Raw genomic sequence first — 144179 nt, 5'->3', positions numbered from 1 at the left:
TTCTTATTGCTAGGTTTCAGTATAATAATAAGGGCACAAAATTGTGATTTTAGTGTGTATATGGAGAATGAACAATAATAAATAAACAACAACAATAATATTACTATTACCAAGCATGTATTAAGGATTTACTAACTTTACGGTTCTGAATTACATTGCATTACGAGCTTATAAAAACCATAACAAAAGGGGTTCAAAGATAAATTTACTCCCCAAAGTTTCTTTAAACTGCTCTTTTTATCTAATTAGATACCCTGCATTGTTTGCATATATTACAGTGTTACAAAATGTCTCTTTGCCTCAAGAGACTCTCCTAGAAAATTGCAAGAAACTTGACATTTAAAGGAGAGAAATACATTTACATATATTATCTCAGAAATATATACCCATTCATATAAGTAAGAATATCATACATATCAAATGAATAAATCCATTAACTCTTTCTTTTAACAACAGAGTTTAATCCATTTATATTTATTGTCCTTATCGACATATCTGCTTCTTCCACAGTATGTCTTATGCCAGTAAATGGTAACTCTATTTTCCTTTTCCTTAGGCTGACAGCCTTAGAGCCAGTTTCCTTTCCTCTTATTCCCCACGTACATTCTCTCAACAACTCCCTCCAGAGCCCTGTATAATTTGGCTTTTATTCTCACTCTGCTTCAATATTCTCATCCTCACTCTGCTCAGTTACACTTATCTGCCTCTGTCCTTTGGATTTGTGTAGCTAACTCTAGCAGAACTTTCACAGTTGCCATTTTCTTTTTTTGGTACTATCTTATTTTGGATTTGAAACTTCATCTCTTAGAGTCTTTTTTATAATATCATCTATTTATTGAATCCTTCCCTGGTCACCTTACTATAGATACTCTCTCCCTCTGGTACTTTATATTTCCATTCCCTGATATGAATCCTCCATATTTATAACAGTTCCTGGAACCTGGTAGATGCTCTGTAAATATGTGTCATATAAGTGAATAAATCATACGTCTCTTACAAAATATTGGTATGCTTATTTACTTGCTTTCTATTGAATGGATAGTTCTAAAAACTTCCTTTATTCTCTTTAGGCTTGGTAGTTTCAGATTTAATTATATTTTAAATGGTTAATTCTATATTTTTGTTATTTGAACATAAAACACATTGACTTGCACATATGTGAGTGCTTAGTTGCTCAGTCATGTCTGACTCTTAGTAGCTCAGTCTTGTCTGACTCTTTGTGACCCCATGGACTGTAGCCCGCCAGGCTCCTCTGTCCATGGGATTGCCCAGGCAAGAATACTGGAGTGGGTTGCCATTTTCCTCTGCCAGGGGATTTTTCCCAGCCCAGGGATCAAACCTGTGTCTCATGTATCCCCTCCGTTGCCGATGGATTCTTGACCCACTGAATCATCAGAGAAGCTCAACTTGCACATACAAAGTAAGTGAAACATCTCATTAAATGTCATGAAGTGAACACATGTATAACCAGCATGTGGATGAAGAAATAGAACATTCCTAGAATACTACGGTCTACGTGGCACTAATGGTAAAGAATCTCCCTGTCAATACAGGAGATCTGAGAGACACAGGTTTGATCCCTGGGGTAGGAAGATTCCCCTGGAGAAGGACATGGCAATCCACTCCAATATTCTTGCCTGGAGAATCCCCATGGACGGAGGAGCCTAGCAGGCTACAGTCCATAGGGTTGCAAAGAGTCAGACACCACTGAAGCGACTTGGCACACAGAACACTAGAAGCTATTTTGTGCTCCCTTCCAGTTTCTACCTGCCCCTTAAGTTAACATGGGTGGGACATAATTAGTTTTAGCTATCTTTAAACTCTGTACAAATACAGTCTTCTAGTATGTGCTCTTTACTGTTTGACTTCTGTCATTTAACATAGTATCTATGAGATTCATCCACACCATTATGTTCATTATTAATTCATTTATTCTCATACATGTGTAATAATTATACAAATATAGCACAATTTATTCATTTACCTATGGATGGACTTAGGTTTACTTGGGTTTTTTAAAAACAAATAGTGTTTTTCTTAGCGGAAAACATAGGCAGAACACTTTATGACAAAAACTGCAGCAACATCCTTTTTGACGCACCTCCTAGAGTAACAAAAATAAAAACAAAAATAAACAAATGGGAGTTAAATAAACCTAAAAGCTTTAGCAAAGCAAAGGAAGCAATAAACAAGATGAAAAGACATCTCCAGAATGGGAGAAAAACATTTGCAAATAAAGCAACTGACATAGGATTAATCTCCAAAATATAAAATCATCTCATGCAGCTTAATATAAAAAATAAAACGAACAACCCAATAAAAAATGGGTGGAAGACCTAAACAGACATTTCTCCACAGAAGACATACAGATGACCAACAACCACTACAGATGCTCAACATTGTTCATTATTGTTGTTGTGTTGCTCAGGCGCTCAAGTTGTGTCCAGCTCTTTGTGACTCCTTGGACTGTACCCCTCCAGATTCCTCTGTCCATGGAGATTTTTCAGGCAAGAATACCAGAGTGAGTTGTCATTTCCTTCTCCACAGGATCTTCCCAGACCAATGTCTCCTGCATTGGCCGGCAGATTCTTTACCGCTGAGCCACCAGGGAAAGTTGCTCATTATTAGAGAAATGCAAATCAAAACTACAATGATGTATCACCTCACACTGGTCAGAATGGCCATCAACAACAACAACAACAAAAAAAACTACAAACAATAAATGCTAGAGAGGGTAGGGAGAAAAGGGAACCCTCTTGCACTGTGGATGAGAATGCAAATTGACACAACCACTGTGGAAAACAGTACCGAAGTTTCTCAAAAAACTAAAATGAAAACTGCCATATGACCCAGCAATACCACTACTGGCCATATACTCTGAGAAAGCCATAATTCAAAATTATGTACTCCATATATACATACACATAGGTTGTATTGCAGTGTTTATTGCAGCAATATTTTACAATAGCGAGGACATGGAAGCAACCTAAATGCCCACTGACAGATGAATGGATAAAGAAGATGTGGTGCATATTTATGGAAGAATATTCCTCAACTACAACATGGACTGAAACTGGGTCATTTGTAGTGATGAGGATGAACCTAGAATCTGTCAGACAGAGTGAAGTAGGTCAGAAACAGAGAACAAATGTCATATATTAATGCATACACATGGAATCTAGAAAAATGGCACTGATGAATCTATCTATCTGCAGGGCAGGAATAGAGTTGCAGACATGCAGAATGGACTTGTGGACACAGTAGGGGAAGGAGAGGGTGGAACAAATTGAGAGAGTAGCGTTGACATATATGCACCAGCATGTGTGAAATAGCAGGTAGTGGGAATGGTGGGAACCTGCTGTCAGCACAGGGAGCTCAGCCCAGTGCCCTGTGATGACCGGGGGAGGATGGGAGGGAGGACATATGTGTATACCTATAGTCAATTCACACTGTACAACAGAAAACAACACAATATTTTAAAGCCATTGCACTCCAATTAAAAACAAATAAATAAAAAATGGTGTTTCTCTGGACATTATTGTTCTATTTTAAAAACATGTGTCAATTCATGTTAGATAGAAATTGCTAGATCATAGAGTATGTATAGACTTAGTAGAATATTGCCAGTTTTCTCAAGTGGTTGTAAATATCAGTTAAGACATCAGCAACATATGAAAATTTCATTGTTAATAATTCATATTCACAAACATGACTATTATTAATTGACTAGTTCATTTGGAGGCATAACATTATACCTTCAGTTCAGTTCAATCACTCAGTCATGTCCAACTCTTTGCAAACCCCATGGGCTGCACAATGCCAGGTTTCCCTGTCCATTACCAACTCCTGGAGCTGGCTCAAACTCATGACCATTGAGTCAGTGATGTTCTCCAACCATCTCATCCTCTGTCATCCCCTTCTCCTACTGCCTTCAATCTTTCACAGCATCAGGGTTTTTTCCAATGAGTCATTGGAAATATTATATCTTAGCAAGCACTAATTCAAAGTGATCTTCCCATGATTACCATCCCTGGTATCAATACATGTAACTTTAGTTGCACCGTAATTAGACTTATGAACATACATCACTGAATTACCTTACAGAACATACTTTATGTTCATACTTTACAGAACATACTTTATACTTCACTTAACTCCCATATATTCATACTTGACTAAACATACTTTACTGAATTCTCCAGACAAGAATACTGGAATAGGTAGCAATTCCCTTCTCCAGGGGCTGTTCCCAACCCAGGGATAGAACCAGGGTCTTCCCCATTTGCAGGCAGATTCTTTACAGTCTCAGCTTAAGTTGCACATTAAGTAGACTTATGAACATATATTACTGAATTACTTTTTTTGTTACTGTTTTATCTCTCATTCTTCCTCTTAACTTATGGATCACTTCCTCTGAATAAAGTACATCCTTTAGCAGTTATTTCTTTTAGGTCTGTGGTTGCATGACAAGTTCTTAACTTTAAGAACTATTATGTACATGACAAATTCTTAACTTTATTCTCTACTCCTGCTTTAGCTGGTAAAAAAAGTTCTAGACAGTTATTTTTTTCCTTTTGTTTGATGATATAAGTCCCCTGTCTCTATTGTTCTGATGAGAAATCTGCTGTTAGTCTAATTGTCATACCTTTCTAAATAATATATTCCCTCTAGTAGCATTTAAAATTTCTCTGTATTACTGATGCTCTGCAGTTCAACCAAACTATTTCCAGGGTTTAAATTATTTTTATTTATCCCACTTGAGTGACAAAGTGGCAACAGCCCAGGTTTATTTTTGCTGATTTTACAACTTCAATTAAAAGAGTTCCTTGTTCTCTAGTGTCCTAGCAGAAGTCCTAAGTTTAGTGCTCATTAGATAAATGTGTTTTCTTTGAATAATACCTATAGCCTGAGAACTGGAATACAATCATTGGCAAGACTTCAGTCATGTGCCAATACCTGAGGTGATAAGGTCTATGGTCAGCCCACCCTAACTGCATATATCAGGAGCTAGGGAACAGCCATTCCACAAACACTTGTGGGATTTTGAGTGATATTACAGATACTGGAGACTGTTCCCAAACAACAGGGGTAGAGATGTTCTCTGAGGATATCCCCTATAAAGAAGGGCTAAGGCATATTTTGTTGAAGAGTTAGCATTTGAGCAGTGATAAGCAAACTCATGAGAGTAGATGTTTCTGTCAGGGTAGAAATTAGACCAATTCTTATAGTTGTTTGGCAGATCAGATGTAAAGATGATATTACGGTTGCAAAGGTAGGCTGGAAATAGAAGGACATGAGGTGTCAAGCTACACATTTGAACTTCTCTTTGGAAATAGTAGGCTCTCTTCATGGTTCAGGTGGTAAAGAATCTGCCTTCAATGCAGGAGACCTGGGTTTGATCCCTAGGTTGGGAAGATTCCCTGGGGGAGGAAATGGCAACCCACTCCAGCATTCTTGTCTGGAGAATCCCATGGACAGAGGAGCCTGGTGGGCTATAGTCCATAGGGTTGCAAAGAGTCGGATATGACGGAGAGACTGACACTTTTCTTTGGAAAGACTGGAATTCATTAAAAGATAATTGGTGAGATAATGATGTGGTCAGGAATTTATTTGACAGAAGGAGAAAATTTTGTTTGTAAGAGGAGTCTAGATTAAGGAGAATATTGAGCAGTGTTTGGGGCAGAATTTTGTTTCCTCAAAATTTATATTGAAGCTTAACCCTATGTCCTTAAAATGTGACAGTATTTAATGATAAGAGCCTTTCAAGAGATGCTTAGGTCAAAAGGCTGTTAATGCCTCTCAATCCAACCTGACAGGTGTTTTTTATGAAGAGGAATTTTGGACAGGGCTGTGAGAGCCAGCACACTAAGCGCAGGCGGCTGAGAGGAGCTACCCCCGTCCGAGGTCAGTGGCAGCCGGGAGGAGACACCCCACGTCCGAGGTCAGGGGCAGCAGCCGGGAGGGGATGCCCCACGTTCAGGGTCAGGGGCGGCCGGGAGGAGACACCCCACGTCCGAGGTCAGGGGTGGCCAGGAGAAGCCACCTCGCGCCCGAGGCCAGGGGTGGTTACCCTGAGGAGCCACCCCGAGCCAGAAGCCAGGGCCGGCGGCCGGGAGGAGCATCCCAGGAGCGGTGGCTGCACAGGCGCAGGAGGGCCTAGAGGAGCTATCCTACGTTGAAGGTCAGGAACAGTGGCAGTAAGGACACAACCACTCGTCCAAGGTAAGGAGCAGCGGCTGTGCTTTGCTGGAGCAGCCGTGAAGAGATACCCCACGACCAAGGTAAGAGAAACCCAAGTAAGATGGTAGGTGTTGCAAGAGGGCATCAGAGGGCAGACACACTGAAACCATACTCACAGAAAGCTAGTCAATCTAATCACACTACAACCACAGCCTTGTCTAACTCAAAGAAACCAAGCCATGCCTGCAGGGCAACCCAAGACAGGTGGGTCATGGTGGAGAGGTCTGACAGAGTGTGGTCCACTGGAGAAGGGAATGGCAAGCCACTTCAGTATTCTTGCCTTGAGAACCCCATGAACAGTATGAAAGGCGAAATGATAGGATACCAAAAGAGGAACTCCCCAAGTCATTAGGTACCCAATAGGCTACTGGAGATCAGTGGAGAAATAACTCCAGAAAGAATGAAGGGATGGAGCCAGAGCAAAAACAATATCCAGCTGTGGATGTGACTGGTGATAGAAGCAAGATCCAATGCTATAAAGAGCAATATTGCATAGGAACCTGCAATGTCAGGTCCATGAATCAAGGCAAATTGGAAGTGGTCAAACAAGAGATGGCAAGGGTGAATGTCGACATTCTAGGAATCAGCGAACTAAAATGGACTGGAATGGGTGAATTTAACTCAGATGATCATTATATCTACTACTGTGGACAGGAATCCCTCAGAAGAAATGAAGTAGCCATCATAGTCAACAAAAGAGTCTGAAATGCAGTACTTGGATGCAATCTCAAAAATGGCAGAATGATCTCCGTTAGTCTCCAAGGAAAACCATTCAATATCAGAGTTATCCACTTCTATGCCTCAACCAGTAATGCTGAAGAAGCTGAAGGTGAACAGTTTTATGAAGACCTAAAAGACTTTTTAGAACTAACACCCAAAAAAGATATCTTATTCATTATAGGGGACTGGAATGCAAAAGTAGGAAGTCAAGAAACATCTGGAGTAACAGGCAAATTTGGCCTTGGAATGAGGAATGAAGCAGGGCAAAGACTAATAGAGTTTTGAAAAGAAAATGCACTGGTCATAGCAAACACCCTCTTCCAACAATACAAGAGAAGACTCTACACATGGACATCACCAGATGGTCAACACTGAAATCAGACTGATTATATTCTGTGCAGCCAAAGATGGAGAAGCTCTATACAGCCCACAAAAACAAGACCAGGAGCTGACTGTAGCTCAGATCATGAACTCCTTATTACCAAATTCAGACTCAAATTGAAGAAAGTAGGGAAAACTGCTAGACCATTCAGGTATGACCTAAATCAAATCCCTTATGATTATACAGTGGAAGTGAGAAATAGATTTAAGGGCCTAGACCTGATAGATAAGAGTGTCTGATGAATGGTGGAATGAGGTTCGTGACATTGTACAGGAGACAGGGATCAAGACAATCCCCATGGAAAAGAAATGCAAAAAAGCAAAATGGCTGTCTGGGGAGGCCTTACAAATAGCTGTGAAAAGGAGAGGCAAAAAGCAAAGGAGAAAAGGAAAGATATAAGCATCTGAATGCAGAGTTCCAGAGAATAGCAAGAAGAGATAAGAAAGCCTTCTTCAGCAATCAATGCAAAGAAATAGAGGAAAAGAACAGAATGGGAAAGACTAGAGATCTCTTTAAGAAAATTAGAGATTCCAAGGGAACATTTCATGCAAAGATGGGCTCGATAAAGGACAGAAATGGTCTGGACCTAACAGAAGCAGAAGATAGTAAGAAGAGGTGGCAAGAATACATGGAAGAACTGTACAGAAAAGATCTTCACGACCCAGATAATCATGATGATGTGATCACTAATCTAGAGCCAGACATCTTGGAAAGTGAAGTTAAGTGGGCCATAGAAAGCATCAGTATGGAAAAGCTAGTGGAGGTGATGGAATTCCAGTTGAGCTGTTTCAAATCCTGAAAGATGATGCTGTGAAAGTGCTGCACTCAATATGCCAGCAAGTTTGGAAAACTCAGCAGTGGCCACAGGACTGGAAAAGGTCAGTTTTCATTCCAACCCCAAAGAAAGGCAATGCCAAAGAACGCTCAAACTACCGCACAATTGCACTCATCTCACAGGCTAGTAAAGTAATGCTCAAAATTCTGCAAGGCAGGCTTCAGCAATACGTGAACCGTGAACTTCCTGATGTTCAAGCTGGTTTTAGAAAAGGCAGAGGAACCAGAGATCAAATTGCCAACTTCCGCTGGATCATGGAAAAAGCAAGAGAGTTCCAGAAAAACCTCTATTTCTGCTTTATTAACTATGCCAATGCCTTTGACTGTGTGGATCACAATAAAATGCGGAAAATTCTGAAAGAGATAGGAATACCAGACCACCTAACCTGCCTCTTGAGAAATCTGTATGCAGGTCAGGAAGCAACAGTTAGAACTGGACATGGAACAACAGACTGGTTCCAAAGAGGAAAAGGAGTACGTCAAGGCTGTATATTGTCACCCTGCTTATTTAACTTCTATGCAGAGTACATCATGAGAAACGCTGGACTGGAAGAAACACAAGCTGGAATCAAGATTGCTGGGAGAAATATCAATAACCTCAGATATGCAGATGACACCACCCTTATGGCGGAAAGTGAAGAGAAACTAAAAAGCCTCTTGATGAAAGTGAAAGAGGAGAGTGAAAAAGTTGGCTTAAAGCTCAACATTCAGAAAACGAAGATCATGGCATCCGGTCCCATCCCTTCATGGGAAATAGATGGGGAAACAGTGGAAATAGTGTCAGACTTTATTGTTTTGGGCTCCAAAATCACTGCAGACGGTGATTGCAGCCATGAATTAAAAGATGCTTACTCCTTGGAAAAAAAGTTATGACCAACCTTTATAGTATATTCAAAAGCAGAGTCATTACTTTGCCGACTAAGGTGCGGCTAGTCAAGGCTATGGTTTTTCCTGTAGTCATGTATGGATGTGAGAGTTGGACTGTGAAGAAGGCTGAGCGCTGAAGAATTGATGCTTTTGGACTGTGGTGTTGGAGAAGACTCTTGAGAGTCCCTTGGGTTGCAAGGAGATCCAACCAGTCCATTCTGAAGGAGATCAGCCCTGGGTGTTCTTTGGAAGGACTGATGCTAAAGCTGAAACTCCAGTACTTTGGCCACCTCATGCGAAGAGTTGACTCATTGGAAGACTCTGATGCTGGGAGGGATTGGGGGCATGAGGAGACGGGGACGACCGAGGATGAGATGGCTGGATAGCATCACGGACTCAAAGGACGTGAGTCTGAGTGAACTCCCAGAGTTGGTGATGGACAGGGAGGCCTGGCGTGCTGCGATTCATGGGGTCACAAAGAGCCGGACACGACTGAGTGACTGAACTGAACTGAACTGAACTGAAAAAGGTACATCAGAGGCCTATGTGCAGAGAGGAAGGACATGTGAGGACACACTGAGAAGGCGTCCATCTGCAAGCCAAAGAGAGAGGAAGGAACCAAGCCTCTTAACACCTTGATCTTGGATTTCTGACCTCATCAATTGTGAGAAAGTTAATTTCTGTATTTTAAGCCACCCTTCTGTGGTACTTTGTTACAGTGGCCCTAGCAAGGAGTGATTTCAAAATTTCTCAGACTGTAGTAGTGAAAGCAGGGAGAAGTTATTTTAGAGGTAAAACCTACCAGACTTGCCAACAGATTGTATGCTAGGCATAAGGGAGAAGCAGCAGCAAACCTCTGTTAAGTATCCTTTAGAATTAAATTATAAAGCAAATTCCCACATATTGTTTGGTTGATAAATTCTTAGAGTAGGTATGTAAAATCTGTGGCAATGCACCATGTGGCAACTCCAGTCTGTTATATCTCTTAGCATATATGAAAGCTTGTTGATTCCTAATCTTGCTTAAAGGCAGGAGAGATCCATAAAACAGCACTTCACATTTATGATACTAGATTCACCTCCCTTGAAGAGTAGGCTCTGCCAATGCCTGGAAACAAAAGCAAGGTGCGTAGTTTCACAAAGGCTCAGGGTTGCTCCTACAGCTGCAGCTTGATAGTGGCAGTGGGAAATTAAAACTTTTTAGCTCTCCCTAAGCTGTTTTCTTACAGATGGTACTGGGAGTTGATTTTTGTATGTGTGTTGTATATGATGGTTCTGGCCAAGGAGAAAAAGCTCATAAGACCATCTACTCTCTCATTCAATTTCCTAGAGCAAAAATCGAATTAAGATAAGAATATTAATAGGTAACTGCAGTCTTTTAAAATTATAGGTTTGAACGGAGGATTTTAAGTGACTTCTTTGGTGTTTACTTACTTCATATACACTCAGTAAATTACGTAGGCATTTATTACTACTGTAAAATGGAATTTGTAGAACTAAGTATGTTTACTCATAAGTTTGAAGTATACAATTTCTGTAATATATAGACTGGTTTATAATGTGTTGTACATAAAAATGACATAAGGTATATAATTAAAGAAAATTTTCAAAATCTGTGATTTCTTCTATTGTAGATCTTTTTATTGTTATGAAAGGATTACCACATAATGCAGTAAAACACTGTGCATACATCTCATTTTACTTGGATATACTGGCCAACTTTTCAATTGAAAATATTTGCCTGCAGAGGAAGAAGATAGGCTTTGGATTTCTTGTTTGTATTCAGTCTATAAAAATCAATGCCAGGTTGGCAGGTTTGTAAATATGTACTATGGGTCGCAGTTCCAACGCAGTCATTCCCCTCCTCCAACCCTTTGCAACCCCAAAGCTCTCTGTTAAGTTGTTAATAAAAATATGCATGCAAGGAATTCTGAAAAATTTTATGAATCAACAAAGAGTATTTGTTGAGAGACCTGTGGCAAAGATTTCTATTAGTCTTCTTATAGTCTTTTAAGAATCTACTCCTGTGTCATGCTTTGGGTTTATGCTTTCAAACAATTTTCATGAATCATTAGAGTTTTGCATTTACCCCTTTGAAATAAGATATGCATGACAAATTTTCTGTGGCTTAGGAAAAATAAGATTTTAAGAATTCCTGAACTATTTTTAAAAAATGAAAATGACAGGAATCAGTAACAGTGGAGGGGGCACTACATTTTTATCCTAACATCAAGTTTAGAAAAAGAAAATAATTACATATTTTAAAGAATGCTGAAAAAATATAAAAACATTATTTTGAATCAGATTTTTAAATTAGTAATACACCTAGGATCCCCAGAATTAGCTTATTTATATTATTTTTTCACATTTTGATTATATAATTTGAATATAAAATTAAAAAGAGGTTATTATTTTAGAATGTCACATGGAAATACACATTTCTCCTCCCTTCTGGAATAGTCTATTTTGTTATATATACTTTTTCAGAGTATATGCTACTTGAAAACTTACTCGATAATCTCTTCCAAACAATAAAAATTTCATTCTTCTCTTTTTTCTGTTAAGTAATGTTATTTTGTGTTCTGTTTTTTTAAAAAAACAATATTTAAAACATAAACTTGCACTTCAAAACATATGATAAAATTATTCTGTAATTTGCAACAACCTATTCCTCTTATTAATAGCCTGGCAGTTGGTGATATGTATTCTATATCATGCATTAGATAATTATGATTTTTAAGAACCATGAATGAAATGCATGCTGACTGCTAATTCTTAGTATCCATATAAATCACCAAAATCTACTTCCAGAGGGCAAAGTGTGAAAAATCAATTTAAAAAATGTAATATGGGAATGAGAAAAGAATCTGTTCATTGGCAAGAAAAGCAGTATGAAAGGGCTATTAGCTGAAAAGAGATGAATTTCTGATGAGAGCTCCCAAAGCACTCTAAAGTATGTTAGATACAAGATGGCTTTGAGGGTATGTGTAACCAAATTGTCCCTTTTGCCTGTTTTAATGAAAGAGACATTATGATATATTCATGCTGTTTTCAAACTGAGAGCCTTAAATAACTGCTCTAGTGACCAGAAATCACACGTAGCTCCTTAAAAACTAAATGCCATGGTACTTAGGAATAAAACAAAATGTAGTTCAATTATGCCATTTTCTGAAAAGACTAATGATCTTGTAACCAGAAAACTGATGCCCCTAAATAGTTATCATCAGAGAGCTGATGATATCAATACAGAGCAATGGATTCTCATGGAAGCAACCCTGTTTATTTTAGAGCAATATAGAAAAAGTTTTAATTGATAAAATCACTTCAAATCCCAATATCCAGAAACCAACCGTTAGCATTCTGATGACAATCCTTCCAAAAACTTTATTTACACATGTACATACAAATAAATATATGCAGGTGAGATTGCTCTGTACTTGCTATTTCACACCCTCTTCTTAAGTTTTTGTTCAGCTATATGTCATGGAATTCTTATCAATGAATATAGACTGCTATGATTCTCTTTAATGACTATTTTATGATTTATCATATGGAGACACCATACTTTACCTGGTGTGCTGCAGTCCATGGGATCATGAAGAGTTGGACACAATTTAGTGACTAAACAACAACAGATACTTTATTTTAACCTACCCTCCATTGACTGGTTTCCAGACTTTTTTTTTTGGTGGGCCTGGGACAGTTATTATAAACAATGAAGGGAACATAGTTGTACATAATCTTTGCACTCATGATAAGTTCCTACAAGAGGAATTGTTGAAATCAGAAAAGCAAGGCTGAAGAGTGAATGTGTTTGTTTGGTTGAGTTCTGAACGGTGCAGACAGGGCCCCTGGGAAGCCTGTTCAGGGTGAAGTCTCAAGTGCAGCAAATCCCCCTTTCTCTAATGACCTTCCCTCTCATGGGTTGGCCTGGATTCTCCTCCGCCTGCTGATACTCAGCCTGATGAGTTCCAATATAGAGAAGAACTTCTTAAACTGGTCTTATCAGCAGTATTTTGATTCATGGAGGCAATCTTAACAACAGACACATTTGCATTCATAACTTGGGTCAGGATTTAATCAAATCCGGTTGATCAAAGTGATTAATATTGAAAAATGTGAAGGCATATGCCCTCCAAATAACACCTTTGGTAACAATTTGTTACTCACATGTGATGATAATCCTAAGGGTGCCCAGTGACATGACCCACCCTCTTTGCCTGGCTTCTGAATGTATTTTAAGATAAGACAAAGGTGTTATGGAGATGGAGGTCAAAATATCTCCTTTCTTAAATGGTTGATTGATATTGGAAAATATGTTTTAAGTTTGTAGGAAAATGAGATTTCTAATACAAAACCCTTGGCTTAGGCTGACTTTCCTCCCCGAAACAGGAATTGACCATCCCAAGCTGTCCCTTGTAAACTTGCAGAATAGCAGAGCAGGAAAGACCGAAAACTTTTCGAGGAAAGTCCTACTCCCAGGTGGGTGGGACTGGTATGCATGTTCCCATATTCTTCTTCACAACTCCCCAAACAGAAAATTAAATCTACTCCTCTAGGACAAAGCGAGGGAAAGGGAAGGGAAGGGCCAATTTTGTTACATGAAGGGAGCTCCACCTCAAGAGGAAAACAGAGAATAGAGAAGAAAATGTTTGCCTAATAATGTGCTCTGTCGAACAGTATTTTGTTACTTCAGGTAGGATTAAGATTGTTGAATCTGTATCCAGAAACATAAGATCCAAATTAAAAACTAAGCAATGTGATGGTTAACCATAATTTCTGAGAAAGTTCGGAGAAATGGGTAGGGGAGACAAAGGAGTGGAGCTATTTCTCCCTAAACTATTAAAGCTAGGCGAAAGTTGCTCAGTCCTGCCCTGCTCTTTGCGACCCCATGGACAGTCCATGGAATTCTCCATGCCAGAATACTGGAGTGGGTAGCCTATTGCTTCTCCAGCGGATCTTCGCTCCCCAGGAATTGAACCAGGGTCTCTTGCATTGCAGGCAGATTCTTTACCAGCTGAGCTACCAGGGAAACTATTAAAGTCCATTGTTTTATGGTTATGGTTAAAGGAAAAGCCATTATGCCCCTACTCAGAGTGTACGGGATGAGATAATTCACATGCTCAGAGTGTATACAGTACGATTTACCTTAATTTCTGGACTTCTGTGTTTAACTTGGATTAAGAAGACTACTTGTTGAATAATATTCAGACAAGAAGGTTTTAAACATGAAAGAAAAGTGAAAGTGAAAATTACTCAGTCCTAGCCCCTAAGGCTCCTCTATCCATGGGGATTCCCCAGGCAAGGATATTAGAGTGGGTTGCCATGCCCTCCTCCAGGGGATCTTCCCAAACCAGGGACTGAACCCAGATGTCCCACATTGCAGGCAGATTCTTTACCAACTCAGCCACCAGGGAAACCCAGTTTTAAACATGGCATTATCTTAAAAAAAAAAAAAGGTATCCTGTGATGACCTATTTCAACAGATGAACTTGCAGATTTATACTCATACTAGGCAAGGAGCATAAATGAGCAAAGAATTCCAGGTTAAGAAAAATAATAGCATATACCTGATGCAAAATGGCAAGTGATACTAAGCCTCATAACGGCGAAGGTGGTAGGGTGTGATTGGGAATGGCAAACTCATGCTTAGTCTAAATGAATCAGCCAGTAGTAAGGTTCTTATGATTTTCTTAATTTTTCAAGAGACTCTGAAAATTTAGATTTTATACAAAATCTGTATTCTAAAGATGACAACGTCACTTAAAAGGGATCAGAGGAACTTCCCTGGTAGTCCAATGGTTAAGAATCTGCCTGCCAATGCAGGGAACAGATTTGATCCCTAGTGTGTAAGGATCCCACATGCCATGGAGCAAAGTAAGCCCATGTACCACAACTGCTGAATCCCACACATTCTAAAGCCCATGCTCAGCAACAAGAGACGCCACCTCACTGCAACCACATTAAGAAGCTTGAGTATCACAACTAGAGAAAGTATGTACCTGCATGTACCAGGAAGAAAGGATTAGAAGGAATTCACTAGAGGTCCACTTGTTAAGACTCCACCTTCCACTGCAGAGGGTGCAGGTTTAATCCCTGGTTCAGTAACAAAGATCCCACATGCTACACAGCCAAAAGATAAAAATAAAATTAAAAAAAGATCAAAGCTTCAGAAACGTGAGAAGCCCAGAACACCATAATGTTGTTAAGGCTGGAAAAATCTGATCAGTACACCCCACTGTTACATTGAAGGGCTTCCCACTTTCTTTAATTCCTTGCATTACTTGCTCCAGATTCAAAGTCTAGATGAACTCTGGCAACAATTCTATAATCTCAACCCTTTCCATTTATCTTAGAGAATGGAGTAAAAAAAGTTTCTGATCTCTTTAGCTTCATTAGTAAGAATAAGTAGCTAAAGTTTTATTTACAAGTTCAAACACAAGGTTTGGCAAACTGTGACCAATGGCCAATACAGATTGTTGCTTTTTTTGTGTGTGTGTGTGAATATTTTTGGGGGGCAGTCAAGGCAGGTGGCTTGAACCAGGGATTGAACGCAAGACCTCAGTAGTGAAAACAAAAAGCCTTAACCACTGAACCACCGGAATTGTAAATAAATTTTATTACAGCATAACTATCCCTGTTTGTGTATGAAACATTTATGGCTGCTCTTTTCCTCCTTGGCCTGCAAAGCTGAAAATATGTATTAACTTGCTTTTCATAGAAAAACTTCACAGATTTTTGTGAAAGAAAAAAAGGGAATTAATAATCAGTACCAAAAAATGAGAAAGAGCCATTACACACGCCATATATGATGCAGCTGTAAAATTTGCACCTGGGACTCCCCAGGCGGCTCAGTGGTAAAGAATCTGCCATTTCAGGGGCTGCGGGTCCGATCCCTATTCCAGGAAGACCCCATAGGCTGCAGAGTAACAAAGACTGCACCACAACTACTGAAGCCCACTACCCTTGAGCCTGTGCTCTGTAACAAGAGAAGTGGCCATAATGAGAAACCCACACACCACAACTAGAGGTAGCCCTTACTCGCAGCAACTAGAGAAAGCCCATGCAACAGTGAAGACTCAGTGCAGCCCCAATAATTAATTAATTTAAAAAAAAAGAAACCACTTTCCAATGCAGGGGACATAGGTTCGATTCCCCTATGGAGCACAGTTTCCCTAAGGTTGAGGAAATAAGTTTCCTTAGGGAAACTTCAGAGCCCAAGTGCCTTGGAGCACGCACAACACAAATACAGAGAGATCTGCACACCAAAAGTTAAGACCTGATGCAGTCAAAATTAAAACAAATAAATATTAAAGAAAAATGTTTATAAAATAGACTCCTAATACAGTCATGTAACATACAGCAAATAAACATATGATATATCTTTTCTTTGCAAAACTGTGCTAAGTACTAGGATTAAAACTAGGTGCTTATGTTCAAAGACCTTAGGAACTAGATTAAAACAACTGATCGTAAAACATGATATTTCAGGTATGTGGAAGAGAGTCGAAAAGGCACATCAAAGCTGGGAGGAGAACGCAAAACAGAATCTAGTCTGTCAGCAAACATGAACATATTGTGTCTTTACCAAAAATATCAGACATCTTTGCCAATTATTAAAGCATGAATAAGAAGAACAAAAAATAAACTATACCTTTTTATTAAGCTTTTTTCCTCAGGTTTTATCTTGTTCCTTCCTTTGGAACATATTCCTCCATTTCTTCATGTTGTTTGACTCTCGGGGTTGGTTTGCATGCATTGGATGAAGTAGCCACCTTCCCACTCTGGAAGGAGAGCCTCATGCAGATGGACCTTATCCTGAAGTCCAACCCCATCTCTTGGTCCGTCTCTCAGCCTTTGTGACTGGCCCACAGTCTGTTTTATTCTTCCCGGCTCCCAGTGGGTGAGGCTGAGATCAGACCTGTCAGCGTCCTGAAGGGGGATCTCGGTGGGCACCTGACTGGGGCTGACAGGAAGCCCGGCCTCAGGTGGCTGCCGTTCTAGAAGCACATAGACATGGTCCTGTGGGGCCAGCAGGGTACAGAGGCTGCCAGAGCGAGACCATCTAGAGGTGTTTCCTGTGCGGCAGCAGCAAATCTTGGGGCTCCAGACGAGCTTAGAAGCTCCCGTGTGGGGGCTGGTTGGCACCAAGATGGTGACACAGTTCCCTGAGAGGCGTCTGTGCACAGCCTCTGCACGGGGACCGAGCGTGAGCTGCCCTTCAGGGTGGAGCACCTCACAAGCCAAACAGGACTCTTTCTCAGAAAGACGGGTCACCTTTTATTTATTCAGCTTTCTGTGGCCAAACCCTGGAATGGGGGAGCCTAATGAAAACTGTCTCCGTTGGTTACTGTCCCCTCGGACCCGGGAACACAAGCTTCTGGAAAAGACAGAGATGCTCCAGTACGCAGCTGTGGCTGAGCCGAAGATAGCCTCTGAGGTCTCTGGAAAGGATCACAGTCATCCTTAAAACCTGTTTAATCAGAAGACGCCCCTCAGACTGCAGCTTTGAGGATAAACAAACAGGCCTCTTTCACAGAAAGACGGGGAGAGTCTCAGTCCGGGGTCTTCACTGAGCTCCACGGGGTCAGCCTGCCCACAACCGTGTCTCAGGTTGTTACAGTCCCGCGAGACTTGGGAACATGCGTCCCCTCAGCCTCCAGGGCCCTGGGGTTCAAAGAGCATCTCCTGAGTGGCACGCGCTAAAACCAGACACTAGTGCACAGAGGAGAGTGGGAAGATGGCGCCCGGGGCGGACAGACAGCAATTGCCTGGAAAAGAAAAGGAAGAAAAAAGGAAGATGGTGCCCGCCAGCCAGAGCACAAAGACGGCCTCTGCTGACTGGAAGGAAGCAGAAAGTGGGTGTGTAGATTGTGCCCAGAAGAAAAAAAAAAAAAAAAATAGAAGATGGTGCCCACGGACAGAGGGAGATATGAAGATGGTGGCCACCAGCAGCAGGTTGGCTGTGGACTCCTGGGAGGCCTGAGCCTCTGGCTGGGCTTTAAGAGTGGATGAGCTTCCTTCACAGCAAGTTTGCCGCCTCTGGATGTGCAACCTCTTTCTGGGCCCGAAGGCAGGTGAATCCCATCATGCCAGCCTTTTGAGAGCCTTTCTCTGATGGTCATAGCCTTGTGGGTCTCATGTACCTAAGCCCGGTTAGTTTTCAGTTTTGGAGGGCTCATCTCTCAGGTGCAGGTCTTAAAAGTTGGGGTGTCCACTGTGGGATTCAAGCTGCTTCCTGATCAGGGAGAAGCTCAGATTTTGAGTTCCCTCCTATCTGAGTCACTGTGCAGCAGATGGAGTTTATGGTGGCAGCTGTGTCCCAGCCTCTTCTACTCGCTCTGATGTGGGCCTTCTCTTGTTTGCTAGAGACAGGGGAGTTGCTTGGTTTTTAGTGGTTTTTTTTTTTTTTTTTCCCCCTCAGAGGAAGCTGTTCCATAAATTGCTACAGATTCACTGTGTCCATGGAGGGAGGTGAGCCCCGGATTCTTCTCTGTTGCTGTCTTGAACCAAAACCAGTTTGTCTTTGCACCTCACTTTGCTTTAAGTGTAAGCATTTTCCACCATTAGAGTCTCTCTTGGACTATGAGACTCTAAAGTAGGGGTTAGTGGTTTGGGTTAAATTTACATGTGATCAGACTGTTAACTCGAAAATTGCTAAAAATTAGAAGAAAACTGTGTAATAGTGATAGGAACTGGATGTGAAAGCAGCCAAGAAAAATATGTGAGAGGTAACATCAAAAAGGGTAGAGTTAATTTGTCTCAGGCAACAGGAAATCTGGATATCAGTGTCCAGAGTTGGCACAGCTGTTCAGTGTTATCATCAGAGATCAGAGACCCTGGGTACTTTATCTGTCTTTGCATATTGGTCTCTTTGGTTTACAGGTTTCACCTTCATGGTCTCTTTATGACTGTTACACATCCATAACTCACATTTGTATTTCAACTGGAAATAGGCTAATAGGACCAGAGGGAAAAAAGGACTCTGCCAGCCAAGGTCTCCTTCTCTCTCACTCTCAGCTCTTTCTGGCTTCCTCTCTTTTTCCTCCTCTTTTTCTGCTTCAGTAAACTTCAACCTCAAGTATAATGTATTGGGTTGGCCAAAAAGTTTGTTTGAGTTTTCCTATGATATGAAAAACCTAAAATAACATTTGGCCAAGCTAGTACATTTTAGATTTAAGTACTGACAGTTGTTCATAGATTGATTGCACCTGTGTAACCAAACCTCCAGGTTAAGAGTTAAAGCATTACCATCCCCTACAAAGATCCCTATTTCCATTGTACACAATAGTGGTCGCTGTCTTAACGTCTAACTGCATAGCATAGGTTTTCATAGTTTTGAACTTTATGTAAATGGAATTATACAGTTATACTCTTTTATGGCTGATATCTTTTGCTAAATGTTATGGTTGTGATATGCATCCTCAGTGCTGGGTATAGCTGTAGTTTGTTCATTCTCACTGTAGTACAATATTCTATTTTATAATTATTCATTATTTATCTATTTCACTGTTAATGGACATTTGGGGTGTTTTCTGTATTGGACTATTATGAATTGTGCTATAAATAGTCTTTTGTATTTTTATTTGTTTTTGGTAATTAGACGTATCCGTTTCTGTTGGGGGTATACCTAGGATTGGAAGGTCTAATTCATACTTAGTGCTAAACATTAGTAGATGCTACCTAAGAGTTTTTTTCTAGGAAGTTTTACTAATTTATACTTCCACTGAGTCTCTGAGTTCCATAGCTCCACATCCTTGACAACAGTTGTTATGATCCACTTTTTAAATTTTAGACATTATAACTGTTGTAAGATACATTTGTTAGAAACTTCATCCAGAAAATACTGTTTACAAATCATTACCTAGAATTATGTCATAAAATCAATCCTAGGTGCAAGGTATTAACATTTTTGCCTCTATTATTGGTGAGAACTGAAGAGGGTATGAATAACTTCTAGGAAGTCAATCCTCAGAGACTCTGAAGAGGGGAGAGTCTAGGAAATGAACCACAGGGTCACCATTGGTGTGTTCAGCAAGGAAGACATTAAGTTCTGTGATTCACTTAGCTTCTTCTTACTCAATCCTGGTGAGAGAGTGATCTCTCCTATGCAACAAGGATGTTGAGAAACTAATAGTTTAAATAATACATGTTTGTAACAACAAAAGATCAGGTGCAGAGATGCTGTAATCATACTTAATTGTAAAGGAAAAAGAAGAAGAAGAAGGAAAAAAAAAGGAACCAAGAGAAGAGCAATTGAATATCCACAGGGGCCAAACTGGAAAATTCTTGTGTTATTGCTTTGGGATAACAGTGATTTTAAACTTCATTTAGTATAGCATAAAAGGTACTCTATCTAGTAAGAGTAGTTTAGATTCCACTCACAGAATAAATGTATTTAGTGAACAGACAACAGACACTGTATTGATTCAATCCTGAAGTGCTTTAGAAGCAGGACCCTTACAAAATTCCTGCTGCTGCTGCTGCTGCTGCTGCTGCTGCTGCTGCTGCTGCTGCTGCTAGGTCGCTTCAGTCGTGTCCGACTCTGTCCGAGCCCAGAGATGGCAGCCCACCAGGCTCCCCCATCCCTGGGATTCTCCAGGCAAGAACACTGATGAAACCAGTTGGAGAGTGAGTTGGTCTGAATTATGTTATGAAGTTATGTATCCTTCTTAAGTTGATCTCCAGTTTAATATAGCAGAAAAGCCACCTGGAACAGTACACAAGTTAAACACTCAAATGTTTGCCGTGGCTAGAGATGTGACGCACTGAATCAAATAAGACTGACAGGGACAGCCATGTACGTAGAAAGGCGTATCTCTCCCAAAGTTGGTAGGGGCTACTTAAATCAGAGATATCTTAAGAAACTTGGATCCACAGTTGCTAGATTTTCTCATTTTTTCCCAGATTTTCATTTTTAAATATCTAAATCTTTTCATATAATTCAGTTTGTTAGGAAATACCACCAGTCAAAAAACCTATCTGGAAGTGAAATAGAAGGTGCAGTTTGTAACCTCCAGTGAAAGAAGAGTTTAGAATGAGAAGCTTGGATTATTCTCTCTACTCTACACCAGTTATGTGATACAATTTTTTTTTTTCTAAATTTTTCCTGCGCTGGATCTTTGTTGCAGTGTGTGAGCTTTTCATTGTATGGCTTCTCTTGTTGCAAAGCATGGTTTCAGTGCACACAGGTTTCAGTGGTTGCAGCACACAGGATTTATATATGTATATTTATGTCTATATATATATGTGTGTGTATAAAACATTTAAACATGTGGCTCAGTTCACTTCAGTCACTCAGTCGAGTCCGACTCCTGGCAACTCCATGGACTGCAGCATGCCAGGCTTCCTTGTCCATCATCAACTTCCAGTGGTGATGGCATCACCAACAAACTCATGTCCATTGAGTTGGTGATGCCATCCAACCATCTCATCCTCAGCCGTCCCCTTCTCCTCTTGCCTTCAATCGTTCCCAGCATCAGGGTCTTTTCAAATGAGTCAGTTCATCACACCGAGTGGCCAAAGTATTCGAGTTTCAGCTTCAGCATCAGTTCTTCCAATGAAAAATCAGGACTTCCTTTAGGATGGACTGGTTGGACCTCCTTGCAGTCCAAGGGACTCTCAAGAGTCTTCGCTAACACCACAGTTCAAATCATCTATTCTTTGGTGCTCACCTTTCCTTATAGTCAAACTCTCACATCCAGACATGACTACTGGAAAAACCATAGCTTTCACTAGATGAAACTTTGTTGGCAAAGTAATGTCCTTGCTTTTTAATATGCTGTCTAGGTTGGTCAGAACTTTTCTTCTAAGGAGCAAACGTCTTTTAATTTCATGGCTGCAGTCACCATCTGCAGTGATTTTGGAATCCCCCACCCCAAAATAAAGTCTCTTGCAGTTTCCATTGTTTCCCCATCTATTTGCCATGAGGTGATGGGACCAGATACCATGTTCTTAGTTTTCTGAATGCTGAGATTTAAGCCAAAATTTCCACTCTCCTCTTTCACATTCATCACGAGGCCCTTTAGTTCTTCTTTGCTTTCTGCCATAAGGATGTGTTATCTTCATATCTGAGATTACAGATATTTCTCCTGGCAATCTTGATTCCAGCTTGTGCTTCATCCAGCCCCGTGGTTCTCATGATGTACTGTGTTTTAGAAAACACAGAGGAACCAGAGATCAAATTGCCAACCTCTGCTGGATCATGGAAAAAGGAAGAGAGTTCCAGAAAAACATCTGTTTCTGCTTTATTGACTATACCAAAACCTTTAACTGTGTGGATCACAATAAACTGTAGAAAATTCTGAAAGAGATGGGAATACCAGACCACCTGACCTGCCTCTTGAGAAATCTGTATGCAGGTCAGGAAGCAACAGTTAGAACTGGACATGGAACAATAGACTGGTTCCAAATAGGAAAAGGAATCCGTCAAGGCTGTATATTGTCACCCTCCTTATTTAACTTATATGCAGGGTACATCATGAGAAACGCTGGGCTGGAGGAAGCACAAGCTGGAATCAAGATTGCCAGGAGAGATATCAATAACCTCAAATATGCAGACAATACCACCCTTATGGAAGAAAGTGAAGAGGAGATAACAAGGCCTCTTGATGAAAGTGAAAGAGGAGAGTGAAAAAGTTGGCTTAAAGCTCAACATTCAGAAAACTAAGATCATGGCATCTGGTCCCATCACTTCATGGGAAATAGATGGGGAAATGGTGGAAACAGTGTCAGACTTTATTTTGGGGGGCCCAAAGTTACTGCAGATGGTGATTGCAGCCATGAAATTAAAAGATGCTTACTACTTGGAAGGAAACTTATGACCAACCTAGATAGTATATTCAAAAGCAGAGATATTACTTTGCCAACAAAGGTCCGTCTAGTCAAGGCTATGGTTTTTCCAGTGGTCATGTATGGATGTGAGTGTTGGACTACGAAGAAAGCTGAGTGCTGAAGAATTGATGCTTTTAAACTGTGGTGTTGGAGAAGACTCTTGAGAGTCCCTTGGAGTGCAAGGAGATCCAGCCAGTCCATTCTAAAGGAGATCAGTCCTGGGTGTTCTTTGGAAGGACTGATGCTAAAGCTGAAACTCCAGTACTTTGGCCACCTCATCAGAAGTGTTGACTCATTGGAAGAGACTCTGATGCCTGGAGGGATTGGGGGCAGGAGGAGAATGGGAAGACGGAGGATGAGATGGCTGGATGGCATCACCGACTCGATAGACAAGAGTTTGAGTGAACTCCGGGAGTTGGTGATGGACAGAGAGGCCTGGCATGCTGCAACTCATGGGGTCGCAAAGAGTTGGACATGACTGAGCGACTGAACTGAACTGAACTCTGCATGTAAGTTAAATTAGCAGGATGACAATATACAGCCTTGATGTACTCCTTTTCCTATTTGGAACCAGTTTGTTGTTCCATGTCCAGTTCTAACTGTTGCTTCCTGACCTGCATACAGATTTCTCAAGAGGTAGGTCAGGTAGTCTGGTATTCCCATCTCTTTCAGAATATTCCACAGTTTATGGTCATCCACATAGTCAAAGGCTTTGGCATGGTCAATAAAGCGGAAATTGATATTTTTCTGGAACTCTCTTACTTTTTGGATGATCCAGCGGATGTTGGCAATTTGATCTCTGGTTCCTCTGCCTTTTCTAAACTCAGCTGGAACATCTGGAAGTTCACAGTTCACATATTGTTGAAGCCTGGCTTGAAGAATTTTGAGCATTACTTTACTAGTGTTGGGCTTCCCTTGTGGCTCAGCTGGTACGGGACCTCCCTGCAGTGTGGGAGACCTGGGTTCAATCCCTGGGTTGGGAAGATCCCTGGAGAAGGGAAACACTACCCACTCCAGTATTCTGGCCTGGAGAATTCCATGGACTGTAACGTCATGAGGTCGCAAAGAGTCCAGCATGACTGAGCGACTTTCAATTTCACTTTACTAGCATGTGAGATGAGTGTAATTGTACAGTAGTCTGAGCATTCTTTGCATTACCTTTCTTTGGGATTGGAATGAAAACTGACCTTTCCAGTCCTGTGGCCACTGCTGAGTTTTCCAAACTTGCTGGTGTATTGAGTGCAGCACTTTCACAGCATCATCTTTTACGATTTGAAATAGTTCAATTGGAATTCTATCACCTCCACTAGCTTTGTTTGTAGTGATGCTTCCTAAGGCCCACATGACTTCCCATTCCAGTATGTCTGGCTCTAGGTGAGTGATCACACCATCATGGTTATCTGGATCATGAAGATCTTTTTTGTATAGTTCTTCCATACATATATATAGGCACACGTACACACATATGTATGTAAATATTTTTTGGATCTAGTTATTTTCGTTTTTCTCTTATGTGTATGTTTGTGTGTGATTTTTATATACTCTGGTTTGTTTAATGAGTGAATGTTGCTTTTAAAAATTAAGAATTACTATTCAGTATAAGATATACTTAAGTATGTTATCAGTATAAGTTATGCCACATAACATGTAATATCACATTTTTATTAAAGGTTGAGTTGAGAAAAAAATACCTGTGTTAATCATATTAATTCCACATGCATTTATTTACTGATGGCAAAACCAGCTATATACTTAACTATATTATTTTCATAAATATATTAATACTGCTTTAAATTACAAGCAAGAGTTAAAGTAGAGAATGCAAATTCAGATTCCACAAACATGTTGCTAACTGTATAGAGTGGCATTTGTTAAGCAGGATAGTTCAATGAGGAATAATGAAAGTATGTTAGATTTTCCTACAATGTCTAACCATCCAAAGGAGATAGAAGTGAAGAGAAAAGTGACTGTGGATAGCCAATTAAATGTGAATTGGAAGTCTGTACTGCCAGTTAAAAATTCCTGTGTGATTTGGAGTTGAAAAGGCATCGTGTCATGAACAAAAAGGAGAGTCAATTGTCTCCCTGTCTCCACTGTTGAACAGACTGTACCTAGAATATCATATGTATCTCATAAAAGCATAATAATAAAAACCTGAATTTATAGAATTTTTAGAAAAGAATATAAGAGTATGAGAGGAAATGAAGCCTTAACTGAAAATTAAAAACTAATTTAGTATGCCTAAATAAATTAATAATAATTTAATTTTACCCATAAGAGCGAAGAACTACTTATGATGATTAGAAAATTATGAAAACAGAAAAACCTGATGGAAATGTTTACAAACATTCTGTGACAATTATAAAGTTAGTGTTTGGAAATTTTAGAAAAGGTACTAATCCTGAGTGTTACTGGCCTGTATGCTGTTTTATATGTGTGCTTTGTTTATTCATCTTTGATATAGTGACTGAACGAATTGAAAAGCTTATATTCATTCATGTAGCATATTAATGGCAAAAATTAAAGATGCCTTTTTGTTCTCTCAGTATTTAGAAATAACGTGCAATTGAGGGTTTTCCACTATCCTATCAACATTTCCATCCAATAAAGTGATAAGAATAAGATTATTGTTATTATTTTAAATTTGTAATAATAATGTATTTTTACAATAAAATGAATGGCTAAGAGCCTGCAGGTATTGTTCAAAATATATTGTCAATGCCTGCCATTCTGAAAGTTATATGCTCATAGCTCAGTCGGTAAAGAATCTGCCTGCAATGCAGGAGACCCAGGTTTGATTCCTGGGTAGGGAAGATCCCCTGGAGAAGGAAATGGCAACCCACTCCGCTATTCTTGTCTGGAGAATCCCATGGTCAGAGGAGCCTGGCAGGCTACAGTCCATAGGGTCACAACAGTAGGACATGACTTACCAACTAAACCACCACCACAAATAAGTAAAAACATACTTACAATAAAAGTTGGTAAGGTTCAAACAAAGTAACTCTCAATAAAGCATGGAAAAAGTACCTATCACCTTGGTGGCTATGAGAACATGCCTATCAGACCTCCAGTTACGAAGATTTTAGTCTATGGACTGAAGTATCTCCCAAATCCAAGCTCGTAATAAAGCTTGATGACACATGGGCTACAGCCAGTCAGTGAGTGAGCACACAGGGGGACCAAAGCATATCCATTCTTAGGAGATGCGGGGATCCTCTGATGGCTCCAGGACTCCCCAAAAGCCTTGCCAAGGTTTTTTTGAAATTGCACACAGTTAAGGATTCTTTTATTTAATTTTCCTTCTTTCTTTATTCAAGGTCATCCTTGCTTCACAGATTGTTGGCTCCTCCAGGCTTTTCCTCTCCATTTTCTCTCTTTAGTGCTTCCCTTACTCTTCCCATGTTTAATCTGCCTCATGGAGAAATAACACTCTTAATTCTATACCTTGTAGTGGTTGTATTTAGGTAGTTCCTAAATGTGGATATTCTTACCAATTGGTGTTTACTTTCTGTATTCAAAAATATTTTTGCAAACCTAAGAGAGATTAGATCAAGATAATGGACTGAACAGAGAGCTACTTAACTCTAGCCGAAAAATGTAGAATTCAAGGAAAATAGATAAAATATATCTGCTATGATTCTGAAAGACACTAAGACTAGAAATTGTGAGGAACTTGTTAGGGAGAGAAAGTAGGTGAGAGTAAACCAAAAAGTGCTGAAGAAAATGCAGCCCAAAATTGGGAAAAGGAAAACTATTTGACAGTGTGAACAAAAATGTGATGTTATAAACGTAAATACACAGATTTAAGAGAAGTTTGGAATGAACTTTTTAAGACAAAAATTTGTTTACAAAATGTATTAAAATTAAGCATATGTCTTAGGAGAAGGCCTTTATAATGTTCTTCACTTGTATAATGAAGAAAAAGTTAAGAAAAACCAATATTTCTTTTTAATTAAAAAATGAAGGTAGCTGTAGTGCAACCTCTATAGAAAAAAAAAAAATAATAATGACAAAGTTTAAGGAAGTATGAGGGCCTGGGAGAAAATATCTCTAAAACACAGTAAGAAAATATAAAGAACACTTACTAATCAATAGAGATATACCAATAAAGAAAAAAAATGGATGAAGCTTATTAATAAGCTGTTTGAGGAAGAAATATATACTTATTGTATAAAAGCATATTATAATGTTTAACCTTACTTATTACAATTGAGATGGAAATTAAAATAGCAGTTTCAGTTCAATTCAGTTCAGTTGCTCAGTCGTGTCTGACTCTGGGACTCCATGAATCGCAGCACACCAGGCCTCCTTTAGGATGGACTGGTTGAATTTCCTTGCAGTCCAAGGGACTCTCAAGAGTCTTCTCCAACACCACGGTTCAAAAGCATCAATTCTTCGGCGCTCAGTTTTCTTCACAGTCCAACTCTCATATCCATACATGACTACTGGAAAAACCACAGGCTTGACTAGATGGACCTTTGTCGGCAAAGTAATGTCTCTGCTTTTGAATATGCTGTCTAGGTTGGTTATAACTTACCTTCCAAGAGTAAGCATCTTTTAATTTCATGGCTGCAATCACCATTGGCAGTGATTTTGGAGCCCCCCAAAATAAAGTCTGACACTGTTTCCACCGTTTCCCCACCTATTTCCCAGTTTGGCAGTATGTAAAAATTAGAATTTTATAGATATTTTGATTATGCAGTTTAACTTCTATGACCTATCCTAGAAAAATATCTATCCATGATCCATCGGTTCAGTCCTCAGTCATGTCCAACTCTTTGCGACCCCACGAATCGCAGCACGACAGGCCTCCCCGTCCATCACCAACTCCCGGAGTTCACTCAGATTCACGTCCATCGAGTCCTTGATGCCATCCAGCCATCTCATCCTCTGTCGTCCCCTTCTCCTCCTGCCCCCAATCCCTCCCAGCATCAGAGTCTCTTCCTATGAGTCAACTCTTCACATGAGGTGGTCAAAGTACTGGAGTTTCAGCTTTAGCATCATTCCTTCCAAAGAAATACTAGGGCTGATCTCCTTCAGAATGGACTGGTGGGATCTTGCAGTCCAAGGGATTCTCAAGAGTCTTCTCCAACACCACAGTTCAAAAGCATCAATTCTTCGGCGCTCAGCCTTCTTCACAGTCCAACTCTCACCTCCATACATGACCACAGGAAAAACCATAGCCTTGACTAGACAGACCTTAGTGGGCAAAGTAATGTCTGTGCTTTTCAATATGCTATCTAGGTTGGTCATAACTTTTCTTCCAAGGAGAAAGCATCTTTTAATTTCATGGCTGCAGTCACCATCTGCAGTGATTTTGGAGCCCAAAAGAATAAAGTCTGACACTGTTTCCACTGTTTCCCTATCTATTTCCCATGAAGTGATGGGACCGGATGCCATGATCTTCGTTTTCTGAATGTTGAGTTTTAGGCTAACTTTTTCACTCTCCACTTTCATCAAGAGGCTTTTTAGTTCCTCTTCACTTTCTGCCATAAGGGTGGTGTCATCTGAGGTTATTGAGGTGGTGGCATATCTGAGGTTATTGATATTTCTCCCGCAATCCTGATTCCAGCTTGTGTTTCTTCCAGTCCAGCGTTTCTCATGATGTACTCTGCATATAAATTAAATAAGCAGAGTGACAATATACAGCCTTGACGTACTCCTTTTCCTATTTGGAACAAGTCTGTTGTTCCATGTCCAGTTCTAACTGTTGCTTCGTGGCCTGCATACAGATTTCTCAAGAGGCAGGTCAAGTGGTCTGGGGTTCCCATCTCTTTCAGAATTTTCCACAGTTTATTGCGGTCCACACAGTCAAAGGCTTTGGCATAGTCAAGAAAGCAAAAATAGATGTTTTTCTGGAACTCTCTTGCTTTTTCCATGATCCAGCGGATGTTGGCAATTTGATCTCTGGTTCCTCTGCCTTTTCTAAAACCAGCTTGAACATCAGGAAATTCACGGTTCACGTATTGCTGAAGCCTGGCTTGGAGAATTTTCAGCATTACTTTACGAGCATGTGAGATGAGAGCATTTGTGCGGTAGTTTGAACATTCTTTGGCATTGCCTTTCTTTGGGATTGGAATGAAAACTGACCTTTTCCAGTCCTGTGGCCACTGCTGAGTTTTCCAAATTTGCTGGCATATTGAATGCAGCACTTTCACAGCATCATCTTTCAGGATTTGAAAGAGCTCAACTGAAATTCCATGACCTTCACTAGCTTTGTTCGTAGTGATGCTTTCCAAGGCCCACTTGACTTCACATCCATGATCCATAGGGTAGGACTAATATTGAGCCAGTACACTCTGTTATAATACTTTATTTTATTTTAGCTGGGTAGTTCTGAGTTGCAAAGTATGTGTTTTTCTGAGATAGTACATAAATTATACTGACTATTAAATATTTTTTATATCATTCTTGGTACAAAGTTATTAATTTCATTACAGCATTGCTAATAATAATAATTATTACTATTTAAAAACAAACAAACAAAAAAATCCTGAGTATCCCTCAGTAAAGGAATAAACTAATAGATTATGCCTATTTGTATGAGAAATACATCTTGTTTACATAAAGATTTTGACACAGATTGTACCAATAATTTTTAAAGACTTGTTAAAAAGGTTTTTTTTTTCTAGTAGAATTTCTTAATACTGTCAAAACATGTATTTTTTAATTGAAGATGATTGTGAGAAACCAATTCAGAAATAATGGAGTGGTGGCTAATAAAGCTCTGGTCTGAGAAACATAAACAAGAGAAAATTATTGCATGCTTAAATTCATTTTTAAATTGAAAAAAATTCCTTATATTTTAAAAACTTTTGACAGAAGACGTATTAACATACTCAAAACAAAATCAAGCATATATGTACATAAATCAAGTAAACATCTAAATTTGCTTATTAAACTTAAAAGAATACTTGATTTGGAGCAAGATAAAAAAATTCTAAATGCCTAGATACAGATTGGTGCTATCCCTAGAAAATCAAATGGGTAATAATCTCTTAACTCAATTTTTGGTTTGTACTCTATTTATCTTTGTGTTGAATGTATTCATAACTTTGAACTGTTTCAAATGTTACTTTGGTATACAAAACTCGAGTGTATCTTCTCTACAGTTAATATCTTTATTGTAACTAATTTGGACTTACTGCAGTCTTAGTTGCCCTAGATGTTGTTTTAGAAATAAGTTGTATCTCTAAGTATACAAAGTCTCTTTCATGATTCAGTTTCAAAACTGGAATGTTTTTGTACTTCTGATATTCAAAAAGTTTTTTTTTTTTAATTTCTGCTGTTTTTCACCTATTTCAAATGAAAAAATACACACACACACGCACCCAAGTCATGTTGTTATTTAGTCACTAAGTCATATCTGACTTGTTGAGCCCAGCAGGCTCGTCTGTCCTAGGGATTTCACAGGCAAGAATGCTGGAGTGGGTTGCCTTTTCTGCCTCCAGGCAATCTTCCCTTCCCAGGAATCAAACCCATGTTTCCTGCATTGGCGGGCAAATTTTTTAGCACTGAGCCACCTGAGAGGCCAGGTTTAATTTGATGTATTTTCTATATAAAATTCTTAAGAATCATTAAGACTTGGTTTGAACATATTATGGTGAAATATATTTATGTGATACCAATTTATTCAGTAAGTGCTTGTTGATCACCTGATATACATAGGAGTCAGTACTAGACATTAGGGATATGACTCAAGAGAAAACTACACAGTTATGATAGACAGAAGGGCTATGTTACTTCTTGGAGTCATGCTTGGCTTGTATAGAATAATATATAATTTATTTTGGTGGTGACTTTGGTTTATTAGAAATATGATATTTTTCACTTTCTAATTAGCAGCATTCAGTACAGAGAAGGCAATGGCAACCCACTCCAGTACTCTTGCCTTGAAAATCCCATGGACAGAGGAGCCTGGTAGGCTGCAGTAGGTGGGTTCGCTAAGAGTTCCGCACTACTGAGCAACTTCACTTTCACTTTTCACTTTCATGTATTGGAGAAGGAAATGGCAACCCACTCCAGTATTCTTGCCTAGAGAATCCCAGGAACGGGGGAGCCTAGTGGGCTGCTGTCTATGGGGTCACACAGCGTTGGACATGACTGAAGCAACCTAGCAGCAGCAGCAGCAACAGTTCAGTTCAGTTCAGTCACTCAGTCGTGTCCGACTCTGCGACCCCATGAATCGCAGCACGCCAGGCCTCCCCGTCCATCACCAACTCCCGGAGTTCACTCAAACTCATATCCATCGAGTCGGTGATGCCATCCAGCCATCTCATCCTCTGTTGTCCCCTTCTCCTCTTGCCCTCAATCCCTCCCAGCATCAGAGTCTTTTCCAATGAGTCAACTCTTCACATGAGGTGGCCAAAGTACTGGAGTTTCAGCTTTAGCATCATTCCTTCCAAAGAACACCCAGGACTGATCTCCTTTAGGATGGACTGGTTGGATCTCCTTGCAGTCCAAGGGACTCTTGAGAATCTTCTCCAACACCACAGCTCAAAAGCATCAATTCTTCGATGCTCAGCCTCCTTCACAGTCCAACTCTCATGTCCATACATGACCGCTGGAAAAACCATAGCCTTGAGTAGCCGGGCCTTAGTCGGCAAAGTAATGTTTCTGCTTTTGAATATATTATCTAGGTTGGTCATAACTTTTCTTCCAAGGAGTAAGCGTCTTTTAATTTCATGGCTGCAGTCACCATCTGCAGTGATTTTGGAGCCCAAAAAGATAAAGTCTGACACTGTTTCCACTGTTTCCCCATTTATTTCCCATGAAGTGATGGGACCGGATGCCATGATCTTCGTTTTCTGAATGTTGAGCTTTAAGCCAACTTTTTCACTCTCCTCTTTCACTTTCATCAAGAGGCTTTTTAGTTCCTCTTCACTTTCTGCCATAAGGGTGGTGTCCTCTGCATATCTGAGGTTATTGATATTTCTCCTGGCAATCTTGATTCCAGCTTGTGTTTCTTCCAATCCAGCGTTTCTCTTGATGTACTCTGCATATAAGTTAAATAATCAAGGTGACAATATACAGCCTTGACATACTCCTTTTCCTATTTGGAACCAGTCTGTTGTTCTATGTCCAGTTCTAACTGTTGCTTCCTGACCTGCATATAGGTTTCTCAAGAGGCCGGTCAGGTGGTTAGCAGCATTACATTTTTTTAAATCAAATGATTATTAATTTTACTTTCATAAAAAAGTTCCTGTTTCATACTTCCAAATGAGGTGTGCATATCACAAAGTCCTCATGTCTTTTGGTTCTCTGATTTGGCTCTTCAACTTCTGGTCTCAGCTGGAACTAAGAACTTCAAGTTTGTTCAAACATGAATAATGAACTTTTATGTTTCAGATTGACTGGGAATAATAGCTTGACTTGGTTCTCATGTTATTCGGTCCAAATTTGTCTTCCATCACGCAGGATAGCCCCTATATTTCAGTTCAAAAACCAGCTTATGTATATAGGTTCATCACAGTGGTATATTGATTGTTTGCTTGCTTTCTGTACTTTGCTTTCTGAGTAATTACTTGCTTTGGAAATAATAGCAGTTCAGTTCAGAAACAGCAATTGCCAAATGTCATGTTCTTATTCTCTGTTTTTATAAATCTTTTAGGTGGGGGAGCTTGCTGAATTGTCAGATTGCTTCACTGTTTTCTTGTAATGTGGTTGCCACGTTTAAATATTCATAGCTAAGGAAGTGGGCTTTTGTGCAATGACTATCTAGTATTCACTGACAAGCAACTGCTACTCCTTTCATTCAATTTCTGTTCTTTTTTTGCCTATTAAACTATTTGACCCTTTTTGGGAAAATCTCTTTGTCTTTCACCTAAAGATATTTATCATGATATATGAGGAAGCTAATACCTAAAATAGGCTTCAAGCCCCAGTAAAGCTGAGAACAGCCCCCCTTTATCAATGCAGCAGGTTGGTTCTATTTCAGTCAGTTATTTACCTATTTTTCCTCCATTTGTAGCAGCATATTTGCCTTGCATTTTATATTTACTCACAGAGTGCAGCAAGATCAAGAAGATGGGACACTCTAAGATTCTATTCTCCTTGGGTATTTCCACTCCCACAAAGGAGGGTTGCTGATTTGCAGGATATTGCTGCTGTTCTTCTCCACTCCTCTACTTTAATTTCCCTCCCCTGCTGCTCTGCATATTGAACAATAATGAATGTTTTCTGAGCTCCCACTGTCCTCTCACCTACTCTCATTCCCAACAAAAAAGGAAAGTTTTTGAAGCCAGTTTCATTTTATATTAAATTCTACCAAAATGTGCTCAGTTGTATACAGATTTCCAATGATTATCTTTCCTTGAAAATGTGGGTTCAAAAGAGAATAATGACTTTAAATTAGTTTTGGCTGAAACATTGCAGAAAGAGTTCAGTACTGTTGTGTTGATTGGCTTTTGTTTATGTAAACTAAAATTTTATATAAATATTGCTACCTAGGTAACTCCCAGTTTGCTCATGAGGATTGACTGAAAAGAGGTTGGATGGAACTTTCTGGGGTTGAAGCTTTGTTCAACATTTTGATTAGGAAAGTGATAACATGATGTATGTATCATACATGTTTGTAAAAGTCATTGAAGTCTATATATAACATCTGCAAATCTACCATGTACCAAGTACTGTGTTCAAATGATTTAAAAAAGCAGGAGGAGGAGGCTGACATTAATCCTAAACAATTATGTATGTATGTAATTCTCAATAAGTAGTTTGGAGGCATGATACAATATTATCAGAGAAGATAGGTTATAAGCCTTGTCTTAATATAATTAAACATGAATCACAGCCAAAATATGAAGCTATGATTCACAGCAATTTTATCTAAGAATATGATAATGTGTATAGGTACATTGATGAGATTGATGGATGTATCACATTGAGGGAGACTATGAAATAAGATTATGTTCTTCCAAAATTCACTCAGTTGCATTTGGACCTCCAATAACACTTGTATTTTTTCCTTAAAAAAATCAAAAAACAGATTTTATTAGCATATGTACCAATTAAAGCATGAGAGTAAAGGGCCTGAGTGACTAACACTAACTAGAGAAGAAAAGAATGTTAATTCAAAATTCACACCAAAATAATACTAGTTGTTGTTCTTTAGTCAGTAAGTCATGTCTGATTCTTATGACCCCTTAGACTGTAGCCTGCCAGACTCCTCTGTCCATGGGATTTCCCAGGCAAGAATACTGGAGTGGGTTGCCATTTTCTTCTCCAGAGGATCTTTCAAACCCAGAGACAGAGCCTGTGTCTCCTTTATAAAAAACTATATATACTCTTACTTTATAATCCAGCAATTGTACTCCTTGTTATTCAACATTTATCCATTTATCAATGAGTTGAAATCTTTTTGTCTACAAAAAAAAAAATCTGCTTAAGGATGTTTATGGCAGCTTTAATCATAGTTACCAAGACTTACAAGCAACCAAAATGTACTTTAGTAAGTGAATATGTAAATAAAGTGTGGTACATCCAAACAATGAAATATCATTCAGTGCTGAAAAGAAATGAACTATCAAATGAAATGACATGGAGGAATCTTAAATGTATATTATTAAGTGGAAAAGGGAAGTTTGAATACTGTATTCAGTATTGAGTACTGAATCACTGTATGATTCCAACTGTATGACATTCTAGAAAACTCCAAACTATGGAGACACTAAAAGGATCAGTGGGTTGCCCTGGATTTAAGGTGGGGTGGGGGATGAATAGATAGTACAGGGGATTTTAATGGCAATGCAGCCACTCTGTGTAATACTATAGTGATGGATATATGTCATTACATATTTGTCAAAGCCTATATAATACTATAACCATAGATATGTGTCATTACGTGTTTGTCAAAGCCTATAGTATATACAACACAAAATGCAAATCCTAACGTAAACTATGGACTTTGGGTATTGTGTCAGTGTATGAAAGTAAAAAAGAAAATGCCTATCTTAATGGAAACTTCCTTGAAGCCAGAGCTCCCAAATTTTACATCTCTCAGTATCTAAAAGAAATTCCTAAGATTTGTTTATAAATGTCTTTTCCTTTCCTATACAATGTATACCCACTCTACTGAAAGTGAAAGTCACGTCTGACTCTTTGCAACCCCATGGATTATACGGTCTATGGAATTCTCCAGGCCAGAATACTGGAGTGGGTAGCCTTTCCCTTCTCCAAGGGATCTTCCCAACCCAGAGATCAAACCCAGGTCTCCCGCATTGCAGACAGATTCTTAACCAGCTGAGCCACAAGGGAAGCCCAAGAATACTGGAGGGGGTAGCCTTTCCCTTCTCCAGTGGATCTTCCTCATCAAGGAATCCAACCAGAGTCTCCTGCATTGCATGTGGATTCTTTACGAGTTGAGCTACAGGAAAGCTCATTAATACTGTCACCTTAAAAATTGGGCATAATGATAAGAAGTTTGAAAATTTAGTTCAAATGACAGTCTCTCCAAGAGCACGCATGTTAAATAGGCATTCCTTCACCCACAGCCACTCCTACAAAGAGAAGGAAAGCAAAAAATATCCAGAACAATATGCTCATAAATAAAAATGGCTGTCAAAATGGTTACTTTGCAGTGCAGGTGCTGATTGGGAATGCTGGTTTGTGTTAGGTGGAAATGTTGCCTTTCTTCTACTTGTTTGTTGAAATCTGAATAATCTTAATCATTATCTATTCATATTAGTGAGGAAGCAAGAAAAAAATGAAGAAAATAACTTTGGAATAATAATCATAGGGTCACATTGTTATTTTATGAACATATGTCTCACAAAATTAGCAAAGATTATTGAAGCTACAGAATTTGCAACTTGCATAAAATAATGCACTTCATTATGTAATTTCCAATCATTAAAATATTTTAAACATGGCATTGTGTACATAAATCAGAACCATCCAAAATACAATTGACACTCAAGTCACCTGAATGAAAGTGATTAAAAATATAACAACTTATTATTGTTTCTAAGCAGAGAATAAAAATCTGCTTTATTCTGACACTTTATTTGGCATAAAATCAGTATCTCATTTCCATAATACAAAAGTAGAATTTTTACCAGATTATTTCTAAGATGATGCTATTACTTCTAGACTATCACAATCTCATATCCAAGTTGATTTAAAAGTATATGCAAATAAATCAACTTGCAGGCTACACATCAGACCTTATAAGGACAATGATCCCTTTACCTTAGGGTCTAGTGGGGAAAACTTGCCAAAGAAATGAGCTACCAAAGAGGAAAGAAAGTTTCAAATTTATATTAAATTTACCACAGTCTCAAATACACATGATATCAATTAAATGACACCTTTTAGATGGTTTTATTTCATTTGTCATTCTTTTTTACAAAGCACTTGCCACCAGTAACAAAGATTATAAATATAATTAAACAATAAAACAGCAAATGCTCTAGAGACCTTTGGTAAAAGTGACTACCACTTCCTTCCCTAAATGATTATACTTGGTAGCAGAAAAGGCTCACAAACTGATGAGAAAACTTGCCCTCTCAGTGAGACTGGCCAATGAAACTGGCCAGACGTCTGAAATAGAACCAGGTATCAAGGATGAAGACCGATGACAACAACATTTGCAGTCTAGATTGCCATTGGGATCTGATGATAGCAATAAGTGTATGACTCAGAAATATATGGTTGAAAAGAAATCTAACTACAGTGGATGAGACTTTGAATAATTGTGAATCAGGAATAAAACCAGAACTGTATATCTATGCCTAGTAGCTATTTGAGGGACCAATGAGAAATAAGTGGAAAACACTGAAGAATGTCTGTGTCTGTATTGGTTCTAATAAAGAAAGTTATTTTTTCAGTTATAGCTTATGCAGAGTGTAGCACAAAAGAAAAAAAACATGAGTGATTGATGGCTCACCACATTATGACAACCACTATAAGCTCTGGTGTCTTTTTTCTTTTCTTTAGCTCATATGATAACACAGATATAACTTTAAAATATTTTCTACTTATAATCAATAAACATTTCTTTTGTTGTGAAAATACTTTGAAATTTTTTTCCATGAGAACCTAGCCACTTATGCTTAAGGAGGGACATTTTCTCTGTCCCAATAAATTAGAGTTGGGGATAAAGGCAGATGAGAGAAGTAGAGTGGGTATAGATTGTATAGGAAAGGAAAAGACGTGTATCCTAGGGAAGAAATGAATTGTTCCATTCCTGCATTTTTTCATACTGAAGTATAATTGATTTACAATGTTGTGCCTATCTCTGCTATACAGCAAAGTGACTCAGTTATACACATATATACATTCTTTTTTATATTCTTTTTCATTATGGTTTATCACAGGATATTGAATATAATTCCCTGTGCTATGCCTTAGAACCTTTCCTGTATTTTTAAAGTTACTTATTATTAATAATAGGTAATATTACTGCCTATTAATAGATAATAGGTATCTATTATAGGTGACTTTAAAAATACAGGAAAGATACATGAGGTAAAGAAAGTAACTCACAAGGTGAAAGTAAACTTAACACTTGATGCTACAACTCTTAGAGTGAATCTGTTCCCCAGGATGATTATGCTGCTGCTGCTATGTCACTTCAGTCGTGTCTGACTCTGTGCGACCCCATAGACGGCAGCCCACCAGGCTCCCCCGTCCCTGGGATTCTCCAGGCAAGAACACTGGAGTGGGTTGCTTCTTACCCCTTTTCCACCTTGGTTCCACATCTACCTTGATCTTCTGTGGGACCTAAAGAACTCAGATCCACCCAGTTTTGAGGAGTAATATAACAATTGAGGATCCAATGAATTCTATGGATCAGCTCCTCAAGTACAAACACAGATACAAATGACACAAAACTTTGCACATAATTCCATTTTAGCAGATGTCTAATCATGGGCTTCCCTGGTGGCTCAGAGGTTAAAGTATCTGCCTGCAATGCAGGAGACGTGGGTTCGATCCCTGGGTCAGGAAGATCCCCTGGAGAAGGAAATGTCAGCCCACTCCAGTATTCTTGCCTGGAGAATCCCATGGACGGAGGAGCCTGGTGGGCTACAGTCCACGGGGTCGCAAAGAGTCAGACACGACTGAGCGACTTTACTCACTCACTCACTCACTCAGTCATGGGACCCAGTGACTCTAGCTTAGCTAAAACTAGGTTGATAACTATGCTCACCAATATCTATTTTACCTTTTTAGGAAATAGCTTCTGAGTTGTCTTCTGCAGAATGCCTTCTTTTCCGCTCTTTAGTCTGTAAGCTTTAGGAAAAACCAGTTCACTCTCTTGCTCTTTATGGCTAGTGCATTAGTTTGCTCAAACTACTATAACAAAACACCATAGCCTTGATTGGTTAAACAACAAAAATTTATTTCTCACACTTCTAGAGGCTGGAAAGTCCAAAATAAAGTTGCTGGTGGCTTCTATTCCTGAGGCCTCTTTTCTTGACTTGCAGATGGCTGTCTTGCTGTGTCCTTGCATGACAGAAAGGGGTGGAGGGGTGTCTATGATGTCTTTTCTAATAAGGACATAAATCTTAATGGATTACCCATATGATCTCATTTAACCTTAATTACCTCCTAAAGACTCTAATGTCCAGTCACATTGGTCAGTGTGGTGAGGGGAACACAAGTTAGTCCAGATTATGATGTGATCCAGGCTTGTGGGCAGTAGATGTAGTCCCTCTCTTGACCACATGATTAGTTTAGACATAGTCATGTGACCCAAACCATGTATGTGAGCCCCAGTTTGGAGAATCGGGGGAAACTTCTGAGAAAAAGAAGACTTTAAGAAAATGGTATAGTCTGTTATCGGTATAAACAACTTTGAACGTGCTGGCAATTGCCTTGTAGGATCTAAGATTAAGGGAGGAGAGAGAAAATAAAGGAAAGAGAGAAACTGAGGTAGGATGACATTATTTAAGCCCCTGAATTGGGTAATACCCAGAATAAAATATCACTTATAATTTCCCACCTGTACAACCCAAGGGGCTTCCCAGGGTAGTGATAGTGGTAAAGAACCCACCTGCCAAGGCAGGAGACAGAGGAGACTCAGGTTCGATCCCTGAGTCAGTAAGATCCCCTGAAGAAGGGCATGGAAACCCACTCCAGTATTATTGCCTGGAGAATCCCATGGACAGAGGAGCCTGGTGGGCTACAGTCCATAGGGTCACAAAGAGTCAGACATGACTGAAGCATCTTAGCACCCATGTTTAAGCCAAGATTCCCTACTTGTGCTTAATCCAATCTAATTTGGATTTCTGTCCCTTGTAACCGACATTCCTGACTGATACTCTCAGATACTGGTGAAGAAGTGTGATTGTATACCAGAGAAAAGGATCCAACTTCTTTGTCTTGGCAAGAAATCTCTCTTGGAAAAATCACTGGCTTTTCCTTTCCAAGCTGAAATGCAATACAATTGTAAATGCAAAGGAAATACCTAAATGGAAGATGGCTTTTGACTTTGTCACCTTGAAGGAGAACATGAATCTCAGTATGTATTAATTGATTTATATCAACCTACTTAAAAACATTGATCCTCAGATTTCAGAATCTATTTGAGTAAGTGAAAATGAAAAATGAAGGTTGTTTCATGGCTTTTATACTATTTTTCATTTAAAAAAAATGAATACAATGATTTCTAACCAACTACTTAAAAAATATGAAAATGTCCAAAAATCAGTATGAGAGCTGATACAACGCATCCTTTTGAAAAGCTGAGTAGTCATATAGTTTCAGACAATAGTTTTATGCCTAAAATATCACTGGAACAAGTATTCAAGAAGAGAGATGGCCAACCATCTTAACCAACTGTTTGATTATGGCACATCAAAACTGGGTGAGTGAAGAATCAAATACAAAAATCAAGTTGGCAAGCAAAGAAAGGAACTCATGATTATGTTTCAGATACAAGATCGAAATCAAGATCTGAGTTGATACAAGCTTCAGTTAGAAGTCACAGCAAAGAGGAAAGTGATTATTAGGAAACGGTGAACAAAGTAGACGGGAATGCAGACTTCCGCTTCAAATAACTCGGATTTGATCCCTGCTTTGCCTTTTAGCAAATCCAAAGGCCATGACGACTTCAAGTTATTTTCTATTTCTAAGCCTCAATTTCTTCATCTGTAAAGTGAGGATAACAGTACCTACTTGATAAAACTATGAGAATTAATTGAATTACTGCCCACTGCTTTATTATTATTTGAGTTTTAGGCCATGAGATAATGCACCCAAAGTGCTTAGGAAAGCCATTAATCCAGACTTAGTACTCAGTGAACAGCAATTGCTCTTTTTATGATAATTATCATTATAATCATTGTAATAAACCCAATCAATTAGATCCTGGTTTGCATAATAACTCATTCATGACTAGCCCAATTCTTGCTCTAAAGGTCATTATGCTCTCAGCATATGCGTATTAGTTTTCATTGATACATTTGCAACCCTGACACATAGTTTATGAACAAAATAGCAAGCTTTTCAACAGTTATAATGATGCTTGTAAACAAGCTTTTTAGTAAAAACCTGAGTATTCATACTACCTTTCACACTGTATGTGATGTGAATTTCACCTGAAGCTGCTTTAAATGATAGTGATTTCCATCTGTCTACTGCTCAGGTTTCTCATTATATTTTAAGATTCTCCTTCTTTAAGACTTGGTGTGGCAAAGCAAAATTGAATTTAGCCAAAGATGGAGTTGAGAAAAATCATATTCCAGACCATCTGCTTTTAGATATGATTTTTAGAATGATGATTTCATATGAAGTTCTTTTCAGGTACCACTTTAAAATATGACATTTCATAATTCATTTCTAATAGCCCTAGAATTTAAAAATAATAGTTCTGATTCAAAATAGAGGAATTCAAAGTAATATTTAAAAGCTAAACACAATCGTTAGATTACTTACCATATTTTCAAACTTAAAATTGAACAAGTGAAATATTTCAGCAGGAGAAATGGAAATTCCATCTAAATAAAAGGGAAATATTTTGATCTATGATTTTAAAGGGATTTGAAAGAGACAATGGCTATTTTTTAAATAAATGAAGATCTTTATTGGTGAAAATAGATTTAAATGGTATATTAATATATATTCAATATATCAGTGAGCTATACTATATTTATATTAATATATATCTCAATATATCAGTGAGTTCTGGGGAAGTTTACATCATATAGTACATTAACTGAAGTTAGAATGATATTTTGAACTTGATACAAACTGATAGAAAAATGACACTAAAACTCACTTTGATTATTTGGAAATTTATTACTATTGGCATCTATACTTTGATAAATTCCTAAGGTTTCTTATTCTTGATTTTCAACATATGTTGTAACATATTTAATTAAGTGAAATAAATACTGATTTTTCAGTTATATTACCATGTCATAAAAGATAGGTTACATGTAAATGGAATTCCAGTTGAGCTATTTCAAATCCTGAAAGATGATGCTGTGAAAGTGCTGCACTCAATATGCCAGCAAATTTGGAAAACTCAGCAGTGGCAACAGGACTGGAAAAGGTCAGTTTTCATTGCAATCCCAAAGAAAGGCAATGCCAAAGAATGCTCAAACTACCACACAATTGCACTCATCTCACACGCTAGTAAAGTAATGCTCAAAATTCTGGAAGCCAGGCTTCAGCAATACATGAACCGTGAACTCCCAGATGTTCAAGCTGGTTTTAGAAAAGGCATAGGAACCAGAGATCAAATTACCAAAATCCTCTGGATCATGGAAAAAGCAAGAGAGTTCCAGAAGAACATCCATTTCTGCTTTCTTGACTATGCCAATGCCTTTGACTGTGTGGATCACAATAACTGTGGAAAATTCTGAAAGAGATGGGAATACCAGATCACCTGACCTGCCTCTTGAGAAACCTGTATGCAGGTCAAGAAGCAACAGTTAGAACTGGACATGGAACAACAGACTGGTTCCAAATAGGAAAAGGAGTATGTCAAGGCTGTATATTGTCACCCTGCTTATTTAACTTCTATGGAGAGTATATCATGAGAAACGCTGGGCTGGAAGAAACACAAGCTGGAATCAAGATTGCCAGGAGAAATATCAATAACCTCAGATATGCAGATGACACCACCCTTATGGCAGAAAGTGAAGAGGAACTAAAAAGCCTCTTGATGAAGGTAAAAGAGGAGAGTGAAAAAGTTGGCTTAAAGCTCAACATTCAGAAAATGAAGATCATGGCATCTGGTCTCATCACTCCCTGGGAAATAGATGGGGAAACGGTGGAAACAGTGTCAGACTTTATCTTTTCGGGCTCCAGAATCACTGCAGATGGTGACTGCAGTCATGAAATTAAAAGATGCTTACTCTTTGGAAGAAAAGTTATGACCAATCTAGGTAGCATATTGAAAAGCAGAGACATTACTTTGCCAACAAAGGTCTGTTTAGTCAAGGCTATGGTTTTTCCTGTAGTCATGTATGGATGTGAGAGTTGGACTGTGAAGAAAGCTGAAGGTGAAGGTGAAGTCGCTCAGTCATGTCCGACTCTTTGCAACCCCATGGACGGTAACCTACTAGGCTTCTCCATCCATGGGATTCTCCAGGCAAGAATACTGGAGTGGATTGCCATTTCCTTCTCCAGGGGATCGTCCCAACCCCGGGATCAAACCCAGGTATACCACGTTGGAGGCAGACACTTTAACCTCTGAGCCACCAGGGAAGCCCCAGCACCTGGGGCTGAGCACTGAAGAATTGATGCTTTTGAACTGTGATGTTGGAGAAGACTCTTGAAAGTCCCTTGGATTGCAAGGAAATCCAACCAGTCCATTTTAAAGGAAATCAGCTCTGGGTGTTCTTTGGGAGGAATGATGCTGAAGCTGAAACTCCAGTGCTTCGGCCACCTCATGCGAAGTGTTGACTCATTGGAAAGACTCTGATGCTGGGAGGGATTGGGGGCAGGAGGAGAAGGGGAGGACAGAGGATGAGACGGCTGGATGGCATCACAGACTCGATGGACCAGAGTCTGAGTGAACTCTGGGAGTTGGTGATGGACAGGGAGGCCTGGCGTGCTGCGATTGATGGGGTTGCAAAGAGTCGGACACAACTGAGCAACTGAACCGAACTGAACATGTAAAATGCTTTTGAATACTTTAATATTCTTATAGAACATTATTAGTGTTATTCAAAAGTATGATGAATTTGAATGGATGTTCCCAAAGTTATTTCATATAATTTTCTTAACATACTATCTAATGCTAAAACAGATTGTCCTTATCACAGGCTATAATGTTTTCAAAAGAAAACATTGGCTCAAGCATAACAGACATTATAATATTTGATTTGTTCAGCACAATTTTCACAGCAAGAAAATGACCAAAATAGATCTACTTAGTACTTCAAATTGTAGTACAAAGAAAATCACAGTTTAGAAAAGAAACTTTCTAAAGAAAGTCTCCAAGAAACATAGAGAGATGATGATGATTTATTTGATTTTAGAACTTTCTTGTCAGTACCTTCTGTTTGTCTTCACCACTATATAATTCTCAAAGCACTTAGTGATTTTTATTTTTCTCTCCCCTTGCTGGAATCAAGATTGCCGGGAGAAATATCAATAACGTCAGATATGCAGATGACACCACCCTTATGGCAGAGAGTGAAGAGGAACTAAAAAGCCTCTTGATGAAAGTGAAAGTGGAGAGTGAAAAAGTTGGCTTAAAGCTCAACATTCAGAAAACGAAGATCATGGCATCCGGTCCCATCACTTCATGGGAAATAGATGGGGAAACAGTGGAAACAGTGTCAGACTTTATTTTTTTTGGGGGGGGGGGCTCCAGAATCACTGCAGATGGTGATTGCAGCCATGAAATTAAAAGACGCTTACTCCTTGGAAGAAAAGTTATGACCAACCTAGATAGCATATTCAAAAGCAGAGACATTACTTTGCCTACTAAGGTCCGTCTAGTCAAGGCTATGGTTTTTCCTGTGGTTATGTATGGATGTGAGAGTTGGACTGGGAAGAAGGCTGAGCACCGAAGAATTGATGCTTTTGAAATGTGGTGTTGGAGAAGACTTTTGAGAGTCCCTTGGACTGCAAGATCCAACCAGTCCATTCTGAAGGAGATCAACCCTGGGATTTCTTTGGAAAGAATGATGCTAAAGCTGAAACTCCAGTACTTTGGCCACCTCATGCGAAGTGTTGGCTCATTGGAAAAGACTCTGATGCTGGAGGGGTTGGGGGCAGGAGGAGAAGGGGACGACCAAGGGTGAGATGGCTGGATGGCCTCACGGATTCAATGGACGTGAGTCTGAGTGAACTCTGGGAGATGGTGATAGACAGGGAGGCCTGGAGTGCTGCGATTCCTTGGGTCGCAAACAGTCAGACACAACTGAGCAACTGAACTGAACTGAACTGAACTTGCTAATGTAAGCTCCTCAGGGTAGACTTTTTTTTTTTTTAATTTCTTGGAATATCCTCAGTGTCTAGAACAGTGTCTGGGACACAGTATGTGCTCAGTTAATAATTTTAGGTAAAGATGTTACAAATTAAGTCTTTCACAACAGTGGTGAAAACTCTGGATCTTCCAGTGAGTCTCTGGTGAATAAGTTAGTGGTTTGTCTGCATGTAGATTTTTTTCTCTGTGAATAATAGTAAAAATACAAGTAAACATGAATTTATAGCTTTTTTATATTCCAAAGAACAGTCAAATCCTGAAAGGCTTTTAGATCACCTGTTCTAAAGATTTAAAACTTAATTGTCACCATAATATTTTAAATGTTATAGAGATGGGCCCAATTTTGTCCAATCAGGTTAACATGGAGAAAAAATATAAATATTAGTTTATTTGCTAGAATCAAATTCATGTGATTAGAAAGTATAGGTATTTTGGGGTGGGGATAGTCTTCACTAATCAAAAACCTTCCAACATTCTTCTCCAGGGAAGATTCTGAATTTAGTACAGATGTTATGAAATCTTTGGGCCTCCCAGGTGGTTCAGTGATAAAAGAATCTGCCTGCCAATGCAAGAGATGCAGGAGACACTAGTTCAATCCCTGGGTCAGGAAGATCCTCTGGAGGAGGAAATGACAACCCACTCCAGTGTTCTTGCCTGGAGAATCCCATCAACAGAGAACCTTGGTGGGATACAGTTCATAGGGTCGCAAAGAGTTGGACATGACTGAGTGACTGAGCACATGAAATCTTAGATGCCAAAGAAAACTTAGAAACAATTTACATGTCTATAAAGCTAGCTACATTGTCCTAGGGCCATATTTCCAGTTCAAGGTTTAGGCATGTTTTCTCCCCCAAGAGATTGTGTGAAGCAGGAAGTATTTACAAAAATATTAGAAAATTTTTTTTTATGTAAGTGAAATATCTTCTTGAGGAAGCATATGACAGTTAAGTTTGAAAGGTGCTTCAGAAAAATTGCATCTGCCCCAATGATACTGCAGTTCAGAAAATGAAGTAAAGATGGCTCTACCTTAGTCAGTTACTATTATTAAGTGAAGAAAAACACTATCAGTGCATTATTAATATCCCTTACTGGCAGAGCTGGACAGAAATAACCTCATTACTGCACAGTCCTAGGTTTCAAACAAGCAAGTAGTTCGTATTGCAGTAGCACATTGTGGTAACTATAGGAGCAATCTAGATCAAATAAGGATGAGAAGGGGGGCTCCTCCAATAAAAGGCCAACTTTTTAAAAGTTTAAATAAAATTAAATAGCAAAATAGTATAGTAGTAAATGATTAAATAGTAACTGATTTTTTTAAAAGTCATATTTATTTTAGAAGGTTGTTCTATGACAGCTTTATTCAATTTTGGCTTTGACTTGTTCTGAATATTGATTTAAAAGTTTGACTGTAAGTAATTCAGCCAACAAATACATTTGGTGCATTTCTAGTATATGAAAGTTTTCAGTTGGTATAATTACTACCAGGCTTCCCCAGTGGCTCAGTAGTAAAAGAATCTGCCTGCAATGCAGGAGATGCAGGTTCAGTCCCTGGGTTGCAAAGATCCCGTGGAGCAGGGCATGGCAACTCACTTCAGTATTCCTGCATGGAGAATTCCATGGACTGAGGAGCCTGGTGGGCTACAGTCCACAGGGTTACACAGAGTCAGACATGACTGAAGTGACTTAGCACACACACATGTGTAATTACTACCTATTTTGTTTTAGCACTATTGATAATCAACATTTTCTTAAGGCTTTTGACAGGAAACCAATCTTCAATTAAACTCTGCATAAATCACCAATAAATCGAATAAATTTGTGATTTCTTTTTAAAAAGTTAGTGTAGTTGAGATACCAATTTAAAGCCAAATTATAAGGACAGTTTAAACATTTCTTTGATAATTGATATGTTCCTGTTTTCCTTCTACTATTCAGACTTGCCCGTGTTATAGGACTTTATAAACTGTGTTGACCCTCTATTTTCCATTGTGAACCTATATTACTGCTCATCCTCAGGGTGACCTGCCTCAGCTGTGGTTCCTCTGAGTTAGAATTGAAGTCCTTCAGGGAAGATGTCAAATATAAATATTATTCTCTGTGTGTGTATGTTGACTGTCCATACTGATCAGAAGCTAACCTCTGTCTGATGATTTTTCTTCAGTTAATATAAGGGGTGCATAAGTACAGCTATTATCAGCCTCTTCTTATAACCATCTACTTCTTTTATTAGACAGAAAATGACATGTGTCTATCATACAAAAGACATCAAGCGCATCCTCCTTTTTTTGTCTAGATATTTTATCCATTTCTTCTCGGTGTTTTGTGTCATCTGCTTAACTGTGAAATTTGAGGAAATACATTGTTACTAACAAGCCAACTCCAAATGTAAAAATCTCAAGTTATACAGTGATTGAATAAGAAATAATCTTGTGCTCTATTGCCTTCATTGGTTATAGATTAGCTTGATGGTTCTGAATCTGTCCTCTTGGTATGACCCTGTTTGCCCTTGAATGCCAGCATCTATTCCTGTAACCAATGAACAGGCAGTATAAAGCAGAGTAGACTAAAAATAAAAGCTCTAGAAGCTAATGAAATGAGGCCATTCTACTGTGAATATTTAGAAAAGGAGAAAAGTAATGGTGTCGTATTGAAACTTTCCAACTTCCTTCAACTTTTAGGGTGTTTACTGGAATCTGAGGACAGAGCCTGACTGCCAGAGTTATTTTGGTCTCTATTGCTTCTGTTATTTCATGACTGGGCCTGGTAATTGCATATTTCCCCAAAATTCTTAAATTTTAGAGAATAATGAAGTACATGCACGTTTATTCCTCTCTTAACCACCATCTTCACTATGGGGTCTTCTGACTGGGTTATAGGAGATAGTGATGAAGGTGAGACTGTACTAACACTGGTCCTTATCCAGTTGCTCAGGGTCCGGCTACCAATTCCAGAAACAGAGCAATCCTCAAAAGACAGAGGTAGAATATGTGGCTTTTGTAGGGCTGGGTTGTAGAAGTGGGAAGACATAGGTGTGGGGTTTCCTTTGGGGGTCATGAATACAGTGTTTCTTTAGGGAGTAATGAAGACATTTAAAATGAGCTGTGGTGATGGCTGTAAACCTCTTTGAATATGGTAAGGACAGTGAATTGTATACTTAAAATGGAAGAATTATATGATGTATGATTTATACCTCTATAAAGCCATTAACTTTTTAAAGCAGGTTTTAAACAAAATTTTTTTAAAAAATTGTCAACTGTCCCTAAGAAATAGAATTCAAGTAATTATCACTCGATCAATTTACAGGTATTTCTGTTCCCTCCAAAACATGTTGGCATGCTTTTGTTTACTCTTGCTTTTGGAAAGTGGTATTGCTGATAGAAAAAGTCATTTTATTTTAGAAATTATGATAAAGCCCTTATATATATAAAGAATGAAATATTATTTTGTTTGATAAACCAGCAATTGTATCATGAACAGTTTTCATTATTATGAAAAATACATGTGAATTTTCGTATTCATGCTCTAATTCACAAGTTAAGGAAAAAATACTGTCTCAGTATTTCTGGCCTGGATTAATGAGGTACAAAAATATGTAAATGACACACTGAATTCCAGACTCTATAATTCCATCTAAAGAACAGCATATTAAAATATTCAATCCAGCATAATCATGTTTTCTGCCATTGTGTTTAGGTATTGGGATTTATGTGGTAAAGAAAAATATAGTTGTGCTTAATGGATAGAAATTTTCATTATTTATCCAAATATTTACTGAACCTCCATAAAATTTGTATTACAATGGGGTTACATAGAAAGAATAAGAAAAACAAGGACTGTCTTTTTACAGACTGTTTAAATGGTAGGGGATATACAAGAACACACACACAAGCCTACACTCACATAAGAACATACAGAAAAAGGACTACACAAGCTTTTAGGCAAATATATACCCGCTAACATAAATGCACAAGTAGACAATACGAGCATCAACATCAACCATACGTGCATGCGTTCATGCACATACACAATAGAAAACAAACCAAAAGGGAGAGATTGAGATGATGTCACTCTGAGGGAATCAGGGAAAGTGAGGAAGTGTCTTTGTTAGTCTAGAAGATTTGCTTAGAGACTGGGAAGAATACAGTTTAGGTCTGGAAAAAAATAAACATTGTTGAGAAATCAAAAAACTCTCAGGTAAAACTAAAACCAACACCAACTGTGTGTATGTTAAGGTTAGAAAGAGATTATTTTGACTATTAGTGAAAGCACTAATTTTGGTAGGTTTGAGAATGGATGTGATATTCTCAGGCAACAATTTCTGTGATGAGACTGGTTAATTCAGCAACAGTGATTATCTAGAATTTAAAATTGGCAAGAGAGTGGCAATGTTAAAATCAAGTGTTAAATTCTCCAAGACAGCCTTGATCACTGGATGTCCAGACTAGACAGGCTAAAAAAAGGAACAGGAGAAAATGGAAAGACTGCGTGGTAAGTGTAGAGAGAGATTGGGGGATTTATCTTCCTGATGCCATCTGTCAGTGTTGCTATTTTTGAGATCCATCTATTGGGGCACTGTGCTAGGCACTGTAAATACACCATCTTTTCTAGCAGTAGAGCCATATGTCACAGTTATTAATCAATTTTGGGGGATGAGAAGGTTGAAGTCTCAATAGACTAGGTAATAAGTGGCAGAGCAGAGATTCAGACCAGAATGATCTAATCTTAAAAGCTGCCCTATTTAGAAATTCCCGTTGTTTGTTTGAATCTGCCTGCAATTCTGGAGACCTGGGTTCGATTCCTGGGTCAGGAAGATCCCCTGGAGAAAGAAATGGCAAACCACTCCAGTATTCTTGCTTGGAAAATACCAAGGACAGAGGAGGCTGGCAGGCTGTACTCCATAGGGTTGCAAGAATCAGACATGACTTAGCACTATCTTTATTGTTTGTTTCTTGTTGCAAATGCCATGATAAATATAAAAATCACTTTGATGTTACAGTGAATTATATTCATCTTGATTTTAATTTGACTCCAATCCCTTGTTGCATCTTGAAACTCTTATCATAAGACCTTTTATAGCTATGATTCTGTAATATTACTGTGTGTTTTTCTTTAATTTTCACATTTTCATCTGTAGGAATTTTTACCTTCTCTTGGTGAAATTTTCACGTTGTTATGCAAATAAGCCCAATGAAAGATCCTGTTTCTGAAACTTGGAAAATATGATCTCCTTGATAATCTGCATTATATGTATGAACAATGAAATTTAGCTGATTAAAGATTCTTCCCTACAACTTTATTGAGAAAGTATTGATATGAAAAAAAAAGAAGTGAAGCATCAATAAGCACACCAAAAATAATAATAGCTGACTTCAGTACAATGCTTTGTATTTCCACAGTGTTTTCGCACAAGCTGGCTTCTCTGAACAGGTTGTATGATCACCATTTCACGGGTAAGTTACCTTGTCTGAAACTCAGACGAGTTATATAACTTTTTTTGTGTTACATAGCTGAGATTTCAGTACTAACGCTCTGACAACAAGGACTGCACGCAATTAGATTCACTCAATTGTTTACCTGACTTTGTAAAACCAGCTTTGAAAAGCAGCACAGTGGGACAGTGAAAACTGATGACTAAAGTTTTGAGACTGAAAAGGAAGATTTTTTCTTATGTAATTTTGTTATTAACTTCCTTATCTGTCAGAAGTGATTAAGGAAAATCTTGTGGAGTCAATAAATTATAAAATCTGAGCAAGCATGGAAAAGTAGAGCACTTAAGCCAGATCCAATTTTGTCAAATATTGGTAACCAAATGACCTTCAAAGGAGCTTAAAGTATATGTGGAATTGATGAATGATCAATATCAGTGAATCTCACCTAAGTTTTTATCTTCCTTAATTCAAAAGAAAGTATTATGTGTAGGCTTGATGCTATAAGACAAAAAGAACTGAAGCATTATGTATTTGACATACAATTATGAGTTTATAAGATGTCCTTAAAATATAAATCCAGCGTATCTACCTCAACATAATTTATTTACTAAGTATTGATTACAGGCTAAGTATGTTTCAGTCACTGCGTTAGATAAACAATATATGAGTAAAGCCCACGTTTTTTAAAAATGATAATAGATATATAGTAACTTAATCCATGTGGCAAATCCTTGCAATGTGTCCACCCACTTCATTTTCATTTTGTCCTGGGCCACAGATAGACATCATTCCCCTATTATTGCCTCCCTATAGTTGCAGGTAGCTATGTGACAGAATTCTGGCCAATGAAAGGTTACCAGCCATGCTGTGGATCTACCATGCTATACATCTGTCATGTACCATTTTTCTTGCTCTTTCCTCTTCTGGGGATGATGTTGGAAGCCAAGTATTAAAGATGGTTGAGTCACAGGAGGAATCCTGAGGTTCTGAGATAATATTCCCTTAAGTAATGTAATGTTATAACAGAATTATATACAAAAATTGATAGAAATCTCTATATTTTAAGTCAGGGAATAGTATGAAAATAGCTCTCAAACAGCTTAAATGTGTGACCTGGTCTTCTTTTACTTATTTAAAATATGCGTTAAGCTTATACTTGGCACTAGACATTGTACTAAAGGCTGGAGATAGAAAATAACAGAAAATAATACAGATATATATAGATTCAGATAATACAGATTAAATAATAGAAAATAAATGCAGATAAAATCTCCTAACATGTGGAGCTGACACTCTGTTGTGGGAGAGAGACAGTAAAGAAAGAAACAGCATAATCACTGGTTACTAAAATGCTTTGAAGGAAATTAAAGGGGTAAAATGATAATAAGACAGAGTGGTCAAGGAAGACCACCTGAGAAGGTGACAGTGAAGCTAAAGACAGAAAAGTAACCAATAGAACCAGAACAGTAGACTTTTTTGAATATTAAACCAAAGTTCACATCTGATTATAGGAAACAGCACAACCCATTGAACTAATCAATCCCTGAATAAACTGCAAAACTTCATTTATTTAAACTTCACTTTCATCATCAATAACATGGCAGTATTGCCCTTTTCAATAATATCACGTAAAATGGAAAATTTATATCCATATATAAACACCCACAGGAGTTTGAAGGTTTTTGACACCTAAAATGCTTTTTCTAATTAGCATAGTTTACTATTTTTAAACTCCTTACATTTCACATGCTCAGTTATTCAACTGGGCTGATACTGACAGCAAGATAAATCTTTTTAGTTATTCATGATTAACTTGAATATCATCATAGTTAATATTCCTTAAAGCACACTTAACTCTAGTGAAGCTGAATTGAACAGAACTCTGGAAGGTACTTTTTGGAGAGTATGATAGATACTCTTAAACTTAACCCTAGGTGTGTTTGACTTTTATTTTTTATTTTTTTTAATTTTTATTTTTACTTTATTTTGCTTTACAATACTGTATTGGTTTTGCCATACATTGACATGAATCCACCACAGGTGTACATGAGTTCCCAATCCTGAACCCCCCTCCCACCTCTCACCTCATATCTTCTCTCTGGATCATCCCTGTGCACCAGCCCCAAGGATCCTGTATCCTGTATCGAACATAGACTGGCGATTCCTTTCTTACATGATAGTATACATGTTTCAATGCCATTCTCCCAAATCATCCCACCCTCTCCCTCTCCCACAGAGTCCAAAAGTCTGTTCTATACATCTGTGTCTCTTTTGCTGTCTCACATACAGGTTTATCATTACCATCTTTCTAAATTCCATATATATGTGTTAGTATACTGTATTGGTGTTTTTCTTTCTGGCTTACTTCACTCTGTATAATAGGCTCCAGTTTCATCCACCTCATTAGAACTGATTCAAATGCATTCTTTTTAAGGCTGTGTAATACTCCATTGTGTATATGTACCACAGCTTTCTTATCCATTCATCTGCTGATGGACATCTAGGTGATTTCCATGTCCTGGCTATTATAAACAGTGCTGCGATGAACATTGGGGTACACGTGTCTCTTTCTATTCTGGTTTCCTCGGTGTGTATGCCTAGCAGTGGGATTAACACCACTTCTATGTGTATTAGAAAAACTACAGGAGCAAGTTCACAGTCTTTCCTAGAGGCACATGTAGGAAGGTATTTATCACTCCTAGCTATGGCTGGTTTCAGAAGTTTATCTTAGACAACTTGATAAAGAAGAAGGTACTAAATAGAGAAAGTAATAAAAGAAAGTACTAGATAGAGAAACTACTAAAGAGAAAGTACTAGATAGGATATATATATATATATATATATGAAGTTATATTAAGAAATCTCACTTAGAATCACACTGGGTGAGGTTTCTAAGATATCAAAATAGATTTCTGATTTGCATGTCTTATCCAAGATGACACAAAAGGGAGTTTTTAACTTATGGATAAATGATTCTAGAATCTTTAATTTGTATGGGCATTTGAACAATTTGCAAATGAGGAGGTGATGCTCAGGTTGTGAGTGTGACTTAGGTGCCTTGGAGCAAAGAAGGAAGAGGGGAATCAGGTCTAGGTTGTCTAAGTATATGCTCCTGGCTTCTTTCCATCACACCATCCATGTCTTCCCAAGGCTTTATTTATTTACTTATTTCTTTTTTTCCCTGTATGGTACTCTCTCTAAGTACTCATAATGTTGATTTATTTCTGACTTACATTTTTGAAAAGTGTAATGTATCCAAATATTTTGAAAATATAACCTCTTTAAAAATTCATACAAAAACAAAGGAAATAAGGGGGCATTTCAGTGAACAGGTACAGTATTAAAGTCTACTTGAGAAAGGTCAGTTGCATATGTTTAATAACTTAGACCCATAACATTCATGTCTTCTTATTTAATACTTCATATAGAAGTATTATAAAAATCTGTCTATAGAAAATCGATGTCACTTTTTGTGGTAGTAATGAATTGTTTTAGATCTGTAAAAGACTATGGACAGCTTCAGATTCTATTCAGAGTGTTTTCTCACAGTGCCAGACACTCATAGCAATTACATTATCTTATTGTGTCACATATATAAGTTAATGCTCACAAAAATCCTGTAAGTAAAAGTTAATCATTATTGTGCATATTTCAGATATTAGGAAACCAAGTCTCAGAGAGGGAAAACAAATATCCCACAACTATTAAAGCTGGAGTTCCTGTTAGATCTTTAGCATTCTGGTTCTAGAGCTTATAGTCTCAATTACTAGGTGGTACAACTTCCCAACATGGTTTCTCTGTTGCCTCCATGGTTATTTATTAACTAAATACTAATTCTTTCAAGTTTGCCTCTCTCTTTTTGCTTTTTTTGCTTTCTTTCTTATGTATGAACACAAAAACAAATATGTAGAATAGCAGTAAAGAATCTAAATAACAATAAATAATAAGAATCTAAGAACTAAAATGAAAAAATATACCCAGGGATTACACAGAGATAATTAAGGGACACAATTAAATAAACATATAAAATAAACAAAAATCCAAAACCACTCCTACTGTTATTACCAGATAGATTCAGAGAGATATTTCATCTTTAAAAAGCCAAATGGAATGAAATAGAAATAATAGGGAAAAAACAGATCTTGGAACTTTAAAAAATATATGAGTCCAAAAAAATCTTAACGTGGATTGAAATATAAAATTAAAGAAAACAGTAAGAATTAGAAGAAAAGAACAAATAAATAAAAACAAAAACTAGAGAATGGAACCAGAAAATACATGTGACTACTTGGATTTCCAAAGGGAAAACAGATTTATACAGAATTAGTGAGTGCCAATTAGAAATTTTAAAATCAGATTTTAAGTTAAAATGGCCCACAAAGTGCTTTGTCACAATAAATAAAGAGTTTTAAGTGACAAGGCAGCAGGAACTTTCAGGAACTAAAAATGAAGAGAGAGAGCTATTAAAAGCTTCAAGAGAAAAAGAAGAGACCACAATTAAAACAATGAATAATACCATGAGATTCACCAACATTACTATATGCAGACACACTCCTTCAAAATGTTGAGGGAATATTTTCAAACTTGAACTGTATACCTAGACAAACTTGTCATTCAAATGTGAGGACAAAAAAAAAGCATTTCAGATATGCAAAGAGTCAGGAAACTTTGGAACTGAGAAAGCACAGAAAGGCAACCAAAAAGATTTTGCATGAAGACATCCTATATTACTGTGCAGGAAGAGTCAAGAAGCACAAAGACATCCAAGACAGCGACCCCCATGAGAAGCAAAAGAATTTACGGTGTTACGGAGAACTTAAAAATTCTTGAGGTGATTGATGGAGTGTAAAAACACTGCATACATTTGAACTGCACTCTATTAAGTAATTTAAAAATTAGGACATTATAAAAAGAGGGAAGAAAATGTATTCCAAGCATCGTAACTATGTTATTTTCCTGCTCGTAGTGGTATAAGCAGTATTAATAGTTTATATCTTCTAGAATCAATGGTTATGGCTAAACAGAGAACATGTGGCTAAGTTTCAGAAAATATGAAAGTTAAATTCAGAAAACATAAAACTAAAAATACAGATGAAACTGAGAAATCAGAGTTTGTAGGCAGAGGTGGTGGGGATCATTAGGCTAGGGTAAGATTGCACATTTCCTCATGTTGTAAAGCAATGGAGCCAAAGAATACTCTGTGTAAGTTACTGAAATGAAAAATTGAGGTTCTAGTATTTTTGTTTGAAGTTCCAGGTTAGAACTAAGAAGTGATGTGTAAATATATTGAGAGGTAAGGTGGAGATGGTGTTGAAATATTTGAACTAACTTTCAACTATCACAGCAGAAAGACTATGAATGATACCTTATAAATCTTCTGTAGTCATATAAGACTTCTGTAGGCAACTGTAGGAAGAATCTGAAACCAAAAAGAATAAAGTTATGAATTTTATTCTAGTGGAGAAGGTTGTACAGTGGGAGAAATATAGCAGGAGACTGTTTTCATTATAAGTTCTTCTGCAGTGTCGGAAATTTTTAGCCCTATGGATTCATAGCTTTGTTAGAAATAAATCTCTTTTTCATATGTTTCAAACCAAAAGAAATTTAAATTCTTACTGAATGTATCTGAAAGATGATTCACTACAAATTAATTTTAGTAAGTGATATTTTATACAATTTTCCTTTATTTGTATGTAAAAATAGTTATATTCTTGTAAAAATGTTTCTGCTACCAGAAACATAGGCAGTCAAAAATTTCCATTTGTGATAGAATTTAATATGTTTTAAAACACTTAGCAGTATTTTGATGTCACCTTTGTCTTCAAGTTTGCTTTAAGGCATATAATTTAATATGTATGTTTCTGATACTGTACACAAAGATGAAACATAAGGCCATTCCTGTTCTCCAGGCCGTACAGTCGTTATATTGTGATGGAAACATTAACAAGAGCATACATAAAGCATTCAAAGTACTGTGATCTCAGAGATATCTAGATTTTGTCATAAGGTCCAAAGTAGAATAAAAGAGCTAGAAAGGGTAGTAGAAGAAAAGTCTTTCTTGAATTGTGAATGAATACTGGCAATTATGAATGATGACTTGTCTCAGTTCTTCGAATGAGATGAGGTTAACATGGAAGAGAAATGACAATGCAGTGAAATAGGCAAAGCACCCATAATTTAATGTCTGCTCCTAATATTTCCCCGGCTCAATACCCGAAAGAAAAAACTAATCAATAAAATTTTTGTTAGTATTATTGACTGACATTAAGCACTTCAAGAAACAATGTAGCAGTAAATACCCTTTCTCAAAGTGATGTTTAGGCTGCACAAAATCTCCTTAAAAATTAATGTTGAAGTTAATGTGTAGAACTGTCCTCTGAATGTTTCCATATCACTGATATGATTCTAAAATGGTAATTATTTTACCAAACTATAGTTTTATTTGAAATATTTATTATTTGGTGGCATTTTGCCTGCAATGATAGACATTTCATGTTTCAAACTAATGAATGAATCTCTTAAAAGTAATTATTATTTGAAACAATGTTGTTAAATGTCATTTAATTATAAGGGAAATGTGTTAACAAGGGGGACCCACCCCAAGTAGACAATTACAAAACACTTCCAACCATATTTTAATTTCAAGAGATTAAAAAATATCATTTTTAGATTTGATAAAACCTGTTTAGTTTGAGCTATAATTTAATAGAATTTATAATTTAGCAGAAAACTAGTATTTTGGGTGCTTCCAATTTGAAGGGAGAAAATACACAGACTCTTGGGCTAGAAATAAATTGTATTAAACCTGGGTTAATCTAATATTTGAAGCATAATGATTTTCAAGAGGAAAAGTTCAATAGAATGTGGAATTCAGTAGGAGAAATATACAGGAAGTTGGCTATCATTGCTTTCATTTTTTAAATTCATCTAGTTATGTTTGTGTAGTCTAAATGTTTTCTGACAAGTACTCTTACTATGATGCTACTGATTGTTTAAAAACCAAACTCTTGGACCTGTAATGACCAATGTTATTTTTTTAATTTTGGAAACTGCTTCTAAAATATAGCTACTCTCAAACATGCAGGTCAGACTGTATTAATAAGAGCACATACCTTGTGTGTTTGTGAAAGAGAGCAAGACAAAGGCAAAGACAGAGAGACAGAGGAAGGGAAGGGTTTGTGGGCAAGAATGTGAATATCTTTCTGGGATCCATTACTTCGTCTCTATTTATTTTTAGGGAAATATTCCTGTTCCACCCTTAGTCCAAACTTAGTCCTTAGACCAGTTTAGCTGGGGCTAATCTTACCCTACCCTGATTTTTAATCCTTAGGGTGAGTAAATAAAAATGTCTGGCCAGTTAGCATATTTAGCTTCAGAAGCCATAGAAACAGTATATTTAAGACACATACCTATAACCCAAACCAACGAAATGAAACATTCCAGGAGTTTTAGTGGTACTAATTAAAGAGAAGTGTTCTGTTCAGTAGAATTGTTAAGTGAAAAGATAGGAAAAGGCTAAAGCTGTCAGAAGTCAATATATGAAGAAAGGTACCCAAAAAGTAAAGCCAAAAATTGAGACAAGAGAAAGAGATAGAATGTTGGAACATTGTTTGAGCTTCTGGATACAGTGGTGCCTGAAGCTACTGCTTCTCCAGACTTTGCATTCTATACCAAAATATTCTCTTTTTAATTTTAGCGTTATGATTATGAATAGATGAATAAGACATTATTATGAAGTTCAGAGTCTGGTGGGGGGAAACATACAAATAAAAGACTCTAATATAAGTGGATGTAAAGAACCTGGGGTTCACTGTCTCTCCAGTTTATCATTTAAAATTCTGAGACCCAGGGAGTTTAAGTTGCTATGACAAGAACTAAAGTTTCACATCATTTCGTGAGTCTACCCTACTTTCCCAATAAAATGGGATTTCGTTTATTGGCAAGAGGTCATTCTGTCCTTCTAAAAATAGTCCTTTTTCTTCCAATTTTCACTGAGGTCCAAATTGAAAAGTCCAAAGGAATAATATAGTGCTGCGTTTGTGCTCTGAAAGGTCATACGGGGCAGTATAAAGGTTGAAGTGATAATTAGGATGTGTAAATTCTGGTGTCCTAAATTGAATTAAGATTTGTAAGCCAAGTAGAATTCAATGACTCACTCAATTATTGAACGTGATTTGCATGATTGCCAAAATTTTGTCTATTTGGTTGCTAATTCATTCTTTTTTAAAACATGTATTTATTGCTGTACTGGGTCTTTGTTGCTGCTCTTGTTGTGGAGCACGGGCATGGGCTCTAGGGTGCATGAACTTCAATAGCGGCAGCACACAGCACAGTGTTCTCAGTAGCTGTGGCACATGGGCTTAGATGTCCTGTAGCATATGGGATCCTCCCCGACCGGGGATAGAACTCATATTCCCTGTATTGGCAGGCAGATTCTTAACCACTGAACAACCAGGGAAGTCTTGGTTGCTATTTCTTTATCTTTCTTCTCTAGAAGTCATATCATTCATCCAGCCAGTATTCCTTTGTTCATCAAAAAGTGAATTACTTACTTTCTCCTGGGGAACTCTGGGAATGCCATTAAATATGTCAGGATAATATGTACTTCATTGGGATACCAATAGCAAGAGAAAAGAAGTCACATTTATATCGGAAATCTTAAGACCTTAGACTTGGGAGAGTATCTTGTCCCAAGACCTTAGACTTGGGAGAGTATCTTGGCCCACAGAAGGCCTTATTGGACTGTTTTCTGACAGTCCTCCTTGATTTCTGTATGAGTAAGCCAAAGCGCAAATTGCCCTGTCAACTAATGCTGTGGTGTACTGTGCTTAGTCTGTCAGTCATATCTGACTCTTTGAGACACTATGGATTGTAGCCCCCCAGGCTCCTCTGTCCATGGGGATTCTCCAGGCAAGAATACTGGAGTAGGTTGCCATACCCTCCTCCAGGAAATCTTCCCAACCCAGGGATCAAACTGAGGTCTCATGCATTGCAGGCAGATTCTTTACCACCTGAGCTACGAGAGAAGCCCTGTTAAATAGTAGATGCCCCATATGTAAATGATAGAAATTTGCCACTTCACAAGGCTCATATGTTCCTTGTTGGTCCCTAAAAGGAGGCCTTATTTCAAAAAGCACCAGCCCCTACATCATAATTACACAGGGTCCACATGGTTAAGTGGTAAAGAATACACATGCAATGCAGGAAATATGGGTTTGATCCCTGGATCAGAAGGAACCCTGGAGAAGGAAATGGCAACCCACCCTGGTATATTCTTGCCTGGGAAATCCCATGGATAAAGGAGCCTGGTGGGCTACAGTCCATGGGGTCATAATGAGTTGGACACAACTTAATAACTGCATAAGCGTCTTTGCATTTGACTCATTTCTTCCTTTCCAGATCTTGTGATCTTCTCTTCCTCTTTGGATTTGCCAAAAGGAAAACAAAAAACAAACACACAAAAAAAAACCAAATCTAATCACTGGTCACTTAAAAGGAAAGATAGTATTTGTTAATCAAATATGAAGAATTGGTGCTTTTGAACTGTGGTGTTGGAGAAGACTCTTGAGAATCCCTTGGACTGCAAGGAGATCCAGCCAGTCCATACTAAAGGAGATCGGTCCTGGATGTTCATTGGAAGGACTGATGCTGAAGCTGAAGCTCCAATACTTTGGCCATCTCATGCGAAGAGTTGACTTATTGGAAAAGACTCTGATGCTGGGAGGGACTGGGGGCAGGAGGAGAAGGGGACGACCGAGGATGAGATGGCTGGATGGCATCACCGACTCAATGGACATGAGTTTGAGTGAATTCTGGGAGTTGGTGATGGACAGGGAGGCCTGGTGTGCTGAGGTTCATGGGGTTGCAAAGAGTCGGAGATGACTTAGCAACTGAACTGAACTGATCAAAGAAACACAAGGTTCCAGCTTCAGTGAGTTTGGGGATCTCACAGAGAACCTCCTCTTTACTTGTCATCATAGAGTATGCTGGCATCCAGGAAAAATATTGTCAGGAAGGGAAACTCAAAGATGATGTTGGCAAGGGGATCCTGCAACCAGCTTCTTTTGGGGTGGCCAGTTCTATAGATCTGTAGAACTTGAAGATCACTATCTGCAAAGGCTCTGGCCAGTATTCTTTTTTTTCTCAAGTATGTGGTGTTGGAGAAGACTCTTGAGAGTACCTTGGACTGCAAGGAGATCTAACCAGTCCATTCTGAAGGAGATCAACCCTGGGATCTCTTTGGAAGGAATGATGCTAAAGCTGAAACTCCAGTACTTTGGCCACCTCATGCAAAGAGTTGACTCATTGGAAAAGACTCTGATGCTGGGAGGGATTGGGGGCAGGAGGAGAAGGGGACAACAGAGGATGAGATGGCTGGGTGGCTTCACTGACTCGATGGATGTGAGTCTGAGTGAACTCCGGGAATTGGTGATGGACAGGGAGGCCTGGTGTGCTGCGATTCATGGGGTCACAAAGAGTCGGACACGACTGAGTGACTGAACTGAACTGAACTGAACTGATACAATTCCATTGTTCCTCTAACTCATAGAGATAGATACAGAGAAAAATGGGGAAAGCACCTTCATTGATTGGGCCAAAGAATTGAGGCGTTTGAACTGTGGTGTTGGAGGAGACTCTTGGGAGTCCTTTGGACAGCAAGGAGATCAAATCAGTCAATCCTAAAGAAAATCCACCCTGAATATTCATTGGAAGGACTGATGCTGAAGCTCCAATGTTTTGGCTACCTGATGCGAAGAGCTGACTCATTAGAAAAGACCCTGATGCTGGGAAAGGTTGAAGGTGGGAGAAAAAGGGTATGACAGAGACCAGATGGTTGGATGACATCACCAACTCAATGGACATGAGTTTGAGCAAACTCCAGGAGTTGGTGAAGGACAGGGAAGCCTGGCGTTTTGCAGGTCCAAAGAGTTGGACACATCTGAGCAACTGAACAGCCTCCATTGACTGATTTAAACCACAGTGAATTCTGAATTAGCTCTGCTCCCAGAGAGCAACTTAGAAACAGAAAAAATTGGTGAATACAGAAAATTAAGCTTAATGATAGATTTATAAAGATTGGAGAAGTAAGGGAAAAATGCATTCCTCTTCTACATTTATTGCTAAAATGTCTACTCATTATCTATTGGCTTAAGAACAAAGATCAGTTTTAAAAGGCTGACTCCTATATGCAGAAGGGCGAGGATGATATTGCATTTAAAGTGTATTAAGTGATAATGTAATCCTTTTGGGATGTAGCAACAATGTGTGTTTAGCTTTTCAAATCTGCCTTGGGAGATGCTACATTAGTCTGTTTCCTAACTGAACAATTCTTTTTAAAAATTATTTATATTAAGATATCATTTACCTTTCATGTCTTCCAGCTTTTGAAACCACTCAAAGTAAATCTTAATATTTAAACATGCTTATATCTGTTCATTTGAAGACAGCTCTCACTCTTGCCAACATTTCAAATGTATTTTTGCATCATTCCCATTAAATCATTTTCAAAATAAGAATTTATGTAACAATGTCTTTTATTTGAGATTCCCAGTTGGCAATAGTGGTAAGCAACCTGCCTGCCAATGCAGGAGATGTAAGAAACACGAGTTCCATCCTTGAGTTAGGAAGATCTGCTGCAGGAGGGCATGGCAACCCACTTCAGTATTTTTGCCTGGAGAATCCAATGGACAGAGGAGTCTGGCGGGCTACAGTCCAAAGGGTCTCAAAGAGTCGGACATGACTGAAGCAACTTCATGCATCTTTTATTTATTACATTTTATTCATATCAACAAAGCAATTATCAGTATATACACACACACATACTCAGCACACAAATAAAAAGTATTTTCTTTTATTCAAGGCAATCATGATAATAACATTAGTAGTAGGGTAACCAACTGTCCTGCTTTGCATATAACTGAGGGGATTTTTGTGATGTGGAATTTTAAATTTTAAAACCAGGACAGTTCTAGGCAAACTATCCCCAGGTTGCCTGGAGCTAAGTGTTCCTGAAACACAGGGTCCTCAGTGCTACAGCCAGGAAAATCTCAGGCAACCTTGGAGGAGTTAGTAATTAGCAGTTATCATTTATTGATTGCTCACTGTATAGCATATGTTTGGCTGGTCATCTCTGAACCTCTCATCAGCCATAAAAGATACAGACTGGGAGGTGGCTAGTTGTCTGCCACTGTTCATGTGCTCGAGTCCATCATAGGGTCATCTACGATGAGTTCCCAGGCAAGGACCATCTTTCTCAGGTTTCCTTGCTCCTAGGTGTGACCACATGGCACTGTGTTATAAACAGAACCTGAGTGGAAACGGTATATGCCACTCTGCACCAAAGCCTTTAAGAATTGAGTGTGCCTTCTTCGGGATTTCTTTCCCCTCCCACTGATTGACTGCAAAGACCCTTGGTGTTAGTGGAACCACAGGATCTAAGGAGCCTAGATGCATGTACTGCCACAATGTAGGAAAGCTGCCTGCCCACTAGGAGCACCTGCCTAGAATGTAACATCGGAGCAAAATAAACTTCTGTTGCATTAAGATGTTGAGATATTGAGATTTATTTGTTATACCTTCTAGCATCGTGCTGATGAATCTAGTAGTACTGTTATTCACATTTCATTAGGAAACTGTCACTGAGAAAGATTAAATTATATATCCAGGGCCACTCACCTAATAAACAGTAGAGTCAGGTACAAATCCAGTAAACCTATGCTTTTATCAGACACATAGTATTGCCTCACAGATTGAAAGTGATGAAGTGATTTATCCAGGAGAACTCAGGTCAGCTATAATTTGAATCTCCATATTTCCCTGACTGTAAATTCTGCATACTCTCCTTTATAAGTAGAGACCACCTGAAGCAAATGGCTTCTTTATTGTTGTACTTTCCACTCCTAAATAAGGGCTTAAGTAAACAATATAATAAACTCTAAGGCTATATCTTCACTGAAGCTTGTACAGTATAGCATGTAGCTTTCACTAATTAGGCCACTTATGCTTGCCCTCTAAGGTGGCATCACAGCTAATTGCTCCTCTTCCTGTATATTTCTGTTCTTATTTCATTTTCTTGTTTTCTCATATACAAAATGAGGAATCTAGAGAAATAAGTAACATAATTCAATACCAAGAAAGTAAAAACAAAAAAGAAATTGTACGTTTTATTTTTGTCAGAAATAAGAACACCAGCAAATGTTTTACAACAGTTCCTCACTTGAAGCTTGTCTATATTCAATTATTTCTAAAGTATATGTCAAGTATATCATAAGCTTTTAAAACAAAATTTTGTAGGGGGTATGCTGCAATAGTGAGTATATATGTGCTTGTACGCATATCTGTGTACATAGACAAACATATCTATGTCTATACATATATACCTTTCTTTGCTTATTTATGCAATGACCTTGCTTCCAGGTATGAGTGCCATTAAATAAAAAGAGGTTAACCCAATTGTTCAGTTCAGCTCAGTCATGTCTGACTATTTGCGACCCCATGGACTGCAGCAGGCCTGGCCTCCCTGTCCATCACCAAGTCTCGGAGCTTGCTCAGACTCTTGTCCATCGGCGTGATGCCATCTAACCATCGAATCTGCTGTCATCCCCTTCTCCTCCTGCCTTCAATCTTTTCCAGCATCAGGGTCTTTTCTAATGAGTCAGCTCTTTGCATCAGGTGGCCAAAGTATTGGAGTTTCAGCTTCAACATCAGTCCTTCCAATGAATATTCAGGGTGGATTTCCTTTAGGATTGACCAGTTTGATCTCCTTGCAGTCCAAGGGACTCTCAAGAATCTTCTCCAACACCAGAGTTCAAAAACATCCATTCTTCGGTGCTCAGCTTTCTTTATAGTCCAACTCTCACATTCATACATGACTATTGGAAAAACCATAATTTTTACTATACAGGCCTTTGTTGGTAAAGTAATGTCTCTGCTTTTTAATATGCTGTCTAGGTTGGTCATGGCTTTTCTTCCAAGGAGCAAGCATCCTTTAATTTCATGGCTGAAGCCACAATCTGCAGTGATTTTGGAGCCGGAGAAAATAAAATCTCTCACTGTTTCCATTGTTTTCCCATCTATTTGCATGAAGTGATGGGACCAGACACCATAATCTTAGTTTTTTGAATGCTGAGTTTTAAGCCAGCTTTTTCACTCTCCTCTTTCACTTTCCTCAAGAGGCTCTGTAGTTCTTCACTTTCTGCCATAAGTGTGGTGCCATCTGTGTATCTGAGGTTATTGATATTTTTCCTGGCAATCTTGGTTCTAGCTTGTGCTTCATGCAACCTGGCATCTCACATAATATATTCTGTATATAAGTTGAATAAACACAGTGACAATATACAGCCTTGACATACTCCTTTCTCGATTTGGAACCAGTCTGTTGTCCCATGTCTGGTTCTAACTGTTGCTTGACCTGCATAAAGATTTCTCAGGAGGCAGGTAAGGTGGTCTGGTATTCCCATCTGTTGAAGAATTTTCTGCAGTTCGTTGTGATCCACACAGCCAAAGGTTTTGGCATCGTCAATAAAGCAGAAGTAGATGTTTTTCTGGTTTCTCTTGCTTTTTTGATGGTCCAGTGGATGTTGGCAATCAATTTCTGGTTCCTCTGCCTTTTCTAAATCTAGCATGAACATCTGGAAGTTTTTCGTTCATGTACTGTTGAAGCCTGACTTGGAGAATTTTGAGCATTACTTTGCTAGCATGTGAGATGAGTGCAATCGTGCGGTAGTTTGAACATTCTTAGGTATTGCCTTTCTTTGGGATTGGAATGAAAACTGACCTTTTCCAGTCCTGTGGCCACTGCTGAGTTTTCCAAATTTGCTGGCATATTGAGTGCAGTGTTTTCACAGCATCATCTTTCAGGATTTGAAATAGCTCAACTGGAAATCCATAACTTCCAGTTACTTTGTTCATTGTGATACTTCCTAAGGCCCACTTGACTTCCCTTTCCAGGATATCTGTCTCTAGGTGAGTGATCACACCATTGTGGTTATCTGATCATGAAGATCTTTTTTGGATAATTCTTCTGTGTATTCTTGCCACCTCTTCTTAGTATCTTCTGCTTGTTAGGTCCATACCATTTCTGTCCTTTATTGTGCCCATCTTTGCATGAAATGTTCCTTGGTATCTCTAATTTTCTTGAAGAGATATCTAGTCTTTCCCATTCTGTTGTTTTCCTCTATTTCTTTGCATTGATCACTGAGGAAGGCTTTCTTATCTCTCCATGCTATTCTTTGTAACTTTGCATTCAAATGGGTATATCTTTCCTTTTGTCCTTTGCCTTTTGCTTCTCTTCTTTTCTCAGCTATTTGTAAGGCCTCCCCAGACAACCATTTTGCCTTTTTGTGTTTCTTTTCTTTGGGAATGGTCTTGATCACTGCCTCCTGTTAATGTCACGAACCTCCATCCATTGTTCCTCTGGCACTCTATCAGATCTAATCTCTTGAGTCTATTTGTCACTTCCACTGTATAAAGTGAAAGTCGCTCAGTCGTGTTGTCTCCTTGTGTGACCCCAGGGACTATATAGTCCATGGAATCCTCCAGGCGAGAATACTGGAGTGGGTAGCCTTACCTTCTCCAGGGGATCTTCCCAACCCAGGGATCGAACCCAGGTCTCCCTCATTGCAGGCAGATTCTTTAGTAACTGAGTCGCAAGGGAAGCCAAGAATCCTGGAGTGGGTAGCCTATCCCTTCTCCAGTAGATCTCCCTGACCCAGGAATCAAACTGGGGTCTCCTGCATTGCAGGTGGATTCTTTACCAACTGAGCTATACAGGAAGCTGAATATAATCATATAATCATAAGGGATTTGATTTAGGTCATACCTGAATGTCCTAGTGGTTTTCCCTACTTTCTTCCATTTAAGTCTGAATTTGACAATAAGGAGTTAATGATCTGAGCCACAGTCATACTTTCATACATTTCTTTCCAGGAAGAACCAATGGATCAAAATACTGATTTTCCTTAGTTTTTCCCCAGCATTTGACACTACATTTACATAACTTTCTTTGTTTTCCTTTTAACTTGTTGTACTCTACTGATGTTTCTGAATGCTCCTTTCCATCAGTAATATTTGATGAGTCTTAGTTCTTATTTGTGTGTTTTTTTTTCCCAATCTGTTGAATAATAATGATAGGTACCATTACTGAGGTCAATAAGTAGGTTGTATGATAATCTCATTTAAACATCCTACTACCATCAAATATAGATATTATAACCTCTCTTTTACAAATAAGTAAATTTTGGCAAGGGAAGATTAAGCAAAGTGCATGTAACCCATAGCTAATAGCAGAGATGGGATTTGAATATGCATCTTTATGACTCAAAGTCTTTACACTTAAGCAGTAAGGTATATCCTTTTACTAAACTGTCTGGCAAGCAATCAGTTCTACACTAGCCATGTTGGAGTCACCCTCAGCATTAACATGGGGGCTTATGTAAGTAGATAATCAGTAAAGATGAAAGGATGGATTGATGAATGGAGGGTGAAAGGATGAATACATTGTCAGTTATCTGGATGAAGCAATCAGTGATTGTAATTAACTAGTTAGGAAACGTTAGGAGGAATGACACATAAAACTATCAACATGGCAGATGAGGAATACTTTCATTGGAAAAATTATTTATAATTGTTCAATATTATGGTTTATCATTCTGAGTTTCACATGACCCTTTGCTCTTCTTTCTTTGTGATGTTTTCTTGATTTCCTACTTGTAGTTCAACCAAGGGTCAAATGAGATCCTTTTTAATATAATGATTTGCATAAGTATTCCATGAAATATTTATTTTTATGTATCTTTGCAAAAAGTGTGTTTACCTGAAAACACCCAACTTTGTTATTGCTCTAAGGTTATTAAATAAATAGCATGGGAAGAAATCTTATGATCCAAGTCATGTAATAAAATATGTGGATGAACAGTGTCTTGGCTAAAGTAGTTACTAGAATTAGAATCAGAATTGAGGGTTTGGCTTACACTAATAAAAGTATGTTTTCTTAAACTATAACTTCTCATAGATATGGTTAGACAGCATCACCAACTCAATGGATATGAGTTTTATAAAACTCTGAGAGACAGCAAAGGATCAGGAAGCCTGGTGTGCTGCAGTCCATGGGGGTCACAAAGAGTTGGGCACAACTTAGTGACTGAACAACAAAATTTAGAGAAGTTCACAAGCTTTTCACAGGGTCACTATAAAGCAAATCAATAAGATAGCATTAGATAATGAATCATTAAAAACAACAAAGGTTTAAAATAGTATAAAGATCTAAAAACATCTCTAAATATGGAATATCATATGATATCCAGTCTGCTATGTCATTAATTTGATATTTGATAATAGCAACATTCATATACCAGAAATCTAACTTATTTCTGGTCACCTAATTATTTTAAAAAGTTAAATTGAAATTAAATTGAGTTTAGAAGTGTTTTTTTTTTTTTTTTTTGGAAACCTTAGGGCACTATTGTTTTTATCACAATTGTAAAGCTTTTATTTTATGCATTCTTTATCTTGTTAGGTACGGTGGTGGTGGGTGCTGAGTCAGTTCAGTCATGTCCAACTCTTTGCTACCCTATGGACTGTAGCCCACCAGGCTCCTCTGTCTATAGGATTCTCCAGGCAGGAATACTGGAGTGGGTTGCCAAGCCCTCTTCCAGGTGATCAGGGATCGAACCTGCATCTCTTATGTGCTGCATTGGCCAGTGGGTTCTCCACCAGTAGCACCACCTGGCAAGCACAACTGTTAAGTATAAACACAGAAATATGTTGCAAGGTGGTTAAGGCTTCTTATCTTGGCTGTGACAAGAATTTGCAGCTAGATTTGACACTGACTCTTGAACTTGGTTTTCTCAAGCTCTGTGCTATTAAAAGTGAAGATAGTGATGGTAGTGGTGATGATGATGATTGAAGTAACAGAGATTTAGGTATTTTCCATGCATTGGTTATTACAGTCCTAAGAGAAAGATATTTTTAATTCTCATTTTTAGGTGAAAATACTGTAGATCATATCAATTCAGTGATTTACAAGAGTTTGCTCTCTGAATAAAGGCATGATTGGAATTAGATCCCAATTGTTGTTAACTAAAAAAAGTCAGTGCATTCTGTTCACTACACAAGGATGTCATGCCAAAGACTTTGCTAAATGACTTCAAAATTTCACCAAAATAACTACAAGCACATGATCAGAGTGGATGGTTTTCTGGGTATCCATTGACAGGTAAAACTCATTAGGCCACTAATTTCCATGCTATTTGTAAATAATCTTGAAATATTTTAACATAGTCTTTTATTGAAAAGTCTCTTTCATTATTCCTGAAATAACCTATGGTTAACTGATGGGGTTGAATTTCAGATTAGGACCAAATCTGTCTGATTTCAAAATCTGTTCTCTTATCTCCAGATTATAATGTCTTTATAGTTAAATCTATGAACTATGAAGCCCAATATCAAGGGTTACTGTTATTAAACTGTGATGTGAGATTCTCAATGAAGCTTTCTACCCCTAGTTGAAAAATGATAAATGAAAGCAGACAATTCTTTGTTCTGTTTTCTATTTAGATGCAGCACCCATAGTTTTATTTCTTCATGATTATACAGCTACATTTCATTTCAGGATGTTTTCATTAATTTTATAATCTCTTTCATGAGGTTTATAGAATTTTGGTGATGCATTTAAGTGAAGTATAGCAAATCATAGATAGGCTTTAATTATAAATGAGGTATGCAGTTTTTTTAGTGTATTCTTATTGCTTCTCTTATGATTATAATTGTGTCTTATTTTATAGGAGCTATAAATAAATATAAAGTTTTCAGTGTACACAAGTTGGTTATGTTTCAAGGGTTCATAATCATTAGAAATAATATAGATTTTATTTTATAGAAGATATTCAGTAGCTAATTATCTTATATGATGGGCAGTAAACTTCCTTTTAAAGTAAAATGAAAAGTGCCCATTTTAGACAGTAACAGTAAATAAATTTCTGTCCTAATATGTAGGGAATTGGAAGGAACATCATTCTCAACTCTTAAAATTAAAAACAAAGTATATTAAATTTATGATTTTTTTGAACCAACTAGCTGAATACCTAACTAAGGGAAAGTCTAAGGAGAGAGAAGTGAGTACAGAAAGGAAATTGAGCACTTGTTCATCTAAGCAGACACAACCAAACTGGTTAGAAGATTTCAGCAAGAGAAGATGAGAAATTAATGAAGGCAAAGTATGGGAAATTCTTGTGAAAGGGCAGTGGGAGACACTTGTGGGCTATAGATATTGGCTGAATTTGTATCTTCTTTGCTTTCAAGATTTTTCTTCATAGTCCTCTCCAGGCTCACACACAAAAGATTGGAAAGAGCCCTCAGACTTCATTGTGAGGTAGACCTGGGAGATGAAACAGAATATATTGTTCTCTTAAACAGATGATTAAATAGAAAAATTCACCAACATAGACCATAAACTGGACCAAAAAAAAAAAAAAATCACAGCCAACTTTAAGGAATAGAAACCATAACAAAAATGTTCTTAGACCAGTCTAATTGGAACTCAGTTAGAAATGAGTAAGAAAAAGATATCAGAAAAATTCACAGCTATGTGGAGATTTAACACACTTCAAAGAGAAGGTCTAAGTGAAAATGAAAGTCACTCAGTTGTGTCTGACTTTTTGCAACCCCATGGGCTATACAGTCCTTGGAATTCTCCGGGCCAGAATACTGAAGTGGGTAGCTTTGCCCTTCTCCAGGAAGTATTGAACCCAGGTCTCCTGCATTGCAGGCAGATTCTTTACCAACTGAGCAACAATGGAAGCCCAAGAACACTGGAGTGGGTAGCCTATCCCTTTTCCAAGGGATCTTCCTGACACAGGAACAGAACCAGGGTCTCCAGCATTGCAGGAGGATTCTTTACCAACTGAGAAAGTCTAAAGAGAAATTTTAAAATATTTTGAGATGAAACAGAAATTTAAAAACAACAAATCAAAATGTGTGGGATATAACTAAAGCAGTGCCTAGAGGGACATTTGTATCATTGAAAGCTTAACTTAGAAAATAATAAAAATCTCAAACCACTTATCTATGTTTCACTTGTAAGAAATTAGAAAAGGAAAGAATACTAAAGTCAAAGCCAGCAGAAGATAGGAAAATGATCAAGAAATTTAATGAAACCAAAACGAGGTCTTCATGAGTGTGAACATAATTGATGAACATCTAATCAGAATGATCAAGATGAAACAGGGTAACACAAATTACTGATGTCATGAAAGACAACTGATGCATCACCATAACCTCGCAAAAATGGAAAGGATAATAAAAGAATACTGAACAACTCCATGTCCATAAGTGTGAAAATATGGATGAAATGAACACATTCTTTGGAAAAAAAAAAAGAAACACTTTTAAAACACAATCTAGGAGAAAAGGCTATATAAATGGTCTTATACCATGTGATCACATGGACCGCAGCCTTGTCTAACTCAATGAAACTATAAGCCATGCCATGTAAGGCCACCCAAGAGGGACGTGTCATGGTGGAGAGTTCTGACAAAACATGCCCCACTGGAGAACAGAATGGCAAACCACTTCAGTATCCTTGGCTTGAGAACCCCATGAACAGTATGAAAAGGCGAAAAGGAAGGACACTGAAAGATGAACTCCCCAGGTTGGTAGGTGCTCATTATGCTACTGGAGAACAGTGGAAAAATAACTCGAGGTCCATGACATTGTACAGGAGGCAGGGATCAAGACCATCCCCAAGAAAAAAGAAATGCAAAAAACAAAAGGGTTGTCTGAGGAAGCCTAACAAATAGCTGAGAAAAGAAGAGAAGCGAAAGGCAAAGGAGAAAAGGAAAGATATATCCATTTGAATGCAGAGTTCTGAAGAATAGAAAAGAGAGATAAAAAAAAAAGCCTTCCTCAGTGATCAGTGCTAAGCAATAGAGGAAAAAAATAGAATGAGAAAGACTAGAGATCTCTACAAGAAAATTAAAGATACCAAGAGAACTTTTCATGCAAAGATGGGCACAATAAAGGACAGAAATGGTATGGACCTAACAGAAGCCGAAGATATTAAGAAGAGGAGACAAAAAACCAGAAGATACAAAAAATATCATCATGATCCAGATAACCAAGATGATGTGATCACTCACCTAGAGACAGACATTCTGGAATGAGTGGGCCTTAGGAAGAAACACTATGAACAAAGCTACTGGAGGTGATGGAATTCCAATTGAGCTATTTCAAATCCTAAAAGATGATGCTGTGAAAACACTGCACTCAATATGCCAGCAAATTTGGAAAACTCAGCAGTAGCCACAGGACTAGAAAAGGGGGCTTCAAAATCACTGCAGATGTTGACTTCAGCCATGAAATTAAGAGATCTTTGCTCCTTGGAAGAAAAGTTCTGACCAACTTAGACAGCGTTTTAAAAAGCAGAGACATTACTTTGCCAATAAAGGTCCATCTAGTTAAAGCTATGAGTTTTCCAGTAGTAATATATGGATGTGCTGCTGCTGCTGCTAAATCGCTTCAGTTGTGTCCGACTCTGTGCAACCCCATAGACAGCAGCCCACCAGGCTCTTCTGTCCCTGGGATTCTCCAGGCAAGAACGCTGGAGTGGATTGCCATTTCCTTCTCCAGTGCATGAAAGTGAAAAGTGAAAATGAAGTCGCTCAGTCGTTCTGACTCCTAGCGACCCCATGGACTACAGCCTACCAGGCTCCTCCATGGGATTTTCCAGGCAAGAGTACTGTAGTGGGTTGCCATTGACTTCTCCGTATGGATGTAAGAGTTGGACTATAAAGAAAGCTGAGCAGCAAGGAATTGGTGCTTTTGAATTGTATTGTTGGAGAAGACTCTTGAGAATCCCTTGGACTTCAAGGAGATCCAACTAATCCATCTTGAAGGAAATCAGTCCTGGATATTAATTGGAGGGACTGATGCTGAAGCTGAAACTCCAATACTTTGGCCACCTGATATGAAGAACTGATTCATTTGAAAAGACCCTGATGCTGGGAAAGACTGAAAGCAGGAGGAGAAGTAGGGGACAGAGGACCGACTCAATGAACAGGAATTTGAGTAAACTCCAGGAGTTGGTGATGGACAGAGAGGCCTGGCGTGCTACAGTCCATGGGGTCGCAAAGAGTTGGACACAACTGAGTGACTGAACTTAACTGATACCTATAAATGAAATTGGATTCTTAATTATAAATCTGAAAAAAAGGAAAATAGGCCCAGATGTTTTTAATGCTGAATTCTACCAAATAGTTCAGGAATACATAATATCAGCTCTACACTATTTCAAAAATGGAAGAGAAAAGAAAAATTTCCCTATTTTATCTCATGACACTAGCATTTAGGTAATACCAAAATCACTACCAGTTATATGACTAATATATTGCTAGAAAAGAAAGCCTACATATCAATATCTCACATGAATGTAGCTGCAGAAATTGTCTACCAAATATTTGAAAATAGAATCTATCAGTATATTAAAATCATACTACATCTTGCCCCAGGGAAATTTATCTAGGGCCTATAAACCTGGCTTAACATTAGAAAATCAATCCATGTAATTTTTTATAATAAATTCAACAAAATGAAAAATTTCAGCTCATGATGAATAGAAGATAACGCCATCAAATATTCAGTTGAAACTTCTCGCACCAGAAAACCTAAGGTAATCTCATACTCCGTGATGAAAGACTGAATTCTTTTCCCTTTAAGATCAGACAAAACTCAACAACATCTTGTCTCATCATTCCTATTTAAAATCACTTCAAATAAAGTTTTAGCCATTATAAAATAAAGAAAAAACAGCATACAGTTTGAGAAAGGATAAACAAAATCATTTCTCTTTGCAGTTGACATGATTATCTATGTCAAACATAACAAAAAAGATCTTTAAAAAAAATCTCAGTGAGTGAGTTTTATGATCTTTTGGGTAACAAAAATGTACACTTCTGTATAATAGCAATGAGCTACAAAAATAGGAAATTTGAAAGTCAATATATTTCTTAAAGCACCAGAAAATGAAATAAATATACATCTAATAGAATATGTAGTCTGTATTAAAGCCACAAACATTTATTAAATATTTTTTAAAAGAGTTAGATAAATGCAGGGTTTGACCATGTTCATGAATTGGAGGACTCAGCATTAAGATGTCAGTTCTGCCTAATTTGATCTATAGATTCAATACAACCTCAATCAAAATCCTAACAGATTTTTTTTTTTTTTTTGCTGTTGGTAGATATTTCCAAGTCAATTCTATGGAAAAACAGAAAGACTGGAATAGCCAAAATGATTTCAAAAGTTATGCGAAACCAAGCCTGGCTTATTTTTTCAGAAATGGAAAGAACTATTTTAACTGTGATGGAAGTTTGTGGGCATTCAGCCATGATGTATGTTGTAATAGCCAATTTTCATAATTTATAGAACTGCAGTAATCATACTGATAGCTTACTGTGAATGATCCCAGATTCATGATTTCTGAAAAGGAAGAATTAACTTCAGAACCACGGGCCATGCTTCAGTCTCTCAGAACTTACTTACTGTGGCAGAAGTTCATAACAGTGAAGAAGGACAGAGAACGCTTCTGACATAGACATCAGAAGGCGGCGGAGAGCGCTCCGCCACTAGTCTTAGCAAGGCAGCTATATATTCTTCATCTGCTTATTAACAAGAAATCAAAAGAATGTCTCAAGGTTGTAAAGGTCTTACTAGACCCACTCTCACAATACACATTTTAAGATAATAGGATTAGAACTAGCAATAGAAAGATCTTACCAGATCTCCCACAGCACACACTGTAAGATGACAGGATTAGTCAGCAGGTTCTCAAGAAGGAGAAACATATCCTCTGTCCTGAGCAAGATACATTTGTTGTTATATAATCACTGGTACAAAGTTTAAGGAAAAACATACCCTTGAGCAAGATGAGTTGTTTTGTTGTATAATCATTTCCTCTTGGCTTAAAGGAAAAAAAAAGTTTTATGTGACTTAAATGCAGGAATGGAGAGAAAAAAAATGTTTCTCCTTTTCTCCTTCTTGAGAGTCCCAGATCCCTTCCTTCTCCTCCTCCTCTCCCTTGGGGACCCTGTACTTCTTATCAGCCTACCTGAGAGTTAACTCTCTCAATAATTGCATGGTGGTGTTAAAAGAATAGATGCAGAAATTAATGGAAAAGAATAGAGATATCAGAAATAAATTCATGCACATATACTCATTTTTTATTTTTGACAAAGGTTGACTGCAATGAAAAAGACATTTTAGCAAAACTGTTAAACAAAGTAAAATATATTTTATGCCAGATTTATCTAAGATAGTTTTAGTTTTAGAATCACTGACCTGAATTTAAGATACTGTGTTAAGAAAGCTTTGGTCTGTGCTAATTTGAAACAGAAGGAAAAAGAACTTGTAGAAGTTGAGTTTCCTTAGGAAAAAGATGAATGTATGTAATAAGAGCTGCCATGGAAAACATTCAAAATCTTAAAATTGGAACTAATCAAGTTCCAAGATATATAAAATACTATATGTACAGAAGGGAGAAAGGTTTGGGGCTGGTGTGTCTTACTGCACAGGTACATAGAGAGAAACTCTTGAAAAAATTTAAGGTGGCTGTAGCATATAGTTATATGCACAATCCCTCTAATTTCAGTGCCTCTTCCAGAGTAAGGGAGAAGGGGGCAGAGAGAGAGAGAGAGAGAGAGAGAGAGAGAGAGAGCGAGAGAGAGAGAGAGATGGAGGGGAGTGGTGAGGAGGGAAGCAGAAGGGAATAAAGAAATTCCTGACAAAGAAACTGATCACAAAATAAAACAGTCCCTGCCTTTACTTCTTCCTAGGCCAAATGTCACATTACTTTTAAAAGCTGTAGGCTGCTAAGGAATAGGGAAAATATATATATATGTATCTACTATATATCTAATATATATATATACACATAATATTTGATTTTCAAAAAGATTTCAAAAGTGTCATAGATTACAGTGATGAGATGTTTGAATGATCAATTAAATTGATATAAACTAGTATCGCATGGATACATTAAATCATTATGATTTCTTATTAATTCAACTGTATTCTGGAACAGAAGGCATGAAAGCCAAATCCTTTAACTGTGTGGATCACAACAAACTTTGAAAATTCTTCAAGAGATGGAAATACCGGACCACCTGATCTGCCTCCTGAGAAATCTGTATGCAGGTCAAGAAGGAACAGTTAGAACAGGACATGGAACAACAGGGAAAGATTGAAGGTGGGAGGAGAAGGGGATGACAGAGGATGAGATGGTTGGATGGCGTCACTGACTCAATGGACCTGAGTTTGAGTACACTCTGAATTGGTGATGGACAGGGATGCCTGGGGTGCTGTCCATGGGGTTGCAAAGAGTCAAACATGACTGAGCAACTGAACTGAACTGAATTAAAATAATTGATTTACAGTGTTATGTTAATTTCTGCTATTCAGCCAAGTGATTCAGTTATACATACACATATATACACATTATTTTTTCATATTCTTTTACAGTGTTTCTTATCACAGGATATCAAATATAGTTTCTTTTGCTACACAGTAGGACCTTGTTTATCAGTTCTATATATAATAGCTTGCATCTGCTAACCCCAATCTCCCATTCCATCCCTCCCCTACCACATTATATTTTTTTAAAATAGGGGGAAGGGATGGCTCTGTGGCTAAAGAGTATAAAATTATAGGTTTTGGTACCTGTGAAGTTTCATACTTGCAGCTTAATAACATATATCAAGACCAAAAGCCTATAATTCCCATTAGAGTTAACATAATTCTGTATATAATCTCAATTTGGTTTTAGCCACATAATGCTGAATTAAAAAATTCAAAATTGCTTTTAAAGGTGGTCAACAGCAGCAGAATTAGATCTCGGATTTAACATTGAGTTAGTGACTGGTTTATTGTAACATTAACTCATAAATGAGAGACATTATGCATGAATAAATAATCATCGCTAGACATATTAATGGCTACATTGTTGTCTTGGGATTATTTAAACAATGTTTAATAACAAATTATTTCAAACTTCAAGGTAAAATTACCTAATAGGCAGAGACATTAACTGAAAGTCCTACTCAGCACACACACGTGTAATAATTTAAAAATGCAATTAGAATAGCATTTCCTCCAGGATGTTGCAGAAGTACACTTTTAAGGATGCTTGGAAAACAGAAAGTTAAAATGGTTATTGAGATTTCCCTGGTGGTCCTGTGGTTAAGACTGTGCTTCCGCTGCAGAGGGTATGGGTTTGATCCCTGATTGGGGACCTAAGATCCTGTATGCCATGAGGTGTGCCCCTACCCCCCCACACACAAAAAAAGTTATATATACAGAAAGATGAAACTTTAGTCAGAGCAAATCTAGTGAAGGGATGACAAGAAAATAATCTTATAGAGATGTAATTTTTTAAAAATGTATTTTCCCTCTAATTACAATACAAGAGAGACTAATAATAATCTATGGAGTTTAAATATTTTTCAAACTAAGAATGATATTTATTGTGCTATGGGCATTTAATAAAGAATCTCAGGACTTATCATAAAAAATACCACATTCCCCTGCCAGCAATTTTGGCTTAATATATCCTGTAGGGAAAAACAGAGTGAAAGCAAGTCCTATTTTGGCATTTTTCCATATTTTTATTTAATGATTATTATGTTTTGACTCTTAAGGAGCTGCCCTGATTCTGTCAGACATGCAAAACTGGCAAGGTGCAGATTTTGTTTGATCTCTGTGACAGTTATTGGGGTTTAGCTTACCCAAGTTAGAGTTGCTAGCATGGCCATTATAAAGGACTATGAAAGGGCAACTCTTGCAGGAATTTCTCGGGCCTCCTCCTTTGCTCACATACACAGTTTGTTCTGAAGAGCACTGATTCATACCCTCATTCAGGAAATGAATGAGACACCTACTGTTTTCCAGGAAATAAGCTAAGGATGTTTTTGTGACAGTCATAGAAATTTACATATCAAATACTTTATATGCTGGAGCCCTTTTAATTTTTTATGTTGTTTATTCTCTGAACTTTAACCAAGAACATTACTAAATCTGGTAGTATAGCGCTCTTAGTGTTATTTGCTAGCATTTATTGAACAATTATTTTGTGCCCAACGCTGTGGTAAGCCCTATGGTCATTATTGCTTTCCTGTTGTTTGTTGCCTTCTGAGTTCTTTCTTAGGAGGATGACAGTCCTACTCTTGGACATTTGAATTGTTAATGGGGAGAACTTGAACAGAATAAGTTGGCATTGATCCCCTGTGCAACTTTCCAAGCATTGTAATTAGATGGCATTGACTTTTGAGTAAAAGTCACTGACCATGACCACATGGTCCATTGTTTTTGTATTGTAAATTAGGCTTTTATTCTCAACCCTGTCAGAGATTTGTTCTGGAAAAGAGCATTAATTAGTCACTGAATAAAACCATAAGATGTAATTTGAGTCTGATGGAGAAACAATGAGATTGCCTTAGGGAAAAGAGTGAATCACTTAAATTCAAAGTTCCTAGAAACTAATACTAATGCCTTAGTAACCCTCACCTTTACCCTGAATATGATCAGTGCTGGTGCTGTAATTAGTAGAATAATAAAATATATGATAAATGAGCAATACAGGATAGCATTTACATATCAATACAGGATAGCAATTACATATCTGTAATTCAATTTGGTCTTTCTATAACAGTGGTAAAATATTATGCATTGAATGAAATAATTAGCAGTATAGTGTGCCAGTGAGCAAAATTAATGTCGAAGTGGTGGTTTTAAAATTATTATAAAAAATAGGCAATGGTCTATTGGTTTAATAATTAAAAGAATGAATTGAAAAAATAGTAATGGACATGACAAAGGTCAATTTTTATCATAAGAGACAAATTATCAAAAAAATATTCACTTTTCAACATCACTTTTATCATTTCCCACAGTATGTCATTACATCCCTATTATAAATCTTCATATTTTTAATGTAGCATATTAAGAATATATACTTTTATTTCTAATATATGAGATAACTCCTGACTCTCCCTTCTTCCCTCTCTGGCTCCCTCCCTAGTTCCTTCTCCCTTTCTCTTTCTCTTTCCCTCTCTACAGAAGGACATAAAGAGATATTATAAGCATAGGCTGAATTGGTGGCAACCTATAAGCCAAGAGGCCTCAGAACAGAACCTACTGTGATTGCCCTTGATCTTGGGTTTCCATAACAATGAGAATAAATGTTGTTTAAGCCACTCACTTCTTATTTATAGCAGCCCATGCAAACTGAAGTGGAAGTGACAAATAGATTCGATGGATTAAATCTGATAGACACAGTGCCTGAAGATCTATGGACAGAGGTTCCTGACATTGTACAGGAGGAAGAGATCAAGACCATCCCCAAGAAAAAGAAATGCAAAAAAGCAAAAGGGTTGTCTGAGGAAGCCTTACAAATAGCTGAAAAAAGAAGAGGAACGAAAGGCAAAGGAGAAAAGGAAAGATATACCATTTGAATGCCGAGTTCCAAAGAATAGCAAGGAGAGATAAGAAAGCCTTCCTCAGTGATCAATGAAAAGAAATAAAGGAAAACAATAGAATAGGAAAGACTAGAGATCTCTTCAAGAAAAGTAGAGATACCAAGGGATCATTTCATGCAAAGATGGGCAGAATGAAGGACAGAAATGGTATGGACCTAACAGAAGCAGAAAATATTAAAGAGAGGTCACAAGAATACTCAGAAGAACTGTACAAAAAAGATCTTCATGACTCAGGTAACCACGATGGTGTGATCACTCACCTAGAGCCAGACATTGTGGAATGGGAAATCAAGTGGGCCTTAGGAAGCATCATTAGGAAGAAAGCTAGTGGAGGTGATGGAATTCCAGCTTAGCTATTTCAAGTTGTAAAGGATGATGCTGTTACAGTGCTGCACTCAACATGCCAGCAAATTTGGAAAACTCAGCAGTGGCCACAGGACTGGAAAAGGTCAGTTTTCTTTCCAATCCCAAGTAAAGGCAAAGCCAAAGAATGTTCAAACTACCATACAATTACACTCATCTCGCATGCTAGAAAAGTAATGCTCAAAATTCTCCAAGCCAGGCTTGAACAGTACGTGAACCATGAAATTCCAGATGTTCAAGCTGGATTTAGAAAAGGCAGAGGAACCAGAGATCAAATTGCCAACATCCACTGGGTCATAGAAGAAGCAAGAGAATTCCAGAAAAGCATCTACTTCTCCTTTATTGATTACACCAAAGCCTTTGTCTGTGTGGATCACAGCAAACTGTGGAAAATTCTTTAAGTGTTGGGAATACCAGACCACCTGACTTGCTTCCTGAGAAATCTGTATGCAGGTCAAGAAGCAACAGCTAGAAATAAACATGGAACAACAGACTGGTTCCAAATAGGGAAAGGAGTACGTTAAGGCTGTAGATTGTCACTCTTCTTATTTAACTTATATGCAGAGTACATCATGTGAAATACCAAGCTGGATGCACAAACTAGAATCAAGATTGCTGGAAGAAATAACAATAATCTCAGATATGCAGATGACGCCACCCTTATGGCAGAAAGTGAAGAGAAACTAAAGAGTCTCTTGATGAAAGTGAAAGAGAAGAGGGAAAAATCTAGCTTAAAACTCAACATTCAAAAAACAAAGATAATGGCATCTGGTCCCATAGCTTCATGGCAAATAGGTGTATAAACAATGAAAACAGTGAGAGATTTTATTTTCTTGGGCTGCAAAATCACTGCAGATGGTGACTGTAGCCATGAAATTAAAAGATGCTTGCTCCTTGGAAGAAAAGCTATGACCAACATAGAAGGCATATTAAAAAGCAGAGACATTATTTTGCCAACAAAGGTCCATCTAGTCAAAGCTGTGGTTTTTCCAGTAGTCATGTATGGATGTGAGAATTGAACTATAAAGAAAGCTGAACGCCAAAGAATTGATGTTTTTGAACTTTGGTTCTTGGGGAAGACTCTTGAGAGTCCCTTGGACTGCAAGGAGATCCAACCAGTCAGTTCTAAAGGAAATCAGTCTTGAATATTCATTGGAAGGAATGATGCTGAAGCTGAAATTCCAATACTTTGGCCAACTGATATGAAGAACTGACTCATTGGAAAATACCCTGATGCTGGGAAAGATTGAGGGCAGGAGGAGAAGGGGATGACAGAGAATAAGATGGTTGAATGGTATCACCAACTCGATGTACATGAGTTTGAGCAGGCCCCTGGAGTTGGTGATGGACAGGGAAGCCTGGCCTGCTTAGGTTAATGGGGTCACAAAAAGTCGGACACGACTGAGCGACTGAACTGATGCAAACTGAGATATGCCTTGAGGGCGTTTGTGTGGAAGTGTGTGAGATGAAACATAAAGAGATAAGTAGGCCAGTAGAAGCATACTGGTTTTCAGAGAGAATTCCTCAGGGCCTTTGTGGAATCCATTCTTACTTTCCTGTTTCTTTCCCACAGGTTGCAAATTATGAGTGGTTTCTATTGAGTACAGTGTTCCTCTGCAGCCTTCCGCCTTCATCACTGGCATTATCCTGCATGTTTTCCCTGCACCCTTAATGCCTACTTCCTGTGAATCAGTTAAAAATATCTCAGTGTCCCATATAATCTCCTGCCCATAAACTCTAAACTCTAAAGGTTTTGTTTGTTTGTTTTACCCTCTCACGTTGCTTTCTACTGTATGATTTCATTTGGATCTGGGATGAATATTTCTTTCTTTAATTGAAATATAGTGATTTATAATGGCCTGTTAATTTCTGCTATCCAGCAAGGTGATTTAGTTATAGACATATGTAGTCTTTTGCATTACGGTTTATCATGAAATATTGAATACAGTTCCCTGTGCTATATAGTAGGACTTTGTTGTTTATCCATGCTATATATGTTAGCTTACATCTGCCAACCCTAAATTCCCACTCCATCCCTCCCCCCATGTCCCCTTGGCAGTCACTTCTCTATGTCTGTAAATCCATCTCTGTTTTATAGATAGGTCCTTTTGTGTCATATTTTAGATTGAACATATACATGATATCATATGGTATTTGTCATTCTCTTTATGACTTATTTCACTTAATACGATAATCTCTAAGTTCATACATTCATCTGCTGATGAACATTGAGGTTGCTTCCATGGTTTATCTGTTGTGAATAGTGCTGCTCTGAACATAGAGGTGTGTGCAATTTTTTGAATTATAGTTTGGTCTGTATATTTACCCAGCAGTGGGATTGCTAGATCACATGACAACTCTATTTTTAGTTTTTGGAGGAAACCCTCATCTTGTTTTCCATAATAGCCGTCCCAGCTTACATTTCCAGCAACAGTGTACAAAGGTTCCCTTTTCTCCACACTCTGTCCAGCATTTATCATTTGTGGACATTTTAACGATAGCTTTTCTGACTTTTTATCATTTTGACTTATACTTCTCTAATAATTAGTGACATTGAATATTTTTTCATGTGGCTATTGGCCATCTATATGTCTTCTTTGGAGAAATGTTCTATTTCAGTCTTCTGCCCACTTTTCAAGTGTTGTATTTTTGTTGTTGAGTTGTATGAGCTCTTTGTATATTTTGAAAAAACTTTAAGTTCTATGTCTGTGATCAAATTCTTTGTCCAAACTTCTCCTATCCTTTTTTTTTTTCCTGTTTGTCATTAATATCTCTATTCTTGAAGTAACTCAAGCTGAGTCACTGTCATACCTTTTCTCTTTCCATTGCCCCAAATTCATTTTTTTGTCTCTATCTGTTCTTAGATCCGGAGAAGGCAATGGCACCCTACTCCAGTACTCTTGCCTGGAAAATCCCATGGACAGAGGAGCTTGGTAGGCTGCAGTCCATGGGGTCGCTAAGAGTCAGACATGACTGAGCGACTTCACTTTCACTTTCCACTCTCATGCATTGGAGAAGGCAATGGCAATCCACTCCAGTGTTCTTGCCTGGAGAATCTCAGGGACAGGGGAGCCTGGTGGGCTGCCGTCTATGGTGTCGCACAGAGTCGGACACAACTGAAGCGACTTAGCAGCAGCAGCAGCAGTTCTTAGGTCTCTAACACAACAACAATTATATTGAGTATTGTAACAGAAAAACTCCTAAATTTATAGAACCTTTACTGTGTATAAGATTCTGTATTGAGTAGTTTTGAATATATTATCTCAACTTTAGTATATATTATCTCAACTGATACCACCAACAAACCTATTTAACAGTACTATATTTACAAATATTATTATCTATGAGGAGATTAAGATTGAAAATATTTAAGATGTGTGTCTTATGGTTACATACATAGCTAGAAAATATCAGAACCAAAATTTGAACCCACTCATTTTAATTCCCAAACCATAACATTTGATACATATTTTCTATCCCTTTCCTGGCCTCTCTACATCTCTTCTCATTTTTATCAATCTTCCAGAAGCACAGAAGTGAGTAGGTCATTGTCTTAGGGAAAAAAATAATGTTGATTTTCATACCCAAACACCTTAGAAGTCTAATCTCATCTTAGTGTTCTTGCTTCATTTCCAGTCTGTTTAACATAAACCTGTTCTCAAGTCACCCCAGATTCTATTCCAGTCCCAGCAAGGACTCTTCTTCACATATGAATGTCATCAATCTAGCTCTTTTCTTTCCTTGCAATATTTTTGATTCTTTGTCTTCCTTGTGCAATTCTACTTCTTTAAGACATGTCAAAAATTATAAACTAACCAAACAGATAAATCAGCTAAATAAGTAAATAAAACACTGAATGTTCTGTGTATCAATCACATTAGAGCTCTGTGTGTTACCTCATGTCATGCGTATCATATAACCACTGGCTAAGGCTCCCACCCAAAGCATTAATTATTCTTTTATTTATGTTCTTCTTGTTCTTTATGCATTGCTTTATTATAACATTTTAAAATTAAAATAGGCTTTATTTCTTAGAGTATTTTAAGTTTTATAGAAAAATAGAATATAAAATGCTGATGCTAGGAAAGATTGAAGGTGGGAGAAGGGGACAACAGAGGATGAGATGGTTGGATGGCATCACTGATGCGATGGACATGAGTTTGAGTAGGCTTCAGGAGTTGGTGATAGACAGGAAAGCCAGTGCTGCAGTCGCAAAGGGTTGGATACGACTGAGCAACTGTACTGAGAACATAAAATAGAGAATTTCCATATACTTCCTACTCCTCTCCACAACATCTCCACACAGTTTCTTCTATTAATATCTTGCTGTGATATGGTGAATTGGTTAAAACTGAAATACCCAGTATGGATGCATAGTTACTAACTAAAGTCCATTGGAAAAAGTTGGATTCACTGTTTGGCTTGAATAATTCTTTTAATTTTACCAAATGCATAATATTATGTATCCACCATTCTAATTCATACAGAATAGTTTCACTGCCCTAAAAATCCCCTATGCTCTGCTTCTTCATCCCTCTTTCCTTCCCTCTAAAAGCTTGACAGCCATTTTTAGCTCATTTTTGTGTGCTATAGCACTACTTTGTGTCCACCTCTGAATTTTTTGTAACTAAGAAGATTTGGCTTCTCTTAAACAGAATGTTGCATAATTTCTCCTGGAAGAAACCATTTCACTCATTAAAAAATTTTTAATCACTTTATGTGATTTTGTTTGTGGTATTGATCACATTAATATAAACCTATATCTATATCTCTCTGTTTACATTCTTTGATAAACAGTAAACATATTCTCATTATAAAATATGAACTAGAATTTTTATGACCATCCCTTCTAGTTCCAGTAAAACTATAACTTTTATGACCATCTCCTCTAGTTCCAGTACTTTACCTAGAGGGAAACACTGTTTTCATTTCATTTATGTCTTTTAAGAACTTTCCCCTAACCATTCCTATACATATTATATACCCTAAATATATAGTAATTATGTGGCCATGTTTATTCAGCAACTTGCTTTACTCATTCAGATTCTGAATCTTGGGATTGTTTTGTGAGGTACTTGCTGCTGATATGTTATTACACATAGTGATGTTCCCTGCATTTTTTTTTTAATGTGAAACAGCAATGAGCATTTTTTAAATCCAATTTTCTGCACATATGTGTGGGATTATCTTTTTTAATATCTGATTCTCTAGTGCATGACTTCCTTAAAATCATAGTCTTTATCTTTAATCCTCCATAACACTGAGCTTGGTACTTTCCGCATAGTACGTGCATACTGATATATGAATGAGTGATGGGCTAATAGACTTGCAAATAAACAAATATCTTGTGGCAGCCTTTCAATTTAGCTTTATGTGTGCTTCAGGCTCATTTAAGATTTTTCTAAACATATGACTATCAGTTCAGTTCAGTCGTTTAGTTGTGTCTGACTCTTTGAGACCCCATGAACCTGGCATGCCAGGCCTCCCTGTCCCTCACCAACTCCCAGAGTTTACCCAAACTCATGTCCATTGAGTAGGTGATGCCATCCAACCATCTCATCCTCCATCCTCCCCTTCTCCTCCTGCCCTTAATCTTTCCCAGCATCAGGGTCTTTTCAAATGAGTCAGCACTTCTCATCAGGTGGCCAAAGTATTGGAGTTTCAGCTTCAACATCAGTCCTTCCAATGAACACCCAGGACTGACCTCCTTTAGGATGGACTGGTTGGCTCTCCTTGCAGTCCAAGGGAATCGCAAGAGTCTTCTCCAACACCACAGTTCAAAAGCATCAGTTCTTTGGCCCCCAGCTTTCTTTATAGTCCAACTCTCACATCCATACATGACTACTGGAAAAACCATTGACTTGACTAGACGGACCTTTGTTGACGAAGTATGTCTCTGCTTTTTAATATGCTGTCCAGATTGGTCACAACTTTCCTCCCAAACAGTGTCTTTTAATTTCATGGCTGCAATCACCATCTGCAGTGATTTTGGAGCCCACCTGACCTGCCTCTTAAGAAACCTATATGCAGGTCAGGAAGCAACAGTTAGAGCTGGACATGGAACAACAGACTGGTTTTAAATCAGAAAAGGAGTACGTCAAGGCTGTATATTGTCACTCTGCTTATTTAACTTATATGCAGAGTACATCATGAGAAATGTTGGGCTGGAAGAAGCACAAGCTTGAATCAAGATTTCCGGAAGAAATATCAATAACCTCAGATGTGCAGATGACACCACCCTTATGCCAGAAAGTGAAGAAGAACTAAAGAACCTCTTGTTGAAAGTGAAAGAGGAGAGTGAAAAAGTTGGCTTAAAGCTCAACATTCAGAAAACTAATATCATGGCATCTGGTCCCATCACTTCATGGCAAATAGATGGGGAAACAGTGGAAACATATGACTATAACTGGATATTAAAATCATTAGTCTCATGTCTAGAAATGAACTAATTCAAAGCTAATTTTATCTTCTTTTGTGGTTACAATGCCCTTTTTTGCCTACCTTTAAATTGGAAATGGCAACCTACTCCAGTATTCTTGCCTGGAAAATCCCATGGACAGAGGACCCTGGTAGGTTACAGTCCATGGGGTTGCAAAGAGTTGGACCCGACTGAGCAAAAAAAAAAAAAAAAATTTTTAATGGTACCTGAACTGAATAGACTTTTTTCTAAAAAGGAAATGTACATGGTCAAAAGGTATATGAAAAATAACATTTCTTAAAAATAATGCGTGAAAATGTTAGTCGCTCAGTCATGTCTGACCCTTTGTGACCCCATGGACTGTTGTAGCTCATCAGCCTCCTCTGTCCATGGGATTCTCCAGGCAAGAATACTGGAGTGGGTTGCCATTTCCTCCTCCAAGGAAACTGGTAACATATCCCAGTGTTAAATGTTGCTTCCTAGTAACAAGTGCTTTCATTAATACACATTTTGTTACTCAAAGGTCATTGGAGACATTTCAGTATTCACTTACATGATATATCCCTGGCCACAGGTGTTGGTTTCTGCAAAAATCCCCTGGTCAATAATGTGTTAAGACAATTCTCTACAATATTGGTCTCTGTGTTAGCGGAGAACTGACAAGGGTCTTTAGTAAGCTTAGGGAATTCATCATTAAAGATGATCTTTCATCTCTTTACTTTTAGGGTATGTTCTACTTAGTTTTGTTTTTTTGAGAATTATGAGTCTAGTCAACAGCAAGTTGACTAGACTCCATGACCACAAGAAATAAAAATAAAACAGAAATGAAACTACTGAAGTGTTTAATTCCAGTTAGTTTAATCAGATAGTCATGAAAAGTTCATTGCTCATTATTCTGTTCCTTCTTGTAGCTCCACTGAGAAATTTTCCCTAGCAAAATCATTGGCCTTTTGCATAAAATCAAATGAATGTAAGTCAATATGCTGAAATATAAAGTAAGTCCAGCTTGCCTCTACGCATTCGCTTAATGTGCAAAAGCAAGAAAAAAAAATCAAGTACTGCTATTTTTTTTCCTTATTCTGTGGTTTCTCTTAGACGCTTTCCTAAAGAATGTGATTTTTTTTTCCTTTCCTCTGTCAGTTTTGCTTTCTCTCTTGTTGTTGCTGCTACTTGTTACTAATTCAAAGAAATGATAAATGACAATTTGACTAGCATAGTGCCTTCAACAGACTAAGGGATTTTTAGTATTTATTATTTTTAATTGAAATATAGTAGCCATACATTATTATATGTTCAGTTCAGTTCAGTCGCTCAGTCACGTCCGACTCTTTGTGACCCCATGAATTGCAGCACGCCACGCCTCTCTGTCCAACACCAACTCCCAGAGTTCACTCAAACTCATGTCCATCAAGTCAGTGATGCCATCCAGCCATCTCATCCTTTGTTGTCCCATTTGCCTCCTGCCCCCAATCCCTCCCAGCATCAGAGTCTTTTCCAATGAGTCAACATTTGGCATGAGGTGGCCAAAGTATTGGAGTTTCAGCTTCAGCATCAGCCCTTCCAAAGAACACCCAGGCTGATATCCTTTAGAATGGACCAGTTGGATTTCTTTGCAGTTCAGGGGACTCTCAAGAGTCTTCTCCAACACCACAGTTCAAAAGCATCAATTCTTCAGCACTCAGCTTTCTTCACAGTCCAACTCTCACATCCATACATGACCACTGGAAAAACCATAGCCTTGACTAGATGGAACATTGTTGGCAAAGTAATGTCTCTGCTTATTAATATGCTATCTAGGTTGGTCATAACTTTTCTTCCAAGGAGTAAGTGTTTTTTAATTTCATGGCTGCATCACCATCTGCAGTGATTTTTGGACCCCCAAAATAAAGTCTGCCACTGTTTCCACTTTTTCCCCATCTATTTCCCATGACGTCATGGGACCAGATGCCATGATCTTCGTTTTCTGAATGTTGAGCTTTAAGCCAACTTTTTCACTCTCCTCTTTCACTTTCAAGAGGCTTTTGAGTTCCTCTTCACTTTCTGCCATAAGGGTGGTGTCATCTGCATATCTGAGGTTGTTGATATTTCTCCCGGCAATCTGGATTTCAGCTTGTGCTTCTTCCAGCCCAGCATTTCTCATGATGTACTCTGTATAGAAGTTAAATAAACAGGGTGACAATATACAGCCTTGACGTACTCCTTTTCTTCTTTGGAACCAGTCTGTTGTTCCATGTCCAGTTCTAACTGTTGCTTCCTGACCTGCATACAGGTTTCTCAAGAGGCAGGTCAGGTGGTCTGGTATTCCCATCTCTTTCAGAATTTTCCACAATTTATTGTGATCCACACAGTCAAAGGCTTTGGCATAGTCAATAAAGCAGAAGTAGATGTTTTCCTGGAACTCTTTTGCTTTTTCCATGATCCAGCAGATGTTGGCAATTTGATCTCTGGTTCCTCTGCCTTTTCTAAAACCAGCTTGAACATCTGGAATTTCACGGTTCACGTATTGCTGATGCCTGACTTGGAGAATTTTGAGCATTACCTAAAAGGATGTGAGATTAGTGCAATTGCATGGTAGTTTGATCTATCTTTGGCATTGCTTTTCTTTGGGATTGGAATGAAAACTGACCTTTTCCAGTCCTGTGGCCACTGCTGAGTTTTTCAAATTTGCTGGCATATTGAGTGTAGCACTTTCACAGCATCACCTTTCAGTATTTGAAATAGCTCAACTGGAATTCTATCACCTCCACTAGGTTTGTTCATAGTGATGCTTTCTAGGGCCCACTTGACTTCACATTCCAGGATGTCTGGCTCTATGTGAGTGATCACATCACCGTGATTATCTTGGTCATGAAGCTCTTTTTTGTACAGTTATTCTGTGTATTCTTGCCACGTCTTCTTACTATCTTCTGCTTCTGTTAGGTCCATAACATTTCTGTCCTTTATCAAGTCCATCTTTGCATGAAATGTTCCCTTGGTATCTTTAATTTTCTTGAAGAGATATCTAGTCTTTCCCATTCTGTTGTTTTCCTCTGTTTCTTTACATTGATCGCTGAGGAAGGCTTTCTTATCTCTCCTTGCTATTCTTTGGAACTCTGCATTCAGATGCTTATATCTTTCCTTTTCTCCTTTGCATTTTGCTTCTCTTCTTTTCACAGCTATTTGTAAGGCCTCCTCAGACAGCCATTTTTCTTTTTGCATTTCTTTTCCATGGGGATGGTCTTGATCCCTGTCTCCTGCACAATGTCACAAACCTCCATCCATAGTTCATCAGGCACTCTATTAGATCTAGGCCCTTAAATCTATTTCTCACTTCCACTGTATAATTATAAGGGATTTGATTTAGGTCATACCTGAATGGTCTAGTGGTTTTCCCTACTTTCTTCAATTTAAGTCTGAATTTGGCAAAGAGGAGTTCATGATCTGAGCTATAGTAAGCACCTGGTCTTGTTTTTTTCTGACTGTATGGAGCTTCTACATCTTTGGCTGCAAAGAATACAATCAATCTGATTTCGATATTGACCTTCTGGTGATGTCGATGTGTAGAATCGTTTGTGTTGTTGGAAGAGGGTGTTTGTTATGACCAGTGCGTTCTCTTGGCACAACTCTATTAGACTTTGCCCTGCTTCATTCTGTATTCCAGGGCCAAATTTGCCTGTTACCCCTGGGGGTTTCTTGACTTCCTCCTTTTGCATTCCAGTCCCTTATAATGTAAAAGACATCTTTTTTGAATGTTAGTTCTAAAAGGTCTTATGTTACAGATGTACAATATAGTGATTCTCATATTTTGAAGGTTAGACTCCATTTATAGTTATTATGAAATGTTGGTTACATTCCCTGTGTTGTACAATATATTATTGTAGCTTTTTTTATACATAATAGTTTGTATCTCTTACTCCTTTACACTTATATTGCCCTCCTCTTTTCCTTCTCCCCATAGGTAACCAACTATAGACTATAGACAACTCTATATTTGTGAGTCTGCTTTTTTGGGTTATATCCACTAGTTTATTGTATTTGTAGACTCCCTATATAAGTAATAACATATAAGATTTGTCTTTCTCTGCCAGACTTATTTCACTTAGCATAATACCTTCCATGGCCATTCATTTTGCTGCCAATGGAAAAAAATTGTTCTTTTTAATGTCTTAGTAGTATTCCATTGTGTGTGTATGTGTGTTTATCATCCTATTTATCCATTTACCTGTTGATGGACACTTAGACTGCTTCCATATGTTGGCAATTGTAAGTAAAATTGCGACAGATATTAGTCTGCATGTATTGTTCTAATTACTGTTTTGGGGATATAGATCTAGGAGAAAACCTCTATACTGTTTTCCACAGTGACTGCATTAGTTTACATTCACACTAACAATGTACACGGATTCCCTTTTCTCTACATTCTCACCAACATTTATTATTTGTGTTCTTTTTGATGATTGTGATTCTGACAAGTATAAAGTGATATCTCATTGTGGTTCTCATTTGCAAAACACTGATGAAAGAAATTGAAGACAACACAAACAGATGGAAAGATATACTGTGTTCTTAGACTGGGAAAGTTAATATTGCTAAAATGTTCATACTACCCAAGGCAATCTACAGATTCAGGGCAGTCCCTATCAAAATACCAATTGCATTTTCCACAGAACTATAACAAATAATTTAAAAATTTGCATTGAAACTTAAAAGATGCAAATAGACAGATAGTCTTGAAAATGATTGAAATCTTCTAAAAAAAAAAAGAGAACAGAGCAGGAGTAATTATGCTCCATTACTTCCAAAACTGCATTAATCAAAACAGTATGGTATTGGCACACACACAAAAAAAAACACACACACACACAGATACATAGAGCAATGGAACAGAATAAAGAGCCCAGAAATAAACCCATGCACTTAAGGGTAGTTAATCTATAATAAAGAAAGTAAGAATATACAGTGGAGAGAAGACAGTCTCTTCAATACATGGTACAGGGAAAACTGGACACCTACATATAAAAGAATAAAATATAACTCTCTCTAGCACCATATATAAAAAGAAACTCAAAGTGGATTATAGACCTAAATGTAAGACCAGATACCATAAAGGACAGAGGAAAACATAGAACAGTCTTCGATATAAATTGCAGCAGTTTTCTTTTTTTTGGATTTGTCTCCTAAAGCAAAGGAAATAAAAACAAAAATAAATAAATGGGGTCTAATTAAACTTAAAAACTTTTGCATAGCAAAGGAAATCATTGACAAAAGGAAAAGATAACCAACTGAATGAGGGAAAATATTTACAAATGATATGATCAATAAAGGATTAATATACAACATATATAAATAGCTCATACAGCTTAACATCAAAAACAAAAACAACAAAAAAATTTTAATGGTACCTAAACTGAATAGACTTTTTTATAAAAAGAAGAAATGTACATGGTCAAAAGGCATATGAAAATAACATGTTTCTTAAAAATAATGTGTGAAAATGCTAGTCGCTCAGTCGTGTCTGACTCTTTGCAACCTCATAGACTGTAGCCCACCAGGCTCCTCTGTCCATGGAATTCTCCAGGCAAGAATACTGGAGTGGGTAGCCATTCCCTTCTCCAGGAGACTTTCCTGACCCAGAGATTGAACCTGGGTCTCCTACATTGCAGGCAGATTCTTTACTGTCTGAAGCAGCAGGAACACTTCCACTGTAAGTTAGCCTCTTAATCTTTTTTCTCTGTAAAATGGGGCCTCCATTAATACAACAAAAAATAAGTGGCTCCAGTAAGCTGCAGCTTGTTTTCAATGTTGGGGTAACAAGACCCTAACTGTATGGTGAACTAGTGGTTTATATTCAAGAAGTGGCAGTAGTGATGATGAGAGGAAAGATGATGATGAAGATGAAGAAGGGAAGAAAAGAAGTGGAAAGAATAACTTGATCTGAGTTGTGAGAATGAAACAGGATCATGAATTTGAAAATACTCTGTGTAGTGAAAGTATTAGTTGCTTAGTTGTGGCTGACTCTTTGCAACATTATGGACTGTTGCCCTCCAGTATCCTCTGTCCATAGAATTCTCTAGGCAAGAATACTAGAGTGGATAGCCATTCCCTTCATGGATCTTCCCAGCCCAGGAACTGAACCTGAGTCTCCTGCATTGCAAGTGGATTCTTTACCTGCTGAGCCACCAGGGAAAGCCCCCTCTGTGTAAAGTAATGTTTACTCCAAGCACTATGTACTATGGTTCCATTATATAATTAAATCATATTTTAAAACCGCTGTCGAAAGAAACATTGTATAGTGGAGGAAAGAATGAACTGTGTGAGGTAGGCTTTGATGTGATCCTTTCTTTGTCTCTAACTTGGTCAGTAATCCTGGACAAATAACCCCAGCTTTTGTACCATACTTCTTTATTTATAGGAACATGCTGGTTGGACTAGATCATTTGTTTAAGCCATATTAATAAATATTACAGAGGTAAAATATTTCATGTTCCAAAGAGTTTAAACAAATATATATTTTTACTATAGTCACCTTTGAAGAGCCATGGTGCCTATGAGCAATCAAGGCTCTTAGAATGGTCATGTGTAATCAAAGCATATTTCACTCTGTTTAAACCAACATTTCTTTGTGTCATTCAACCTGGATGCCTATAAGACATAACATGAGATATGTCTTACAGAACTGTTTAAGGAACAGAGTTTGTAAAGCCTGGACTAGAAAAGTCCCTCCAAGCTATAAAATTTCTAAGAATTTCCATTTTCCTTTCTCCTGATTGTTGGTACTTCTTTTAAAACATTTATTTATTTGTCTGTGTTGGGTGTTAGTTGCGGCATGTAGGATCTTTAGTTGTGGCATGCAAACTGTTAGTTGTGGCTTGTGTGTTCTAGTTCCCTGACCAGGAACCAAACCCCAGCCCTTGCACTGGGAACACAGAGTCTTTGCCACTGGACCACCAGGAAGTGCCTATTGGTTCTTGTTATCCTGGTCAAAATGCGTAGCAATAAACAAATTCATAAATATCGCCGATACAGAAGTATAGTACCAAGTCAGTTCCCATGCATTTAAAAGTGCTTGTTCCCTAGTAAGCATTACTATTTGTATCCTAAATGGCAGTAAAGAAGGGAAAATATCATTTATAGCTTTTAGTTTGGTTTGGAATATCTTGAACAGGACTCTAAACCTCAGCAATACTGAAATTATGTACAGTATAATTCTTTGTCATAGAAGACTTTCAGGTGCATTGTGGGATTTTTAGCTGTGTCTCTGGCCTTCCACCCATGTGGTGGGCATCAGTCCTCAATTGGGATCATTGAGACAGACATTGCTAAATGTCCTGTGGGAAGCAAAATCACGCCCAGTTAAGAACCACCATGTTGGAGTCACCCATGTTATAAACCAGCATCCAGTACAGATGGAACATCCTACTTTAGAAATGGGCCTAGCACTGTAACTAAAGCCCCCAGCTGGTAGCTGATGATGGGAAATTTTCACTTTGTGGTGGCATTAATGACTGTTTTGCCACCCTGTGTATTCTTGCTTGGAGTCATGCTTTTGTTTCCAGGTTGAACTACAGCTCTGATATTGCTGCCAGTCAGATTTAACGGGAAATGAAAAGCAGCTGCAATATTTCAAAGCACCAGACAGATTGGGCAGAAGGTATGTGGACAAATCCTAGTAACAAATAACAAGGAGTTGTGCACACACAGGGCCTCCCACACTGTGCTTTGGAAACCTACACCAAGCTGTTTCCATCACTGTTGTGCATAAATAACAGAAATTATAATAAATTGAGGGAAGTGTTCTCTCACACACATGAAGGCTCAAACTACATTCTGATGATGACTAATGACATCTTGGATCATTTTATTTTAAAAAGACATGTGACAAAACAAACCTTTTATCCAGCTTCGTTTTTAAGCAGCCAGCTCTCGATTTCTAGTCTTAAGCTTAAAAATAATATTAAACTCATTAATGAGAATCATTATAGGAAAGAAAAGTAGTAAGTAAAATTCTCTGAGTGGGACAGACGTCATGAAAGATTTGGGGAGAATAACCTTGAAGTTTACTTCCAAACCTGAACAACTATTAATTTCCCTTTTGGATTCCTAGAAGACCAAATTGTTTCAAACTATTACTATACTAAAAAAAAAAAAAAAGCTACTAATATTATCTTCCCTTCCATTATTGAGGTACTCTATGCTCCCAGTTATGTTTAAAGTGATAAATGTACTGTGTGAGACTGGTACATTTCCTTTAATGCTTTGCTATCACTGTAGACATTGCTTAGTGGAGGGCCCAGTATCAGAACTGTGTCTGTTAGTAATGGATAAACTATGTGTTGGGTGACTTGTGATGAAGTTAGCATGGTTAAATTTTATGAGTGCTTTAGTTCTGAGTCTGGAGAAGGAAATGGCAACCCACTCCAGTGTTCTTGCCTAGAGAATCCCATGGATGGAGAAGCCTGGTAGGCTACAGTCCAAGGGGTTCGCAAAGAGTCGGACACGACTGAGTGACTTCACTCACTTAGTTTTGGGTATTTGGGAAAATAACTCTAGGTATTTGGTCTTTTCAATTTAGTATAATGAGTGAACACTTTAGAGATGAAGTGTGCCTATAAACTGAGTGATAACTGATATTTGATTAAGAATACAGGTTAAACAAATGGCAGTTTACTCAGAGAGCTTCAAAACTCCTCATTACATCATAATAGTATGTATATGCGTAGGTACACATGCATTCTTCTTTCCTTCTTTCCCTCCTTTCTTCTTTCCTTCCTCCATTCTCCTCCCTTTTCTTTCACTTCATTTCATTAGTCCTTTATTCATTCGATCATTCATTTGAAAGGCAACATAATGCCCTATAATGTAAAAGATAAGAGCAGGGATTACTTAGATTAAAATCTCAGATCTTCCTACTAGTTGTCTGAATGTCAATTTCTTTAACTTCAGTGGAATGAGTAGTATTAGCATATAGTTCACTGATTGCTATGGAAAATATTAATAAATAAAGTTATGCATAGAGTATTTGGAATAGTCGGTTCCATAGAAGTGATAGCTGTTTTCATTCATTCATTCATCAAGGGATCTATGTGTACCAACCTTGTATACCAAGAGGGATAATATTGGTGATCAAAATAGTCCTTGTTCTCATGGAGCTTTCAGCTTAGTTGAACAGACAATATTAAGCACATAAAGTAAGAAATAAAATCTCTGGAGTTGAGTAACACCATCCTGAGAGAGTGTGTAAACAAAGGAAAATGCCTTAGATAGTAGTGGGGATTATACAGTGGAAGTGAGAAATAGATTTAAGGGCCTAGATCTGATAGATAGAGTGCCTGATGAACTATGGAATGAGGTTCGTGACATTGTACAGGAGACAGGGATCAAGACCATCCCCATGGAAAAGAAATGCAAAAAAGCAAAATGGCTGTCTGGGGAGGACTTACAAATAGCTGTGAAAAGAAGAGAAGCAAAAAGCAAAGGAGAAAAGGAAAGATATAAGCATCTGAATGCAGAGTTCCAAAGAATAGCAAGAAGAGATAAGAAAGCCTTCTTCAGCGATCAGTGCAAAGAAACAGAGGAAAACAACAGAATGGGAAAGACTAGAGATCTCTTCCAGAAAATTAGAGCTACCAAGGGAACATTTCATGCAAAGATGGGCTCGATAAAGGACAGAAATGTTATGGACCTAACAGAAGCAGAAGATAGTAAGAAGAGGTGGCAAGTATACATGGAAGAACCGTACAAAAAAGATCTTCACGACCCAGATAATCATGATGATGTGAGCACTAATCTAGAGCCAGACATCTTGGAATGTGAAGTCAAGTGGGCCTTAGAAAGCATCAGTATGGACAAAGCTAGTGGAGGTGATAGAATTCCAGTTGAGCTCTTTCAAATCCTGAACAATGATGCTGTGAAAGTGCTGCACTCAATATGCCAGCAAATTTGGAAAACTCAGCAGTGGCCACAGGACTGGAAAAGGTCAGTTTTCATTCCAATCCCAAAGAAAGGTAATGCCAAAGAATGATCAAACTACCACACAATTGCACTCATCTCACATGCTTTTAAGGTAATGCTCAAAATTCTGCAAGGCAGGCTTCAGCAATACATGAACCGTGAACTCCCTGGTGTTCAAGCTGGTTTTAGAAAAGGCATAGGAACCAGAGATCAAATTGCCAACATCTGCTGGATCATGGAAAAACCAAGAGAGTTCCAGAAAAACATCTATTTCTGCTTTATTGACTATGCCAAAGCCTTTGACTGTGTGGATCACAATAAACTGTGGAAAATTCTGAAAGAGATGGGAATACCAGACCACCTAACCTGCCTCTTGAGAAATCTGTATGCAGGTCAGGAAGCAACAGTTAGAGCTGGACATGAAACAACAGACTGGTTCCAAAGAGGAAAAGGAGTACATCAAGGCTGTATATTGTCACCCTGCTTATTTAACTTGTATGCAGAGTACATCATGAGAAACACTGGACTGGAAGAAACACAAGCTGAAATCCAGATTGCCGGGAGAAGTATCAATAACCTCAGATATGCAGATGACACCACCCTAATGGCAGAAAGTGAAGAGGAGCTAAAAAGCCTCTTGATGAAAGTAAAAGAGGAGAGTGAAAAAGTTGGCTTAAAGCTCAACATTCAGAAAACGAAGATCATGGCATCTGGTCCCATCACTTCATGGGAAATAGATGGGGAAACAGTGGAAACAGTGTCAGACTTTATTTTTGGGGGCTCCAAAATCACTGCAGATGGTGACTGCAGCCATGAAATTAAAAGATGCTTACTCCTTGCAAGAAAAGTTATGACCAATCTAGATAGCATATTCAAAAGCAGGGACATTACTTTGCTGACTAAGGTCCGTCTAGTCAAGGCTATGGTTTTTCCTGTGGTCATGTATGGATATGAGAATTGGACTGTGAAGAAGGCTGAGAGCTGAAGAATTGATGCTTTTGAACTGTGGTTGGAGAAGACTCTTGAGAGTCCCTTGGACTGCAAGGAAATCCAACCAGTCCATTCTGAAGGAGATCAACCCTGGGATTTCTTTGGAAGGAATGATGCTAAAGCTGAAGCTCCAGTACTTTGGCCACCTCATGCGAAGAGTTGACTCATTGGAAAAGACTCTGATGCTGGGAGGGATTGGGGGCAGGAGGAGAAGGGGACGACCAAGGATGAGATGGCTGGATGGCATCACGGACTCGATGGACTTGAGTCTGAGTGAACTCTGGGAGTTGGTGATGGACAGGGAGGCCTGGTGTGCTGTGATTCATGGGGTCGCAAAGAGTCGGACACGACTGAGCGACTGAACTGAACTGAGTAGTGGAGATTCAACTAGGTTGATAGGTAGGAGGAAGATAGAAAATGTTTAAGTAATTATAGTAGTCTGAGTCTTCAGTGATACCAGCTTTGGATTGTGCATGCATCCATGCTAAGTAACTTCAGTCATGTCTGACACTTTGCGACCCCATGTGCACCTTGTGTACACCAGGACCCAGGAGAAAGGAGCAGTGACCCCACAAGAGACTGAGCCAGGCTGCCCATGAGTGTGCAGGAGTCTCTGGTGGAGGCGTGGGTTGGCTGTGGCTGGCTGCAGGGTTGGCGGTACTGGGTGGAGCAGTGCTTGCATGGGACCTTTTAAAGGAGGTCACCATTATCTTCATTACCTTCACCATAGTTTGGCCCCAGGTACATAACAGGGAGGGAATACAGTTCCACCCATCAACAGAAAATTGGATTAAAGATTTACTGAACATGGCCCTGCCCATCAGAACAAGACCCACTTTCCCCCTCAGTCAGTCTCTCCCATCAGGAAGCTTCCATAGCTTCTTATCCTTCTCCATCAGAGGACAGACAGACTGAAAACCACAATCACAGAAAACTAACCAATCTGATCACATGGACCACAACCTTGTCTAACTCAATGAAACTATGAGCCATGCCATATAGGGCTACCCAAGACAGATGGGTCATGGTGTAGAGTTCTGACAAAACATGGTCCACTGGAGAAGGGAATGGCAAACCACTTCAATATTCTTGCCTTGAGAACCCCATGAACAGCATGAAAAGGCAAAAAGATAGGATGCTGAAAGATGAATTCCCCAGGGTGGTAGGTGCCCATTATGCTACTTAGGAAGACTGGAGAAATAACTCCAGAAAGACTGAAGAGACAGAGCCAAAGCAAAAACAGGACCCAGTTGTGGATGTGACTGGTGATGGAAGTTAAATCCGACGATGTAAAGAGCAATATTGCATAGGAACCTAGAATGTTAGGTTCATGAATCAAGACAAATTGAAAGTGGTCAAATAGGAGATGGCAAGAGTGAACATCAACATTTTAAGAATCAGCAAACTAAAATGGACTGGAATGGGTGAATTTAACTCAGATGACCATTATATCTACTACTGTGGGCAAGAATCCCTTAGAAGAAATGGAGTAGCCATCATGGTCAATAAAAGAGTCTGAAATGCAGTACTTGGATGCAATCTCGAAAATGACAGAATGATTTCTGTTTGTTTCCAAGGTAAAACTTTCAGTATCACAGTCATCCAAGTCTATGCCCGACCAGTAATGCTGAAGAAGCTGAAGTTGAATGGTTGTATGAAGACCTACAAGACCTTCTAGAACTAACATCCCCAAAAGATATCCTTTTCATTATAGGGGGTTCAAAAGTAGGAAGTCAGGAAATAGCTGGAGTAACAGGCAAATTTAGCTTTGGAGTACAGAATGAATCAGGGCAAAGGCTAATAAGTTTTGCCAAGAGAATGCACTGTTTATAACAAACATCCTCTTCCAATAGCACAAGAGAAGCTTCTACACATGGACATGACCAGGTGGTCAATACTGAAAGCGGACTGATAATATTCTTCACAGCCAAAGATAGAAAAGTTCTACACAGTCAGCAAAAACAAGACCGGGAGCTGACTGTGGCTCAGATCATGAATTCCTTATTGCCAAATCAGACTTAAATTGAAGAAAGTAGGGAAAACCACTAGACCATTAAGATATGACCTAAATCAAATCCCTTGCAGATATACAGTGGAAGTGAGAAATAGATTCAAGGGATTCGATCTGATAGACAGAGTGCCTGATGAACTAAGGATGGAAGTTCATGACTTTGTATAGGAGGCAGGGATCAAGACTATCCCCAAGAAAAAGAAATGGAAAAAGGCAAAGGGTTGTCTGAGTAGGCCTTACGTATAGCTGAGAAAAGAAGAAGTGAAAGGCAAAGGACAAAAGGAAAGATATAAGCATCTGAATGCAGAGTTCCAAAGAATAGCAAAGAGAGATAAGAAAGCCTTCCCCATTTATCAGTGCAAAGAAATAGAGGAAAACAATAGAATGGGAAAGACTAGAGGTATCTTCAAGAAAAGTAGAGATATCAAAGGAACACTTCATGCAAAGATGGGCAAAATAAAGGACAGAAATGGCATGAACCTAACAGAAGCAGAAGATATTAAGAAGGAGGAGGCAAGAACACACAGAAGAACTGTACAAGAAAGATCTTCATGACCCAGATAACCACGATGGTGTGATCACTCACCCAGAGCCTAACATCTTGGAGTGGGAAATCAAGTGGGCCTTAGGAAGCATCACTACAAACAAAGCTAGTGGAGGTGATGGAATTCCAGTTGAGCTATTTCAAACCATGAAAGTACTGCACTCTATATGCCAGCAAGTTTGGAAAACTCAGCAGTGACCACAGGACTGGAAAAAGTCAGTTTTCATTCCAATCCCAAAGAAAGGCAATGCCAAAGAATGCTCAAACTACCACACAATTGCACTCATCTCACAGGCTAGCAAAGTAATGCTCAAAATTCTCCAAGCTAGACTTGAACAGTACATGAACTGTGAACTTCCTGATTTTCAAGCTGGATTTAGAAAAGGCAGAGGAACAAAATATCAAATTGCCAACATCTGCTGGATCATCGAAACAGCAAGAGAGTTCCATAAAATCCTACTTCTGCTTTATTGACTATGCCAAAGCCTTTGACTGTGTGGATCACAACAAACTGTGGAAAGTTCTTAAAGAGATGGGAATACTGGACCACCTGACCTGCCTCTTGAGAAATCTGTATGCAGGTCAGGCAGCAACAGTTAGAACTTGACTTGGAACAACAGACAGTTTCCAAATCGGGAAAGGAGTATGTCAAGGCTGTATATTGTCACCCTGCTTATTTAACTTTTATACAGAGTACATTATGAGAAACACTGGGCTGGATGGAGCAGAAGCTGGAATCAAGATTGCCAGGAGACATATCAATAACCTCAGATACGCAGATAACACCACACTTATTGCCAAAAGGGAAGAAGAACTAAAGAGCCTCTTGATGAAAGTGAAAGAGGAGAACGAAAAAGTTGGCTTAAAACTCAACATTCAGAAAACGAAGATCATGGCATCCAGTCCCATCACTTCATGGCAGATAGATGGGGAAACAGTGGAAACAGTGACAGACTTTATTTTGGAGCTTCAAAATTGCTGCAGATGGTGACTGCAGCCATGAAATTAAAAGACGCTTACTCCTTGGAAGAAAAGTCCTAGACAGCATATTAAAAAGCAGAGATATTATTTTGCCATTAAAAGTCCATCTAGTCAAGGCTGTGATTTTTCCAGTAGTCATGTATGGATGTGAGAGTTGGACTATAAAGAAAGCTGAGCACCGAAGAATTGATGCTTTTGAACTGTGGTGTTGGAGAAGACTCTTGAGAGTCCCTTGGACTGCAAGGAGATCCAGCCAGTGCATCCTAAAGGAGATCAGTCCTGGGTGTTCATTGGAAGGGCTGATGCTGAAGCTGAAACTCCAATACCTTGGGTACTTGATACAAAGAACTGACTCATTTGAAAAGACCCTGATGCTGGGAAAGATTGAAGGTGAGAGGAGAAGGGGATGACATAGAATGAGATGGTTGGATGGCATCACCAACTCTATGGACATGAGTTTGAGTAAACTCCGGGAGTTGGTGATGGACAGGGAGGCCTGGCATGCTGCAGTCCATTGGGTTGCAAAGAGTCAGACATGACTGAGTGAGTGAACTGAACTGAATTATAGTAGAGATTGCAAAAATGAATGGCATTGATGATAATGGTTCTCCCACTCAAATCTCGTGTACTCCACAGTGAATTCATCACCCAGATGCTGTTAAGGTCAGCTGCAAGCAAGTCATATAGTCTTCTGAGAATTGCCCTTGGTTGTATGTAAACATCTTGCCTGGAAATTCCTAGGAGCTTCTTCCCTACCTCCAGGAAATGAAGGGCCAATGACTGAATTGGATGACAAGGGGCCTATATTGATACAAAAGCCTGAATTTCTTGTCTCTGCCTCAAGTAGTCCAACTCTGTAGTGCCATTTGTGTTCCAGACTCCTTGTGGTTTGAGACTTAGGCTGGAATTCAGCAGAACCCAGGCCTTTTGCCTCACTTCTCATCCTTTCCTATCCTGCTTTCATCACTCCTCTATGAATCACTTGCTTAGAATTCTTTTCTCAAACAGTATCACTAGTGCACTTGACCTGAGAGCAGATATACTGGAAAATTTTTGGTGAATTGAATTGCCTGGCAGGGCTGATGGCCTATTGGAAATCAGTAATCATGTGTACATCTGATTCAAAGCTCTCTAGTATGGGTGTATATCTAGTAAAGCTTGGATTTTAAAATGCAGACTTAGAGAAAACATAGGTCAGGATTAATTTAGGATGACATTTTGCCAGATTGCTGTGATGAAAAAAAATAGAAGTGCTGTGGAGTTTGGGTACTGACATAAGTATAGATATAGTGGTCTGTGGTATCAATGAATAAGGGAAAACATAAATAAATATAAATGTTGCGGCATAAGGAAAAGCAGAAGGTAGAAGATGAAAAGATCCTACAGGGTCAAGAATTAAGATCAAAAGAATAAATAATTCAACTGGAAGGGCTGATGGCAGTAGCAAAAATATAACAAATACAAATTTATGATTAAGAGGTTCCATTTCTGGTAATAACAAATTCCTAGATAAAAGCTTTGCAGAATGTGGCTGAATTGATATCAGAGACTTAGAGGTCAAGGATGTGAGAGACCAGGTGGTGAAAGGATGGGTTTATGTATGGATGTTGAAGGTGCTGTGATGTTAAAGATGCTTTGGCCTGGTTCCAAAGAATCAGGTCAACAAATGGAGAATGAGCCAGAGGCTTCAAAAATGATCACAGATGAGAAGGGGGACGAGCAGTGTAATGAATAGTTTGGTAGTCAAGGAAGTAGGAGTTACTTTGCAAGAAGCTGAAAGAAATGGTCTAGAAGTGGAAATGAGAAGCACAAAGTAAAAAGATCCTCCTAACCCTTGCGCACATAGTGGGTAGATGGTAAATGAAACAGTGGCCATCATGTGAGACGCAACCTTCCAAAAGACTGATGTTTTCTACTGAGAACCAGATTTCAGTTAAGATAAGGACAAGTAAGAACCTGAGCAGTGGGTAAGGATAAAGCCGTTTGCTGGACTTTCTCTGAACTAGGTGGTAAAATATAGGCCATGTAGCATCCAGGTTAATTGTATGCTCAGGACCAGCTATATAAGCTGAAGTGCAACATGAAAATGCATAGCTCCTTATCCAAACATTATTAATAATCTCAAGACAGTTAGAAAAGAACCTTAACTTAAGTATGGGGCCTTTTTATATGTGGAGCCCTGCATAAGAAGAAAACTTGCAATTGGCCTCTGGATTCAGACGGCCCGCACTCAAATCCAGACTCTGCCTAGTACTAGCTTCATCTGGTCATTTATGTTCTCAGTTTCCTCCTCTTCAAAATGATCATCTTGGTATTCAAGTAAGAGGATTTTGATGAAAATTAAATGGGTTCATGTGTGTGCAATGCTTGATATGTACTATGCACTCAATACATTTTCTGAATTTTTTATTATTGGTAATAGAATACATGTTAGCTAGTATAAGTCTCTCACCAATGATATTAGTTGTAAAATTTTGAAGTTCAAGGGAGTTAAACTGCAAAAGAAAATCAGTTCTTATTCACCATTGACTGTAAACCACCACGAGGACAAGTTTAAATTCATGTTATCTTTGCATTTTCTTGCAATAGTTTGATCTTTCAAGTGGTCATTACTTGAAAGAAGCTGCCATATTCAATCTGTCCTCAAGAGAAAAACTTAAAATGTGGTTCAGTCAGTTCTGAGTCTTCTATTCGTGAGAATAATTGGGATTCTGCCACTTTCACAGAAGCAAAAGTTTGGGTATTATGGGAGAGTTTTGCTATTGTCATGGAGCTGATGGCAGAAGGGGACTAACATCCTGCAAATTGGCAGCCAGCACTGCCGCTGAAGACTGACCCGCTAATGTTAAAGAATGAGCTGCCCACTGATTTGTGTCCCTCTCCAGATCCCCCTGAAAACCTACAGATTTTATTTTTTTCTAAGTGTAAAACTCCTTAGCTTCTCAAGGGATAGAACTGTTAGGACTCTGAATGGAGAGTTTTGTGTGGTCCTTAATTGGGAGAGGAACCTGTCAAAAATAATATATTCACATATACTCTGAGCCGTTATGGGCCTGGCAACACTATAGAAACTGTCACACAGCTGGTGGCAGGTGGGTTGATTTTTCAACAACACTAAGAGCTGACAGGAATGTCTTTCAGAAATCTACTGCCTTGAAGATTTCTAGTTAAAGTATTAGGAGAGGTGTAAAGGGTATAAGGTGAGACAGGATGCGAATTAGATGGCTGGGTACCTGCTGTGAAATATTGGAACTGTGACAGCTGATTTCCATTTAATTTGGGGAAGCAACTAATCTGCTTTGAAATCAGAAGTTGTAGTAAGTTCGCATATTGCGTTGCTAGATTTAGACTATGGATCATTTGGGGAACACTAATGAGAGAAGAAGCCGGGTAATCTAAGAGAGGATAGAATGGAAAAGAGAGGGGATGCGCCACTTGTGTTTTTGTGAAAAAGCTGCTACTATTTATACACAGGATAGTGGCTGTTTTGTGTGTCATTTTTATTTCTGTTCTCGTGGAAATCAATGTCTCATCTCCCTTTCCTTCCTGTTCCTCCTCATAAGTTTTGGCCACGTAGACTGCTCACTGTCTCCTGCAAAACTGCAGGTCATTTCAAGTGAAATAGGGACAAAAACTCAACTGAATAAATATTTGCTGCCATTGCTCCTCCTCCTTCTCCCTTCTGTTAAGGGTTTTAAAACTTGTTTTGTGCCACAGACTTCTTTGGCAATCTGAAGAAACCTGTGGATTACTTCTCAGAATGATGTTTCTAAATGCATAAAATAAATGCATAGCATATAAAGAGAAACCCAATTATGCTGAAATGCAGTTTTCTCCTTGAATCCCTTGGAAAAGAGCCCCTGCCCTAGTTCTTGGACCTTTTTATGCAGATCATACTAATCAGTGGAGGGAAAATCAGAATAGGGAATTTGAAGTGTGTCAAGAGTAACTTCTACAAGGGATAAGAATAAAGAGAAATACAGCAAAGGAAATGAAAAAGGAAAGACCTCTTGGGATGAATTATATTTTGATGCTGTGTAGAGAAGGAGAAACATGAAGGGATGCTTCAGGGGAAGCAGAAGGGGGTAAAACATAAAGAAATGAAAAGGATGGCAGAAGAAGGTTTTAAATTGAGTCCGTTTGATGTTCTTTGAGAGACAATTAGAGAACTGGAATTATTTTCTCATTATGACTAGAGTCTATTTGCTTGAAGACTGGCTCACATGAGGCTCAGAACTTTGTTCGGGTTGTACATGGAATTTACTCTAGTTTCCACCATCTATTTCCCTCTAAAACCTTTTGAAATTTTAGGAACCATATATATCTTCTATGATCAATACAATTCCGTCGCTTTAGTGATACTTATTTTAACACTCTCCTTTTCTCACACTGTTGCAACTATCTCTTCATCAGTAATTGATCTCTTGCTTTGCACTGTGGTCACACGTGCTGATTTTCTTCATATTGTTGGCCTGAGTGCCTCAAACATTGTGATGAATGAATTAATGAATACATTTATTGAATGCATAATGGATACATATCAAAATGTCTGCCTACATTTTTGGTAGGAATGCTCATAAAAGCAGAAGACATTGTCATCCTAGGAACTGTAGTCATGGACTGAGGGCTTTTTAGTACCAAACTGCATGTTAACCTCTTCATCTATATGTCTCATATCACAACAACTCTGAAAGAGAAATTTTATTAATTCTGTATTAATGATGAGGTGTGGCTATTTTCTATTAATCAGTGGAGATTTGGACTTGAATGATACATTCTTCCTTCTTATTTAAAAACTCAATTATCCACTGTATCAAACTGTCTCCTTTATGATAAAAGAGAGAATAGTCTCTCAATATTTTTTCATCAGTATTCTTATTGATACTTGCTCTTAATATTAACAAGAAACATTATATTTTCATAACTAGAAATATAGTCTTACATCCTGAAAAATCTCATAATCTTTTCCTTGTCTTTATAAAAAAAACTTTGTATCCATCTTGATTTGCTGTATTTCAGTAAACCTTCAGAAAAGCAATCTGTCACTTTGGATAACACTGATAGGCTATCCAACTGGTCCTCACTTAATCATGGGTCTAGATTTATCTTTTTTTCACCATTGTTAGTAAGACACCATTAACTTATATGGCAGACTTGTAATATTTACAGTATCTTTTATTAATCAGTTACTGTTCCTGATGTTTGTGGCTGCCACAGGATTTTTAAGATGAAGACCAGAATCAAATCCCCTAATAACATTCAGTGCTAGTCACTCAGTTGTGTCTGACTCATTGTGAACCCATGGACTATAGACTGCCAAGCCCCTCTGTCCATGGAATTCTCCAGGCAAGAATAATGAACTGGATGGTCACTCCCTTCTCCAGGAGATCTTCCCAACAAAGGGATCGAATCCAGGTCTCCCATATTGCAGACAGATTCTTTACCATATGAGCATCAGAGAAGCCAAATAACATTAAAATAACACTGATTATTATGCCAATTTTATACTCCCTACCTATAAGTTAGATATGAGGATCCATATATATATATATATATGTTAAATGAAGGTTCATACAGGTTAGATAATCCAGTTAAGGGAGCACAGTTAGAGCTGAAACATGGATTTGAAACTATTTTTAAGTAGGGATTTCAGTTTTTCTTAATTGACTTTGTTATTTAGACAATCAAAAATAATATCTGTCTTCAAGTATTGGCATATAAAGGTCTACCTGTCATTGAAACACATGAGATTTGTAATTACAAATAGTCCCTGACTTACAGTGTTTCAACTTATGATATTTCAACTTTACAGGTGATGTGATTTTGTTTTTCAGTCTCTGAGTGGTGTCTGGTGTCTGACTCTTTGCAATCCCATGAACTGCAGCATGCCAGGCTCCTCTGTCCTTCACTGTCTCCTGGAGTTTGCTCAGATTCATGTCCATTGAATTGATGATGCTATCTAACCATCTAATCCTCTGCCTCCCCTTTCTCCTTTTGCCTTCAATATTTCCCCGCATCAAGGTCTTTTCCAATGAGTCAGCTCTTTACAGCAGGTGGCCAAAGTATTGGAGCTTCAGCTTCAACGTCAGTCCTCCTAATGTATATTTAGGGTTGATTTCCTTGAGGATTGACTGGTTTGATCTCCTTGCAGTCCAAGAGACTCCCCAGAGTTTGCTCTAGCACCACAATTTGAAAGCCTCAATTCTTTAGCACTCAGCCTTCTTTATGGTACGACTCTCACATCCATCCATGACTACTGGAGAAACCATAGCTTTGACTATACAAATATTTGTTGGCAAAGTGATGTCTCTGCATTTTAATATGCTGTCTAGATTTATCATAGCCTTCCTTCCAAGGAGCAAGCATCTTTTAATTTTATGGCTGTAGTCACCGTCTGCAGTTTTTGAGCTCAAGAAAATAAAATCTGTCACTGCTTCCACTTTTACCCTTTCTATTTGCCATGAAGTGATGGGATTGGATGGCATGATATTAGTTTTTTGAATGTTGAGTTTTAAGCCACCTTTTTCACTCTCCTCTTTTATCCTCATTAGGAGGATAATTAGCCTCATTAGCCTCTTTAGTTTCTCTTCACTTTCTGCCATTAGGGTGGTATCATCTGCCTATCTGAGGTTGTTGATATTTTCACCAGCAGTCTTGATTCTAGTTTGGAATTCATTCAGCCAGGCATTTCTTATGATGTACTCTGCATTGAAGTTAAATAAGCAGGGTGACAATATACAGCCTTGTTGTACTACTTTCCCAGTTTGGAACCAGTCTATTGTTCCATGTCTAGTTCTTACTCTTGCTTCTTGACCTGCATGCAGGTTTCTCAGGTAAGATGGTTTGGAACTCCCATCTCTTTAAGAATATTCCACAGTTTGTTGTGATTTACACAGTCAAGGGTTTTAGCATAGTCAGTGAAGCAAAAGTAGATGTTTTTCTGGAATCCCCTTTCTTTCTCTATGATTCAATGAATGTTGGCAAATTGATTTCTGGTTCTTCCTTTTCTAAATCCAGCTTGTACATCAGGAAGTTCTCAGTTCACATACTGCTGAAGCCTAGCTTGAAGAATTTTGAGTATAATGTTACTAGCATGTGAAATAAGCACAATTATACAGTGGAGTTGGATTACTGTTAGGTTGAATGGTTTGGCTTGGAAAAGAAACAAAATCATTCCATCATTTTTGAGACTGCACCTAAGTACTGCATTTTGGACTCTTGTTGACTACTGGGGCTGCTCCATTCCTTCTAACGATTCTTGCCCACAGTAGCAGATATAATGGTCATGTGAATTAAATTCGCCCATTCTCGTCAATTTAGTTCACTGATTCTTAAGATGTTGATGTTCACTCTTGCCATCTCCTGGTTGATCATATCCAGTTAACCTTGATTCATGGACCTAACATTCCAGGTTCCTATGCAATATTGTTCTTTACAGCACTGAACTTTATTTTCACTACCAGACACATCCACAACTGAATATCATTTTCATTTTGGCCCAGCTACTTCATTGTTTCTGGAGCTAATAGTAACTGCCCTTTGCTCTTCCTCAGTAGTATGTTGGACACCTTCTGACCTTGGGGAGCTCATTTTTGGGTGTCATATCTTTTTGCCTTTTCATACTGATCATGGGATTTTTACAGCAAGAATACTAGAGCAGTTTGCATTTCCTCTTCCAGTGGACCATGTTGTGTCAGAACTCTTCACTATGACCCCTTTGTCTCAGGTGGCCCTGCACAGTATGGTTCATAGTTTCATTGAGTTATGCAAACCTCTTCTCCACAACAAGGCTATAATTCATGAAGGGGGTGTTATAGTGATATGCAATAAGTAGAAACCCTACTTCAAATTTTGAATTTGAATCTTTTCCCAGGCTCACGAAATATAGTATGGTACTCTAATGATCCTGAGTGGCAAGCCACTGCTCCCAGTCAGCCATATGATCACAAGGGTATTAGCAACAAATACACTTACAAACTTTCTGGGCCCAGATAGCCATTCTATTTTTCACTTTCAGTTTAGTCTTCAATAAATTACAGTAGATATTCTGTACTTTATTATAATATAGTCTTTGTGGGAGAGGCTACTGTCCAACTTTAGGCTACGGTACATGTTCTGAGCACGTGTAAGGTAGGCTAGTCTAAGCCATGATATTCGTGAGTTTGATGTATTAAATGCATGTTGACTTACAGAAGAAGCATGCCTTTGTTTTACTGTTCTTTGCTTCGTTGTGCTCCCCAGGTAACTTGTGCTTTTTCCAAACTGACAATTTGTGGCAACCCTTCATCCAGCAAGTTGAGTGGTGCCATTTTCCCAATGGTATTTGCTCACTTCATGTCTCTGTGTCACATTTTGGTAATTCTCACAAAATTTAAACATTTTATTACTGAGTTTGTTATGATACTATGGCTTTCCTAGTGGCTCAACTGGGAAAGAATCTTCCTGCACTGCAGGACACAGGTTCGATCCCTCGATCCCTGGGTAAGGAAGATCTCCTGGAGAAAAAAATGGCAACCCACTCCAATACTCTACCCTTGAGAATTCCATGGACAGAGGAACCGGGCAGGCTAAAGTCCATGGGATCACAGAGTCAGACACGACTGTGCAACTAACTTTCACTTTTGTTTTTTCATGGTGATATGTGATCTTTGAGGTTGCTACTGAAATTGTTTGGGGCATCATGAGACATACCCGTACAAGATGGGGAACTTAATCTATAAGTGTTATATGTGTTCTGACACCTTCATGAATGAGCTGTTGCCCCTCATTCTGTCCTCTGCTTGAACCTCCCTATTCATGGAGATACAATTATTTTGAAATAGACCAATTAGTACCCCTATGCTCCTGCTGCTGCTAAGTCGCTTCAGTCATGTCCGACTCTGTGCAACCCCACAGACGGCAGCCCACTAGGCTCCTCTGTCTCTGGGATTCTCCAGGCAAAAATACTGGAGTGGGTTACCATTTCCTTCTCCATAATACCCCTATATTGGCCTCTAAATGTTCAAGAGAAAGGAAGAGTCAATTGATGCTGCATACTTCATTGTTGTCTTATTTCAAGAAATTGCCACAGACACCTCGACCTTTAGCAACCGCCACCCTCATCACTCAGCAGCCTTCAACATGGAGGCAAGATCCTCCACCAGCAAAAACATAATGACTCACTGAAGGTGCAAATGATAGTTTTTTTTAGCGATAAAGCATTTTATTTAATGTATGCACATTTTTGACATAATGCTGTTGCACACAGCATTGGTTGAAACACAGCAATAGGCTATACAGTAGTAGGCTACCTTATAGTCTATGTTACACAATAGTGTAAACATAACTTTCATATGTTTTGGGAAACAAAATTGTGTGACTCAGTTTATTAAGATATTTGCTTTATTGGGGTCATCTAGAATTGAGCCTGGACTACTTCTAAGATATGCCTATATTTTCAGTTTGCATGAATTTATATGGATATAACCCCATTGTTAGTTGAGAGAGATCTGTATTTGAATGAGGGGTTGGGGAAGAATGACGGGTAAAAAGAATAACATATAGCATGTGTATTATATTCATATGATACTTTCATAAAGAATTTGTTAATGTCATAATATATCTGTTCAGTTCAGTTCAGTTCAGTCACTCAGTCGTGTCCGACTCTTTGCAACCCCATGAATCGCAGCACGCCAGGCCTCCCTGTCCATCACCAACTCCCAGAGTTCACTCAGACTCAAGTCCATCAAGTCAGTGATGCCATCCAGCCATCTCATCCTCTGTCGTCCCCTTCTCCTCCTGCCCCCAATCCCTCCCAGCATCAAAGTCTTTTCCAATGAGTCAGCTCTTCACATGAGGTGGCCAAAGTACTGGAGTTAAGTAGTTTTAATTAAAATAGTTTACATAAATAGATTGTTTCCCTATTTTACCAAAACAAAGCATACTTTTTTGTAATATTAATGATGTAAATTTTCCATATCCTTATTAATAAGCTAAATGGACTATGTGCCAGGAGAAAGAAGTATTTTTGTTACCTCACCAGCTTTGCTTTTCCAAAATAGTCTTTTTCTTGATATTCCAACTGAATTATAAGAAGAACATTGAATTCACTTGTTAACAGTAGTACAGTAAATATTAATAATATGAGGAATTATTTGTGGGTATTCATTTTTAAATGTTTCCATGAATATTCTTATTTAATATTTGCATATTCTAGGAGGAATGACAAAAGTCATAAATTCTTTTTAAGGTTGCTAAACACCTCCAAGTGCTAATAATTATTTTAAGAGATAAAACTTTTTAAAAAACCTTGCTATAGCCTTGTCGAAGTTAAAATCTTTATAATTTCCAATTGTTGTTTAGTCGCTAAGTTGTGTCTGACTCTTCTGCAAGCCCGCAGACTGTAGACCATCAGGCTCCTCTGTCCATGGTATTCTCCAGGCAAAAATACTGGAGTGAGTTGCCATTTCCTTCTCCAGGGGATCTTCCTGACCCAGGGATTGAACCCCAGGTCTCCTACATCACAGGCAGATACTGTCTGAACCACCAAAGTACTTATTCTCATTTGGCTGGTTTCATTTATTTCCACAGCAGTAACATCACAGTAGCAGTGAGCACACCCTGGGATCAGATCTTGGTCTCTAGAAATTATCCTCCAATAAAAGAAATCAGGGTTCCTTGCAGAGATTGTTGATTTCAGCACTTGAGCAGGGAAAATATGATATGAACTTCATGCGTCTTGTGATGCCATAGATGGAGGAGGTGTTTAAAATGAGGAAGAAGAAGAAGGGACAAAAGAGCAGGGGAGCATGTCAAATGGGCACAGGAGCAACTTGAAAACTCTCCCATAACCAAAGCTGGAGTGATAAAAGCAACCAATTAAATAATTATAGTACTGGAATATAACCCAAAGAATAAAATGAATATTCACAAATCTGTACTGTTATAATTACATGATTGACTGAATAAACAAATAAATGTGTTAAACCTTCCATATAGAATTATTCTAGTTAGTGAATATAGACAGAATGAGGGAAATGGGAAGGCTACCTTTAAACCGTGATAGTAATAGTTGCTGCAGGCAAGGTCCACTGGTGAAAGCTAAAATTAGTGGTAAAAATTTCAAGGACAATCAGCATAGTTATATAGTCTTAAAGTGTGTTATACTCAAAGAATTTATTAACACTGTGATAGTGTTAACATATGTCCACAGATTTATTGAAATTCTTTCATGGGAAATGTTACCTAATTTTCCTCCCCTTAAGTATGAGATAGACTTAATGTATCACTTCTAAAAGGGAGAATATAGGAAAAGAAAAATAGTAACTTTATATTGAAAACTCTGGGAGAAACTATCTTAACCAAAGGATCAAGGTTAACATTCCTAGTCATAAAGGAGCCTGGTAGGCTACAGTCCATGAGGTTGCAAAGAGTTGGCCAGGACTGAGCAACTTCACTTGATACTATGCACCCTCTTATATGACATCATTAGAAGAGCACTGGATAGTACTGTTTCCAAAATTACATAACCTCAGTTTAACCATGAGAAAGTATTAGATCCAAATTTAAGGCTATTCTACAAAATGTCCAATTAGTATTCTTTTAAAGTGTCAAGGTTATGAAAACACAAGGAAAGATGAAAGAAATTTCAGGTTAGAGGAAAGAGACCAAGGCAATATAAGGGGCTTACCTGGTCGCTCAGACTGATGCTGAAGCTCCAATAGTTTGGCCACCTGATGCAAAGAACCAACTCTTTGGAAAAGACCCTGATGCTGGGAAAGATTGAAGGCAAAATGAGCAGAGGGCATCAGAGAATGGGATGGTTAGGTAGCATCACCGAATCAATGGATAAAAATTTGAGCAAACTCTGGGAGATAGTGTAGGAAACCTGCTGCAGTCTATAGCATTGCAAAGAGTCTGACATGACTTAGCAACTGAACAACAACAACAAAGGGAATATAATGAGTAAATGAATATGATAACCTGGATTGGATCCTGGAACAAGAAAAGAAGGCATTAGTGGAAAATGTGGGGAAATCCAAATAATGATTATAGTTTAGTTCATAAAATTGTACCTTCTTAATTTTGCAATGTTGATAATGGTACCATGGCTGAAGAACATAAGGAAACTCTCTGTACTATCTCTACAACATTGCTATAAGCAGAAAATTACTTCCAAATCACAAGTTTTAAACAGTTCAAGCCTAGAAACAATTAAATTTTTACCTTTTAAGTAAGCAAAAACAAATGAGTGATATAATGGCAAAAACAAATTATGTGTAATGCTAAGAAGAAGAGCTTTAAATGAGTGTGACCTATCTATGTTTTAGTATCATTCAGAAATGATAACATTATAAGTAACTATTGTTGGCTGAAGCATTAATGTTTTATTTGTGTTAAGTAAAGTTATGAATAGAGATGAAGCATGTCCAGGAAACACCAGTGTATGTTTTCAAAACAAAATAAAACAAACAAAAAAATATATATACACTTTGAAAGATTTGGTAACAACGAATCTAATCTTTAAAAGAGCTGTTATTAAAATTACAGAGAAGAAAATAATCCTTCTATCAGATACTAAGAGTTTTAAAATACTTTAATGAATTTCATTTGTGTATGTAAAGATGTAATAGACTATTAAGTTATCTAAGTTGATGTTTTCCCCATATCATTTAACAGTAAGCATAAGTTTGTTGTATTCTCATTGCATGATTGTGGAACCTACGCTTCCAATAAATTTTATTCTCCTTCCTTGAAACATGTTCCCAGCAAAATAATTTCCCATGCACTCCTCACTATCCACATCATATCCCAACTCCTCCTTGGAGCCTTTGATAATTACTGTAGTCCTTATTTTTTGTCAAAACTTTATATCTCATTTTTTCTCCTGTTAGTTAACATGAGTGCCTTAGTCAATATTTCATACTTAAGCACAGGCACTACCTTGTACTTATTTTTTTCTCCAAAGCACCCAGCACAGTGCTGAACCTAAATAGGGCCTTAATGAATAATTGATTGTTTAATTAAACTCAATGCTTGTACAACAGGGATAATCCATTTTCTGACTCTGCAAGACAACACAAAAACTACTGTTTATCAGAGACTGCCCTTATTGCTGAACATGTATTGTAGGCAAAATACTAAAGCTACAAGTACAAAAATCGTGCCAGATTAATGATCATCCCTGTGTTACCCATTAGAAGTTATTTGAACCAGCTTCAGTGCAATGATTTTTGACCTACTTTCCATTTTTTAAATTAAATTAGGAGCTAAACTCTGTATTTCTTCCCATTTTTGAATAGCCAAACAAACATCAGCACTTCCAAAAATAAGTAAATAAATAAAACAGAAAAATTTCATTAGCTAAAAGACTATAAAGTACAGGATTTTTTCTTTTAAAAATGTGTTCTCTTATCTCCGGAAAAACTCTCAATGCAGTGTATTTTCATAAAAAAATTAGACAAAAACAGTTATGAGTTGAAAGTTGAATGGACTTTTCAAAAGACCAGAAAGAGGGGTGGGAATAAAATTTTGAACTGAATAAAGAAGAAATGGCAAACAGATGAAATCAATTGTATGTACCTGATGCTTTTTCTTTTTGAAAACTACAAAATCCTAAATCATTTTCTAATCTCCCTTAAATGGGTATAAACCTCACAATCTTTTAAAACATAGGGAATATGTCCTACAACATTAAAATGGGTATCACTGACATATTTAAGAATTTCAGCAAACGTGTATTCTTGAACCTTGAGGTATCAACATGTTTTTGTTTGAGTTGAGTAAGAACTCTGTAAAGGTCAGAATCTCACTTCAGATGTGATTTTGCTCTAGGGTACAAACCCTTATAACAAGCTCACTCTAATTTTAATTAATGGTTGACATAGAAACCCTGTGAAATAAATAAAAATGATTCATTTGACAACATATGGCAAATGCAAGCTGGGTTTTTCATCCTTTTTTGTAACATCCATATTGTTATCACAAGGTAGCTATGGAATTTGGCTGCCTAAGAGACAATAACATAAAGGCTGCCCCTTTTAAATATCTGTGTTTCTCCCAGAAAGATAAATACTACAGAAGTATGCAAAATAAAGAGGAAAACAAAGATGTTCTTATACAATTTATTTGAGCTTATATCTTGAGCTTTTATTGAAGTTCATTTACAATTCTAACGTCTCTGACTCATTGACTTCTTTAATTTATAAAGACATTAATTTAGCTACTACTACTGCAAGCTGTTAGCTTCCCTGGTGGCTCAGATGGTAAAGCTTCCCTGGAGGCTCCAGATCTGCCTGGAATGTGGGAAACCTGGGTTCAATACCTGAGTTGCCTGGAGAAGGGCATCGCAATCCACTCCAGTATTCATGCTTGGAGAATCCCATGGACAGAGGAACCCAGTACATTTGCTTGAGGACACTATTTTTAAAGCAATGCTTGGAAATCATCATTTCAAGTATTCAGCTATATATTTTCAGAATGAAATAAAATGGAAAAATTGTTTTTCTTGTATTTTTGTAGAGTCCCAATAATTTTTAACCAATTCCTTTGACCCAGAAGCTATACTGCTCCTCCTGGAAACGGATGAGATTTTTTTCCTTAGCCCAAACGTAAAGTATCAGAAATACAACCATTAATAAGACATGTGGGGCCTCACTGATGGTCCAGTAGTTAAACAAAAACAAATTCTGTGCTTCTACTGCAGGAGGCACAGATTCAATGCCTGGTCTGCAAACTAGGATCCCACATGCCGTGCAGAAAAGACAGGTAGCAAGCATATAATTTACTTGAAACTATCAGTAGAGAAATAGTCCAAAACTATTTAGATTTCACAGCAGATTTTAAGTGTTATACTTCCAAGTATTTTACCATTAGCCAGTGGTAATGATAAATGGTACCAATAGAGTTCTATCTGCTTCCTTTATTTGACTGTGAATGTGATACCTGGGTTACTTTATAAAAATGTTGGAGGACTTTACTCTTCCTAGAATTTTTCTTTTGCTGTTCATTTATTCATTAATTTGCTCACTCATATATTCAACAAACATTTATGAATTGCTAAATGTGAGAGCTGCTGTATCAGTCTCTGGGGAACCCATGATGAGGAAAAATAGAGCTTGGCTGCTCTTCTCATGAAGGTAAGAGTTTAGTAAAGTAAGTAGGTACTAATCAAACTATTACAGAAATAAATGTGGAATTACAACTTTTGATCAGTGCCATGAAGAAATGGATGTGGTACCGTTGGATGGTAGACTAAGAGAAGGCTTCCCTAAGTTAAAAATGCAAGGGGACATTTACGTTGCTTCCATGCCCTGGCTATTGTAAATAGTTCTGCAGTGAACACTGGGGTGCATGTGTCTTTTAGAATTGTGGTTTTCTCAGGGTTTATGTCCAGTAGTGGGATTGCTGCGTCATAGGGTAGTTTTATTCCTGGTTTGTTAAGGAGTATCTGTACTATTCTCCATAGTGGCTGTACCAATTGACATTCCCACCAACAGTGCAGTAGGATTCCCTTTTCTCCACACCCTCTCCAGCATTGATTGTTTATAGTTTTCTTGTTGATGGCCATTCTCATTGGTGTGACGTGATACCTCATTGTAGTTTTGATTTGCATTTCTCTAATAATGAGCTAGGTTGAGCATCTTTAATGTGGTTGTTGGCCATCTGTGAGTCTTCTTTGGAGAAATGTCTGTTTAGGTCTTTTGCCCATTTTTTAAATTGGGTCATTTTTCTGATATTGAGTTGTATGAGCTCCTTACATATTTTGGCAATTAATCTGTTGTCAGTTGCTTCATTTGCAATCATTTTCTCTCATTCTAAGGGTTGTTTTTAACCTTTTTTAATTTTTTCCTTTGCTGTGCAAAAACTTTTAAGTTTAATTAAGTCTCATTTCTTTATTTTTGTTTGTATTCCCTTCACTCTAGGAGGTGGGTGATTGCAACACTATTTACAATAGCTAGGACATGGAAGAAACTTAGATGTCCATCAGCAGATGAATGGATAAAAAGTTATGGTATACACACACACACACACACACACACACACACACACACACAATGGAATATTACTCAGCCATAAAAAGGAATAAATTTGAGTCAGTTGTAGTGAGGTGGGTGAACCCAGAGCCTGTTGTATAGGGTAAAGTAAGTCAGAAAGAGAAAAACAAATATCATATATTAATGCATCTATATGGGATATAGAAAAATAGTACTGATACATCTAATTACAGAGAAGAAATGAAGATGCAGACATAGAGAATGGTCCAGTGGACATAGCAGGGGAAAGAGAAGGTAGGACAGGTTGAGAAAATAGCATTAACATATATCCATGATCATGTGTAAAATAGATAACTAGTGGGAAGCTGCTGTATAACACAGGGACCCTAACCTGGTGCTCTGTGATGACCTAGAGGGGTGGAATAGGGTGGGGATGGAGGTGCAAATATATATAATTATGACTGATTCACACTGATGTACAGCAGAGTCCACCACAGCCTTGTAAGGCAATTATATTCCAGTTGAAAAAAGAATGGAAAGGGAGAGAACATAGCAGAAAAAGGAGGTAGCATGCACTCAGTCATCATATTTTCAACTAGGTACTGAGGTAACAGCTGTAATGAGACTTGCTGAATGGCCTTAAGTAGAAGAAAGCACATGATTTTTTAGCAACTGAAAAAAGATTCACGGGCTTGGAGTGTGAGGTGGAGGAGTTATGAATTAGAACCTCATGGTTGTCTGGAGAAGGGATATACAGAGTCTCATAAGCATTGTTTCCATTCTAAAAGCAACAGGAAGCCACTGAGAGTCAAGTGGGTAGTGATATAGTGGAGTATGTTTCCAAAAGTACCCCCTTGGGTGCCTATTTGGAGATGTGCATGAAGGCAAATTATACAGCCTTTCCCAGGTTGATTGCTCTTTGAGAAAGTTCCACCTTCTCTTTATTTTCAGAGATATTTGCATTAATTAGGTTGGCTTAAAGCTCAACATTCAGAAAATGAAGATCATGGCATCTGGTCCCATCACTTCATGGGAAATAGATGGGGAAACAGTGGAAACAGTGTCAGACTTTATTTTTGGGGGCTCCAAAATCACTGCAGATGGTGACTGCAGCCATGAAATTAAAAGACACTTACTCCTTGGAAGGAAAGTTATGACCAACCTAGATAGCATATTGAAAAGCAGAGATATTACTTTGCTAACAAAGGTCCATCTAGTCAAGGCTATGGTTTTTCCAGTAGTCATGTATGGATGTGAGAATTGGACTGTGAAGAAGGCTGAGCGCCGAAGAATTGATGCTTTTGAACTGTGGTGTTGGAGAAGACTCTTGAGAGTCCCTTGGACTGCAAGGAGATCCAACCAGTCCATTCTAAATGAGATCTGCCCTGGGATTTCTTTGGAAGGAATGATGCTAAAGCTGAAACTCCAGTACTTTGGCCACCTCATGAGAAGAGTTGACTCATTGGAAAAGGCTCTGATGCTGGGAGGGATTGGGGGCAGGAGGAGAAGGGGACGACAGAGGATGAGATGGCTGGATGGCATCACGGACTCAATGGACGTGAGTCTGAGTGAACTCTGGGAGTTGGTGATGGACAGGGAGGCCTGGCATGCTGCGATTCATGGGGTCACAAAGAGTCGGACACGACTGAGTGACTGAACTGAACTGAACTGAAACGTGCACAACACTACTCTATTACTGTAAAATACTCCATTCTTTGGAGATACCCATCATCCTTCCTTTATAATAACTCTCAAGCAGTCCACTTGGATAAACGGATGAATGAATTTGCATTGGAAACTAGATGATAAAGTCAGTTCAGTTCAGTTCAGTTCAGTCACTCAGTCGTGTCCGACTCTTTGCGACCCCATGGACTAGTAGCCTACCAGGCTCCTCCCTCCATGGGATTCTCCAGGCAAGAGTACTGGAGTGGGTTGCCAGTCAGTGTGCTCTTTATCTAATGTCTGTGTATGTGTGTGAACGTGCACTTGTAATTCTTTTTTCCTATGATGAAAAATGTCTCCCTGTTCCTTTCATTTACATTCAAGTCCTCTTTCCATAAAGATTTTGAGAGACTGAAAAATCTATTTACCATCTTGATTAGATTGGTATATGTTCATTCTACATCTAGAATGATATTTTAAATGGGTTTTCCCATTTACATTCAATTGCACTTTTTAAAATCTGGACATGGTGGTGGTGGCACTATTTGGCTGTCAAAATGGGCTATGATGATGTGCGTTCGTTAAAACAACAAGGGATTTTTAAGAAGCTCTGCATGCCCTCTGCTAGGTGCTTGTGTGGCTCTCGTAGCTTTTTATCAGATGCAGCATTTATCTTGTAATCCAGCTAGTTTCTCACACACACACACACACACACACACACACACACACACACACACACACACACAGCAGCCAGTATTTTTCCATGCACAGTATTTTTCCTCTTCTACCTTGAAAACAGTTCACTATGTCTCATGCAGGTGTCAAGACACTGAAATAGATTTTTTTTTGTGAGAAAATCAAATATGTTACTGTGTCATTTCTCTGGATATAACTGAAGTCTGTAGTGTGAATGTGGGCTCACCAACATGTTTTCTATAGCCCATATATATAGTAATCTCCGCCCATAATTTGTAGAACTGAGAAATGGAACCACAGATGACACATAAAAAACAATTAGCTTTGTGGAAATAAAGTGTTATAAAACAGTTCTCAACTAAGGAAGAAAAAATTTCCCTCTACCCAGGGGCATGAACATGGATCTATGTGCAGGAGAGGCAGAGTAATGCAGGGGTTAGGTGTGAGCTACATAGAGGCAGGCTGGGTGGGCTATAATCCTATCTCCACCATTTTTCACCTGCATGCCATTGGCCAAAGTCCTTATTCTCTCTGTTTCTCAGTTATCTGAGCTCTGAAATTGGTACAATCACAGAGTTCACCTCATCTGATTCTGATGAGGATTAGCTGAGAGGGAAACTGTGAAGGTATTAGAAGAGTGCCTGGCACAAAGTAAGGGATAAAAATAACATTAATTGATGGTAATCACGTCACATTGATTCAATGAACTGTGTGATTAAGACTCAGACCTTGCAGAGGACTTTGCTTAGTTTCCAACTGTTTGCCTGAAATTCTCTGAGTGACAGCACAGGGAGGAAAAAAAGGTATCGGGAAAGAATGACTATGAAATTCAGATAAGTGACATTTCAAGCTGCTGTTTAGTTCTTCATCACTGAAAAACAGCTTTTTTTGCATATTTTAAAGATGAAAGAAAATGTATGCATATTGATTTTAAATTAGGCTTTCGAATGGGGTAGAATTTTTCAAGGGATTTCCATTGGTGGGAAGATGAAACATTCACACCCAGGTGCACATTTTACTGTTTTAGGCTAAAATAAATCATTACAACTGAAGGTATCCTCAAAGCTCCTCACATTGTGGAGAAAAGATTGGGGATATGCATATATATACATACATTCTCAAATACCGGATTCAAAATAGGTATCATGACCATACTTTCACTCAATGGTTTACCAGCAGTGAGGATTGTTAGATTTTTTGGTAGCATTGAAATTCTTGTTATATTATCCAAAGTAAAAATGTGATAAAAGGTGATATCTAAGGATTTTAATTAGCTGTAGTCTTACTAATACAGTTCAAAATTTGTGTTTTCCTAAGTAACAGCTCAGATAACCTTCTGCAGTGGAATAATTGTATTAATAATTAAATCATTAGACAATGCTTTTATCTGAATTCAACAAACTTCAGTCTCCCAAGTGCTTTAAATCCTTTTGTGATGAACCAATGAAAAGTTTGATCACCACAGATTAATCTTGTACTGGTCTTCATGTATTGTTATGCTCATCTGGGGAGTCCCTTTCCTTTCTAGCTTTGTAAATTCAATGTGACCAACCTGGTCTTTCTCCAGTACTTCCTGTTCTAGGAAGCTTCTCGAACATTCTCTGCTACTAATTATAATAATCATAAATGTTTCTATAATTGTAAGACTACTGCTAATATCATTACTTCTGCTGTTACCCATTAATATCACTGTCATCATCATCAGCACTTATTGTGTGCTAAGGGTGAGCAAGTTTTATGTCCATCATTATAGTTAATCATCTCAGTAGCACTCTGAAAGATACATGCTAATATTATTCTCTATTTATGTGTAAGAAACTGAGACTTGGAAAGTTTAAATAGTTATCCAAGTTCATTAATGCAAATAAAGATGGACCCAAACTTTAAATTCAGATGATCTAACTACAAGGCTTTAATCTCTTATCTACTCTGATTTACTACCCAAAATAATAATTGAGATATTAGATATTTAACTGGTACTTTCTTTATGTTTTAATCTTTATAGCTGCAACTTCTATTTCCCCCTAAATATCTTATCTCTCTTTCTTCCTTAAAACTAGAATCTAAAATTAGCTAGGCACATGAATATGACCCTATGTCCTAAATTTCCTGTGCATCTGTGTGAATTGTCTATGTAATGAGTTGTTAGTGTAAGTTCTCCTTAAAAAGGAGAAGTTAAATAAAAAGGAGAAGTTCATCATCCTTTAATCCTTTCTTCACTCTCCCTGTTGTACTGGGGAGCTGGCAATGGACTAGCCATCAGAATATGATATGGAAGCCACATGCTAAGGATGGTAGAGAAGCATTGCAGAAGAACCCTAGGTGCTTGATGCTGTGCCACACTGAGCAACCCTATACTAACCCTTTCTAGGCTTATTTCACTTGGGGGAAATATGTTTCTACTCTGTTTATATCTGTTATTTTGAGGTTTTGTTCTCTTAAATATAACCTGATATTGCCTAACACACTCTCAGAGAGAAGAGAGTCTTTTATACAAGTATGAATACTCCTAATGTTTAAAAGGTACTTGATAAACATCAGATTGCTTTATGATAATTATATATTTCCAAATATCTTTGAGGTCTAAAGTAGTGAAAATCTAGGTCTATTATACATAAATTTACAAGTGTAGTATATTTGAAGCTCTTAGTTTTGGATCGTGTATTAGGCTAATGTTCATTTTGCAGGGACTCTAGTCACTTCTTTCATATTAACACATGGCAAAGTTGATAAAGAGCTACTATACATACTTGGGCACACTCACAGGGCTGGCAGAATAAGGAAAATACATTGAGGGAAAGATGCCCTTTCTGAATTAATGTCATCTCCATTACAGTGGCTTCCCAGGAGGCTCAGTGGTAAATCTTTTCTACCTGGCAATGCAGGTGATGCAGGGTTTGATCCCTGGGTCATGAAGATCCCCTGGAAGAGGAAATGGCAACCCACCTCAGTATTCTCTCCTGAAAAATCTTTTGGACAGAGGCGCCTAGCGGGCTACAGTCCATGGGGTTGCAAAAAGAGTTGGACATGACTGAGCAACTGAGCACTGAGCACGTATTACAGTAGTCTACACTGTTGTTATGAAAGAACCTGTCAGCAACTACTGTATAAAATCTTCATTTTAATAGTTATGTATACTTTTCTTCACCAATCGAGTTTATTGTGATATAGCATTAGAAAACTTCTGGAAGTTAGCGCAAACCAAGTCAAGAAGGAAGGCAGTCTAAAAATTGCCTTCCAACAAGAGCTGTCAATGGTACAGAGCTGAGATTCTAAATAAGAAAATTCACCAAGAATTATTAAAGAATCAACTTTATGCAGTTCAGTGTTGCTTTTATCTTGGGAATGTTGTCTAATACTTTACCTTATCAAAATAGAAAAAATTCTGGCATTAAAATAGAATGAGGAAAGTATTCATATTCAGTTCTTTGTTCTTTTATTTATTATCTCAACTCTTATTAATAAGTATTTTCCTAGCCCTTGGGTTTCACCTCTGGTGATGTAGGAATAACCAATATTGACATAAGTCATGCCTGCCTGGAGCTTACTTTCTGATGGATGAAGGCAGACAATAATCATAAATAATTGAAAGACTAAGATATTTAAAAATAGTGGTTGAGGTTAACAAGATAATGAGATTGAAAGCGATCAGAGACAAAGGAACATCAGGTCAGATCTTTCTGAGGATGTGATTTGAGCTGAGACCTAGATGACAAGATATGCCAATATTATGAAAATTTGGGGAAGAGCCATTTAGACAAGGGAAATAAGTGCAAGCCTTGAGGCTGGAACAAGCTTCAGTGACTCAGGAGATTGGAGATAACTTCAGAGCTTCAGGAGCAAAGTAGAAATGAGGACAGTGGTGGGTGCTAACATCAGAGGGGTAGGCAGGACTGGATTTTGAAGGACTTGGAAATCATGGGAAGAGGTTTGAATTTAATTTTCAGTTCTTTCAACATGAGAGGCAGTGAAAGTAGCAGTTTTATGTTAAAGACCTAAGTTCTTTGGCTCTTTATAGCTTCCAACTTAAACTTGGATTTTGGGGATGTGAACTTCTAAGTTCTCATCTCATATCTATATCTATATTCTTTAATTGACCATCAGTGCTGAAACTGTCTGATATTTCACAAATGCTCATGTTAATGGGAATATGAAAGCTGGAACAAGTTATGGATTCTTGTGGCCTATGATAAATCATGAATCTGACTCAATTATGAGCTTCTTTTTATTCATGATGAAAGCATACAGAAATAGTACACTCAGCCTTACCTGTCGATAATACATTAAGTTGATTAAATATTGATTTTTAATTTTAGATCTGTCATTTCTTATTTGATAATATTTTAGATTTGCCTTTTCCTATTTATTGCTCTATATATCCATTTTTAAAAACATATCATAGGAAAAGCTGTAGTAAGTTGTTAAATATATGGATAAGAGTAGACAAATGGAGACAAAGTAATATCAAATTGTATATTTGTAAAGATGTTCTTATATTGTTTGCAAAATCTGGGAGGTATATTCTGCTCATTGGATTTATGTTACGGAATTAAGCATTAGAGGCAGATACACTGCATTGTTTGCAGTATCTAAGTCAGAGAAAATAGTATGCACTCATGTCACCTACTCCTCCCAGGAACACAGACATCCTACCAGTCAGCTTCCTCCAGTAGAACTCAGCCTCAGCCTGAGAAATCTTTCATCAACATGTCCTAAGTAGCTACTACTCATCAGTGGGTTGTCAAGAGAAATGAGCTGATCAGTTGCCCTTGCCTTAAACTGACAAAGATCAAAGAAAATATGAGTCTTTTCCAGGTGTGAAAATTCTTGTTTGCATCTCACAATAGGGGATAACTTACAAAGAATATGGGCTCCAAGGGACTTAGGGTAAGATTAATAAAATAATTGGCATATGTGTGCTCAGTTGCTTATTCATGTCAGACTCTTTGCGCCCCCATAGACTGTAGTCCACCAGGCTCCTCTGTCCATGGAAATTTCCAGGCAAGAAAACTGGGGTGGATTGCCACTTCCTACTCTAGGGACTTTTCCACCCTAGGGATCAAACCTGCATCTCTTGCATCTCCTGCCATGGCAGGCATATTCTTTACCACTAGCACCACCTGGAGGTATTTAATAAATATTAGATTCTGTATTTTTCCTGGAAACTCAAAGGATACTACTTTGGCCTCAGTCATATCAGAGTACTATAGAGGTCCAAAAAGGTTTTTACTCTCAAATAAGACCTTTTCCTCTCTATTATTAATATTATCTAGACTCTAATTTAGAGGCACATCCAGAGGAAAATACACATCCACACCCCAGATTTACCTGTTTTTATTTCAAGTCAGAAATTTATTGCTTGTCCAAATACATTTGCAAGACTTACAGATACTAAACACTGTGGTCTTCAAATAAGTTATAAAGAAAAAGGGGAAAGGAAGAGGGAAGAGATCATTAAAAAGGCCATTGATTTAGGTGAAGAATGCAAAAAAATTAAGGTTTTAAGTTTATAATATTTGGGCAAAATATTTAAGTTACTTTTATATTAATTATGATATTGAACCTAATATACTATAAATATGTTAATATATTTATATATATTAAAATATATATGAAATATATTTTATTAAACACAACATTCTAGCATAAATTATTGTTAAACATAATATTCCAGCATAAATTATTCAACATAAAATATCATCTACTCCTTGTGTGGTTTGTATTAAAGAGGGAATAAAAATTTGGGTGAATTCCCATTCATTATTAAGATGATTTTTTATAATGGGATATATTTCTACATATTTTATATAACTTTTTGAAAGTATCTTTTATAGTAAATGCTAAATTAAAAGCCATCATTTTTTCTCAGTTTTACTGAGAAATAATTAACATTTAACCATATAAGTTTAAGGCATATGGCATAATGGTTGGATTAACATAGACTGTGAAATTATTCTCACAACTCGGTTACCCGAACATCTATCTTCTTATATAGATACAATAAAAAGAAAATAAAGGGGAGAGGGGAATCAATCCTTCTTATCTATGTTTCCTGTTCCTGCTGCTGCTAAGTCGCTTCAGTCGTGGCCGACCCTTTGTGACCCCATAGACGGCAGCCCACCAGGCTCCCCCATCCCTGGGATTCTCCAGGCAAGAACACTGGAGTGGGTTGCCATTTCCTTCTCCAATGCATGAAAGTGAACAATCAAAGTGAAGTCGCTCAGTCGTGTCCGACTCTTAGCGACCCCATGGACTGCAGCCCACCAGGCTCCTCCGTCCATGGGATTTTCCAGGCAATAGTCCTGGAGTGGGGTGCCATTGCCTTCTCCTTCCTGTTCCTAGGAGGTTATTTTACTTTATTAGAAACTTTTGAACTTTTTAGTTTATAACTTCTGGAAAATATACAGGACTTTTAGCTCCATAGCAAGAAATGTTAATTAAGAGAGTCTGTGATGGAGTGAGTTAGAGGATGACTCAAGCTCATGTTAGAATTTTCTAGTGCTTGTGAGGTATGTGAGCGAGCGAGTGAGTGAAGTCGTTCAGTCGTGTCGGACTCTTTGCGACCCCATGGACTGTAACCTACCAGGCTCCTCCCTCCATGGGATTCTCCAGGCAAGAGTACTGGAGTGGGTTGCCATTTCCATCTCCAGGGGATCTTCCCAACCCAGGGATCGAACCCAGGTCTCCCTCATTCCAGGCAGACGCTTGAGACATGTGGGTAATTAAAATATATTGTTATCTTTTGTTAACATTGTTTCATTTACTTTAGAATTTAAATAGGTTTAAATAATTGTATAGGAACCCTCTTTTATAAAAATGAGATGTGGGCTGAAAATAAATTGATTCAGAAATGCAGCATGTTAAGAGGAGACAACTTTTTTTTTATTTTTGAGCCCTCAGATTCATGCTGGACACTCAATAAATGCTTGCTGAATAAATGAATAATCTGAATGAAGCTAGAACTCTTAAAACATGAGATGACTGTTCCCCAAATGAAATATAAATGCAAAAATGTACTTCTGTAGATTTTTATTTCCCTATATACTTCCAAACTGCAACAGCTGTTTTATGAAGTATAGGACTATTGCTCTTATTCATTCTCACCATGAAAATGTCTGTTACAAATAACTGAGCTCTCTAATAGTTCATAATGACCTGTCCCTTCAAGCAGAACTAATCAGCGATTTGGAATCAACCTGCCAATTCTAAAAATGAGACATTGCTCATATTGATTTCTTATGTGGCTATCTTTGTATCGAAGAAGAAAACTGCAATAAGTTAACATTGATGAATGTTAGGAATAAACTTTCAAACCATAGGTTTTGTTGAATATTACCTACCATAAGGTTCATTTCTTAACCCCTAGTGATGATTGTTTGCAATGAGAAAACTAATATTACATTAGAAAACTCATGTTTGTGTGTTAATAATATAATGTATTAATATTCAGTTAAGTTCAGTTCAGTTGCTCAGTTGTGTCCGACTCTTTGTGACCCCATGAATCGCAGCACGCCAGGCCTCCCTGTCCATCACCAACTCCCAGAGCTCACTCAAACTTACGTCCATCTAGTCGGTGATGCCATCAAGCCATCTCATCCTCGGTTGTCCCCTTCTCCTGCCCCCAATCACTCCCAGCATCAGAGTCTTTTCCAATGACAACTCTTCACATGAGGTGGCCAAAGTATTGGAGTTTCAGCTGCAGCATCATTCCCTCGAAAGAACCCCCAGGGCTGATCTCCTTTAGAATGGACTGGTTGGATTTCCTTGCAGTCCGAGGGACTCTCAAGAATCTTCTCCAACACCACAGTTCAAAAGCATCAATTCTTCAGCGCTCAGCTTTCTTCACAGTCCAACTCTCACATCCATACATGATCCATAGCCTTGACTAGACGGACCTTTGTTGGCAAAGTAATGTCTCTGCTTTTGAATATGCTATCTAGGTTGGTCATAGCTTTCCTTCCAAGGAGTAAGTGTCTTTTAATTTCATGGCTGCAATCACCATCTGCAGTGATTTTGGAGCCCCAAAAAATAAAGTCTGACACTGTTTCCACTGTTTCCCCATCTATTTCTCATGAAGTGATGGGACCAGATGCCATGATCTTCGTTTTCTGAATGTTGAGCTTTAAGCCAACTTTTTCACTCTCCTCTTTCACTTTCATCAAGAGGCTTTTTAGTCCCTCTTCACTTTCTGCCATAAGGGTGGTGTCATCTGCATATGTGAGGTTATTGATATTTCTCCCGACAATCTTGATTCCAGCCTGTGCTTCTTCCAGCCCAGCGTTTCTCATGATGCACTGTGCATATAAGTTAAATAAGCAGGGTGATCCACACATCAAAGGCTTTGGCATAGTCAATAAAGCAGAAATAGATGTTTTTCTGGAACTCTCTTGCTTTTTCCATGATCCAGCAGATGTTGGCAATTTGATCTCTGGTTCCTCTGCCTTTTCTAAAACCAGCTTGAACATCAGGAAGTTCATGGTTCAGGTATTGCTGAAGCCTGGCTTGGAGAATTTATTATACCACATGAAATATGTCAGGTGAACGACAAACACCGTGTGTGTGTGTGTGTGTGTGTGTGTGTGCACGCACATGCATGCATGCACACGCTCAGTCACTTCAATTATGTCTGTTTGTAACCCCATGAATTGTAGCCCACCAGGCTACTCTTTCCATGAGGGTCTCCAGGCAAGAACACTGGAGTGAGTTGCAATGCATTCCTCCAGGGGATCTTCCTGACCCAGGGATCAAATCCGTGTCTCCTTCATCTCCTGCATTGCAGGCAAATTCTTTACTGCTGAGCCACCAGGAAAGCCCAGAAAAAAGTCATAATTCCATAAAAATTTGTATATTTAAGTATTATTTTGGGCTTCCCTGGTGGCTCAGCAGTAAAGAATCCACTTGCAATGCAGGAAATGTGTGATCCATCCCTGGACTGGGAAGATCCCCTGCAGAAGGAAATGGCAACCTACTCCTGTAATTCTGCCTGGAGATTCCCCATGGGCAGAGGAGCCTGGCAGGCCTCAGTCCATGGGGTCACAAAGCGTCAGACATTACTAAGTGACTAAGTACAGCACACAGCACATCATGGCTTAAAATGTTATATAAATAGTAATTATAAAATTTACCATGCTTATTGTGTTGACTTGAGGGTATATACAAGTGCCTTAAAAAGGTGCTTTTAAGAGATTTGGAGATTCATCAAACAATTAAGAGTAGAACTATTCCATTTCTGAGTATTTATCAAAAAAACATAAAAACACTAATTTGAGATGTATGCACCACGTCATGGGCTTCCCTGGAGGTTCATTGGTAAAGAATCTGCCTGCAGTGCAGGAGATGCAGGTTCAATCCCTGGGTCGGGAAGATCCCCTGGAGAAGGAAATGGCAACCCATTCCAGTATTCTTGCCTGGAGAGTCCCGTGGATAGAGAGGCCTGGTGGGCTACACTCCATGGGTTCGCAAGAGTCAGACATGACTTAACAACTAAGCCACCACCATGCACTGCTATGTCCGTTACCGCAAGATATGGAAACAGCATGTTGATGGGTGAATAAGTAAAGATGATGTGGGGTGTGTGTGTGTGTGTTTATGTGGAATGTTACTGAGCCATAAAAAAAAATACAATCCTGTGAACTGCAACAACAAGGACCTTGAATGTATTAATATTATACTAGATGAAATATGTCAGGTGAAGAAGGACAGATACCATATGATTTCACTCATATGTGGAATTAAAAAAAAAAAACAACAAAAAACAAGGGAACAAAAGAAATAAAGCAGAACCAAACTCGTAGACACAGAAAGAAGATTTGTGATTACCAAAAAATAAGAGGGTTAGGGGTGCATGTAATGGGTGAAGGGGGTCAACTGTATGGTGGCTGATGGCAGCTAGGCTTGTAGTAGTGATCACTTAGTAGTATATGCAGATGTCAAATTATAATCATGTATCCTTTCAATTTGCAAAATAAAACATGCTGATAGCTATTTTTGTAAGGAAGAATTTATATTGTTCTGTAAATTGTTTGTACAGAATACCTGAACCTATTAGTTTTCTTACACAGAGCAGAGATCAATGCCAGTAAAATCATTCTCATGGGGACAGTTAGTATCACATGGAGAAAATCTCTTGACCAGTTTGCAACTCAAATCCTAAACCACTAACTCAAAAGATTGAGGCTGCAATGCAGAGAGATAGTAAAGAACTAACTGGCTTAATGCAAAGTCATCAACATAAATTATAAACAATAATAAAACATAATACTTCGAGTTGGATCAGAAAAGTGTTACCTTCACATTTGATAAACATTCTAAAAATGGTATATATTATAAATGATTACAAACTCCAAATCCCAGACAGCATTGGTACTAAAGTTAATGCACTCTTTTATAGTGAATAAATTTATCTATGGGAAATCAATCTAGAGATGTGCTACTAAACTCTGCGTACCTATCTCCCTCAGGCAAATTTTGATCTCAAATGCAAAACAGTTAATCTTCTTTATTTTTCTTTCTGGCATCCGTGTGACTTTGAGCTAATGATCTATAACTTGATATAAGAAACAGAGTAATTGTCAGGTTTATTTTTGATTCAACTCAAAAAAAAGATTTTTCAATGAATTATTATAGTACATCTAGATAAGAGCTAAATCCATATGTATTATTCACTATCATTAAAAATATCAAAGTTTAAGAGCATATATTACTCATTGTAAAGATATGTTTTCTATTATCTTTTAAAAATTTAAAATTTGGAACATATCTATAAATTTAACATAGTATCTACTACTTTTTATATTTAGGTACATGTCTATGTTTTTTTGATGTTACTTTTTAAAAAAGTTTATTGAAGTACAATTGATTTACAGTGTTGTGTTAATTTCTACTATATAGCAAAATGACTCAGTTATACACACACACATACGTATATATACACACATATTCTATTTCACATTTTCTCCATTATGGCTTATAATAATGGCTTATAATTCAACAGGATATTGAATATAGTTCCCTGTGCTATACAGTAGGACATTGTTTGTCAAAGATGAATTGTTTATAGGTGTGTGGCTTTATTTCTGGGCTCTCTGTTCTGTTCCATTGGAGAAGAAAACAGCAACCCACTCCAGTATTCTTGCTGAGAAAGTCCTCTGGACAGTTGAGCTGGGTGGCCTACAGTCCACAGGGTTGCAAAGAATTGGACACAATTTAGGACTTAGTGACTGAACAAGAAACAGTTCTGTTCCATCGGTCCATATGTATATTTCTATGCTAGTACCGCACTATTTTAATTACTATAGCTTTGTAGTGTTGTCCAAAGTCTGGGAAGGGTATGCCTCCTCCTTTCTTCTTTATCCTCAGAATTGCTTTGGCAGTTATAGTCCTTTTATTGTTCCATTTTAGGATTATTTGCTCTAGTTCTTTGAAAAATGTTATGGGGAATTTGATAAACATCTCACTAAATCTGTAGATTACTTTGGGTAGTATGTGTCTTATTATGTGTTTTTAACAATGAAAATAATTCCATATAATTTGATTATTTGTTTAGCTGCTCATGTTTCATTGTCAATGTACTCTTATTATATTTTCATTAATTATTCCCAAAGAATATTTGAATAACTGCATGGAACCAACTTAGAATACTAATATACTGCCTTAGAGGATTTTGAGGGTTTGGCAAAATCAGACTTGAAAGAAGCAGTGGTTTAGACTGAGCTTTTTGCCAGTTACCACAGGTCACTATGCCAAAGCCCTTGACTATGTGGGTCACAACAAACTCTAGAAAATTCTTAAAGAGTTGGGAATACTAGACCACCTGACCTGCCTCTTGAGAAACCTGTATACAGGTCAGGAAGCAACAGTTAGAACTGGACATGGAACAACAGACTGGTTCAGGAAAGGAGTACGTCAAGGCTGTATATTTGTCACCCTGCTTATTTAACATATATGCAGAGTACATCTTGAGAAACGCTGGGCTGGAAGAAGCACAAGCTGGAATCAAGATTGCCGGGAGAAATATCAATAACCTCAGATATGCAGATGACACCACCCTTATGGCAGAAAGTGAAGAGGGACTAAAAAGCCTCTTGATGAAAGAGAGAGGAGAGTGAAAAAGGTGGCTTCAAGTTTAACATTCAGAAAACGAAGATCATGGCATCTGGTCCCATCACTTCATGGCAAATAGATAGGGAAACACTGACAGACTTTATTTTGGGGGGCTTCAAAATCACTTCAGATGATGACTGCAGCCATGAAATTAAAAGACACTTACTCCTTGGAAGGAAAGTTATGACCAACCTAGACACCATATTAAAAAGCAGAGACATCACTTTGCTAACAAAGGTCCATCTAGTGAAAGCTGTGGTTTTTCCAGTAGTCATGTATGGATGTGAGAGTTGGACTATAAAGAAAGCTGAGTGCCGAAGAACTGATGTTTTTGAACTGTGGTGTTGGAGAAGACTCTTAAGAGTCCCTTGGACTGCAAGGAGATCCAACCAGTCCTTCCTAAAGGAAATCAGTCCTAAATATTCATTGGAAGGAGTGACTATTCCTTCCAATGCTGAAGCTGAAGGTGAAACTGCAATACTTTGGCCATCTGATGTGAAGAACTGACTCATTTGAAAAGACCCTGATGCTTGGAAGGATTGAAGGCAGAAGGAGAAGGGGATGACAGAGGATGAAATGGTTGGATGGCATCATTAATTCAATGGACATGAGTTTGAGTAAACTCCGGGAGTTGGTGATAGACAGGGAGGCCTGGCATGCTGCAGTCCATGGGGTCGCAAACAGCTGGACATGACTGAGCGACTGAACTGAACTGACAGGTCATATCCTATAGATCTTCCAAAGTAGACAAGAGAGACACAGGTATGATGCATATCATATGTCACAATCATAACCATTTTATGAAAGTGTCCTCATCACTAAAGTATTAATGATTTGCCAGGAAAGATTCATCAATACACTTAATTTTGTTTATGAAAAAAAAGATGTCAGTTGATTCATACTCATAAATTAGTTGTCTTCAGTTGAACATCACATGCAAATCCATTGACAGTGTTTGAACCAAGTTTTAGAAATACATACTATGTTGTGCTTGCCATTGCTCTCTGAATGCTTTTTTAGCATTCGGAATTGTGTGTGGCAGAAACTGCCTTGATTATGTTCCATAATGAGGATATATCAGAGATGTTACCACTACTTGTGAATCACTAGGTTGGAATAACTAGTTCCTGAAATTGGCCATCTTTATTTCAAAAAATATCTACAAATTTTATGGATAACTGGTGTTTCAGAAATTGTTATTAAACAACCAGGATTTTTTAGTACCAAGTTTCTCATTTAGAGTTATTATGATCCACTGCAATTCAAAGTTATTGAACAGATTAATTAAAACCATCATGATTCCTCCAAAGGCCAAGTTTCTGGTCCCACTTTCAGGTTAACCATACTGTCAACCTAGTCACTTATGAACATTGTAAAGATTATGATAGAGATGTGATAATTACATAATGTTTAATAAAGAACCCTTAAGATATAATGCTCAATATAGAACCCTTAAAAGAACAGTACTTGTCAAAAATGGAAGGATATTTGGTACTAGCAGGAACGAGCAGCTGTTGAATCAAGGAAAATGATGTCAATGAAAATGCAATATTTCAAGTTTATAGTGCTGAAATTGATTCATAAAGTAATTTATTTTTTTAATCAAGTATCAATAGTGTCAGATTCAGTTAGTAATATGTACAAGGGTTTCTTTGTGAATTGAGAAATATCTTTATTCAATTTGACATATTCCAGCCATTCTTAGTCAATAGCACCCTCTTTAGACATATGGGAGTTATCGACATTTATTTATGCTTTGGAAAATCAAATTTACAGGGACTTTTGTGTAAGTACCTTTTGAAATCTAATCACTATATTAACTTTGAAACGAAAAAATATACTGATGGAACACATAAAATCTATGGGAATAAAGGGTTGAAAATGAATGATAGTAATAAAGTACTGAAATCAGAGTAAAAGTCATGCTTAAATAGATTAGTTCCATACTTTATATAGTGATTCCAATGGCAATAAACCCTAAACATTTCAAAAGCTGTAGTCTAGTTTCAATCCACCTGATAAGTAAATATTTCAAAATCTAAACTTGGGGGCTTATTTTTAAATTTGGCAATGGTTACTCTCTAACTTGTCAGCTTTCATTCTTATATGAGATGGGGTTGCCTTCTTTTAGTTTCAATGATTGTAAGTTTCTGTCATCAACTGGAATATTCTTTATTACAATCTGAAGCCATTATTATGCTCAATTAATGTTGCTTCTCTCTTTCTTTCTCTTTAAGTAATATGTTTATTTCTCTGAATTAGAAATCCAATAGATTTCACGGCTTTTTTAAAATTTAAAAATTGCCACAAAAGTTCTAAAAGGAGCTGAATTAAATATCATTATTAATTATACTATTGTACAGCTATAACCTCACATTACTGAATGAACTTCCTTTGGTCTGTTTGTCTATAGAAGTATATTTTTGTATAAAATTGGAATGAAGCTGAACATATGGTTTTGCATCTTTTCAAAAAAAATTAATATTATAACAACAGCCATTAGTTATATGCATTCCCCCATGTAATTAGCTATCTTTTAGAAGTACCAGTGGAAGTTTCTGAATAATGTTTCATCAAATGAAAATAACCAAATTGATTTAGACATTGTCACACATTTAGAATGTTACTGAGATGAATGTCTTTACACCTATATCTTTGAATGGCTTTCTGATTATTTTCTTAAATAGTTTCCTGGAAGTCAAGTGTTTGAGTAGAAGGACAAGACACCTTTGATATATTGCCAAGTAGCTTTTCAGAGTGACTGTACAAAGAATTACTCCTAAAAATAGATTCTGATTTGAATGATTTGATTGATTATTTTAAGTAAGAATTTAATTCACCAAGCCCTCCTCTTCACATCCTCACACCTCCAAAATAGTCCCCCACCATAGTAACCATCTTATTGACTGTTTATGAACACACTGCTTTAAAAGAAAGAGAAAATACAGATTTCTACTAGAAGTATGTAATAGATATCCTGGTGGCATTTAACTGAGGTGTTTCCAGTTATTATTTAATTTGCATTTTAAAAGCATTTATTATAAGTTAATGAATCAATTGATACTCCAGGGAACATTTAATAAGATTTATTGCCTTATAAAATTTATATGCCTCTCAGCTAAATAACCAAGATTATAATTATTAGCAGTTGCATAATTACATTTGTGGTAATTCTAGAGATGACCAAAGATAGAAAATATCTGTAACATTTTATATTTAATGTAGACATGGATGGCTTTAACATGTGATTTAAAACATATTCATAATTTCAGAGTACTTGTATTCATTTTTTAAATTTGAAAGGTATTTTAAAAATCTATTAACAAAAAATGTAAGTCCTTCGTGATAGCAGTAGAGCAGAGCAACTGAAAAGGCAATTAATTAGAACATGTCAAAATTCAAAGAGTTTGAGATGCCACGTCATGCAAGTAATCTATTGTTTCCTCTGACTGAAAGGCAGAAGGCTCCTAACCTTCTACAATGTATCTTCTGAGTGTTTTATAAGCTGTTCCTGGGCCAGTCCTTCTCATTCATTCTGTACTGCACCGTGCATGACTTCAGGAACTGAAAGCAGCCTTACGACATAACCAAAGGAGTTTTTCTCTTAGCTACCCACCCTCTTTCCTCCTCTCCTCTTCCCCTGTTCAACCGCTGCTGTGAGACGCACTGGACTCACTTTCTTCCTGAAACCTTCAGCGTCACTGTCTCCTCATAACGTTGCCTTCCTGATCTTTCACTGTATTCAATCTTACCGAACACCTTCCTGTCCTTATTCCTTATGCCTAGTCATCTATTCTTCTTGTATATCATATGGTGCAGAAGACTTGGCCACCTGACTTGCTTTGGACCATGGGGCATAAGCAAATGTGATACAAGCAGAAGCTTGAAAAGCACTTGCTTGCCACTCCTCTATTGCTGCTGGAGACTCTTCTACTGCCAGTCACTCTGTTTACCTGTAAGGTTGAGTGACCCATGCATCCTAGATGGGCCATCCTGGTTAATGCCTCCCATACCAATCACTACTCAAACTACCTGCTACCTAACTGCAGCCGCATGAGAGACCCTCAAGAGAGAACAGATAAAGATTTTTTCCCCTGCTGTGTAGGTCCAAAATGCAGGTGTAAAGAATCACGAGAAGTTTTGAAATACTATTTTTATGTAGCAAATGATTACAATTATTTTCCAAGCATCTCAGATCTATTTCCTCATCTATACAATGAGGAATCTAACCCTTTGTTGACCGGACCAAATGACATACCATAATAACATAGCCCATAGAGTATAGCATCTGGACTCATGCTGTCTAATTTCAACCTTGGTTCCATTCAGTACTGTTTCATTTATTCCTGTTTTCTTAAAATAGCAAACTATTTTGAATCTCTGTAGCTCAGTTTTCTCATTTAAATATGTGTATAATAAGAGTGCCTTTATATCAGGAGTACCTGTATAGCTTTCATTTCAAGTGACAGAAAACCTGATTTAGATTGGCTTACGGAAAATAGGAAGATGGCTTAATTAACTAAAAAAGGAAAGGATAGCCTGTCACCAGGTCCTTTCTGCTTTCAGGAGTTTGAACAACACCATTAGAATGTTGTCTCTTTCAAGGTACAAACCCCACTCTCCATGTTACTATCATTGTCAGTTTCCATGAAGTATTGAGATGGCTGCCAGTATCTCCACATCTACAACATTTTAGGTTAAGTCCTGTGAAAAAGTAAAGACTTTCATAAATACCTACGAAAGTCTTATTAAGTCCAATTACGTTGTGTGCCTATCACGTGGTCAGGACAAACAAATCTGACTTTTGTGTTCAACCTTGAACCTACAGTTAGGAGTTGGTAGAGGCCACAAAGACTAACAGTGGACAAGAGTGGTTATCTAGAGAACTATCAGAGTAACGTTACCTGAAAAGGCTGATTTATAAAAACAATGGATGTCTTTGCCATTTACTCCATACAAAACAGTTAAATGATCAATGAATGCAAACACCTAGTGCTGAGGATGGTACATGGTAAGAACTCAATTAATATCATCTGTAAATATTAATGTGAACATGCACCAAAAAATGCATATTTTATATCTTGATGGTGATGGTCACATAAATTTACCCATGTTATAAAGTTACATGGGAGAGAGCAATGGCACCCCACTCCAGTATTCTTGCCTGGAAAATCCCATGGATGGATGAGCCTGGTGGGCTGCAGTCCACGGGGTCGTGAAGAGTTGGACACGACTGAGCGACTTCACTTTCACTTTTCACTTTCATGCATTGGAGAAGGAGATGGCAACCCACCCCAGTGTTCTTGCCTGGAGAATCCCAGGGACGGGGGAGCCTGGTGGGCTGCCGTCTATGGGGTCGCACAGAGTTGGACACTACTGAAGCCACTTAGCAGCAGCATAAAGTTACATGGAACTAAATACATACACATACACACTACTGCATGTATAGCTGGTGAATTAAGGTCTGAAGTAAGGTCAGTGTTGATTTTTTGCCTCGATACTATGCTATAGTTATGCAGTATGTTACCATTATGATAACTGAGTGAAGGGTACCCAGTGTCTCCATGTTATTTCTTCTAATTGTTTGTTAATCTGCAATTATGATGGTGTGGGGGGGAAGGTGGGGGGTTTCAGATTTGGGAACACGTGTACACCCATGGCAGATTTATGTTGATGTGTGGCAAAACCAATACAATATTGTAAAGTAAGAAAAAAAATAATAATATAAAGAAAAAAAAAAAAAGTAAAGCACCAAGCATAGGATCAGACACATGGTTGACATGAAAGGCAGGTATTAACAATCATCTTCTGAATTCTAGAGTAATGAATACCTTGCCTTAAAAATAGAAACTTAGTTCTAACCTCTTCCAAGAAATCTTTCTGGTTTCTGCAGCTGGAACCCCTTTTTCTATTGTGCTATTTTAAAAATAGTGTTTCTGTAGCACCAACCAGGGACAGCTGAGTATCAGAGTTCTTCATTTATGTCTTTGTCTCAATAGATTATGAGTTCCTGTAAGGCAAGGAATAAGTTATTTTTGCATATTTATCCATTCATGTGTTCATTTGCATTTTGTATCTTCTCAAAACTCTCAGCACAGGTTTCTTCCAATGTTGCACTTTCAGAAAAAATGTTAAGACTTGATATCACAGGCAGGAACATATATATTTCATAGTTATAATGATTATCAACAAAAGACACTATGTATGGTTTTTAATTACACTTTTATCAGAACTGTTTTTCAGTGGCTAATATCTTTTTTTCTGAACCAGTTGTCTTTGTGTGTTTTTTAAAAATCAGTGTTCAAAGAGATTCTGAAGCTAGGAGATATCTACTGAGAAAGGGTTTTGTTTTACAAGAGCCTGGGGATCTGAGATTAGCTTTTGAATGATCATCACAGTGGAGCTTCAGTTCCCTTTTTATTTAGGTGTTGTGGGTTTCTGTCATAGAGATTTTAAGTAGGAAGGAGTTCATGATCTCCTCCTAAGGAGTTTGAGATTCAAGTGAATTTTTAGAACCAATGGAAAAAAGAGGGCCAAGTGAGTTTTTTGATAGAGGATTACTCTTCCAGAAGTCGACTATAATTCTCATATATATATAGGTTCTCTGACCATGGCTGAGTGAACAGATAATAGCCTGTTTAGAAGCATTCACCTTTGTTCAGTGAAGGGCATTCTGTCCTCCCACCAACCACACATTTTTCGTTCATCACGCCCACCAAATAAGAATGATGCCAAGTTCACAAGTAGAAAGCGAGACCATTAACATATCAAGCACTTCCAAGATCAAAATACTGCATACAGCATGTGTGTTTTAATGAAAATCTAGACACAGCAGCAGCTGAAGTCTGCATTGTGTGAGGTTCCAAGTTAAAAGGGCTATTTCAAAGAGAAAGAAAAAAAGCTCTTGTAAAATAAAAATAAGAAGTAAAAATTGCTTCTTATATTTGGTGCCAATTAGTTTCCTATGTTACAACGTATACATCAATGTGAAACTACTTTTCAGAAGAAGATGGAGTATGCATTCCTCGGCCTGAACTTCCTTTTGCCTTTTTGCCAGGGGTATTTACCTGCTATGTTCTGTTTCTGCTATAACTGTCCTGAAAGATGGTCATTCCATTTATTTGGAACCCATTTTGGTGGGGAGGAACCGGTGTTTCTGATGGTCTTGTCTGTGTCCCCATAGTTTTGCATTTCTTCAGTTGATGGCTTTGAAGCTAATGTTATCGATCACCATGGTAGTAGGGCTCATCATCCTGGGGAAAATGAGGTTACTGACTCCATTTCCGTTTGTCTAGCATATGCTTTGATGAGTTCATATATTTTTTCCCCTTTCTTTAGCTTACCTTTTTCTATTTACCTTCCCAACACCTTACTTATAGAGGCAGAGAAATACAACCTCAGGCATGAAAGGTTAGGGAATTACAAAAGAAAGGGAAAATATTTTGAGGCTGAAGAATTTCATCATTTGTCCTACAAAAAACCTGTATTAGTTTTCTATTGCTGTGTAACAAATAGCTCTAAACTTGGTGGTTTAAACCAACATACATTTATTATTGTGATGTTCCCATGGGTGAGGGGTCCAGATATGGATTAGGTGGATATTCTCTTAATGGTCTCAGAAGCCTACAAATCGAGGTGCTGGTGGCAGCGGGTAGGTCACTCTAAGCTGAGGCTCAGGGTGGTCTTCCATACTTGTTGAAGATATTGACAAACATCAATTCTTTGTTGCTATTGTACTGAGGTCCTCAGCTCTCAGAGGCTGCCCTCTCACTAGGTACATGGGAGCTATTTGCCTTCTTCCTTCTGGCTAGCAGAAAGTCTTTCTACAGCTTTGCCTTCTTTTAAGGACTCCCAAAATTAAGTCAGACCAGCCAGTATTTTCTCCCTTTTGATTAACTCAAAAGTCAACTGATTATTAGTCTAATGACAGGAATGATATCGTCACATATTTCCAGGTCTCACCTACTATTAGAAGGACATTTATACAAGTGCATGAGTCGTCAGGGACCAGGGATCATCTTAGAATTCTCCCTACCACAATTCCTGCCTTGTTCATCTTTCCCTAATTCTTAGAACTGAACCTGACACTTTATATGCAAACCAAAAAAATTTACTAAAAACTGAATTAATTACTTTTCCCATTGTTTCAATTATTATAAGGGATAGAATTTCAAGTTCCTTATTATTGATTATTTATCTTACAGATAAATCACTCCGTTTAGACTGACAAGCCTCCCAGATTTTTCAGTGATGGCTTATATAAATATTTGCCACTCTACGCAGAGCATTACAAGGTAGGCAATGTCTGGACTGATTAGCGATAGATTTTTAATAGTTATTCTGTTAAGAGGAGAGAGCTCATGGTTGCTTTTCATTGATGAAAATCAGTGCCCATCTCTAGGCACAGATTTCTCTGTTCAATCACTAGAGAAATATGAGTGGCTATATGTTTATTTCTCTGTTTTTACGTGTTTGCTTGCTCGTAGCTAACAGATATGCCATGTTTTTGAAGGATAATTTGCTGTGTGCTATTTTCAGTTGCTCAGTCATGTCAGACTCTTCATGACCCTGTGGATTGCAGCGCGCCAGTCTCCTCTGACCACGCAATTTTTCAGGCAAGAATACTGGAGTGGGTAGCCATTCCCTTCTTCAGGGGATCTTCCCAACCCAGGGATCAAACCAGTGCCTCTTGCGTCTCCTGCATTGGCAGGTGGGTTCTTTACCAGTGTGCCTCCTGGGAAGCCTAATATTTGCTAGTCCCTCTTTTTTTATTGTGGCTTATGGCTCAGCATGTAGGGAATAGGTTTCCACTTTTATAAATTGCAAAAGGAGACAGTCCTAAGGTTTCCTTTGGGTTTTGCATAGTGCTATGAATTGCAGACTTGGTTATAGAATAATAGCTAGGGACACTGGTCATATTAGGAAACAGTATTCTTTTGCTGAGAGGTGCTTAGGGACCATATATATACATTTATATGTTCATATACAAATATATATTTCATATTCACTTATGTTTAACATGGAACATTTCATATTCCTATATATTTCCGCAGAGATAATACACATGTATGTATGAGTGTGAAAGTGTATGTGAAAGAATTTTATACAGCTTAGTAAAGTGTGAGTCCCTTTAGGAATGAGGCTCTGACTATAAATGCAGACAATCTGGGTAATTCAAGGGCACTGAAGGAAGAGTTCATGTGTCTTTAAAGACCTTTCTCAACTTTTTCGGACCAGATTCCACACTTGGCTTGGGCAATTGTAGCGTTAGGAACAAACCCAGGCCTAGAAGCTACTAGTAACCACCAGCCTTCTTAAGCCTGAGAGTCCCCATCTGTAAAATAGAAGACAAAATAGCATTATTTTTTTAAGAAGACATTTGCGAGAGTAAGTCAGAACACACACATCTCTGAAGTTCTTAGGACCTAACACCTTCAAGCTAGAGAATCCCCACCTCTAATACATGGTGAGTACTCAATACAACGGTTGTAATTGCTCATAATCGTGATTGAGAAGAATGTGCTTTGTAAATTGAAAGCCCCTTTACAGATGTCAGAACATATTTCTAAATAGTAAAGGAAAAGCCTGTTACAAGAAATAGCAACCAATTAGGCTTGTTTTACATTAACATGCTCACCTTAAAGTGATAAAAGCACTAAGTGGGTTCAAGTCCCAAAGTGTGCATCTCAAATTTACTCACGTCCTCTGCCTCCATGACCAGTACCCCTAGTCCAAGTCACCTACTTAAAACAAGCATCTCTAAGTCACTTGCTAAGAGTTAATTAACATTTCTCTTCTTTACTTTCCTCATGGGAATAGTAATAGCACCTACCTTGTAGGATTTGTTATGAGCAGTTTATAAGTTATGAGTTAAGTAACTTTGACAAGTACCTAGCACATAGTACATCATGCGAAATGCTGGGGTGGATGAAGCACAAGGTGGAATCAAGACTGCCAGGAGAAATATTAATAACCTCAGATATGCAGATGACACCACCCTTATGGCAGAAGGCAAAGAGAAACTGAAGAGCTTCTTGATGAAAGTGACAGGAGAGAGTGAAAAAGCTGGCTTAAAACTCAACATTCAAAAAACGAAGATCATGGCATCTGGCCCCATCACTTAATGGCAAGTAGATGGGAAAACAATGAAAAACAGTGACAGATTTTATTTTCTTGGGTTCCAAAATCACTGCTGATTGTGACTGCAGCCATGAAATTAAAAGATGCTTGCTCCTTGGAAGAAAAGCTATGACCATCCTAGACAGCATATTAAAATGCAGAGACATTACTTTGCCGTCAAAGATCCATCTAGTCAAAGCTATGGCATTTCCAGTAGTCATGTGTGGATGTGTGAGTTGGGCTATAGAGAAAGCTGAGTACCAAAGAATGGGTGCTTTTGAAATGTGGCGTTGGAGAAGACTCTTGAGAGTCCTTTGGACTGCAAGGAGATCCAACTAGTCTGTTCTAAAGGAAATCAGTCCTGAATATTCATTGGAGGGACTGATGCTGAAGCTGAAACTCCATACTTTGGCCACCTGATGTGAAGAACTGACTCATTGGAAAAGACCCTGATTCTGAGAAAGATTGAAAGCAGGAGGGGAAGGGGATGGGATTACCAACTCTATGGACATGAGTTTGAGCAAGCTCTTGGAGTTGGTGATGGACAGGGAAGCCTGGTGTGCTGCAGTCCATGGGGTCACAAAGAGTTGGACATGCCTGAGTGACTGAACTGAACTAGCATGTAGTAAGTCCTTATTTAATCTTAGCATAAAATGAGGATTTTAAAAGCTAAGTCTATAGTCATTATAGTCCAACTCACACATACACAGGATCCAGGAACATGTATTCCAAGAATAGTTGTGAATACTTTAATTTTAATTCCAAAATTTCATTTTCAGTTATTTCACTTAATCTTCTGATTTGTGTCCGATTTTCACCTACTATGAATGTTAAATTGTAAACTAAACAGAAAACTAAATTTGTGACCCTCCTCTCAGCCCAATCCAGACCTCTCTCAGGCAGGAGGGCTTCTCATGCCCATGCATTGGCCAAAAAACCTTCCTCTCATCCATAAGTTAAAGGTTACATGGCAGAGTGCCCAGTCCCTGTCCCCAGGGCCCTTGCATTTTACCTTGACCCCATCTCTAATAACTATGTGCCCCTGGACAAGTCACTTAAGACTATCTCCTCTTCAGTTTTCTCCTTTGAAAAAGTTGGTTTGGTAATAATATTATCTATCAGGTAGAATTAATATAAGGTTGTTTGGGGTATTTGTAAAAGTTGGAATAGTACTTGCTATTTACATGGTATATGAGTGTGTGTTTTCACTTGCTCAGTCGTGTCCTTTGTGACCCCCCCTAGACTGTAGCCCACCAGGCTCCTCTGTCCATGGGATTTCCCAGGCAAGAATACTGAAGCGAGTTGCCATGCCCTCCTCCAGGGGATCTTCCGGATCCAGGCATTGAACCTACATCTCTTGCATCTCCTGCACTGGCAAGAAGACTCTTTACCACAGCTCCACCTGTGCAGCCCTATATGCTATATTAGTATTTGTTAATCAATCATAATGAAAAAATCTTTTTAAGATAAAAATTCCTACAGATATTGCCCTCAGTTATATCTCACTTTAAACAACTCTCTTAGTGGCAAAAAAAGGTATAATTTATGCTTTAATTTCTGGCATATAAAATCTAAATTTTAGAGATTTGGGAGTTTGTCAAAGCTTCTTTTTTTTTTTAGAATCTTTTTATTTTTATTTTTTTAATTTTAATTTTTTATTTTTTTTTAAATTTTAAAATCTTTAATTCTTACATGCGTATATAGTGAACCCTTTTGTATATCAAAGTACACAACAAGACTGTCCAGGAAAGAAGATTAAGATGGAAGACTCAAGTTGTCTCTCCTAAAAGGGGCATTTCACCTTCTCCATTACCCCCAGGAAGGAGGTCAGTGACTGAAGATTGAAGGTGATGAATTTCTTAGCAGGGACTTGGGAATTGCTGTACTATTAGAACTTATACAACCTGAATAAAAGCTTTTCTCTGAATTAGAATGGGACTGAGCTTTACCTGATTCTCATGGTGTGATTACTCCACATTCACAAAACCTCATGTCATCCTAATAATGTGTTTAAATTTGCAACACCCAAAATTCCAGTGGCCATAACCAAGAAGTGAAATCCTGGAAATTGTGACAGTCAGTATTTTCCATCCTTTCCATTCCTTCCTAAGCACATCTTCCTTTTGTTTTTTCCAAATTCCATGTTCCCTCACTTTTGCTCCTCTTTCTGCTCCAGCTAATGTATTCTGAATTCTCCTCTATCCTTAGATCCCTGTGAAAACAAAAAAATGAGGAGTGTGGTAGAAAAGACATAATGCAATAATTTCTTTTAAGCTTGCGTAATTTATTTTACTAGGCTTTCCTTAAGTTAATTTAAGCTCTAGACACATTTTCCAATACTTTCTTTCAAAATGCATCCTTTTCCACAAATAATACAAACAGAAGCATAGTCATAATTACTTTTCTTTCATTTGATTCTCAAAATAACTTTGCTTAATTTGAAGGAAAAAAATTAAGAGTATTGTTGAAAAATAACTAATGAAAGAGTTCAGGTTATTGAAGGGATATTATTCCAGTTCAAAGACATTTCATTTTTGAGAAATTGCATAGCATTTAAATGCCTGGGAATTGCTATATTAAGTAGGTGCACATTTGCTGAGTTTAGAATATCATACTTTTTTTAAAAAAGGAAAGATTTAGCTGAGTGTCAACACCTGGTCTGGGTTGCTACAGAAGCAATCACTCATACATTTTAGAGCATTAACCATTGCCAACATTTACCACTGTCTACAAGCTATTCAGGGCTTCTCCAACACTCAGCAGTAAAGAATCTGCCTGTGATACAGGGCCCCCAGGAGACATAGGTTTGATCCCTGGGTTGGGAAGATTCCTTGGAGGAGGGCATGACAATCCACTCCAGTATTCTTGCCTGGTGAATCCCTGGAGAGAGGAGTCTGGAGGGCCACAGTTCATAGGGTCACAAAGAGCTGGATACAACTAAAGTGACTTAACACTCATGCACAAGATATTCAGGCCCTCTTTCAGTTTAATGACCAACTGAAGTAGACAAGAGACAATATTGCTTAGGCAGGCAGTTGGTCTTATTAGGAGAAAAAAGAAAAGGATTTCTAAGCTAAGAATTAATACCAAAAATGTATAAATGAAAAGGCTTTTTTTCCAATCAAACAAAGGTATACTTCCATGGACACACATATATATGAAGACATTCTGAGTTTCCATGTCCTCAATTTGATCACTGGTTCCTCTCAAATTGCCTCTCAAACGGACAAGAGATCAAATTGCCAACAATCATTGGATCACAGAAAAAACAAGAGAATTCCAGAAAAACATCTGCTTCTTTACGCTAAAGCCTTTGACTATGTGAATCACAACAAACAGTGGAAAATTCTTAAACAGATGAGAATATCAGGTCGCCTCACCTGCCTCCTGAGAAATCTGTATGCAGGTCAACAAGCAACAGTTAGAACCAGACATGGAGCAACGGACTGGTTCCAAATTGGGAAAGGAGTATATCAAGGCTATATATTGTCACCCTACTTATTTAACTTATATGCAGAGTACATCATGTGAAATGCTGGGCTGGATGAAGCACAAACTGTAATCAAGATTGCCAGGAGAAATATCAATGACCTCAGATATGCAGATGATACCACCCTTATGGCAGAAAGTGAAGAAGAACTAAAGAGCCTCTTGATGAAAGTGAAAGAGGAGAGTGAAAAAGTTGGCTTAAAATTCAACATTCAAAAAACAAAGATCATGGCATCCAGTCCCATCACTTCATGGCAAATAGATGGGAAAACCATACAAACAGTGACATATTTTATTTTCTTGGGCTCCAAAATCACTGCAGATGGTGACTGCAGCCATGAAATTAAAAGAGGCTTGTTCCTTGGAAGAAAAGCTATGACAAACCTAGACAGTGTGTTAAAAAGCAGAGACATTACTTTTCTGACAAAGGTCCGTCTAGTCAAAGTTGTGGTTTTTCCGGTAGTCATGAATGGATGTGAGATTTGGACCATAAAGAAGACTGAGCATTGAAGAATGGATGCTTTTGACCTGTGGTGTTGGAGAAGACTCTTGAGAGTCCCTTGGGCTGCAAGGAGATCCAACCGGTCAATCCTAAAGGAAACTAACCCTGAATATTCATTGGAAAGACTGATGCTGAAGCTGAAGATCCAATTCTTTGGCCATCTGATGCAAAGAGCTGACTCAC

This window comes from Capra hircus, chromosome 22 (assembly GCF_001704415.2).
Source record: "Capra hircus breed San Clemente chromosome 22, ASM170441v1, whole genome shotgun sequence".
NCBI classification, from domain to species: Eukaryota; Metazoa; Chordata; class Mammalia; order Artiodactyla; family Bovidae; genus Capra; species Capra hircus.
The sequence above is the reverse complement of the archived record's forward strand: the minus strand, read 5'-3'. Positions refer to the sequence as shown.